This window comes from Uloborus diversus, chromosome 4 (assembly GCF_026930045.1).
Source record: "Uloborus diversus isolate 005 chromosome 4, Udiv.v.3.1, whole genome shotgun sequence".
In the NCBI taxonomy this organism is placed as follows: Eukaryota; Metazoa; Arthropoda; class Arachnida; order Araneae; family Uloboridae; genus Uloborus; species Uloborus diversus.
Genome location: NC_072734.1, coordinates 137,800,242 through 137,939,829, shown reverse-complemented (window position 1 = coordinate 137,939,829; position 139,588 = coordinate 137,800,242). Strand labels below are relative to the sequence as shown.

The window sequence follows — 139,588 nt, the reverse complement described above, 5'->3', positions numbered from 1 at the left end:
CTTCTGCGCTTTAATGGTGAACACATTGATACAGTATTAGCTAAACCTTATTCTGGGGGAAATTTGTGATTGTAATTGCCCATTTAAGTATTTTTATAATGCCCGGAACTTGATTGAATGTTTCCATAATGATAACACTGCTTGTTCAGTGTGTCCTTTTCTGCAGTCATAACAAGTAACTTAATTTTCCTATTTTATGAAACTGATCTAGCGATGTTCATGGGTGAAAGACTAGGGCCGTCTTTTTAGAACGTGATGGTTCCCTCGACACAAACACACATTACTGGGCCCTGTCATAAACATTCCCTTTTTTATACTACCATACCCTGACGACCCCCAGACTCGATACGAGGTCAAAAACCTGGTGGGAGGGGTCGGGTACGAGTCTTACAGCCCATTAATTTTTTTATTCAAACGCATGTATCAATACAAAGAGAGAAAGTGGACTTAACTTTCTGGCTTCTGGGAGTCATTAAAGTATTAGCAATATAAACTTAATGGAAAGATTAACTTTGAGTCTGAAATAGGGGGTCCAGGGGGCCTTTCCCCCGGAAAATTTTCGAAATTGTAGTCTTAAAAATTCAATTTTAGGCAATATTTAGCGATGTTAGGGGAGCGTAGTTTCAGAGTTTCTCCTGCTGCAATTTTTCGGAAGTGGAAATCCAAAAACAGAATTTTAAATTATCTCCGAGTATATACTATGAAGAGCGGTTCCGGGAGCTCTCCTCTGAAATTTTTAAAAATATATTAGCTCTGAAAACGCAGTTTTAGAAGATCTTTGGTGATTTTAAGTCGAGATAGATTCCGAGGCCATCCACCAGAAAATTTTCAAATTGAAGTCTTAAAAGCTATTTTTGGTAAACACAGGCGGATTTACGGGGGTACGCCGTGGGGTAAATTTTCTCCAAACAACCTTTAAAAAGGAAAACTTTAAAAAATATTTTCCAAATTTTAGCCCAACCCGAATAAACACCAGAGAGAAACCAGCACTGACAGATTCTGGTATATTTTTCTTACTGTCTGACTGTTGATTAAAGTCAACAGTAAAATACTGACCTTACAAAAAGAGCCGTCACATTCATATTTCCGATCTAGAGAAAATTAGCTCTCGTTAAAAAAAAAAAAAAAATGAATGTATAGTGCGAATAAAAGAAATTAAAAACCAAAAAAAAAAAAAAAAAATTGATTGCACGAACTAATAATTTACAAAAATCGCACTCACAGAAACGATACCGTTACGAAATTTGCAATCTTTTACGATCGAGACGAAACTTTACGAAACTTTTTTTTATACAAAAATATAAACTTCACATTTTTTTTATGGTCGTGAATGTTTTATTACATTTCATTTTCCCACTTTTTAAAAGAATTATTTTCAAAAATTGAACGCGGTAAAACTTTTCCTTTTTTTTCGTGGTAAGTAGGGGGTAAACTTAAAAGCGATTTTTTAATTTTTTTTTACAATTTTTTTCTTCTAGGAGGAAGAAAAAAATCTTTTTTATGAATTTTAGTTACACTTACTAAAATAGTCGCTGTATTTTACAATTGAATACAATATTTTACAATGATTGTAAAATACTCGCTTTTGTCATCAAAATAGTCGCCTTTGCCCTCAAAATAGCATCTTTAGTCGACATTTGCAGTGCTGTATCCCCCTCCCCGTCCCCTGCATTGCAATGGCGTAGCTACAGTTTCTGTCGCCCGGGGCGGTTCTTCTATTTGCCACCTTTTCATTGAGACGTATCTAATATTTAAAGCATTGAAAATTATCGCTCAAAATAGAAATCTTCATTTAAGGTAGCAAAAGGAAACTAATTTAATCCGTATTCTTCCTACAAAAATGAAGGGGGCGGGGTCAGGCGCCTATCTCGGAGAAATATTCTGAATTTACATCAAAAATTGCAGTTAAAATAACTTTTGGGGGAATGGGGTTCTCTACAGAATCTTTATCAAAACTGAAGTCAGTTTAAACCTTTGAGGACGATAGAGAATCAGCTTTTATTCCGCAACAAAGTTCAGTAATGTTTTCCCTGCATTAATTCAGCACTGGCAAAGAAACAACTTTTACAGAAATATATTTGATACTTATATACAGAAACAGATGTTATATTTCCAGAAATATATTTCATATTACATATTTGAATATTTTCCGAAATTTGAGTTTTAAAAATACAACTTAAGTGTTGAATTACAATTTAAGGACTTACAATTTAAAGACATTAAGAATGAGGAAGATTCAAGGGCTCACGACGGAAATATTACATCTTTGAACACGGAAATGATCGTTCAGTCCAAAACCTTACATTTCAAAGGTTTTTTTTTTCTCCTTTGCCTCCAGTATTAGATTTAAAGTATGATTTCCTTATTTGATTTTTTTTTTCACACCAAAAGTGCTGAATCGCCGCCCCGGGCGGACCATACCCTCTCCTCCCCTCCCTAGCTACGCCACTGCTTTTTTGTTGCACCCCCAGAATTCACAGCCTAAATCCGCCTATGTTGGTAAAGACTAGGGCACCAGCAGTTACTCGAAAGTTAAGTTCCAAAAACGAAATTTTTGCTGACCTTCAGTGATGTTAGGAAAAGGAATTTTCCGGAGGCTCACCCCGGAAAATTTTCGAAATTGAAGCACTAAAAACGAGATTTAAAACGTTCTTCATTGATGATGCCGAGAGAGAGGAGGGGACGAGGCACTTTCCCAGAAAATTTTTGAAACTGTTAAGTTAAAAACCCAGTTTTAGACCATCTTCGGAAAAGTTAAAAAAATGGGAGAGGTTCGAGTGCTTTCCTACAGCAAATTTTCGAAACTGAAATTCCATGTTATGGCGGGAGTGGGTTCGGCTGTTCTCTTATGAAATTATTCAAAATTGAAGCCCAAAAATTTAGATTTTACACGATCTTCGATGATATTAGGAGGGGGGAGGTTCTGGGGACCACCGGAATTCTTCCGACGTTGGTTTTTATCAACTTATTTTCTTTTTAAACTGAGGGGCCCGAAACCGTGAGTTTGTACAGCGTACAGAATACTTTATGTTTTGTCAAAAAATGTTTGAAACTCACATTTCGGCGGCATTTGGCCTATAATTTGATAATCTTAATAATGTAGAGCCTTTCAAGCTCCTCAATGGAATTTTACAATTGCATTTTTTTAAATAATTTTTTCCGAAAAAAATATTGTGTCACTTTTATTCCAATTGTTATAAACAGAGTTGCCGAGAGAAAAAAGGGAAAAAAATGACATAGGTCAATGTTTTTCACAGGCCCCCTTCTACACCTTTCACCATTAGGATATTTTACCCTCTGCACGAGTTCAGTTAAGAGCCGGACCCCTATTCTCCAACTAAGCTGACATGACCTCACGTCGGCCCTTGTTGTAAGCTGCATTTTAGAGCAATTTGAATGGTCATTTATAAATAAAAGCGTCAAAGAAACCAAAAGTATTTTAACTTTTTACGACCGCTAAGGTTTCCCTGCTTTTTTTTTAAATTTATTCATTTATTTTTTATTACACCACTAAAAATATATTGGCAGCCCAGGGCCCGAACAGCTAAAAGTAAAGCTCTAGGTCCACATTAATTTGGAGGCCCCCTTATGCTGTGATTGATTTACATTTTTAAAGCACGAAAGCACTTTTAGAGGTCTCTTTGTATAATCACACAACTATGTATAAATCACTTATGTGCGTTTATGAATCCCCTTTGGGCCCCCTCATAATCGTGATCAAGGAAATTCGTTACTGGAAGAATGATTAAAAATTCCCCTTTAAAAAAGTTTTTTTCCAATTAATAAGTCACATATTTTTTGAAATACATGTATTTTTCATATCGTTCCAATACTATGAATAATTCTTTGAAAAATGTGGAGCCCCTTAGGAACATGGGGCCCCAGTTCTAGGCCTAGTCAGCCTGTGTGGTAATCAGGCCCTGGGCAACCCCATTTCAGAAATTCCCCCTCCCCCCCCCTCTTGGTAACGTCCTGCCTCCCTCCACCCGCAAGCTTTAATCCATGCGTAAAGAAGAGCTGAGGCTGTATTTTGCGAATTTGCGTTATTCTAAACACATCCGCGCAAAATTTATTTTGCTGTTAGTAGACAGGCCCGAAATATGCTGTTAGTTGATCGGCCCAAAGCATGACCGGCCCACCGGGCAAATGCCCGGTTGCCCGCCGGCTGTATCCGCCACTGGATATGTCATGAGTTTTGCACAAGTTCAACGATATAACAACGAATATTACAAGATCTGTGCTGTCTATGGGTTACTTAGCTGAATCAATGAACTGTTGCTAAAAGTAACCTTTCAAGCAATGTAAGCATACATAAAATTCCAATGTAACCTAACGCTGAAATTAGTAAAACGTTACACTATAGTTACATTACCATGGTGTAACCTTCCACAAACGATGTGCAACTAGAGAAGTAAGAAGCAGCTATTCTACCACCGATTTTATGGAGTAAGGTTATGCAAATTTTTTTACAGTGCAATAGTGTTCTCACTTTGTAAAGAACAGTTATTTTAAGTCTGAAGGAAAAAATAAACTATAGATTTCTCATCACAACACCTTTTTTCAGGGCCGTCCGAACGGGGGGGGGGGGGGGCAATCGCTCGGGGCGCCACGAAATGAGGGGGCACCGCAAGGCGCCCCTCGCTGGGTTAATCATATATGCACAGTCAAAGACACACAAAATAGAGAATTATTGCAATGATTCTCTATTTTTTTCCTAGTGCACGAAAATATTCCTCACTCACGGTCTCCAAAATGTTCGTTTCCTTTGCATCATTGAAGCAGATACAAATTCTCTGTTTTGAATAAAACAAAAAATTTAGGGGGGCACATTGAAAAAAAAAAGGGAAATTTTGACCTGATAAAAAAGAGGTTTCCGGTCAAAATTTTGAAACTTTTAGTTTTAAAAACGCAATTTTAGTCTTTCTTTGCAGATGCTACGGGGAAGGAAAAGGTAAAGGGGTCTCAGAGGAAATTTCTAGATATCGAAACTTTAAAAACGCGATCATAGACCATATTTATTGACGTTAGGGTAAGAGATGGAGCTCAGGTACTGTCCTCGATCGATTTGTTTTTTAAAAAATAGATTGAAATCAATTCCTTCTCCCTCTGCAAGGTTTCGAAATTGAAATTTAAAAAATGTAATTTACACAAACTTTGTAGATTTTATAGAAAGGAGTTCTTCGCTGAAAAATGTTTCAAAATTATGTACCAAAAAAACTTAAGTGGCAGCCCCTGAATATAAAACATTCCTTATTAGTTTTTTGTAAGTGCCGTTCAAAAAACCCATTGCTTGTGAAATTAAAGAAAAACGGTATGGGAATCCTTGCCTGAATATATTCTGCGACTCAAGTCTTGAAAATGCGATTATACGCGGCCATATTTTGCAATAAATATTAAGGCCAGCAATATTAATTTTGAGTATAATCATTACGTATAACAAGTAGGTATTAAAAACAGATTAATTGTTTGCGTTTTAATTTGTATTATTCGAGCCCTCTGTTTATTATGTTCATTAATATTTAAAAAACGTAAGTATGACAGGTTCACGCGTATGATACAATGATGTTATAACTAACTTAATTTTTCGGTGTGTATAGGGGGGGGGGCGCCAGGAAAGTTTCGCCCCAGGCGCCATCAGCTCTTCGGACGGCCCTGCCTTTTTTCAGTTACAAGTAGTGCAGGAAATGAAGAAGAATAGAGGTAACGTTATACTTTTTTCGTGCTAAACAGATTGACAATATCCAGTAGAAGTAAGATAAAAGCAAGCAATAACAAAAGAATTTCCAAAATACTACATTCGAGATTAAATGAATTGCAAGATAGGAAAAATGTGAGTCACAAAAAATTATCTCAAGTAACCTCCCATTTATTAGAAATTTAGAAATTCAAGATTTTCAAGCACTTGAAAGCGAAATTTAATTTTTCAAGTATTTTTCTTTTTTTGGAACTAATCATGCAAATTTTCAGGGGTTGGGGGCCCCAATAAAATGGGGCCCTAAGCTATAGCTTGTTTAGCGTACACGTAAATCCAGCCTTGCACCCAGGATGCCTCTGCACACCCAGTTTGAGAACCCCTGGTATACCCGTATACATGGTACGATCCAAAAGTAATGAGCCTCACGTTATACTGACGCATGTACACCCTGCAGCTCGCTCCGCTTGATAGAGACGGTGGTGGTGGTTGTTCGATTTACAGCGCAACGCAGGTCAGCTGCCTCCCATTTTCGGAGTGGTACCATCGGCTTTCATAGTAACACCAATACGGTGGTGCGTGACACGGCGATATGGAAAGTTCGTCAGAGCAACCCAAACAGATCAAATTTTGCTTCCGTTTTCCTTGCCAAACGTTCGCAATGCTTCAACTGGCGGGTGGGATACTCAGTAACTGTTGTATTCGCAAGTAGAAAAGTGGCACGAGGCGTTTCGTAAGGCCGGGAAGTGGTGACTGACGAACCCCAGTCTGGATGTCCGTGCTCAGGTCGTACTGACGTGAATGTGCAACGAGTGTGTGAATTTTTAAACACGGACTGGTGTTTGAGTCTCTACCAAATAGCAAAAAGCCCTGAACTTATCGGAGACAACGGTGCAACGCATTGTTGCGGAGATGTTGCACATGCGGAAAGTCTGCGTTCAACTTGTGCCGAGAGTTCTGGCTGAAGAAGGTCCGAGTCAACGCTCCCGTGGTGCCCTAGCCTTCCTACAGTCCGGGCTTCTGGCCTCCTGACTTCTTCTTGTTTCTTGTTTCCACTATTAAAATCAGCTCTGAAAAGGAAACGTTTCGACTCCATCGAGGACATCCAAGCACATGTCAAGGAAGCCCTTGCAGATATCCCGGAACGGGACTTCAGGGATGCCTTTGAGTTCAGGGATGCCTTCATTGCATTTGAGTAGTGAAAATAACTGCTTGAAAAAGAAGGAAAATAAAACCTGACCGAAATCACAAGAGAGAGTAAATAATTTTTGGATTCCTTTTTTCAGGGGTATTACATGTCATTTTTCTATTTATATGATTTATATGTCGGCGGTAAACTAGCTCTGCTTGAGACAGTCTCTTCTTCACGGCAGCTGTCTTCAGGCGCCAGTATAATGAAATGTAATGAATAAGTGTCTGCCGCCCGTTTTGGAACAATTTTAATCGCCGATAGTTATTGCAATGTGTAAATATTTTTTAAGTTAAGCCTCTCTAGATTATTCTTTTCTGTAGTGATTTTTAGATAGTTTCGTTTTTGTTCGTGCTGAGTTTATTTTTAAATGAGTTGTAAATAGTTAGTTTAAATCAGTGTTTTGAACTTAGCGTCGGGCAAGAAATGTAAAATTTTAGTGTCGTGTTTGTCCAAAACCTCGTTATACGAGGGTTCCCATAAATTAGCTTATCGAATTTAATCGAAACTATGCTGAAAAAAGCCGTGTTTGTTAGAAAAAGGACTACCTGCAACAAAAATAATGAAGCGTTTAGGTGAAAAAACATTGTTGTCTTTTTCGAAAAGTTGAAAAATTCTAATGCACCCAAAACCGATCGAAGCATATCCGGAGTTCTTGTATCAGACTCTGAGACTGCGACATCTTCATTCGCCTCTGATTTTTCTACAATTGAAAAGAATCGGTGAGTCTTCATCAATGTCCGACTTATATTCATAAAATATTTAATTTTAAAGACGATTTTCGTCGCGTTTTCCACTATTATATTTAGTACATATTTTACTATTTTATTGTATTTTTCTGCATACAAGATAGATGTGTCTCCTGTGTCGAGTATTATGCTAATGTTTAATCAATATCCAAATGTATCATGTCCATAAAACATTTAATTTTTATTAGATTTTCGTAGTATTTATTGATTGTTGGCTGGTGCGAATACTGGTCCCCTCTAAACAGGTTATAAAATAATACAACTTAACTAGATCATTCTAATGTATTGACTTATTATTAATTAAGTTTAGTTAATAATAAGTATTTAATTTATAATAGTTAAAATTAATTAAGTTTTCAACAAACTAATGGCCGATTTTGTGCTTTGTTGACACCTAAAGAAACTTAACTTCAAGAAAATTGTCGTATGTAAGACTACATTCTTGAAAATGACCCCCTCCCCCCCCCCTAAAATGAAATCCTGTATCCGCCCCTGATCGCAACAACGCGAACTTTATAGCAGCGAAAGTCCCTAGTTATAATAAGAATTGACGGATCAATAAAAAAAAACACTTTATAAAAGCAGAAAAAAAAAAAAAAAAAAGCTGACAATAATACAAAACCTCAGAAAATAGTTCGGACTCGCCAAACAGTCTCTTGGGCGCTCGAATGTACTTTTTTATTTTTGTTTGTAGTCCTTGTAGATTATTTTCATCACATCCTTGAATACTTTTTTGATTTTTCCTTGTTTGTGTAATTTGAAGATACTAACTAAGATTCAAAATGGAGCTAAAAAACATTTTTTAACGCTAAAAATTTACTTCTTTCCCCTAGCATGCTGTGTGTTTAATTCATCTGCTGATTAATATGAAATACTTTAAGTTGTGATATACATACTAATAGAGTTTGTCAGAGGTTGAAATGCCACTTCAGCACTTTAGACGTTGCTAAACTCTTCGTTTATGCCTATTTCTGCGTACCAAACTGCAATTTCTGGGACTTGTGATTTTCTTAGATGCATATAGGGGAGGGTGGCCCAAGCGAGTAGTTTAACGAAGAACGCTCAAAAGTTGTAGTTTTTATATTTTTATCGCAACAATTTCGGTTTTATTTCCTAGCAGGGGTCTTAGAACTTCAAAAAGTGAATTTTGCATTATTTCAAACGCAATATTTATTTATTATCAAACATTACAACACTTGAAAAACCCGCTTTGCTCTACCAGGGGGTCTAAAGCGGGTAAGCCGTTCGGGTAAAGCAGTTAAGTTTAACTAAGTGGTGATTTGGTACATTTGCCATTGACTAGCAAACTTCCATTATAAAAACAATACAAAAAGTTATGCTTATCCAATATAAATAGAAAATCTGAGGCAGCACATTTGTTTATAAAACATAAAGAAATAATTAATTAAATTAATAGACTAACTAATTACCATCACAAAAAATAACTTTTTACAGTTACACTTATCCTATTGAAATCGAAGATCTAAGTCAGCACGTGTGTCAAGAAATTATAAATAAATATATGATTAAATCTTATGTCCGCTTTGCCCTACCCGCTTTGCCCGAAGGCACGTTTTTTACTTCAATAATTATGATCTTAAATTTAAAAAAGAAATAAACGAAATGACTATTGTAGTATGTAGGTGGATGGTGTCAGAATAGCATAATATTATTGATATTTAAAAAAATTCAACTGGTCTTCGACTAATCACAAGTTACATACCTTTAGTTTTTTTTCAGATATGTACCATTTTCTAACTTTAAACCTGGTTCTTCCATGCCGCTTCACTGCTGCTTCGCTGTGACTGAATGAAATTCGGGGTTGTTCGGGTAAACACGACATAAGCATACATCCCAGCTTGCACACCATGCTGCGGCATACGAATGCCTACCCACTTTAGGCCACCCTAACCTATATTTAACAATTTTAAGCTGCTATTCAAACGAAATTCACATAAGATTATAAAAATAAAAAATAAAATCTTTTTTGGTTCACCCAAAACTGTATTTTCCATCTAAAAACCGAAAAACTGCTTGAAAATAATTTCCCAAAAAAAAAAAAAAAATTTTGGAAAAAAATAGAACCGACTTCAAAATTGCTCTAAAAAGGGAAAAATAATTTTATTCTTTAAACACCATCGAAAATACTTTTAAACATAATTTTTGAAGTTGGCGCAAAAACAAAAAGTAAAATCCAGTGTAACCATGCTTCGTTCATATTTTTTTCAGAAAATCATCCAAAGTTAGAAACGAAACATTTATATCGTTACTCAAAGATGCTGTTATCAATGCATAATGTATGTGGTAGTAAAGGAACTAGGCCTGGTAAAATTTATAGTTGTAGTTGAATTATGGCGGTGAATGATCTGTTTTATCGTTTTTGCGCCAACTTCAAAAATTATGTTTAAAAGTATTTTCGATGGTGTTTAAAGAATAAAATTATTTTTCCCTTTTTAGAGCAATTTTGAAGTCGGTTCTATTTTTTTCCAAAATTTTTTTTTCATCCTTTTTAGTGTAAATGTATATATTTCTGTAAAAGTCAGAAGTTACCATCATGAAACTTTACCCTTTTTATTCCTAAAAATGCTACATACTAAAAAAAAAAAAAAAAAAAACTATAAGCACATCTTAAACTTTAAGCGATTGACACTAAAAATATATTTTACCACTTGAGAAAATGCTGGAATTTTCCAGAATCGGAAAGATACAGAAATCAATAGAACATTCGAGAAAATACGAGAAACAGTAGAAACGAAATCTTAGCAAAATTCACTTTGTCCTAGTCGGGATTTGAACCCGGGTTGCTCGCGTGGAAGGCGAGAATTCCACCACTGAGCCCCCGTTATCCACGGAAGGAAAGCGCGAACTTCGTTACAATATTTAATCATTTAATAGGGAAATTGCATGAAATTTGGTTTTTTGCCCATAACTTTTTTTCTAAAGGACAAATATGGTCAAACAAAGTAATGGGACCTAAGTTGAGCCATCCCCTATCCATTAAAGAAAGAATCATCAAAATCGGTTCACTAGGTGAGACGCTGTGAGTGGACAAACAAACAAACAAAAAAAAAAAAAACATACATACGGTATGAACTGATAACCGCCTCCTTTTTGAAGTCGGTTAACAACTAAGTACATTTGGCAGAAAAACAGATTTTTTCTTTCTTAAATGATAGTGGAAGTGACCGATAACAAACTGTGCCGCCATCCGATAACACTTATATACTCTTAGTTTACGATAAAATAATCTAAACGCAAAATCTCCCCCCCCCCCCCACCACTTTTATTGACACTAACAGTCAAAAGTTAACTTCGGTCCGAACTACTAACAAGTTAAAAAATGCTGACGCATAAAATAGATACGATGTGAAATCATTTTCAATTTTCAAAACGTTCTGCTTTGTTATTTCAACTTCGTGAATTTTCCCCACTGAATAGAGAGTTAAAACTTGCGAAAACACCAGACATGAATTTGGACAACATATACTCAGTTGAAGTGGAAGGCATTCGGATTCCCGCTTTTTTTTCTAAAGAATGTTTTAGTTCGGCATTGAGATTTGAGCCAAAACCTGGAGACATCATAATCGCAACTTATCCAAAGTGCGGAACCACTTGGATGCAGAATTTGGTTTTGAATATCTTAAGGAAAGCAAAACCATTAGACCATCCGCGTGACTTTTTCCTGGCAAGTCCATTTCTAGATCAACTGGGAGGAGAAGATTCCGAGAAGATGATGATCCGGCCAGGAACATATAAAACCCATCTGCCTTTTCACAAGGTAAGATCATTTTGTTGAATCATAATCAATACCCTCATTAGCTGTCACTAGACTCGTTGAACATCTTCATATTTTTAACTAAAAATTGCTTAAAATTTGTTTAGATTAAAAAAATAATAAAATGGTTTTTAATGAACTTGGTAATAAATTATGTACTCTTCTAGAATTAATGTATATGTATATATATATATATATTATATATATATATATATATATATATATATATATATATATATATATATATATATATATATATATATATATATATATATATATATATATATATATATATATATATATATATATATATATATATATATATATATATATATATATGTTTACATATATATGTATATATCTATATGTGTGTGTGTGTGTGTTACTTCAAATTAAGACCAAACTTCAATATTAATGTGAATACATTATTTCATCCAATATCTTTACAAATTTTCAGAGTGTTACTTTTAGCCTTAATATACAGAGCTTTAAGCGTGTCACAAAATTTTCGACTATGGGCCGAAAGTCTACTGATATTTTATCCCATTCCTTATATGAGAATTACATTTCCCACCATTTCTTTTGGTGTAAGAATGGTGGGAGGCATATGAAATTGAAGGTCTTTTTTTTTTATATTACATGTGTCTTAAATACAGAGGCTTCTCCATCAGAAACTTGAAGGATTTATAGTCCTGAAACCTGAAAATGCATTGTTGACGCTCTTTGGAAAGAGGTTGGAGGGAGAAGAGGTGCTAAATCGTTCACTTTTCGAAACTGCAATTCTAAAACCGCAATTGTTATATCTCTAATTATGTGGGTAAAAGAGCGGTTCGGGAACTCGCCAACGATATTTTTTTAAACCGTAGCTCTAAAAACACAGTTTTAGAAGATTTTTGGCAATGTTAAGGGGAGTAGAAATTCAAGATTAAGAAAAATTTACTCTTGATATTTACTCTTATGGCACTTAAAATAAAGTTAATTATTTTCTAGTGAACAGTTCTGATTTTTTCTTTTTTTCCCCACTTTTTTTCGTTTTTTCCCTCTTTTCTTTTTTTCCCTTTTCTTCTTTCCTCCGTTTTTTTTCTTCTCCTCTTTTCTTTTCTGTTTTTCTTCTTTTTTTTTATTGGGGGTGGGAGGGGCCAGCTGACATAAATGAGAAGGGGCCCGCCTTGGCTCTCTGCTGCCCTGGTGGTTGTATCGTGCAGACATTGGCGGCTGGTGCACCAATAAAGTGGGGGGTCAAAAAAAAGTGTAGGTGTTTGGGGGCGTGGTCACTGAAGCAGTTTTTTTTTTGTAAAATTGGGCTACATTACTGTTTTTTAATATTACTGTTTAAAAAACTTCCAAAATTGGGGAATATGGCGGGCATTCTTTTTTCCAGTGACTACATCTAGAAATATGATAACGCAACCTAACTAAGAACACTCTAGGTCAACTCTCCTTTCGAACAATTTTTTTTTTTTTTCAAAATCGGTCCATCCTTTTAGACGCTAGAGTGCTACAGACAGATACACAGACACGTCAAGCTTATAACCCCCCTTCCTTTGTGTGTCGGAGGTTAAAAAAAGAGATCAAAAAATTCTTAAAAAATCTTTTATCACATCATTTTAAATTTAGTCCATGTAACTGAATCAACCGAAAAAAGTATCATAATTTTGAACTTTGCCTTGTTTTAGTAATGCTATCTGCAAACTTTTAAATATTAATTCACAGCAGCACTTTCTATTCCTATTAAGTAAGAGAATTTATTGTATTTAAGTAAATAATTGAATTAAAATTTGTCAACTTAGTTACCACTGCCATCAAACCCCATCAAAATACGTTCTTAACTTTAAAAAAAAAAAAAACAAAAAACTGTAAATGTTGTTTCTCTGACCGTGCAGTGCTAGGACAAAGAAAACAACTATTCGCTCTGATTAACCAGGGTTTCTCAACTTGTTTTAACTTGTGAATCTTATGAACACCGAACACTTTCGTAGGAAAACTATATAAATATAAATGTTTTGAATCGTTTACAAACGAGGTAAATTTTCAGAAGATTATTGTGAGGCTCTGAGAAGTTGAGCTCCGACTTTGACAATGTTTACCTCTTTTTCGGAAAATAGGGAGGGGTAATTGGCGCTAAATTGAGTTGAGAAACTTTCTTAGTAATTCTTCAAAAATATTCCAACTAAAATCCGAGCCAATAATATGTCTATTTTTCACCCTAACTCCCCTAAAACAGGTAACCATAGTCAAGATCACATCTCAACTAACCAGAGCTGCACTATAGATTAGAATATTTATTATTTTATTTATTTATTTTTAATAAAAAGCAAAATATTTCACTTTTCGATCATTACCAAAGAAAACAAAAGTATTATAAAGTAAAAAATTATAAACAATATAAATGTAATACTTATACTGCCGTGGGAATGTAAAGCAGTGTTTGCTAATTTTGTTCACGCTGATAAAACGTTGTCCCATATAGTTACACATGTAAAACACAAATATTTATCCAAATTCTTAAAATTTACTTTACATTTGTAAGGGGGGGGGGATGACACCAAAAATTACCGCCCTGGTTGTCCCCCTTGCTAGTTACGCCACTGTATACATGTAGGACTAGAGGGGGAACTTTTATCAACATGAAATTTTGAACTTCTAATTTTTTTAAATTTACTCTTTGGCTTAGCACGCAGCTCTGGTTTATATTTTCAGGCACAAATTAGCACGGGTTTCCGTTTTTCAAATTATATGAAACGTTTTATACAATAGTTTTGACTTAAAAGAAAAAATATAAGAGGTTGTGCTACTTGAAAAATCTACTTTCGTTTTCTCGGGGACACCCTAATGTACATGAAATTTATAAAAATCAAATGATAAGTGGAAAACTTAAATTATTTGAAGGGTTATTTAGTGTAGGAGGAAATATATATGAACCAGCAAGAAATAGTTTATGTCCTTGACAATCCTGAAGTACTCATGTTTTTGAATTGCATTTAAAAAGTACCCGGATTTAATTCTCCTTAATAGTGTTACGTGAATGTCAAATGTGAGAATTAATTTCACTATTTCATACATCGATCACCGATTACTGTCGATTATCTGGCGCATCCCTAATTCAAAGATGTATGAATTGTTTCCGCTTAGGATGAAGTAATGTTTTATTCCACCAAAGACTCGAGAAAATTTGTTTCAAAAACTTTTTGTTCAGATTTCAGTCATAAACCCTGGAATAATAGTGGAGCACTCAATGTGACAATAATATGCCTAGGTGAGCTTAACGTGTATTTTAAAAGAGAAAACGAGATGGCACGAAGTTGAAGCACTCATGTAGATAACATTGTGCCACACGTAAAAATTTTACAACCCTTGATCTCGCTACCTGAATTTTTTCAGCCACAGTATTCTAATTTTGAGATACATTTTTAGCAGTGCAAAGATTATTGATGCATTATTATTTGAATTTTACTCAACCCCATTAACCTGCTTTTAACTTTACCCTGTATTACGCTGGATATTTGCGATCAAGGACATCTTTTAGCAATTTCAATGCTAAATTAAAATCTTTTAATTTCGCCAGGTTAGGGTGGCATAATTATTATGTCACGTGAACATTAATAATTTTTTGTAAGTTAATAAATATTTGTACAATGTTTTTTGATAAAATATGTTTTGATGTTTATTTAGGTATGTGATTATGGTAAAAAAAAACACTGTGCCAGGTTATTTTAAAAAGAACGTTGAGCCTGTTTGCGTAAGATATAGAAAAAAAAAAGGCAAGCCAGGGGAGTATACATATATAACTATTTTCAGCTATTTATGCTAAAATGAAACAGTTACCTAGAATTGACTGTGTGGGCCCAAATAAAAGACAATATTTTTTATTAAGTAAGCATACTATAACATTAATGCAATTAGTTTTACCTAAAAATTTTCAATGCCACATTGGAATTTAAATAGCCTATATTCACCCACATAGTTGTTACGTAATAAAATATAATTCAATATTGCACCTAATATGTTGAATGAACATAATATTAATGATCCTTTTTTTAAAATTAATTTCAGGTCCCATGGTTAGAAGAAGCAAAATACATTTACGTTGCTAGGAATCCGAAAGATTGCTGTGTTTCTTTTTATTACCACATGCGAGATATTCCTGGCTACCAATTTTCGGACAACACTTTTAACGACTTTTTAAACTTGTTCCTCAGAGGACAACTGGAATTTAACGACTACTTTGGACACTTGCTCTCTTGGTACAACAACAGAAATAAGTCGAACGTCTTCTTCACTACCTATGAACACATGCAGAAAGATCTCAGAACAGTTGCCGTGGATGTTGCGACATTCTTAGGCGGCGATTATGCGAATTTTTTGTCAGAAAATCCTGAAGATTTTGCCGATATCTTGCACAGGTGCAGTTTCGAGGAAATGAAGAAGTTCATCGATGAGGGTTTGTCATTTCTCTATAACATTCCGGAAAACTTGCTAGATGAACTCAACGTACCGAAGGGCAGGAAACATATCATACGTTACAATGCTTCACTTCCGAAAAGGAAAACTGTGAAGCTGAACTTCATTAGAGCTGGGAAAGTAGGAAGGTGGAGAGAAATGTTTAGCACAGCGCAAAATAAAATTTTTAACTACGTAATGTCTGAAAAAACAAAGAATAGTGATGTGCTTTCCCTGTGGAAAGATGAACTGTGAAAATAAAAAGCATATATTTCAACTGGACAAACCATTGGCTTCCAGTCATTGATGTCAAAATATATTGTTTCAAGGTTTTTCCGCAAAAGCCGATTGTTTTTCTATCAAAATGTGTACGTGTAAAATTTTCAATAAAAGTTATGCTAAAATTAATGTTTTTTTTTCTTTTCTTTTTTATTGTAGATTCAAAATTCTAATCGTATAAGAATGGATGAACCTTTCACGTCAATGGAAGATGTGACCTAAAATGATCAAATAAGGAACTTTACACTACATTATGTGAATTAAAGATGTATAATAGAAAGACTATAGTATGTTCTGTGAAAACTGATAGCGAAAATATAAAACGACGCCTGATATTTAGCAATACCGATACATTGAGTTCCAAACACGAGAAAATTTGTTTCAAACAAAGTTTTTGCAATCGATTTTTTCCCCCGAATTTATTCGTAGTACAGCGGATTTATCAATGTTTTTAAAAGTGATAGTTTTAAATAAATTTCAGGTTTTCTTTTCAGATTTTTTGTTTACGCTAAATGTTTCACGAAAAGAACCCTAACGAATCGAAACAGTGTAAAAGTAAAACCATAAGAACTGTGATTAATGAGGACTATAAAATAGCGCCTTTCCCGATCTGTAAACTGCAACAAAACGCCTGTAAATAACGTTTGAGCGAAAAAAAGTCAAGTTGCGGGGTGCGTCCCCCTCCCTTCCGGGATCATGATAATTCTGAAAGGGGGCATGAGCAAAACCAAAAAAAAAAACTTGAAAATTGTTGAATTTTCTGAAGAAAAAGTAAAACAACATATATTCTGACGTAATGAGATGTCAAACACATATTCGCATTTGTACTGAAATAAGCCTCCTATTAACCACCAAATAGTCTAAAAATGCGTTCCTAACAAAAAATTTCAGCGAGTGCCCGCAAACTCTCCTACTACTCTCCTACTTATGCGAGAATGTTAAACAACTCAAACAAAAAAATCCATAACTATCTTCAAATTTTATTTACAATATTTGTATTTCATTGTGTTCGGTACGAAGACTGGTAAAAAAGTAGCCATCTTGCCACTGCAACCTTTTGTTAATAAGGAAAAAAGTACAATTGAGGACTTAAATGGCTATTGAAAATACTTCACGAGTTCTCAAACAAATTAAGAGTTGAAGGGTTTAATTTGGATAATGGATCCTGATCCAGACCAGGATCCAGAATATTAGTAGGAGAAATCTTTCCTTTTTTTAAAAATTTTTTATTCTTCGTACTTGAAAAACTTACCAACTTTCTTCAAACCCTTTAAATGATTACATATTAAAAAAAAAAAAAAAAAAAAAACACGACACGCTTTAGTTAATAAAGTTTGGGAAAATTTTATTCTCATAAGTCACCTCCCCCCGTATAATGCATGACTCCTTCGCCCCTCCCAACAGGATCGTCTGGATCCGCCACTGAGATCATGCGCTATGTATTGTATCGCCCATTCGAATGCTATGGAGCAGCCCCCAATGACAAGACTACCCAAATTACCCCCTGTCAATTTCAGGGGGAAAAGACTGCACTTGTACCCCCGTGTACACCCAAATCCGAAGTATTTCCCCAGGATGACCCTAAAATGCTATGAAGCACGTCCCAGTAAAAAAACATCCTCCAATGAGATTTTTGAAATTTTTAAAATCCCCCCCGAGCAATCTCTGCCAGGAGTCTCCATCATGGCACTCCTATCTTTTTCCACACAGAAATGAACTCACTCAAGATCGTACATCTTTTTATCAGAACTACTCTTCAAGTTTTTAGTTTTACCTTTTTAGATAGTGCAGGATAGATATAGTGTGGGATATGTTAGGAGAGCCCACTGGGGGCTCATAACTGAGACTGCACTATAAAAAGTTTTCGAAAATTACCCACCTCCCCTCCTCCGGAAAAAAATAAGATCAATGAGGCAGTCTGCGTTAATAACCCTCTCGCTTTAGGAGGGTCATTTCAGAGAGTTGGACAGCTTTGTTCTTTGGGAGTGTTTCATAGCAATAGAGAGGTATGTATACGGCGGATGAGCTTTTTAGTAGCAGTAAAATAAGATTGAAAACCTTCTAAAATTACCCCCCCCCCCCAAAAAAAAAGAAAGAAACAGCGGTGCGGTCTGCTTGTGTTAGGGGGCACTCATGATGCCTATTCCGCCATTCTAATTTTGAAGGAGGACAATTTTATAGGGGAGAGCTAATTCCATCAGTCTTGTGTAGGGGTTGGGGGGGGCTTTGGGATCCTTGTGGCCATGTATATGTGCTAAATAAAATTGCTAAATAACATCACATCTTATGCTTTGGCATAGGCTTTTCCTTTAAGGGGTCTAAGGATCTTTAACTTTCAAAATTTTCGACTTTCTGGAAAAAATATGTTATGCGTAATTTAATTTTGAACAATTTGATACCTTATTACCATATGTAAAATTTTTTTTCAAGTTATCGTAAAATTGCGTACCCTTTCCCCATAGAGATTTATGTTAACAGCAGCTGTTTAAGCATCTTTTTTTCAGGTGCCGGTTTCACCCATTTCTCGTTTTGCGTGCATGATATCTCAGAAAGTTTTGTATACATTTCCGTAAAACACTTAATGCATGTTTGTCTGGTTTATTTTTATGATCTGAACCTAAAAATTTATTTATTCTTAAAAAAAATAATTATTTTAATTTTATAAGTTAATTAATATCAAAAATTTTCAAAATTTTGGGCGAAAATGTATGTATTTTTTAATATTAACTTTCATTTTTAGTTAAAATTTAGGTTCAGATCATAAAAATAAACTAGAAAACATTCATGAAAAGTTTTACGGAAATATATCAAAAACTTTCTGAAATATCATGCACGCAAAACAAGAAACCGGCACTTGAGAAAAAGAGGCTTAAACAGCTGCTGTTAATATTAATCTCTATGGAGAAAGTTTATGCATTTTTACGATAACTTGAAAAGTTTTTTGCGTACGGTAATAAATAAGGTATCAAATTGTTTAGAATTAAATTATGCATAACATACATTTTTTCCAGAAAGTCGAAAATTTTGAAGGTTAAAAGTCCTTAGACACCTTAAGCTCAAAAATTTAAAATGAAAAAAATATTTGCACCTCTTTAAAAACATTAAATTTTAAGGGGGGAGCAGGAGGGGACGATAATCCCGCTAATTTAGTAGAGAGATTTTATAGTTGCTTTTCAGTTTCTCCTACCCTCTGAAATAGCGGACCTGGCCAGATAATCAAAATTTTCATTTTTTAGAGAGAATTCATGCCCAATCAGGGGTGCCCCCACTCCACTATCGGGAAAAAAAATCTCGACCCTCTTTTCCTTTTTATTTTTCATAGCTCTTGTTTTTTTCTGTTTATTTATTTATTTGAATATTTTTATTTACTTATACTTGTTTATTTTTAATTATTATTATAATTATTATTTTATTCGAAAAGTTCTGTGCCAATGACATACCACATACACCCGCACACACACGCGCAAACTAAAAAATTAAATGAAATATAATGTAAACAATAAAATAAAATAAATAAAAAAATATAGAGTAATAAATAAATAAAAAAAAATTAAAAAAAAATCCCCCTATCCCGATGCCAATTACAGTTAATATGACTAAAATATGCAGTTCAAATTATCTATATTCGCTTTAGCTCCCAAAGAAAAAATTTGCATTTTAAAAGTCAGGTCACAAGAGCCAAATTATCAATAAATTGAGAAGTTGAAACAAATATCAATTATCAAACTTTTGAAATTTCATGCTTTATTTTAAAATATGTTTTCCAATTTGAAGGTGCGGCTGCCTTAAAACTTATTATGAACATTATTTTGAGGGACATTCTTTCATTGAAGTACTTTTGAAGTTGAACTTTAAAGTATCCAACAATATTTCCATTCAGCTTCAATTTTATCAATTATTTGTTATTCAAAGCGAAAGCAAAACCGCATTTTAAAACACCCAAACAAATGCAATCGTGCGGTTTGTTGGCAACGCTAAAAGCTCCATCTATCCGCTCAAACTGAACCTCAAACAGCGCAGCGTTGCATCCTCGTAGGCTACGCCAATACCAGCCTTTGCTCAACTCCATTTGTTTCTTCAGAATCTCTCTTTGGCAATATATTTTATTGTTTGTTGTAGCGCCATCTAGGTTCAGAACCGGTGCGTGTTGTTGTGTTGACCAAAATTTGTGATTTGTAAGTACCAACTTATTTGTTGATTAAATTAATCAGACTATAATTTCATTATAATTTTTAAACAAAGAGGTAGTTCTCATTTTATGGTTTTTGAATTTTTCTAGCTAGTCAATTACTCTTTTCCCTGCGTTCATGTAATGTATTTCTTTGACAAGCGGGAAATTTGAGATGTCTTTCGTATATCAACACATTTAATAATCTTAAACCTCTTTCTTCTCAAAGCTAGATATTATCACTAATATTTTGTAAAAAAATGTCTATTGATTATTTGTAGATAAAATGACCGACCAAATCAGAGAAGATGACGAAAGACTTTTCAACACCGACATTGACAGTGCTCAAAATGGAGGAGACAATTCTATTATGGATGATGAAGAAGCTGTAAGTTCTGCAAGATTTCACGGAAATTATGACGAAACTAAACGCGATTTTGATTCATTTTAATTGTGTTGATTTATAGTCACAAATTTGTTTAATCGTGTTATACTTTGGCACTTTTTTCATTAAACTTTAGAATGTGGTCTTCACATGAAATCGAGTACCGAGTTCCAATTATGTTTTAAGAAGAACTACCAACACTCAAGTAACGAATTTTGAACTCGTTGGAATAGTAGTATAGACCTCCATGTCCAAATAATTGTTTTTAAAATAAAATTCCAGCTGAAATTTAATTATGTATTATTTAAAAGATTTTGTTTATGTCAATAATTTTACAAATAAGTTATTTTTTAAATTAAAAATAAACAAATACATAAAAGGTAGGATTAGTCAATTTGGAATTAAAACAAATTATATCAACCTATATACTTCTAGTCCACCAAAGGTAAATAATTTTTAAAAGCAAATGAAACAACGTTAAAAGCACAAATGTACAGGAGCACTGCAGACACCTTTTTCTGCATTACAATGAACATCTTTTTCAGTGCATAAAACGTAAGCTAGTGAATGTAAAAAAAATTCGACTTTTGTCAAATGTTTTTAAATCCATAACCTCACATTTTGTGCATTGAAAAAAGCATTCCTTGTAATGCCAAAACACATGTCTGCAGTGTTCCTGCACATTTGTGCTTTTAACGTTGTTTTATTTTTAAAGAAAAGGTGTTTTTATGCTTCTTGTAAACAATTTTGTTTGTAGCAAAAATCCATTTAATACTATAAAAATTTCATATTTTCTGTACTTACCTTTTTTTGTCCTATTTTTAATAAATAAATTTCATTAACTTTGGGGCATTAAAATATAAAATTTACCCCCATTGAAGCATAACAAACTTCATTGTTCTCAAAATTTGAATGTAAATGATTGCAGTATATTATGTGCTTGCACTTTTTTATTAATTGTGAAATCTGCTTTGAACAATATTCATACAACTACTCGGTATTGACCAAGTACCTGATCAAAATTTCGCCGAGTACCGAGTAGTCACAGAGTACTCAGTATATCTCTAGTAAAAATATTACCAAACCAATGGTATAGGGTTGCCCACAAGGTTGGCCAGATCAGACCCAATTGGGTTGGACCCAATGGGTTTTTTTGAAAAAACCCATTTAAAAAAACCCATTATTTAGCCCACTTTTGGGTTTTTAAAATTTTCTAAGAAGTTTTTTAAAAAATTAATTAATTTAAATACTTTCACGATTTAAAATTCTTTTTTATTTGTTCTTACCACAGACAATGAGCATAAAAAATTAATTTTGAACTTTAATAGTATTTCTTAACTCTTAACGGCATTAAAAAAATACTTCAAAGATTTTAAATAAATATATTTTACTCTTTTTTTTAACTGGTCAATAAATAACTCAAATTATCTTGACTAAGTCCTGTGACGTCTGATTTTCTCAATGATTGTACAGAGGAAACTACTCTAGCTAAAAGGTTTTCATGTGAATTATTTTCTGCAAACCAACACGTCACAAATCTCGAATAAACAAGGCATATTTTTTAGAAATTAACAGGTTTTACAAACGGTCGGACAGAAAACAGAATAGGATATACAGTATTTTCATTATCTTACAACGAAAAAATTTAATATTTCTCACTCTATACACAGAAATAGAAAAACAGGCAACATAAAATTCAAAGAAATGTCTTGATTGAGCTGGAATTCAGTAAAAAAGGGATTTAAACTACTTGAGGTTCTACAGTAGTTTTGCATGACAAAATGAAATACCATAAAATAAAATGCAAAAAAAATGTAATTAAAAACGAACAAACGAACAATAGATTTTATCGCTCGAGAAGTAACTTTGCCCTAACTGTTGGTAATCATGGAAACTAAAAAAAATCTGAAACTTCACCATTCTTGGGTTTTGTCGTCTTTTTTAACTTTCTTCAGAAAATGCTAAATTTTCCAGCTGTTTTTACCCCAAGACAATTTTGTGCTTTGTCCATATACTTACGCTACAATATGCTACAAGCACCCTACATTTTCCCTAAAAAAAGACAAAAACCCACATTTCTTTTTTTAAAAAACCCAGCTTTAGTTGGGGTTTTTTTGGTTTTATTTTAAAAAACCCAAAAAACCCCGGGTCCATGGGCTTTTTTAAAAAAACCCGGGTTTTTGCCAACCCTGGTTGCCCAAGCAAAAATGGTCCAATCATAGGGTTGCCGCTATTCGAAGTTTTAATATTGAAACTTCGGATAGCGGCACCCCTATGATTGGATCACTTTTGCTTGGGCAACCAACCCTATACCATTGGTTTTGTAACATTTTTAACTGTTTTTTTAAAACTTATGTGGAAACTCGGTGATCGTAAATTACTTATTTTTGGGCACCTTTTATCCCCTTGCAACCCTGATTAGGGACCAGAGAAAGGTAGGCAACCTTAAATTTGCGTTTTATGTACAGCTTTTATTCTTCATTTATGACAATAATTTCTGGAAACTCGATGAGGGGTAAATTATCTCCCTCTTTGAAAACCTTTTATCCCCTGACAACCCTGATTAAGTACCCAAAAAAGGTAGGCAAACCTTACTTAAGCGTTTTATTTCCATCTTTTGCTCTTCATTTATGATAAAAATTTTCAGAAACTTGACGAGGGTAAATTGCTCATCTTTAGGCTCCTTTCAATCCCTGGCAACCCTGATTAGTTCACGTGAAGGAGGTAGAAATTCTTGCTTTCGTGTTTTATTTACAAGTTTTACTCATACATGGTAACAATTTTAGGAAACTCAATGAGTGTAGGTCAAGCCTAGTGGTATCTCGCTCTATTAGTATAGGACCTTTATTCCGGAATATCAATTTAGTACATAAGTCACAGCAAACAAAAATCATGATCATGAAAACAAACCCTTTTTGAAAATTGCGATAGAAAAAAATGAAAATGTTTTGTACATGAGTATATGAAAATTCTTCATTTCTAGTCATTTTCAAAATATATTCATTTTATTTAATTTTAGAACATTTATTTCTCTAAAGAATTGTTTAATCCTCCTGATAAGGGAGGACCCCCTCCTTATCCTTTGGAGGAATATAGACATTGTCAGTGTATGCATATAACTCGGACTAGTCACCGTTAATACGAAATAAGATGCTCTCTGTATGTGGTTTTGAAAACTTTTATATTTTCAAATCTATGTGCTTAGCCCCCCCCCCTCACAGTTTTATCTCTTGTGTTTTCAGTTGTATGTCAAGATAAGTGTTTTTCAGCAATTATATTATGTAGTCTGCAGGGGATTGGAGGAAACAGCAATCCTTTTTGGAGTCGGTTCCAATCAACTCGGGTTATCGGGACTCCACTTTAGTTTAAATATTTTAGTTATCAAAAAATATCCCAGAAGTATTATATGCAATGTGTTTTTAATCTAAAGATTTGTGTTTTTTTAATGTCAATGTAAATGAAATATTAGTACAGTAGAACCTCTGTATAATGACCCCTTCGTTAGAACAACCATCTTAAGCAGTCCAAATTGTTTTACCATAGAAATAATGTTAATTTTAAATCATTACAACGACCCCAAGCATATTATTTTTCGTTAGAGCGACCGCCAATTTTAGACCTCAGAACTCATGAGCAAGTGGGCTACTGTACATTGTACTGTGGTGCAACTTCAAGAAACCTGTACTTCTCTCTTTGTGTTTGCTTAAAGGAGGGGAGGGAGCATGACAAAAAGGGGAGAACTAAAGGCCAAAGGGAAGGGTGGAGGAGCAGTCAAAGACATTTATGAGAAACAAGTTGTAAGAACAGACATTCTTCTCATTCCCCATTGGCCGGAGACTGCATGCCCGGGAACATGAAGTGTGGTGGGGTTACAGAAGTGACATCCGTCACTCTTCTCTCTTCTCCAAGATTGAGAAATTCATAATGCACCGTTAAGAGCAAGATTTTGGCTTCGATCGATGAGAATAAATGTCCAAAAGCTGAAATTGTGAGACAGTTTGGTATTCAAAAAAGCACAGAGATAAAATTTTAGCAGCGAATGATGCAGGTGTCTCAAAATCTAGAATGCGTGCACCAGAGGAAAAATTCCTGCTTTTAGCGAAAGCCTTAGTGGAATGGCTCAAAATGATGCGGTCATGCAATACTCCAATAGATGGAAATGTCTTAAAAGAAAAAGCTAGGATTTTTTCTGAAAAAATGGATGTTGAAATAGATTTCAAAGCTTCAAATGGATGATTTGAGAAGTTCAAGGAAAGGCACAGACTCTCTTTTAAAAAGCTATGCGGTGAGAGTGCGGAAGTCGATGCTGCAACAGTCAACGGATGGAAGAAAGAACAATTGAAAACTCTACTAGAAAAATATGAGCCAGAGGACGTATTTAATGCAAATGAAAACGGTTCTCTAATACAGTAAAGAAAATGTGCACGGAAGAACACATTCAAAGCAGCGGTTGACAGTTCTTCTTGCGGCACACCTGACAGGAACCGAGAAGTTGCCTCTTTTATTAATTGGAAAGTCAGCAAACCTAAGGTGGTTTAAGGTTGTGAAAACTTTACCGATTTCGTACAAAAACAACAAAAAGGCGTGGATGACTAGTGCCTTATTCGAAGAATGGATTTGAAAACTTGACCGAAAATTGGCTGCAAGTAAAAGAAAGATTTTGCTGATTGTTTACAACTGCACTGCTCATTCCACATTTGGCAATTTAAAAGCCATAAAGTTGGAATTTCTCCCTCCTAATGTCACCGCAATATTTCAATCCTTAGATCAGGAAGTTATACATTGTTTCAAATGCAACTATCGAAAAATGTTAGAAGAATGATTGCTGCTATGGAAAACGTGAAGACATATGACATTGATATCCTAGGTGCTATGCATCTAGCCAAATCAGCATGGAAAGATGTTCCGCAAAACGCAATAGCACATTGTTTTCGTTATGCAGGTTTAAAGACGAAAGAAGAATTTCAGAAAGAGTTGGGAAATTAGTCAGCTGAATTCCGACCGTTGCCGGAACCCTTATTGCCGGTGCTCCAGACAGTAATGAAATGACCCAGCTCCTCAGTGTCAAATTTCCGGATCATCAATTATCTTTTGATGAGTATGTTGTGGTAGATGAAAATTTACAATGCTGCGAAGAAAATTTGAGTAAGGACGATTTTATTGCCCGTATTACCGGAAATGAAGAAATCTGCGAATCCAACGATGGAGAAGAAATCGTCCAAGCTTTTGAAGAAGTGAATGAAAAAGAAGCAATCAATGCCTTGCATCAATATTTTGAAGGACAATTTAATTCTGAAGATTTCCGTCAAAATCTAACGGATATGGAATCCGTGATAATGAAAAGTTCCCAAATGAACTTGAGACAGGCATCAATCAAAGGCTCGTTTTCAAAAATACTGTAATGGAAGAAATAAATACTAGAAGTGTTCTCTAGATATGCACTGTTGGATCATTTCTTTGCTCATTTTTTAAAATTATTTTTACTTTCTTCTATATCTAATATATAGAAGTATTGGATTCGTGCAAATTTTCAAATTTCGAATTTTGACGGATTCGAACGTTTTGAGGTGTGCTGAGTCCATTTCGACTGTTTTTGGAAAATGTATGTGTGTGTGTCGCATCTGTGTGTGACCAGTTTTTTGTGGCCGCTCTACAGCAAAAACTACCACATGAAATCGAAGGAAATTTGGTGCACATATGTGCCCCTATGTGAACTTGTGCCCATTGGTTTTTGGCGCGTATTTCTCCAAGGGGGGGTGGAGCAATGGGACGTTTTTTGAGTTACGCGTGCTTGCTATTCCTCAGGAAGTAACTGGCGGAATCAAACAAAATTTGGTCCTTATGTTGCCATTAGCAGGAACAGGTGCTGATTCAATTTTGGTGTCAATAACTCAAACGGGGGTTGAGCTATAGAACGTTTTTTGTCGTTAATTGTGACTGCTGTATCTCAAGAAATAATGAACGGAATGAAAGAAAAATTTATCAGCAAGTAGCCCTTAGTGGGTATAAGAGCTGATTTCATTTTGGTGTCAACAGGTAAAAAGGGGGTAGCGCAATCGCCCGTTCTTTTTTTCCATTGTGAGTACCCTATCTCAAGTAGTAATGCTACGTTCTGCTTGAAATTTGGAATATATGTAAATCCATATGTAAACAGGCTTTGGTTCTATTTTGACGCCGATCGCTCCAAGAGGTGTTGATTTTTTTTTTTTTTGTGAATAAAAATACCTTTATTAATGCAACAATAAGAAAGATAAATCGTAATAGATTGTCGTCTGCGTATTTCTCGTGATTTTAGTTGTATGGAAACAGGGGTCTGGCCAGAGGATATTTGGGTTCGTTAACGGACCCTTCACAAAAATCCGATCAACCAAAACGGACCTTTCACAAAATCCCGATTAAACAAAACGGACCTTTCACAAAATCCCGATCAAACAAAACGGACCCTTCACAAAATTCTGATAGCGGATCTGTCACAAATTGTTTATTGAAAGAGCAAATCTGAAAGCAAAATAACGCATATTTCTGTGTATAAACCGCATATTTCTCTGTATAAACCGATAATTTTTGGAACCTTTTTTTAAGTCAAATTAGAGGGATCAGCTTATACAAAATCGACTAATTTTGAAAAAAAAAGAAAAAATCGGCACTCTTGCGGTGCTCCGATGCTCCTGCAAGCGATAAATAATTGCTACTGCCAAATAAATATAATGGTTGTTTGTTTTATCACAGCTAATTAGCAGCGGTGTTGTTGTAAACTTTTCTGAAAAGGCATTGGTAAGCACTTTTCTCCGCTCATGATTTAATAAACAATAATAATATATATCTGCGAAATGAACTTAGAACTGCAAAGGGATAGTAAGGGTGAGGAAAAAATATGATCGCTTCAGATAGGGTTACCAACTTCGAAGCTATCACCACTTAGCGTCTGGCGTTGAACCTTTATAATGACTTGATTAGAAAATATTTTCATCATTTTGCCAGCTTGTCAATATTTGCGTTTTTACGGTGCGGTGCGATGTTTAATTGTTATTTTGGGAGAAAATTATATGGGTTTTGATTTTTCGATGCTGAAAAGGATGATAAACTTTAAATAAACTCTTTTAATTACAGTTTTTTTTCTTTAGATGTCTACATTTTGAAAAATGCAATCTTTTAACATCCGATATGAGAATCATATTTTGTTCTTCTTTCAAGCTAACTTCGCTTTATTAGGATTCAAATAAATGAAAAGTCTCTTTATTTCTGTTAGAACTCTCATTTCAAGTTTTTAAAGCAAAATTCCATAAATTCTGTTATGATTCAAAAATTAAAATGCTGAATAGATGGTTTATTTTATTTTATTATTATTTATTTATTTATTTTTTGGGGTCAACTGTGTTCACAGATATTAATGATATGTTATCATAGCACTCTAAAATGCAATTTTAAAATAATTTTATCAAAAATATTTCTTTTACAAGCCGTTTTTATACTTTTGATGCCTTCACTTTGAGAATTGCGATCTCTTTGCATCCGCTATGGGAATCCGATTTTTCGAATTTTTGATGATTATTACGCTTTGTTAAGAGGTAAACAATTGAAATTTCTTTTTATTTTTGTTAAAATCACGGAATTTATAAGTTAGAAACGAAATTTCATGCTTTTTAAGAGTGTCTTGGGTCAAAAAGTTGAATGCTGAACCCTATTCTGAATTTTGTTTTATTTATTTATATTTTTGTTATAATTATTTTAAATACTGTACAGAAATATATCTAGTATAATTTAACATAATGCAGAATGGTAGATAAATATTGATACTTGAAAGAGCGATGCCCCCCCCCCCCACGCCAAATATCAGAAAAAAAAAATCCAGAATGATTTTCTCGTCATAGAAGAAGAAAACACTCAACTTTAAGTTTAATTGATGTAGTTTGTGCCATCTCTAAATTCTAAAATTTCATTTTAACAAAAAAAAAAAAAAAAAAAAAAATTTTTCTGCGAAATTTTTTGATTTTTCACAAAATTAATTCATTTTTCACAAAATTATTTGATTTTTCACAAAAAACGGACCCTGTGAAAAATCCTGGACAGACCCCTGGGAAATGATCGGAACTATTATCTCAATGACTTAAAATTTTTAACTGTTGCCATCTTATGTTTGTTAACAAATAAAATATTTGTAATTAATTCAAGCAAGGCTTTTAAAATAACTTTCAATTTTCACTCTTTGCTTTGCTTTTGCAATAATTCAGACATTGGGATGGTCGTCAAGTTTTTGCATGTGTAATTTTGTTTTTGTTGGGAATATTGCTTCCTCGTCACGCATGGAGAGGGATCAGAAAAAAAAGAAAAATATAGAAGAAAGTTTCGTGATAGCCACAACATACTAGTTTCAATATGTTACAATAACCTTTCGTTACAACGACCATTTGATGTTGATCCCATAGGGGGTCGTTATACCGAGGTTCTACTGTAATAATCTATAATTTTATGCTTGGTGTAATACTGTATATTTTTTATAATACAAATATTGGTTTTATTCATTTATTTATTTATTTAATTTAAGGATTTAGAGTTAATTAAAGCACGAGTCAAAGACATGGAAGAAGAAGCTGAAAAACTTAAACAAATACAAAATGAAGCTGAAACAATGTCTCAACTTCCATCAAGTAAGTGACAGAATTTCATGCATAAACTAGCTGCGTGCCCAGCGTTGCACGGGCTACTTAAAAACTGAAAGATATGTCCAATTGATGTTTTTGTATTACTCTGACATCAGTTTCTAAAGCGCTAAGGAGTAAATAAATACTCGTAATGCAAGGTTTGCAAAACACCAGTAGAGCATATTTTTGGCGAAAATCTCTTTAACGTTAATCATAGTTATCAATGATACAAGTCATGAGTATTTTCAATTAGCACAAAAGATGAAAATATATGCATTATCAACTATAATCTGCGCTCACGTTAAAATGAATTACATCTGATAGACTCTATCTGAAATATTTATGTACAATTACAATCAGCTTTTTACATAAAATGACACACACTTTTTGGTTGAATACGTGAAACTAAAGCCCAAGACTAAATAAATACCAATGAGCATTAATTTAATACCAAGTCATCAGATTCTGATTTAGCTTTAGATAAATCCTTAAAAACAACGTTTTGTTTAACTCTGTTTCACTTAAAGAAATCCAAACAATCTTAATTTAACATGTTCTTTTAACGATACAAACTGTATTTCAAAATAGAAACAGGAAGGAAGTTATTACAATTCGAAAACTCGCCCATGTGACGGGAAAAAGTCCAACAAAATAAACATAATTAGTCGCACATCCTAAATGTACCAAAATATGAGGCCGGTGAATGATAAACTTACACTACAATCAATAAACATAGCTAAAGAAACAACTTTAACGTTAAGAACATTGAATGTAAAAAATAAAAAAAGGACAGACTATAAAATAAAGGCTATGTCCGAACAGAGCAACCAATTTTAAACTAATTTAAAATGAAATTCTAGATGGAAACATTGTTTTAAGATTTGGACAGCAGCCAAAAAAATCTCTTTTAAAACAATTATTAGAATTTTACTTGCTCACTTATATGCAAAATGGCAACAGGAAAGAAATAAAAATTCCTGAATAACGTTATGTTGATTAATGTTTTAATTAATATCTCCGCTAATTCAAATCGCACAGTTACGAGATTGGTCCCATTGTTTTCTTTGGAAAATTTCGAATTTATCGGCATCTCGTTTGACTCTCAATTCGCAGCGATTCTCGAGAAGATAGATCTTCAGATCGACAGACAAGAACAGATTTTAATATTACAGTGGATTTTTTGTTACAGAATATTTAACGTATATCATCATGTTGAATGGTCGGAATCATGTGCGAAATCTTATCAGCCAAGTATATTTTAAACCAATTAATAGTTTATGTTATATAGTCGAAAAAAAAAGGAAGTAATTATGAGGGTAATTGAAAGTCGTTGATACAATCTTTGAAAAAATAATGTGAATGTATTTTTATTTGTGCATGCAATACTAAACCTGGGAGTTGCAATCCCCATATCAGCAAGCCAGGAGGGTGGGGGCAGGGTTGTCCTATTTTGTCCACCTCGGAAAAAACCGTCCTTGACAAATTGTCATTTCGTTCATTTGTCCACTTTTTCAATTAACTGAAAGCAGTTTTTAGCTAAAAATCTGAAGTTAGAAAGTTATAAATAATTAAATAGATTCTTCCTATTCAAGTAATATTTTAATATAAAAATAGCATACATAAATAAGTATATAAACAATTGATTGTAAAATATTTCAAAATGAAATTGTGAAAAAGTAAGATCAATTGAAATTTATGTAAGTGTGCATATAAATCAAGTGAGTGTTAAAAAGTTATAATGCATGTAATAGCATTTATAAAAACAAACACATCAGCTGTAAATTTAAGATGTTTTTCTGTGATATGGAGGTTTAGTACCCATAATTAGTGAATTTATTTAATTAAAATGCAGAAATAAAAAGTTTTTAAAGGTTGGGGACTCAAAACATTAAAAATCATATTTAAAAAAGAGAAAAACTACTTGATATTAATAAATAAGGTCTTCTTATTTCATCATTCTTCTGCCTTCATCAACTAAGCAGTTTTTAGCTAATATATTCATATATGATCTAAGTTTATGTTTCAAATAATAATACTTTCTTGAAGTTTATGCGCAAGTTAAACTTTCTTCTTTTTGAATGCGCTTGTTGTTATTGTTCTTTTATTTGGCTGTCAATATTTTTTAGCTGGAAACTTGACTTTAGAAGAAAAGATGGAAATTGATTCAAGGTCCATTTATGTGGGCAATGTGAGTATAACTTATTCAGAAACTCCTTTTAATTTATTAAAAAATGTGTATTTAAAATAACATTGAAAATGTAAAGTAAAGTATAAATAAAAATAATAAAGCAATAAAGCACTCAATTTGCAACTGGTTCCATGATTGTTGTCAGGGTTGCCAGAAACCCTCTTTTTTGGCATCCTATAGCTGTTCTTTCATCTGTAAGCTTACTGTTTTTACATGAAAAAAAGTATTCCTTATAATCTTGAAACACATAGGTGAAACACATGGTACATACATTTAAAACATTTTGGAAAGGTGTGTTTTAAAAATACTGTGTGTCATTCGAAAAATGTAGTTATATGTTATAGTTTTTAACAAGAACAGAGCAGAAAAATATGCACCAAATTCAATCTTTTGCTACCTTCTGCTACAAAATATCAAAAATCTTGTTGCCCCCCTCTCAAAGGCGATGGTTTGCAACATTGGAAACCCCCCCTCAAAAATGGACATTTCTACTTGCTAAAATATCCTAAATAGATTTTGTTAAGTATTTTCTCAACTTTTCACTTAAAAGCATAAAATGGCATCAATTCATTCATTTTAGTAGTTGTTGAAAAAATATTGTTTTAGAAAAAAAGTTATTAGTATTTATTATTATTATTTTTCTTGGTTGCTTCCTTTTCTGGTGAAGTGTACTTTATTATTTAACTAGTGGTACCTGCACGGCTTTGCCCATAATAGAAAAATTAAAAAGTCTTTTGGTTCGCCTGTATATTTACAAATAATGTATGGTGAATTTTCTCGCCAATTGGCTTGTGCTCATGTTACGGTTCCATGTTATGATAATTTCGTAATTTACTTGTCCATCTTATGGTAATTTTGTTCTTAAAATTGGAATAGAAAAAGAACCACATCGAATTTTCGAAAAATCGCTTCGAGGTGCACACCCCTACAGTATGCTACAAACTAACTTCATTCCAAATTTCACAGGGTTGGCAAGTTTCTGCCGAGGCGGTTAAAACCACTGGTAAAAAACCGGTTAAAGCCGGCATGGCAAAAACCATTTTCTGCCACATTTGCGGCAAAAACTGGCAAAAACTCATAAAACGCCAAAAAATTAATTTTTGACATGCAATAGAAAATGCATGGAAAATATAATTGTTAACCAAAGCACAATTTAATTACAATATTATGTGTAATTCAAAATCAAACGTTACATTGTTTGAACCCCGTTGTTGCCTCTTAGAAAAGGTGGTTTTAAAAATCTAAAGTTTCCCAATTTATTATGCACAAATGAGAAACTTTAGAATATTCCTGCAAAAGAAAAACTAGCTGACAATGCATCGAGGAATAAGCAATGTTTGTGAAACTTTCATCTGTTGCATATTTTTTTAAACTGGTCCACTATGTAGTAACTGGTGTAGTGGTAAAAATTTGATTGAGAAATGTAAGTTTCTAGAAATGGGGCCAATTTGTTTTACAAAGCTGTGACATTAGGTACAAAACTAGGTTAATATTGGCAAGTAAAATTCTTGCACTTTCTTCTTGAAGCACAGGAATTGCAATCAGTAATGCCTGTTTAATTCTGTGTGTCACTTCTCTTTCTAATATATGGTTTTACGTCTTTTGTTAGATTAATCCAAATATTACGAGCGTCTGCAATTGAAAAGATCCCTTTCTGAACTAAATCAAAGTTACTAGCATAAAATTTTATTTTTTTACAATGATGAAATAAAATTTAATTTTTTAGTTTATTTAAACGAATATCATTTAGTAACTTAGTTTTCATTTAGTAACTAGTTACTTGAGTTATTAAAGACGCTTTTAAGTTTTTGCCAGTTTTTACCGGTTATAACCAGTTTCTGCCACTGGCATGGCAAAAACTAGTTTCTGCCGGCAGAAAGCCAGCCCTGAAATTTCATAAAAATTGGGCAAACGGTCTAGGCGCTATGCTCGTCACAAAGATCCAGACATCCTCCGGACATCCGACAGACTTTCAGCTCTATTATTAGTAAAGAAGAGTGAAAAAATTAGAGTAATGTAGTGATATTTTCTGCAAGGATGGAAAAGTTTAACAATATTTGTATTTGTAGGTGGATTATGGTGCTACCCGTGAAGAATTAGAACAGCATTTTCATGGATGTGGGTCTATCAACAAAGTCACTATCTTGTGTGATAAATACAGTGGCCATCCTAAAGGGCAAGTTTTAAATCTCTATCATTTTGACACGAAATATTAAAAATTGCAATCAGCTTCCTGGTGAGGTCTTACTTTTCAGTTACATTTATACACCTCTGGTGAATGTTAGTTCTCTTTGGCTTCATATTCTTTTTTGTAATATTTTTGCAGTTTTAGATTATTACTTTTTTTTTTCCTTTTTATAATAATTTTCTAGGTGATTTACGAAGACTCAATTAATAAAGAAGAAATTCGTTCATTGCTATTGCAGTAGAACTTCAATTATCTGAATCAGACCCCATTCGGATAAACAAAAAACCCGACTATTAGACTTTTCTTTCCGAAGAAAGAGCGTATTTTAATTGATTACTACTGTTGGCCCGGCTTAATCGAATATCGTCTGTTCTGAGAAATATTATTTGATTAAGTGGGGAAGTTTTCTGGTACCTTTCTAAATAAACAACATTTGTCTTAAAGCGTAATAATAATAAATCAATCACTATATAACGGAAATAATTAAATGTTTTTGGTAAAAAGTTTTTGAAATGAGCTAAATAACCAACAAAATAGTTTAATAATTAAGTACGTAAGAAAATTATAAAATGTAACTTACACGTTACTTTTGTTTTGCCATCTGTTTTCACTGCATTATTTTTTGAAAAAAGTCTATAAAAGTAGATAGCTTGTTCAAGGTCTTTTAGAAACATATTTACTAAACCACTTTCTCCCCCCTCGTCTACTGTGTCTTACATTTAATTTTTATTTATTTATCATCGTTTAAAATGTGTATATTTCTTTGTGTTATTTAATTTAATTATCTACTGCTATCGTTTTTGTTTTCTTGTAATGGCAAAGACAAAAGAAATTTGATGGAACAGCTTAAATGTATTGATAAAATATGAATGTTGTTTTTTCGCCTGTTGTCAGTGAAAACTATTACTTCATGTTTTTACGTCAATACTATTTCTTGCTTAATTTATTTCTAATTTATTCAAAAATTTTCTCAGCAAAAATAATCTCAAAATTTCTCAGTGAAAGATTATCAATATTATTCGATTATCCGGGGAAAATCTTCGATGAGCGGGTATCTTTAACATTGCGTGTATGGGGAAATATTCGGTTCCAGGGGTTTTTATTCGTATAAGCAGGGTATTCATTTATTTGTTACCAGATTAAGCGGGGCTGACAGTATATGCATATTTGAAAATTTGAGATATAAGCTATTTTTTAAAGGACCAACTTTAATTAATAATAAAAAAATAAGCTTTGAAGATAGGTGTTATAGAGTGTTTTCAATATCTTGGGCTAGTTCTTAAATTCTGGTCCCCAGAACAGCTTAAGTGCTTGGAGGAGGGGGGTGGGTGGAATTTTAACTGTTGATTCTGTGCACTGCTTTAAACTCACCATCAGTTTGATTTTTTAACAATTTGCTCAGAAATAATATAACTGGCTTGAACACTTCATTCTTATTTAGCAATTTGCACCAAGTTAACAAAAATTGATTATTTTTAATTTTTCCTTTAAGTCTTGCACTTTATCTAGTTGGAATTGTCTTTAGAGTCATAGTGCCATTTTAAATAGTATTTTCATAATGGACATATCGTCGCCTCAGAGCAACAGTAAGATATCTTAGTGTTATTTCTGGGATTAGATATCTTACTGTTGCTCTGAAGCGACAATATATTCGTTACAAAATATACAAAGTGGTTTACTTTACATTTACAAAATGTATAGTTTAATCTAGTTCTCTTGGGATATATATTTTTTAAAAATTCCGGAAGTGATTTGGATAGTTGGAATTCTACCGTAGATTACAGTTACTCTAAACATATCTTTACACATTTATTTTTCCTGACCAACCATAAACTGAATTTTTGAACTAATCTTTTTTACAGGTTTTGATTGAATTTTTTATTAAGTACAGAATGCAGCAAGATAACTTTCTTATATTAAAACTCAATGAAACCCATTTGGTGAATCAGAATGGTTTTTTTTAATTAATTTTTTTTATAAAAAATGTAGATACATATCTAAGTTTTGTTTTACATGGTTTTAAGAATCTAGGTGACCTGAATAGCCCATACAAAGAAAATGTTCCTTTTTCCTCCGCAATATGATGAAGTTGACTTAGGAGACGTTTGGTTACAATAGAAAGGAGAATGGTTCTCACTTCAAGGGCATCATTGGCTGCTTTGAGGAAATGCTTCTTAAAATGCCTTATCTCAAGGAGGTAATTTGGAGTGCCTAGCTTGTCCCCCCAATTTGGTAAATTGCGATTTTTTGTGAAGTTTTTTCTGTATCTCGCCTTATGAAAACCATCTTAAGGATCCTACAAGGTCTGAAGGTTGACATCCGAGCAGGAATTGCCAACACACCTGCTTTTATGTTAGGAGCGGTAGTGAGAAATGTCAGAAACTTACTTATTTAGTGCATAGACAACCAGCTTTATCTACCTGATGTGCGATTCAAAACTGAAAAACAAAACTTTAGATATGTTCCTATATTTTTACAAATCACCTAAAACATTCTGTTTCGCAAAATATTTTTATAATTTGAGAGCTATTTTGCCATACCCTGTACTATGCATTATTAGTCAAAGTTAAACATTGTATAGTTCTGAGAAATCTATTTTTCTGATTTCTATACTGATTTATTCTTAGTGAATACCTATACTAAAAATTGCAATGCTTTCATTTTTCTAAAAATTATAGATTTGCTTACATTGAATTTGCCGACAAAGATTCAGTATCTACTTCAGTTGCATTGGACGAGTCTTTATTTCGTGGAAGACAAATAAAGGTTTGTAAAAGCTTTTGTCTCAGCTTTTTAGCTTCATTTATTTATTTTTAAAAAATTAAAAGTTGTTATTATTATTTTATAATATTCTTCATAAGACAATGCAGGGAATTAAAAAACTTCTTTATTTTTTTAATGAAAATTGAATAGATAGATGACTTATAAAATCATAAAATGCTGAGGAAAACTGGCTTTTGTGTCCTTGCAATTTTTTAAAATCCAGAAAAGTTGTGGTTTCGAGCATTCCAGATCTTGGTTCTCCTGCTGCATATAATAATATTCTTACTTATGCATGTTCAAGTAAATTTAAGATTGATACGAGTTTTAGTATTTTTAAAAATTAGTTATGTGATGTGTGATGCAGAATTGTTAATATATTTCCAGATTTTACCAAAACGTACTAATCGCCCTGGTATTAGTACAACCAACAGACCTCCTAGAGGAAGGTTTCGTAGATCACCGAGGCCTTCATATTTTGGTGGACGCAGACCTATGAGAAGATCATTTAGGTAGATATTGCTCTCTATGTTGCACTTTTTGACATCTGACTAATTGTATTGTGTGACGATTTAATTGCCCCTTTATATATATTGCACACTGGCAAAAAAAAAAAAAAAGAGCATATCTCAAAAAAAAAAAAAAAAAAAAAGTGTTTTGTTTCCTGATTTTAACAGCAACAGAATAGTATTTCACTATCATGCACTGAGTATAGATTATAATATTCATTTAAATTTGGATCCCAATTCTGCTGAATTGAAATAAGTTATAACAACGTTTTTTGGTCTATGAAGATTTGAACTCGCTACTTTTCCATTATTAAAAAGACACTCTAGCTAACTGAGCCAATGGACCTCTATTTCTGAGTGTTATGCATTAAAGCAATGCCAAATAAAAAACAAATATATCATTTGATTCTGACAAAGCAGCCAAAATGTGACCTGTCTGTTTGGTGAAAAAATCTTTAAATGATACCATACTTATGACGTTTGTTAAGGTATTAAAAAAGACCACATTAAAAAAAAAAGAAAAACTTTTGAGAAAATAATATATATGATTAGGAAGGTTCAAAAATATAAATTGTACTCTTCATTAGCTTGCCCCTATTCCATTTAGTATTATAGAATTGAGAGGTGAAAAGATCAGGTGAAATGGCCAATAACTAGAAGTCACAATGTTTTACCATTTTATAGGATCAAGGGGAATTCAAACATATTTTGGCACTTTTTTTATAAGTATAATAAAAATAAATACTGTAGGAAAGTTTTGCGTATGGTCATAATTTGTTCAATTTATTGTTGCATCTGTGACATTTGTACTTATGTATTGCATTTTAATCCAGAAATTTCAAACTTAAGCTTCTTTTTATGTATCTTAATTTTAAGTATCAATTTTCTGAAATGTTATTGTTTAAAAAATAATAATTTGTATATGTGGACATGACATAGTGAATCACTATTTGGGATACTGTTGATCCCCGATTAGGGTGAAACTGCATTATCTGAATGTCATAATCAGGCTGTTAATTTACGCTTGTAGTTCTGCCTTAGCCATGGGGCAGTAACTTATGGCCGATTTACCAAAGCTTTTACTTTCACACATGAGCCGCACTAAGCTTGCAGACTCTCATTGAGCGCTAAATTGATTTTAGCAACCACTCAGCTTCAGTAATAGGGCATATGCCCAGAGCCGGCCCTAGCAGTTTTGCCATCCCAGGCGATGTTGACAAGTGCGTCCCCTCCTCTTAATTATATAAAAAATAATTTTTAAATCATTGAGCATACTCTCGCGTATTGCTGCAAAGAAAAAAAAACAACAACTGGGGAACAAATTTGCGTTTATCATTTTTTTTTGTCTTTTTTTTTGCCATCATGAAATTTGCCGCCCCTAAAACCTGATGCCCTAGGGGCACAGATTGCCTACTTCAAGAGCCGGGCCTGCATTTGTCTTCATCTCAGTTATTGCTATTCCATACTGTTGATTCGAAACTGCAGAATCATAATGTTGTACTTGCTTTTGATTCTTGCATCTATATGTGTTAATTATCCCAAATTAGAGCAGTAATCATTATTTTCCTCCATTTCTCAAAATAAAGCTGCGATTTAGTGTGCATAAACTTAAGCTTTAAATTCAGATTCTTTGGGTTTATTTTGTCAAAAAGCGAATTCGCTCAAATGCTTCGTGATGTTTCTCAAAAATCCCTTTCTTAAATCTTTTTGGAAAAGAGCCTAATGACTCAGTCAATACAAGTAATGTATTTGGGAGTTCATCATGCTTCAAGTTGTGTGGGACATATCCTATCCCTGTACAATGTTGGCATCATTTTTTCATAATAATATTTTGTGCATCTTATTTATTGTATTAAAAGAGATCCAGTCACGGAAAAAAAAAAGACATAGCATTGTAAGGAGTTCTCCCAAATACTTCTAGACAAGATTTAAAAAAAAAAAAAAAAAAAACTTTACCTAAAACGGTATGAATTCATGAACTCAGATTTGAAAAGACTGAAGATGTGTACTGTTCCCAAAGCAGACTGTTCTTCTCAAGTAGTTCCAAGCAGTATAAGAATAAAGACGTACCACACTCATAAGTGGGTCTTTGCCATGTGAAAAACAACACATTTTGCTAAATAAGGATGGATTTTTTTTTTTACACCAGTGCCATTGGACTAGAAAAGTCCAATGCTAAACAATATTGCCTTTTTAACTCCTCTCAGAGAAGATAAAGCTGATCGGCAAGACGTGGGAAAAGTGGTTAGTACTTTAATTGGACAGAAAAATGGCTTTTGCTTGGTATTGGGAACTACCAAAATCCTTGTTTCACGAATGTAAAAACATATCCTTTGGAGTATGAAAAATCTTTGAGGACTTTCTCTTGAGGAAGTTTATTCTAAGACTAGATGATACCTGACAGCTTTTGTGATTTTTTCAATAATTTTTACGAAAATTAATCAGTTTTTATAATGTTTGGCTAATGCATTTTACTTCTTCCCTGATTAATTTTCTGCTTTGAAAATTTTTTTGGTGGGTTTGACGAATTTTTCATAAAACTATTTTCGCCAAATTTCAGCAATCTTTTGCCAATTTTTGTTGACTGAATTTCATTTGCTTCATCATTTAGACTTTATAGTAATGATTGTCTTACTTAGATGATTTTCTCTCTGTCTGAAAATAATATTCATCCTTTTCCCTTTTTTCCTTCTGAATTTTTGAGAAAAATCTTCTGAATTCTTAGGTCAGTGGATTGCAAACAGAAACGGTTAGCTTTTTTTCAAAGTGTGAAAACACTTAATCGCATACTTTTTGGAGGGGTGATTTATACAAAAACTGAAGAAGCATAATAATGATCAATTCTGCAAAAAAGAAACAATTTCTAAGGATGAAATTTATCTTCCTTCCCATTTCCCATTATGCTAAATTTTTATTTAAAATACAAAGTGCAAATGGGCTTGACCAAACTTTGAGATGTATTTCTGATTTTCAATATGTTAAATGTTAAAAATATATTGGCTGGTATGCTATGTAAACACGTTGTACAAAATATTCGATGTCAAAAGAAGAAAAGTGGTAGCTCTTGGAGCCAATTGTCCTGTACATAAGGATGTAAAAAATGTAATGCCGGTGACCTTCCAAGCACCACATAACTTCAAATTATGGATCAGGGGGCAATCAAGTGTTTAATGCTATCGTATCAAAAACGGTTTGGAATAAACAAATGCAAGTGGTTGCATTCCAGAAAGTTGTGCTTGAATCTGTGATATTGCTTTCTAGCTTTTTGGAATAATGACATGTATGAAAGAGCAGTAAGTTTTTGAATGTATAGTTTCTTCAATAGAATCTTTATGAAGTCCAAGGATTAAGACCCTCAAACATCCTAGACACAAAAATGTTTTGAATCCCCACACTTGCATACAAAATACAAACATTAAAACATTTAAAAACATTTTAATAGAAATTTTTGTATTAAATTCATGCTACATAATCACAAGACTTCATTAAGAAAGAAAAAAAAAAGCAAACCAGCCATCTCTCCTCATTGTTCCTACCTCTCGTTTTAAGGTTTAAGTATCAACTTCTCCTGTTTTTCTTAAAATATTTGTTCAGTCATCAGTTTTTTTGGAATTTATCAAGATTTTCGTTGGTAAAGGGAAAATTTTCTTCTAAAACTAATTAGATTGCTTCTTCACCCTTTCAAGACCCAACGGCACCATATATCTGTACAGGCACTGTAAATCTGTACAGCATCTCGTATGCACCTGAAAAAGGCTTATGCAGTTTCAGTACATTCCAAATAATTGGGCAACAATCTCTATGCACCATTTTTTTGTATTTCCTTAATTATGCACTGTGCAAGCCTATTGAGCTAAAATGGTATTTTTATCAACCTCCCCCCTCCCCCTGAAAACATGCATTTGAAATAGAAACTAATTGTTCTTTTCGAGGTATGCTGTTGCAGAAAATTCTATTTTGTCTTTATTTTTGTTGAGTAGATGCTTTACTTTCCCATGCATTTGTCATTCTTTTTACAACTTGTATTTCATATTTGTTCAATTTATTAACACAATTAAAATCATAGTTTAGATGACATAAATATCTTAGTATTAATGACACTAATATAAATTGTATTGGTGTTTTTTTTATAATCAAATGTTTTATATAAAGCATATCTCATTTGTATGCTTTTTTTACCAGAGTTTTTTTAGGTCTCTGATATAGTAATTATTTTATGTTTAAAAAAGTATCTATTTTGAACTGGACATGCTAGATAAAACTATTTTTTTACTCAAATACATCATTTAAAATTGTTTTTTCTCCCTCTTGAAACTTTGACTCAATCTCCTGTTTTTTTTTTTTTTTTTTTTTTTTTTTTTTTTTTTTATATATATATCAGGAGATTGGCAGGTCTAATATTGTACTCTAGGGCTGAAAAGCTAGTCAAGAAGCATACATAATATGCATAAAGCTTTCAACTTGCCTTGTTGAATTTTGGATCTAAGGGGATTTCTATGAGCATTTTTTTTACTACTAATATCTTTGAAAGTGATAAATTTTCCCGTTTTATTACATCCAAGTTGATAAAAACATTGTATTCAATTAGTATTTTTTGCACATGCATCAGCTTTTATGCTTATATTACTTTATGTAATCAAAATGATTTCTTTCTTTTTTTTTTTGGCATAGGAGACGTAGTGCTTTTTATCCATACTAAATTCATTCCATTAATGTTACTAAACTATTCTTTCATCATAGTAAGTATCTTTACTTTTTTTTTTTTTAATTGAAATTCTGTTCTCGTTTGTATACTTTATTTTCTGCTTCTACATTTTAACACATTTTCATTGATTAAAAAAGGAAAAGTGTGAATTTGAATTATTAAAAAAAAGTTTTACTTTAATTTTTATCAAAATTTCAAGATTACAATATTCAACTGAAGTATTTGAAAAATATGTTTGTTTATATGTGAATGGTTTTGACAAATACATATTTATACTGAATTCCCAGGGAACCTAGTCCAGGAAAGCCTGTATCAGTCAGGAAGGTTAAAAATAAGGCCAAAAAGTCAGGAAAATAGGGAAGTATCGAAACAATTCGAATAATAAGAGGGAAAAATCATAGTACTAGGCTCACTTAAACTGATCATAGTAAAATTTTTTGAAAGTAGAATATTAAATGTCTTAAGTTTCAGTAAATAGTTCTTTTTTTTTATTGCAGGCTTTAAAGTTTTTTCTTACTTACAGTAGTGTGCGAATTAATGTGAACCCAAATGAAAAAAATGCATTTATTGTTTATATATTTCTTTAATCAAAAAAAAAATATATTACATATTCATTAATTTAATATGAAATGTGTCCTCCCTTGACCTTAATAATTATCTTGAACACGTTTTGGCATGGAATCAACAAGTTTCTTACAGTTTTCTGATATTGAAACCATATCTGGATAACAGCTTCTATCAATTTTGTTTGTGAGGTGCAATCAATTTTGCAAAACCTAGCTTTCATTATAGCCCACAAATTTTCTATAGGATTAATATCCGGGGAATTTCCTGGCCATTCTAGGCATGAAATTTTTTTCTCCTTGAAAAATTTCCGCATGATCTTGGACACGTGACACGGAGCCGAGTCTTGCTGAAAAATTGCTTCATTGCTTACATCAACTTTTTCGAGTTCCACTTTCAATCTCTGGTCTAACAAGTCTCTATATTTTTGGGAGTTAATCATACCTTTGATTGGCACAAGGTATCTGGTACTTTTATCAGAAAAACAGCCCCAAAACATCTTCTTTGACGGATGTTTAACTGTTTGCTCAACATGTGCCGCTGTGAGTTTTTCGTTGACACTTCTTCTGACGTAACGAGACCGTTGCCCTTGTACCAAAAAATGGCTCTCGTCTGAAAATAAAACTTTCCTCCAGTCGTCAATAGTTCGGCTAACATATTTTTTTGCCCAAGTAAATCGCTTTTTTATCATAGCAGCTGTCAATAACTGCTTCTTTTGAGGTCTAATTGATATTCTTCCACCTTCAATAAGACATTTTCTTATGGTTGAATCGTGAACAACAACTCCAGCTTGTGCTAAATCTTGCTGAAGTTCCTGCCTGGTTTTCCTAGGGTTTAATTTACTTTCCCTTATCAAAAAAGCTTCATTCCTTGCTGTTGTTTTTCTTTTCCTCCCACATTTTCTTTTTCTGTTCACCTCAATCATCTCAGTATCTCTTTTTTGCTTTAAAATTTTATTGGCAGCTCCCAAACTCACATTACCCTCCTTGGCAATGTCTCTTTGAGTCATGGATGTATGTTCATGCAAAGTAACGATCTTAGTTTGCTTTTTTGGAGTAATATCCATTTTCAAAAGCAAGTTATAATGCGTCTGTGCAGATTAAGGGACAAAAACCAATATTTTGTAAAAAAATTAATAAAATGTGCGGCGTACGTAGCGTGATATGTCGTACCACTAACTGACTGACACATTGACAAAACAAAACGGCGGCTGTATTGATTTAAAAGTGTTGCCAATTACGAGACAGAAATAAAATTGTGTAATTTCTGTCGTGTTCACATCAATTTGCACACTACTGTAGTTCAAGTAAATATTATTTGATTATTGACACCTTGTTATCAATATATTATATCCTTTTTAGAGTTCTAGCCTTTTTAAATTCTGTAATCTGGAGTCATTTCGAGGGTCTGGCCGGAGAAAATTTGGGTCCATTTAAAGACCTATCACAAAATTTAAATTAACCAAATCTTACCTTCACAAGTTCATTTATTAATAAACCAGTATGTAAATTTGAAATTTAATCTGTATTGATATCCTTTACTTTTGGTTTACATTTTAAAATTTTTCAAAAAAAAAAAAAAAAAAATCACAAAATTTTTTTAAAATTCACAAAACTAGGAACCTTTCCTGCCTTTAGTGGAGAAAAAAAATAAAAACATCATCTTGAAAGCCTTTTTATCTTGAAAATCTCATTATACAGAAGTACATAATGAGCTCATTTTTATACTTATATTTTAAATTAAATAGTAAAATGCTAAAAATATTTCATGCAAATATGCACTAATGTCTCTGTTAAATACACAGTTCAAGTTCTTCCTCCAGAAAATGTGTTGCATTTTATGATTTTTCCTTACATTTAACTAACCTTTACTTTCAAGACAATAATGTACTTTCTGCACATTAACTCTGTATTTCAAATGAATTAATGGAATTGTTCAATATAATACTTAAGACATGTAGGTTTATAACTTTCCAAGATAGCTATAGTGTAAAGATCTATGACAAAATAAACCTTGCAAGAGCACAATCATCTTGATGTAACGTCACTCCCCCAACCCAGTTGCCTACATTCTCCCATGGGGAAATGTAAGGAGAGATGAATCGGGAAGGCCATAGTTCTTTTCCTTGCACTTAACTCCATTGTTTGACTAATTTCCCTTGCAACTGCAGAAATTTTGCAACAGTTGGATGGTGTGTGGTAACTCATCAGCTTTTGCCTTTACATTATGAGGTGAGCTGCACCAAGTTTGCAGACCTTTGCTGGTGTGCTAAACTAATTTTAAGGTAGGTCTGTGTGAAGGTCATTTCAGTTTTAATGAGAGGTTTACTATTTCCTTCTCTGTTGCAGCTGTTACAGATTGATGTTTGCTAATCAGCTTGAAACTGCAATTTCTGGATGTTGTGAAACTAGCTGTTTGGTATTTGCTTATATGTTTTCTTCAGATTTAGATTTTGTGTCATAAAAAAGTTAAAGTTTTCCTAATAATAGTCTTTCCACTAAAATCAAATAGTTCTCTTTTGAAAGGCAAGTTTTTACTTTTGCAGTACTTTTGTGTATCATTTGATGATCTAAATCTTTGTTGTGCTCTTTCTAAGTAGCAATATATATCAACTTATGTTAAGTCCGATTTTGAGTTTTCTAATTCAATTCAATTTTCATGCACTTTTGATGAAATGCTGTTTCCTTTCTTACAGCAGGATATAAGAGACTTCTGCTTCTTTACTAGAATGTTTTATTTTCTTTATACTCTCACTCATTTTTACTTCTTCAGACTCCTAAAAAAATTCCGAATCCTGAGTTCCTTTTCTAGGTGTACCGGTATTTTTCCTACTGCAATTTTTTTTTTCATTCCAATTGCCTACTGTTTACCAAAGAATTGTAACAATGTGATAGCCTTTTGTCCCAAAGATAAATTTGGGCGAATTCTATTTTCGGTGGGGGAGGGGGGGGGCAAGTCCTCCCCCTGCATGTTTCAACTTAAATTCTTTGCGTTAAAATGTTCAATTTTGAGAAATTTGACCGTAGCATGCCAACAGCAGGGGTAGGAGTTGTCCAAACTTTAAAAAAAAAGTCCTCAAATTTTGAGCTTATTTCTAAATTTCCTAAAAAGAGTAAGTTTTATTCAAAAGGTCATTCGAGAAAAGAGGAAAAAAGGACACTTTGCAATATACATATTTTTATTCAGGGTGGTAACACAACCTGGAAATCAGGGAATTCTCAGGGAAATTTTAATTTCTGGAAAAAATCAAGGAACTATCAGGGTATTTTAAAAATTTCTCAAAACATCAGGGAAAATTATAATTTTCAATTGCCTAAACTCTAAAGTTTTACTCCTTGTAATTTCTTTTCATTTGAACACAAATATTTTTTTTTTCCTTTTTCCATATCGAAACTTGCTAAACATTCTAAAAATGTTTTTAAAAACTGCTACAAACAAACAAAACCTTGAGATCAAATTCGATAAAAAATGATACAAATTTGCAAAAAATACCTCAAACCATATATGTTTCTTCATTTGTTAAAAAAAATTACTCAAAAGTTCTGATAATCATGTTGGTTATTATTAATAATATTTTAATTTCTTTGTTCCATACAGCTGATGATCTCAATATTTTTGCATCTGTTTGGATTTTTTTTTTACACTTCTGATTATTATTATTAAGCTTTGTGTGGCTTGTAAATAAAATTTTTTGAATTTTCATTAAAAAACTTGAATAGAAATTCTGTGATCATTTTGAGTGCAAAGTTTCAAATGTCACAAGTTAAAGATTGAACTGAACAAAATTTAATTGAAAAAAGCTTAGTCTTAAAGTGTTTTCAATGTTAATCTTACTGCTTTCTCTTTTGTTTTCTAACGTAAAAACCACTGTTTTTCCTTTTATTTTTCAAACTAAAATCAACTGCCTATGTTTCTTGCAACAATTGCAGGTATGCAATATTAATGTGGTTTTATCTTTTAGACATGCGTGATATCCAAAATTTTAAAATCGGGGAAATTTTTTGGAGCAAAATCGGGGAATTATCAGGAAGCTTTTTTTTTTTCAGGATTTTGTTACCACTATGTATATTTTTTGATGAAACGAACTTGAAAATTGCTTTTGATTTGCCTTTTAGAAAAAAAAGTTACCTAATGTAGCTTTTCTTTTTTAGTTAGTGAAGGGGAGGGGTGTAGTCTGTAATCAAACGAATGTTAAAAATTGCCATTTTGTTTTGATAGTGATATTTAATTTCCTAAAAGTTTATCGAAATCCCCACTTTGACCCTTGCAACATCAACTTTGAAATATAAAATAATTGCTTCTTTGCCAGTTCAGTTTCACTTCCCGTTAACTTCTATTTTTTCTGATATAAAATAATTTTCAATATCCATAAAATAATTTTCAATATCCTTAAACGAAGTCCACTATTCTTTTAACCTTGTACACTTTTGAAAATTTTAAACTAAGAACACACATAGTCACGTTTCTAAGTGTATTTCAAAGCAATAATGTGGAAAGAAAAGAAGGGAGAGGGACAGGAATTAATCACACAACTTATGTTTTAAAGTATTTTGTAATTACTTTATAAATTTTTGTGTTAAATTAAAAAATCTATCACACTATTTTTGATGTCTTACTTTCTTTTGAGATACCTTTGATTTCTAATGAGGGCATCATTTACACAATATTTTCTCACAAACATTCTCATATGTTAGAACATAAATATTTGATAGAAGACAGGGGGGCAACTGAGCTAAAAAAATAACATTTTGCAATATTTATTCACATAAATCAGGGACAGTATTGAAAGACTGCAATGTCACTTCAAAAGATCAGTGTAATTCAACATGAATTTTTTTTTTTTTTTTTGAAAATCATATTTTCTGAAACTAAGTTTAGAGTAAAAGTTTTAGCTTTGTAATCCATGTAATTAACATAATTTAGGATTTGTGAGACATTATAATGTAAAAAAAAACATTGCTCAGCTGTACAAGACACATAACAAGGTATGCACATTTGTTGATTAGGTTCTTTTTTTTACACTTTGCTTATTTATGTTGAGTTACCTCTGTGCTAAAAATATAATATAGCACCTGATGAGATCTTGAAATTTAACAATTCAAACTTAACCTTCTGTTGATCCTGTAATAATTGTAATAGTTTCCAGGTATTTAAATATTTAATCTTTAAAATTAAATAGAGGTTCTTAACAAAGTTGGAAAATTAGCTGGTCCTGGCTATGAGGCAATCTAGTTTCCTCATAAAGTAGCTGTCATTATTTCTCTTTCCTATTCTCAATTTTTATGCTATAATTTCTATTTTCAGAGATGATGAAAATTTCCACTGAGCAACATCACTTGCCTTGCAAATCAATTCTACTGAGTTCATCTATCATACAACAGCAGTTTATATTTTTCAGTCTCTTCCAACAAAATTTAAATTTTTTTTTTCTTGAAATCAGAATTGCACTGCAAAAATTTGGACCATTTGTCGAAGCTTAATTTACGTTTCTGAACATTGTAACATTTATTGTATCAATCAGCTACCAATACATTACCAAAAGGTACATGGTAAATTTTCTGTTGAAATTCAATCCAGATTCTAGTTCTGCATTGAATTTCATGTCTCATTCAATCTTCGAGAGTGAAACTTTTATCAAATTATTTTAAAATTGTATATAATTATGTGCATTGTGTAATTATCATTTTTTTTTAAAGATGTAAATTGATGCTTTTTAGCTAGTATAAATTTACATTTGGTTTTTAAGTAATCTCTTAGTTTTTTTCTCTTTCAGCCACTAAATGGGTGAGGTATATGCAATAAAAGAAAAGATGACAAAAGAAATATAATTTAAAGAGAAAATTTTAATTACTTAAACTTAATGTAATAAAAATATTCAATAAATGGTATTGCTCATTTTTTCCTTATTTTACATTTGTTACACTGAAAAGTAAATTTGGTGTTTTTTACTCAAATTAATCTGAAAAAGAACTATGCTGCAATTTTACATTTCTTACACTAGAAATTGAATTTTGTGTTTTTTGGACAGATTGATCTGTAAAAGAACTATCATTGAAATTAATAAACGTATTATGTTATAGATTTCTTTGCAATGTAGTGAAAACACCACAAAGTTGTTGCAAAAACTTATTATTGACTGCTATCCAAACTTCAGTTATTTGTGTTTGCTTGAAGTAGCATTACTAAAACAAAATTAACACAGCATAATTGCATTTCCATTATTTAAAAAAAAAAAAAAAAAAAACTGAATCAGAAATGTGAATGAAAACAAGAAATATATTGTCTTATGGAATAAATTTACAAAGAATCACTGCCATGTAAATCTTAAAACTGATAAATCTTGTAAACGGTAGGTGCGGGGGACTTTGAGGTGCTATGCCATGCAAATCTTTATAATCTACTAATTGTACCTGCACGACTGTGCTCATACTAGAGGGTTAAAAAAGGCTCTTTAAGTGTATTGTATGTAAATTTCTCTTCCAACTTTGAAATAGCAAAAAAAAAAAGAAAAAAAAAATATCTGTTTTGCTAATTAAAATGTGCACACATAATTCAACCTAAGCTTGAAGCATATTCCATGAAGTAAAAGACCTTTGTTGCATTTCGTTTTCTCTTTCTTTTCCAAAAGGAACTGGATAGGGATTTGAAGGAAAATACTAAACTAAGATCATTAATATACTTTTAAATAACAGAAGAACATTTTTCATGATATTTTTTTCTCTTTTAATCTGGTTGAATTAAAAACACTTGACACTTTAAATTTAAGAAAGAAAAAAAGATTTTGAAAATTCATAAACTTGGCCATGGATGACGAAATACCTTGTTTAGGTTTGTTAGCTTTTTCGAAGAGGGAGCTGCAGAACTTTAATTTCTTTCTTTTTTAACTTGTGGTTCTTTTTCTAAGGTTTAAAATCAGTTTTGTCCCTTTCAATATTTGCCGTCTTTTTTTTACTAATATTTTGTCTTTTAAATACTCATTGCCTCTCACAAATTTATCACCTCCTTGAGGAGTCAAATTGCCATCAGACTGGGAACCACCGGTTTAGAAGCTTTAAAAATAACGATTCTGATCTTGAAGGTAAACACTCTAGTGCACCAAAAAAGTTCGTAGACAAACATTTCAAAGCATGACTTCATAAAGAGTCATGTCAAAAGCTAGTTGAACTTGCAGAATCCTTAGGGGTAGATCACACAACAGTTTTGAAACGTTTGAAAGCATTAGGAATGATTCAAAAGCAAAGTCATTGGATGTTGTACCAGTTGAAGCCGAGAGACGTCAAACAGCTTCTTTCCAGGTGTGAAGAAATGCTTCAGCAAAGCTGAATATCCATGGTTCCAAGCTTCTGTGCTGCATTTAGTGGAATTTGTTAAGCATAGTTTATTATGAACTTCTCAAAACAAATGAAACCATCAAGGGAAATCTTTACAGATTATGATTGTAGCAACTAGGCTGGGCATTGAAAGGAAAATGCCTGCCATAGGAGCAGAGAACCGACGTCACTGCCACATGTTGCACTACCAGTAAAAATCTACTTGGGAATACTTGTGGGAAATCCTACTACACCACTCACCAGACATTGACCCATCCAACTTGCGACTTGTTCCGGCCAATTACACATGGCCTAGCTGAACAGCACTTCCATTCTTATGAAGATTGCAGATCCAAAAATTGGGTCTACTCTTGGATAGCCTCAAAAGATGTTGTCCTGGGAATCAGATGCTGCCAGAAAGATGGCGGAAAGTAGTAGCTAGTGATAGACAATGCTTTCAGAACCATGTGTTAAAATAGTCAAAAAAAAAAAAAAAGCAAGAACTTATTCAACATCTCAATAAATATTTGGATTACAAAAATAATAGAGATAACCAGAGGGTGTAGTGGGGGGGGGGGGGGCTATAAAAGAAATGGTGTAGATTTAGAAGATAGGTAACGAGAGATAAGAAATAAAAATCAAGCACCCTTTGTTTAGGAGTTCCAAGACCATCTAATTATGTTCAAGGACTCTAAAACAACATTATTTCCAGCACTTTTCAGTCTCTGATATTTTTGAACTTGATTGTATAGTTTTACAGTATTGTTCTAACTTTGTAAAAAACAAGTATTTTAAGTTAAAAAGAATAAGTTAAATTCATCATTGCAGCCACTTTTTTCAATTATAAGTAGAGCAGAAAATAAAAAGGAATAGAGGTTGTGTGATATATTTTTCTTTGTGCTAAACAGATTGCCAGTATGCAATAGAAGCAAGATAAAACCAAGCAATAACAAAAGAATTTCTAAAATACTGCATTTGGGAGTTAATTATAAATAGCAAGACATGAAACATGTGAGTCACAAAAATTTATCTCAAGTAGTAATATGTTACAGAAACATAACCAGGGCTGCCGTGCGTCAAGTAGGGCTCCTTGCAAGTTTTGTCTCCAGGTCCCCTTACCCTCATAAAATCTATAAAATACTACCCCTATTCCAAGCTACAGCCCCTCAGTTTTTTCCGACTAGGCTGACATGGCCTCTTGTCGGCCCTGACCGAGAACTATGATTTTTACATTTTTGATGCCGGATGTAGTTTGACATACCTCCCCCTACCCCCAACCAAAAGCGTAGGGTCGTGGGGGGCGGCACGTGCCCCCCCAACTTGCTGAACAGATTTTTTTATTACTAAAATTGGTTGCCTCTGTTGTCCCGAAATTAAAACGAAAATCATCTCAGGAGTTTCTACGCGGCTACTTATTACTTTCATTTTATGCTGACATTCCCCAGTAAGGTAGCAATAATGTATAAATTTCCTATAGCCCCAGCCTTGGAGCTTGGAGGAGTTGTTACAATTACAAAATCTTTCAAATCGGCATATAAGAATCAAGTAAAAATAACTTCGCTCACTGTTCATCGTCTCTGCGCCGCTTGCAGAGGCAGATCAAGAAAAAACCGACTGAAACGATAAGTTTTACAAAAAATTACACTAGAAATGGCACGATATATGACATGATGAAAAAATGCGCCCATTTTAGTCGTGAGGGGTTTTGAATTATGTATTTGTTAAAAACGGACTATTTTGCAATCCCCATGTCTTCACTGGTTATCAAAAAAGAGGCTTATTCCAAGGCAGTGTAAGATTTTTGAAGTCGAAAAAATGTTAAAATAACCATTTTTTAACAACCATTTTATTATGCATATGTGTTTGAAATTATAACAGTAAATAAAGGATTAGTTTTTATTTTAACTATGCAAACGGCATTATTTGAGGAGGGGAGAGGAGGAGGGTACAACTGCTCTTGAATTTCCTTTGCACTTTATTTGACGCTCAAGGTACCGCTGATTTCGTGCATTGCGTGTGATAAATTAATTCACAATGAAACTATATATATGTGTCAGATTTCTTTTTATTCAAAAAAGTTAAGTTAAGCTGACATAATTGGTCTTAGGAATTTCACAAAATTGTTTTGAGGTTTTAACCTGGGCCTGATTAACACACGGAACAGGAACGAGAACCTGGACAACAGAATTTTAGGGAAGCCATACAGTAAGTTTTTTAATTTCAACCCATTTTTGGAAATTACTACTTTGAAAATGTGATAATTTTCTTATGAGAGGGAGACACCAAATTTACAAGGACCTGGGCATCCCTTGACTTGATCCGGTATTGATTGTAACTGTTTTTTTTTTTTTCAAATTATCTATATAGGATAACCATCCCCATCCAAACAGTATTTCATTGGGGGTTAAATATCTTAAAATGTAAATTTAAAATGCATTCTAAATACTATTCTAAAATTTTTGTGAACATAATGCGACTCATTAATAAAAATTTTATTCTTCCGAAGATGAACTATGAAGTTTATTTTCGTAAAGAACTTCAGTATCTTAAGCTCCTTTTACGACACGTGCGGTCGCTAGCCGATGTGAAAAGTTCTGATAAATGACTGCAATAAAAATGTTCATTTACGGATGCCTGGTAACACAAGGATCCCAACAGTATGACAAGCTTCCAAAGCCGCCGCCTACCATTTACCGCCTGTTTTTAGTTATTGTAATCGACACCTGTATCACAATGACAGTGTATCAGGTAAAGTGCCGTTATGGGAACCTGGGAACCATCAAAAGGGAGTTAGTGACTACATCACAGAATAAGAGATCATCAAGTGACAGAACAGCAGGGAATCGTCCCTGTGGGACTACTTAGAGTATCATGATTGACCTCCCAGAAAGAGTTCTCAGAAATGAGTCTTTTTAAAGGATAATAGACGTTTCTCGCGGAAAGAAAAAGCCGGCCGAGTTGGAACATTTTGTGCAGAAAGTTCAACTCGGCCGGCTCTCCGATTCTCTTCCGATTCTTGAAAAGGAAAATATCTCTTCTCTCCAAAGATTTAGCTATCATGCAGTATCGAATAAATTCTGAAATGAATACTTTGTCTTGTTCTTGAGTTTTAAAACTTAAATCTCTTCATCTGCAAGATGTTGAAACAGAAAACTGTTTTATCTTTTTTCAAAAAAGTTTCTGTGACAGAGAGTTCGTCTTCTATTAAAACAAACAATGATGGTGAATTCGTAGCTAGGATCGAAGAAAACTCTAAGCCTTCAACGAACCAATTACTAAGTAATGAAGATAACACTGAGGAATTTGCAGATGTTGCGAAAGCAACAGAATTTAATAATATGTTATGCGATGATGAATTTTGTGATGAAGAATTGATTACCATAGATGAAGAAAAATCAAAGCCTACTGATGATTTTGAAAGCCAACAACGAGATACCGAAATAAACAATGGTGATCCTGCTAATGGCATAAGATATGAAAATATTACCACTGGTCCTTTTCAGCCGAAAGATTTTAATAAAATTCAGAAATGTCAAGGAAAGTCCAGAAGTTTTGAAGACTCTTGGTACTCTCGGAGTTTCCTTGGCTTGAGTATAGCATTATGAAAGATGCAGCTTTCTGCTACTACTGCAGGTTATTTTGTTGTGAAAAATCAGGTCGGGGTGAAGATAATTTCACAAGAAAAGGGGTTTCGAACTGGAAGAAAGCTTTTGAAAAATTCCGAAAGCATGAAAAATCAGAGATGCATTTGAAATCATTGCAGTTTTGGAATGAGAAGAAAATTAGTGGTAACACCATATGTGGCAATTTGTCTTATGCTCATACAAAGCAAGTGCAACAAAATAGAACGTATTTGAGGTTTGTTATCGAAACTATTTTGTTTTTGGGTAAGCAATGCTTAGCTTTGAGGGGTCATGATGAAACAATGTCTTCTCTGAACAAAGGGAACTTCCTTGAGTTGCTACAGCTTCGTGCTAAAGATAAAGGAGTGGACATTATCCAAATGATGAGCTCAAAAATTCATTCATATAAGAGTGGCCAGATTCAGAACGAAATAATAAATATCATAAAAAACAAGATTGTAGTTGATATTGTTAATGAAGTAATTCTGCGTCTGCTTTTTCAATAATTTGCGACGAAACAACTGACCGTAGCACAAAAGAGCAAGTCAGTATTTGCGTGAGGTAGCCACAGAAAACAGCAGATTCCTTTTTAGTTAAAGAAAGGTTTTTGGGATTTGTTGACGTTGAAGAGACGACGGGAGAAAATTTGCATCGTAATATAAAAAATTATTTGCAGAAAACAGGGATAGATTTGAGCAAACTGCGTGGACAGGCATACGATGGCGCTTCAAATATGAGTGGAAAATTTAACGGAGTTGCTGCAAAATTCAAAGATGAAGAACCAAGAGCACTATACACACTGTCACGCTCATCTTCTTGATTTGTCAGTAATGCGATTCTGTGAAGAAATAAAGGAGCTGAGAAATGCTCTTAGCTTTGTCAATTCATTATATAACTTAATAAATGCATCTGCAAAAAGGTTCGCAATATTTGAAAATATTTGCAAGAAAAGTGAAGGTTCAGTTTTTAGAAGATTTTGTAGTTTGTCCAAAACACGTTGGACAGTTCGTCATCATGCTCTATCAGTGGTGATAGAAAATTTGCAAGAGATAATTCAGACACTACTTAAAATTTCCGATGATTCGTCAGATGTAAAAATAGCTAGTCAAGCAGATGGCTTGCTGACATTAGTAACGAACTTTGAATTTATATTCTGTTTAAAATTTTTGTTCCGTGTTTTAAGTGTGACTGATATTCTGTCAAAAGAAATACAAAGCATAACATTGGACATTTCATCTTTTTTTTCAAAAGTCGAAGCACTGCTACACTGTTTATCATCTGAGAGAAATGATGAGTATTTTAAGCGTATTTGGGAGGAGACTGAGGATGTATGCAACAAACTCTCTTCTGACGGTTTCGAAATTAGACAACCACACCTCCACCGGAAAAGAAAAGTGCCAAGAAGACTTGACGATGGAAATTTCCAATCGGCATTTTTTCCTACTTCTACAGAAGAGGCATACAAAGTTAATATTTACTACCAAGGATTAGACACTACCCTCTTCAATTTAAGACAGAGATTTTCTGAAAATGATTATAGTAAAATCAAAGTTATTTCAGACATACTTCTCAATTTAAAAGATCCCTTAAATGAGTCCTCTGCAGATCGCATTAAAGAATTTTACAAAATGAAATTTGAGGTTACCACACAGCTCCGATTTTATCACAACTATGCAAAATTAAACTTCAACAATCTGTCTCCCACTCTATCAGAATTTGTAAATTCATTCCTGAAACACAACTTATCAACTAGTATCCCTTCTATTTTGGAGCTGCTTGAAGTAGCACGGTCATGGCCTATCACTACAGCAAACGCAGAACGATCGTTTTCCACTCTTCGCCGTCTAAAAACATATTTGAGGACTACTATGGGGCAGGACAGATTAAGCGGATTAGCGTTAATGGCTGTTGAACAGGAGGTTACAGCACAATTGATGGAGCCCAACGAGCTTGACAATCTGGTAGAAAAATTTGCATCCTCAACCGATCGAAGGCTCAATTTCTACTGACATTACAAGGTATTGTAAAACATTTATTTTTGTATGAAAAAAAATTAATGAGAAAAAACCAACATAGTGTTTGTAACAAATATTGCTATAAAAGTCGTAGCACAAACGTAACTTGGAAAACAGAGTTAAATTCGCATAGGAGCTCACAGGGGCCGAGCCGCTAAGCTCCAGTATTGCCTTCCAATTTTTGTTAGATTTTATCATTTTAGGCAAACTTTAAGCCATTTATGTATAAAAGTTAAAACTAAGTTGAGGGAAATGTAGGGTTCTTTCGCTTCTTTTAGTAGAATTTCAGCTATGATTACAAAGAACTGCAATGCAATTGTATTCTTTGATAAGCTATTCTTAAAACCCTGACGTACGTGTATGCACCACTTTTTTACAATAAGAGCTGTAACTAAGATGGGTTTGCTTATTAACTGTTACTACGCATTAGCACAGGAAAAGAATTCAGCCCTATTCGATGCAGGTTTAAAATGCTTCAAAAAATATATTGCAAAATAAATCAAAATTAGATCATTCGTAAAAATTCAAAAAAAAAAAAAAGATGCCGAGCTTAAAGTTACAAATACCTGTTACATACGGACTATATCCGCCAGAATCCGTGAAATACAGTACAAATTTATTCTCAAGAATTTAAGATTTTTTACTTATTTAAAAAAAATTTCCGCCTCAATTAAGAAATAGTCCTTTCTTGAGAATCTGCGACGTTTGTCGACTGCGTGCATTCATTCTTTATATGTCTTTTCTAATAGCAGAACAAGATATTTCTGAATCGGGGGTGTACAAGCTAAAAATAGCCAATTTTATTACTTAGAAATATAAATAGAAGCAGTCATAATTTGACATTAATTACACACACAATCATATATGGAATTGATTTAATGCGTATTTTGAACAGAAGGGAATAACTTTGGTTTTCATTCTTGTTTACTTTTGAGTTTCAAGGAAATGGCCCGGAACCGGACTCAACCTTTAAATAAGAAAGACATCAAATGATGCAGCGACAATAAAATTACTTATTTTCATAACCGTACTTTATAAGTAATATTTTTCAAAAGAATGCTAACACGCTATATTTCCTTTCTAGGGAGATTAAAACAAGCTATCAGTAATCAATGAATTCCTGAAATGGCCACGGCCCACCCGGGGCTGTCGTACCACTTAAGAAGAAGCACAGTAATAATAAACATAAATTGTGAAATCATAATGTTGTTCTAACCTTTTTATAAGATTGTTTATTTAAATTGCTAAATTAAAAATTTTGTGTAGTTAATCAAGAAACACGTATTATTTTGATAAATAAATATTATTTTTAAAATCATACTCACTGTAAGAGCGAAAAACAATATTCCTTCGTTTTAATTAGTGCAAGAAAACTTTTTGAAACTCGTGATTTTTAGCATAAAACCCAACAGGTTTGAACAGAATCTTTGTTTCTTCTAAAATTGAGTCAGCTCAACATACTATTTTTTCTTTCGAGGAATTGTTAATGTGTGTGTGTAGTGTACTGCTATAATCTAAGTTGGTGGGGGGGGGGAGATCTGCCCTGGACGTTAGAGGCCTGTGCCCCCCCAAAATGTTTCGTCACGCTACGCCTCTGCCCCCAACCATTTGTTAAAAATTTTTAAGTTCAAGGTTTGTAGCCACACTTTCCCAAACTTTCAAGGTTTTGAAGCGCTTGATAATGAAATTTGTTTTCTCAAGTATTTTTTTTAGAAACTAATCATGCAATTTTTCGGGAGGTAGGGGCCCTAAGCTATAGGTTGTTTAGCTTATAGGTAAATCTGGCCCTGGGTGTAGGTAAACTGAAGTGATAGGGACCATGTAGTGATGTATCGTCAAGTTGGAAACAAATTTACTACAGAAATAAAATGCTAAACTCATTGTTTTTTTTTTATGATACTGCTAAACACTGTTACAACAGACTGCAAGGAACCACAAATTTTGTTTGTTGTAATGGAATTCAAGTAATGTAATGGCAAATGGATATTTCATTGTATATTCACTGTTATGAGATTTTACTGTATTAACTAGATTCTTTTAGAATCCAATGTTTAGCATTGGTCATATTTTAATCGTCTCTCTGTAAAGTTAGCTGCATTAAATGCAACAAACAAACGGATGTGAGAGCAATAACAGCTTATCTATGCATAATTCAAGTAACCAAAATGGTTAAGTAATCAGTTTCTGCTACTTGTTTTCATTTCAAAAAAAAAAAAAAAAAAAACCCTGAAAAATTTTCTCCCAACTGTACACATTTTGATACAATAATTTTTTTGTTTAAATTTTTAGTATCGTTACTATGCTCAATGTTTTGTTTGAGTTTCCACGAACTTAACTATCTGAAAGTTTCACACTTTCAAAATAGTCAAGCTTTTTCTGTACTTAAAATGTTTTTCCTGCTCTAAGGCACATAGTATTTTATTTTTACACTAGCAAAAATACCTGGCATTGCCTGGGTCAGTAATAGTTATGAGAAAAAATCGTTACTTGCTTTTGTTTTCTGTTTTAAGTGAAAGAATTTAAAACATATCTTTTTTGACATGATTAAAAATTGAGTTTCTTCCTTACCCATAAAATTAAAATAGTAATAAATATAAAGAACAAAATAGTATTGATTTAGAAACGAAAGCACTATATTTAAGCATATACAAATTTCCAAAACATGAAATTATTCTTCTCATGTTTTAAAAGATACTTTTTTTTGATACTTTTTTTTTTAACATGGAGTCTAAAACCTTCTTTGTATGGCTATTGAAGTACGAAGTTTAAAAAAAAAATATAGCCACGATCATAATATCCTTATACTTGCTTTACTTATTTTGGGTAATTTCAATCATTGTGCGCTCTTGGTGCGATTTTACTGAATTTGCTTGAATCGTTTTGGGATACCTTCGATGATGCTCCCCCCTTCTTTCCTTTTACTTTGTAAAACGATATGATATTAATTTTTGTTGAGATATTATCGCCAGGTGCTGAGATACTTTTGGTCACCATAAAATGGGGCTAAAGAGTTTCATCCGAAATGTTTCCAAAATAAGTAGTAAAATTTGGCGATTGTTTGACATTGTGCAAAAAAGAAAAAATGTGCTGTTTATGGATTTGCCTAATTTAGTTGCTGGATTATTTAACACAGTAAAAAAAGTTTTTTTTTTAAAGATTCTTTGATTGGCGATATTTTGTTTACATGGTGAAAGCTGAGAAACATTATGACGCAGTCTTGGGCTTCAAAAACAGCGACGTTGAAAAAAACTGCTAAATGCATCAGCTACAGGGTTGGCTTTTTGCTGGCAGAAACTGGTTTTTGCCCTGCCAGTGGCAGAAACTGGTTATAACCGGTAAAAACCGGCAGAAACTGGCAAAAACTAGAAAATGCTTTTAATAGCTCTAGTAATTACTTAATGACAGTCAGTTAAGTAAAATAAAAAATATAACATCATTTCGTTATTGCAAAAACTTAATATAATAGTTATTTAATAATTAATGTAAAAATATGCTAAATAACAAGACTGACATTTCCAAAGCAAAGTAAAATGTATCATAGTTGAAATTGCTATGTATTAGAAATTTTAGCCTTGTAATGTAAGTAACAAATTTTACAGTTTGTTTATAATTATTTTGTTTGCATTCAATATTAAGTGTAATATATCAAATATTTAAATAAATACATATTTTTTTTATTTCATTAAACTCTAAAATTCAGGAACTTGTCATTTTACACTTAATATAACTGAATAAAGCTATTCTCAAAGAGCTCCTGCTGCAGCAACTTACAGCGCTGATTTAGCGAAAAATGCAATAATAGAGCTTGAAACGAAATTTGACTGCAAAGTAATATCTTTAGTAACTAATAATGAACACAAGATGGAGTTAATGAGGAAAATTATTGAAGAAGAAATGCCATGTGTTACAACTTATGGGTGTTCAACTCATTACTTAAATCTTCTTGGACTGGATATCACACCAGATTCTCTCATTAAACATGTGGTTTCAGTCCAGAAATATTTCAGAAACCATCACAGGCAAGGAGCTTGGCTAAAGGAGTACCCAAAAGCTGTGAAACCACATATACCTTGTAATACACGGTAGAATAGCCAGGTGGACTGCTTCGAGTCGTTTATGAAGAATCACCCATATTATTTACAAATACTAGAAGAACATGAAGATGATATTCATGACAAAGGTATTGTTCAGATTATAAATAATCAGATGATTCACACAGAAGTTAAACACTTGCTGCTGCAGATAAAACCTGTTGCTATTGCTCTGGATTCAGTTCAAAAAGAGAACTCCTCAATTGCAGATGCTTGCGATGTTTGGATTCATTTAACAAAAGACGCTCTTATGTGTGCTTTTGAGAAGGAAGTGATGCACAGATTTAATCAAGCAGTTACTGATAATCATTTACTCGCCTATATGCTCCATCCAAAGTATTTGGGAGTAAATTTATCATGTAATCAAGAAGAACGTGCCCGAACTTTACTCGCAAATATTAACCCTGATTATGTACCTTATACCATAGCTTTACAAAACAAATTGGCCCCTTTTCCCGAAACCTATTTTTCCAATCAAGTTGTAACAACTACTCCAGATACCGCATGGTGGTTCAATTTGAAAAAATGTGCTATAGATGAAAGTTTTGTGAATCTTGCTTGTTCTTTGATGATAATGCCAGCTAATTCTGCTGGGATTGAAAGAATCTTCTCAAATTTCTCCTTTGTGCACAACAAATTGAGAAACTGTTTAGGTTTAGAAACAGCGTCAAAACTTGTATTTTGTTACAGGCTGCTGCAGTGTGAAAACAACGTAAAACTTGATTTTGAATGGTAATAGTGTTGTAAATAAATTGTATTTTGGTTAATATTTAATTATTTTTCTTATACATTTTCTATTGTACGTCAGGAATTGCATTTATGTCATTTTTTGAGTTTCTGCCATAAATGTGGCAGAAAGGGGTTTTTGCCATGCCGGTTTTAACCGGTTTCTACCAGTGGTTTTTACCGCCTCGGCAGAAACCTGCCAACCCTGATCAGCTATGGAAATTTTCTGCAAAAATTTCGGCGATCTGCTGGTTTATTGGATAATGAGTAAGTGTTCAATCAGCATAAATAATAATAAAAACCATTAATTACATTAAAGTTCCGTTTAAATGGAAAATCATGTATTATTTGCCAATCTTATGCAAAAATCTTACTTCAAGATTTGAATTCAGAAAAGCCTTGAACAGTCACGAAAAGCAAAGATAGTCAACAATACAACAATTGCCGCAATCGACAGGGAGTTGAGATGATACACTAAATACTGTATTGAGTTGAGGAAAGCCTTCGAACATGGAACTAAAAAGCTCATAACTCGTTTTTCACTCTACTTAGAAATTTCGAATAGGTGCCATCTTTAGCAGAAAAATCAGAGCTTTCGATGGATATATAATGTAAATATGTGCAAGTATTTTTTCATCCCCATATTAGAGAATTCATACGAAAATTCTGTTTTATTGTCCCACTAAGGGGGTTTTGCCCCCCATAACGGGGCGAAAACTACCATATGTGTTATTCTGATGCATAAGCTATATTATTGTAAAGTTTCATCAAAATCCGTTCAGTAGTTTTTGCGTGAAAGAGTAACAAACATCCATACATCCATACAGACAAACTTTCGCATATATAATAGTAGTAAGATTCCATTTTCAGGGTGTTACAAAATGAATTGACAGTTTTCAAAATGGAATTAAAGAAGATTCAGTGAGATATTAAATTTATTCTTGCAGAATATGAAACTAGTATAGTGCATTCAGGGAGAGTTGATAGTGGAAGTAAACAAAAAGGGTTCCTATTTGGTGTCAACATTTTCTACTTTCATGAATTACTCATTCGACTGGCGATTCTGCTCAGGAGCATTTCGCTTATTCAATTGGTGGTTTTTGCCATCCCATCGCCAATCAGACAACAGTACTGCCAAGTGTCTGATACATGTTACTTTGTTTACTTTCACTATAAGTTCTTACTGAATTCACTATAAATCAAATCTGAATTTGTTATAGTTCATTTTTGTTTATAGTACAAAATTCTAATGGTAAGTGCAGGCCCGTCATTTAGGGAAATAATTTGCACCGTGGCTTTGGGAAATTAATGTGTTTACATGCAAGTGGGCAAGATTTTTGCTGTTTTTTTTTTGTATTATTTATAAACGTAATACAATTTTGATATTTTATGTAAAAACTCATAACAAACATTAATTTAAGAAGTATGGCTTAGTACATAGAATTTTTTTTTCATTTCAACTTCAGAAGATATAAGACATTCAAAAGAAAACTATGTGGACATGGATTAAAGTAAATCTCTGGGATCTTTAAGCAGAAAGAAAAAAAGTTTTATTCTTTCCAGCGATGAGCACAGTCACAACATTTATAAAATGTAGTCATTGGTTCATCTGCAGAACGTGTTTGTATTTGTAAGAAGTATGCCTTATTGTGACCGCATTTGGGGCAAGTCTCTTCAGTGGAATCTACATTTTCCCATGCTTTTGCTCCACCTAAAACATCATCCACTTCTTTCAATTTCGGATAAAGGCGGCTGCAGACTCTTCTTTTTACATTATGAATGTAAGGGCACGTACTGCAGACAAAGCGATAGCAACACATTCCTTCCTCTGCAACCAGGATATTACCACATGTAGGACAAAACATCAACATGGTGCAAATTGTTAGGTAAAGTTTCAATTTTTTTTTTTGCATACAAATTCTCCCAAGGATCAGCTATTCAAATAGTATATTGAAAAAGCAAGAATCTGCAAGAAAAATAAATAACATGGTTGAATTTAAAACAAAAGAAATGTTTCCACAATCTTGCTGCAAATGACAAATAATATTAAAATGTTTACAATTGTATAATAAAAAATATACACTGAAAAGAAATACAAAATACAAATAGCAATAAAAAATGCAGACACAAGTTTCTCGGCTGCCAGGAACACTTTTTCCAATGCAAGCAAACTTCTGGATGAAGAGGCATCTGACATAACTTTTTTTTTTTAAATGTATTTTTATCCATAAGTTCATCTCTTCAAAATGAAAAAGTTGTTTTTAAACGAGAGCAAATCAAATATAAACTGGAATTAGAATAACTCATGGGTCATTCTTCAAAAAGTGTAACTTTTCTGTCACACACCTTTTACAATAAAAACTTTAAGGAACAATTCATTTAACAATGGTTTTTAATTTCACGGAAAATATATCTATTTAAACCTGCCAACAATTTTTTAATAATAATTTTTATTTTAGTATATTGTTTGTTCACAACATGTAAATTCTCACCTCTGTGGCATGTCACACACCTTGTGTGACTTTATGTTGCTTAATAACTTGTTTAATTTAAAGTATATAATTATTTATTAATTATTCCTTTCACAAGCATCTCAAATACTAATTGTTTAAGTATGTTTAATTTTTTTTTATACAGTAGAAGACCGTTATAACGCCGACCTGTATAACGTAATTCTCTATAAACCGCACTACTTTTCAGAAGTAAACAATAGGTTTTGAAGTTTAAAAAATTCCTCTGTTTTGCTTTGCAAAAGTAAAAATTGTTAGGCAAATTAAATTTTGAAAGTTTTTCAACTTTCCATCTTATTTCAAAGCTTTTAAATTGAAAATTAGTACTCATAGTAAACAGAAAATACCAGATGGCTCTTGAAAATGCAGCTGTTATGCAAACCATGAAGCTATCAGAAGGCCAGGATTTTGATTGTGAAACATATTTATTTGTGAATAACTAATTGTAATATTGGTGCTTTCATACTCATTGCAGATAAAACTCATTCTGAAGTGCTAATATATAGATAGATTCTGAATATTAGTTTCAAGATTTGTGAAATGATCTATATAACGCAAAACACTGTATAACACAAAAGCTCTTGTCCCAAGGTGTGCGTTATAACGGTCTTCTACTGTATTGTGTTTTAGTAGGACAAGGTGTCATGTCACACAATAAATTCTCACCTCCGCTACCTAAAATCAAAATGCCGTTCCTTATTAACACGTGGCAGTAATGACGTCAAATTTTACTTTCCATGTTACAAAGCAGCCTCCTTGTTTATTTTCAGCTATAGTTGAAGTTGTGAGATTTTTGTCAAAAAACAAGAAGATAGATTTTGCTTTAAAAACTTAGTATGGTTATTCTTACTTCTCACTTCCATGAACTTGAATTTCAGGGACATAAATTAATGTAAAAAAATAAGTAAACATGTTTTCATATGCTTAAAACGTGCAAATTGTAACAACGAAGAAAAAAAAACATTTCCTTGAAAAATGTATCTACTAGGCCTATATTAATGAAAAATTCCTCACCTCTGTGAAAGACTTTTATCTATGTCATTATTTTTGAGGTGAAAATAAATGATGGAGGGAAAATACATCAATAATAGGCATTCTACTAAAATTATAAATTTCCAGTATATCCTCAAATTTACTAAAAACTTTTTTTAAATATACATTTGAAACTAAAAATCAAGTTATACTTTAATTAAGAGAGTTAATATTATATTCTTGCTAATCATTAAAATGACTAATTGCTTGCACAATTAACAAAATTACTACTTTAACATGAAATTGGCCTCAATTTCTAAATATTAAAAGTTTTCTTTTTTTAATTTCCATGAACAAGGCATTTATTTATTTTTTTATTTATGAGTCAAATAATTGGAACTTAGCTGGGCCATTGTTTATGTTTACTTATAGTAGGTAACACTTCCATTTAAGAATGAAAAAAAGAAAAGGTTTTAAATTGAAAAATATGTGTTCAAAAGTTACATTTTCTGGAGAATAACCCTCATATTAAATTTTTTTATCATTGAAAATTACTCATAAAATAGTTCACGCTCATTTAAATTCCATTGAATTCTGTACCTCAGAACACAGCGTAACATTTTTTTTTTTAAAATAAACATTGCATTACAATTAGCAAGTTTTAAAACATTACAGTGCCAGCAAAAAAAAAAAAAAAAAGGTATTTACATTTGGTTGGCAATTAAAAACTACTAAAGAAACATAATAATAAAATTTGAAATTAAAATATTGAAAATTTGATGAAATATGAATGTTTAAAGCAGTTGAACTTTCACTGTGCATTCTAGGGTTGTTTGGATTCAACCACGTTGGTTTAAACCAAATGGTTTTTTTTTTAAATCCATTGGCTTTTTTAAAATTTTTTTTTGTTTGAAAAACTAATCTGTTTTCCCTAAAAAGTTTGCAAACTTTTAAAATGTTATTGGAAAATACAAAATCCAATTAATGCAAATTAACCAGCCCAGCTTTAGAGACAAGTTACAGATCAAAAGATTTGCAAACTTGGGTTTTTTTTTAGTGCAAATCTGCAAAGCTTTTTCTTCTGTTTTTAAATAAATGCAAGATGCCTAACTAATGCAACTTTTCCTATTAGGTACACAAATACAGAGACCAACTAAGTTTTTCTAAACTCAGAAAAAGTGCAAGTAGTTTGTTGTCTTTATTTATGTTTTAATTAATTTATTTATTTTCAGCCCAAAAAGCATATGGATGGCAAACCTTCTTTTTTACTATAATTTGCTTCATTACTTAAGATTTATTGATGTAAGTCATTTATCGATCTGCAATCCGTAGTATACAGTGAAACCCCGATTTTACATCCTCCGAATTTACATTTTTTGCAGGAGGTTCCTTTAGCAGGAGCCTTTTACGTATTTCCGTTATTTTAAGTGTTTTTTTTTTTAACCCAGTCCCTTGAGAAACATAAAATTAGGATTTCATTTTATATATAACTGTGACGAATATTTCAATGAAAAGAAAAGAAGAAAAAAACTGAGTGCAGGCATAAATTGGCTCTGAACACTTTTTGGCATGTGCGTTTTATCTAGGATGAAGTCATAGCAAGAAAAAAAAGATGCATCAAATTTATAAAGCATAAAATATACCTGCTCTTATAATAAAATATAATGCCAAATTAACATTAATTTTTATGCAGTCTTTATTATTGTAAACTATTAAAAGAATCTTTTCATGATTTGAATTTGTACACTGTAGAAAGTAAGGAATTCATTAGGATGGGAAAAGACTTTAACGTTTCCACGAAGCTTTTAATTCTAATTTTTTTTGTTTTTAAATAAAGACATTTTATTCCTAAGCACATTGAAACGGGAAAAATAATGCCTACAGTGAAAAACATAATGATTTTCTTAAAGCTTGTTCCTCCTATTTGTCAAAGTGTGCGAAAACCTTCGAATAAAGTTTGTATTTTTGAAAGAAATGCTTGTATTTCCGTTGATATAAAAGATACTTTCACGAAAATATAAAAATAAATTCTACGTTGTTTGTACCGCCAGAAAAATCTTTACATTTGGTTGGCAAATCATAGGCGGATTTAGGACTGAGTTCCTGGGGGGGCAGGATTTTTTTTTTTTTTGGAGAAACATTTTTAATTGCCCTCCACCTCCCATGTTTTTGGCTGTTTTCTGTGATGCGTAAGGCCATTCTTTACTTTTTTATGTGTCGTTTTCATTACTGTGTGTAATCATGCTGTCATTTTTAAATTGACCTTAAAAGAGAGGGGGCTGGTATGAAAAGAGTAATGCAGTGCTCCCTTTTAAGTGGGATATAGAATATCTCCAGTTTTAGGGGACCCGGGGGTTACTCCCCCGGAGGAAATTATCTAAAATAGATATAAAATTCTGCATTTTGAAGTCTTATAAGGGTTAATTGGAAATAATAGGTAAATAATTTTTTTTTTTAAAGTTTTACGCTTTAAAAGTGCTTTGTAGGGTTGCCATTGGCGACTAAAAAGGCGACTTTTGCGACTATTTCTTACCTTAGGCGACTATGGCAACTTTTTTGGCAAAAAACAGGCCAAAAACGACTATTTTTAAAAAAAACGGCGACTTTTTGCAATAAAAAGCGACTATTTTTTCATATTTTATGAAATTTATTGAAAAAGAATTTGGAAGAACGATTTTGAGCCAACCAGTTGCATTCTAACACACTATGGAGATTGCATCATACAGTTTTCAGCCAATAGCGTTTTGCCGCGGCGAACGCGTCGATCTACTGATAGATCGCCGGTTTTTGTCTTGGTTTTTAAATACTTTTTTCCCAATTTTTCTCGGAAATTTTAAAATTTTCAAATCAATCAAATTTTTAAGTTAAACTATCAATTTTTTTAAAGGATAAAATTACTTTAATATGCCTCCCACCATTCTACCCGAAAAAAAATCGTAAGTTCTGCGAAACCAAAACTAAAAACATAATGCACATTGTGATTTTTTTCCCCCTAAAGCTCAATTTTCGTTTTCTGTAATAAAATTGCATTATTAATAATGATCTCCAGTGCTTTGACTTAAGTTATCCTAATTTGTACGGCAAAAAACTAAAGTCGTTCTTGTTTGTTAACATTCTAGTGTCGAACACGTGCTTCGCCGAAAATTGCATGCCGTGTTCGAAATTTAAATCTTTTAGCATCCGGTTAGTGTTTAAACTATTTTAAAAGGTCTTAGATATTTTAAATTATGCAATCTTAGGGCAATTTATTTTGGTTTTTATTTCAATAATTTCTTAATTTTTTTAAAACTTTGTTCTTAAGTTGTTATTAGTTACGTACATACATTGTATACATTGTTTTGCTGACGATGTAAAAGTTATGGGGATTGTCGAAAATGAAGAACAAGTAAAACAGCTGCAAAAGGATTTAGATCATATTACTAAGTGGGCAGATAAATGGGGTATGGCAGTTAATGTAGGGAAATGTCAAGTGCTACACTTAGGTCATGGAAATAAGTGTATGAGATATCGTTTACAGGGTTCAGTCATAAATCAGGCAGAAAATGTTATGGATCTGGGTGTCTTTATAAATCAGGACTTCAAGTTTAGTCAACAGTGCAGTATTGCTAGTAACAAAGCCAACAAAATGCTTGGGTTCATCAATAGATCTATTTCAAACAAATCTAAGAAAGTTCTTCTGCCTTTATATAGGAGTTTAGTAAGACCTCATTTGGAGTATGCTCTTCAGTTTTGGTCGCCTTATCTGAAGAAAGATATTTTTGTATTGGAAAGGGTTCAAAGAAGGGTAACTAAATTAGTAAAGGGACTCTCAGATTTAGATTATGATACCAGACTTAATAGGCTTAACATGTATAGCCTGGAGCAAAGGAGAGTCAAAGGGGACATGATTCAGTTATTTAAATTTATCAAAATGAAAGATGTAAATGGATTAAATTTTTGCGGGGAAAGCAGGACAAGGGGTCATTGTTTTAAGCTATTTAAATCTCAGGCTAACTTGGAAATCAGGAAAAACTACTACTTTAGCAGGGTCGTGGGCACTTGGAATAGCTTACCGGAAGAGGCGGTAATGAGCAAGGGAGTGGATAGCTTTAAGAGGGCCATTGATCTTCACTGGGGACTAATTAATTGACTAGGACCAGCCTAGCTGGGCCCAGAGCCTGTTGCTGGTCGTCACATTTGTATTTGTATTGTATTTATTTGTATTTTCGTACAAAATCGAAATGTCAAGCTAGCAAACTTGTTTATCTTCAAATTTATTCCCAAAATAAATATTTTCAGAGCTACTCTAATTTAATTTTCTTGTTTTTTCAAGTTCACATAGAAATGAACGTAACTAAAAATTGAACTCTAGGAGAAATTCATATGAAAATGAAAATTTGACTCCTTTTAGCTGGAAACTGCTTCAAGTGATCACTAATAGCATTAAAATGTAAAAAAATGAAATGAAAAGTGATTTAACAATTAACAACTGTCATAAATTTACTTGAATGTTCATGTATTGGTTTGCAATAATTAAGTTTAGCTTATTAGGTAATTTAAAATGTGTTTTCACATGTAGAAGTCTGATAACATTACGTCAGCATCTGCTAAAACAAAAAAACCTGTCACTACAGGAACATAAACTGGGTCCTTGCCCTAAAAGTTAGGCTAAGAAGTAGAACTGGCCCTGCCATTATTTAAGAATTTTTTAAGATGTTTTGCTTGACGTTGTCATGGTGCCATGTTCACATGTGCCCCCCTCCCCTATACTATAGTTTGTTGTTTACTTTGCTTATTTCAAAAGCCATTTTACCTATTACATTAATTACTTTCCCTATATAGCTATTGCTTAATTATTACATTTAAATAGTAGTATGAAAAAACTGTCTCATTTTAGTTCACAGTTCTTATTTTAAAAAAAGACTAGACTTTGAAGTATACAAATCAACGATCAGCATTGAAAAAAAAAATCAACATTTAAATGTATTGACAATTTTAAATTTAAAATGCATGGGAAAATGTCAATACTGTCTGACTGTCTCCCCAACTTAAATACTTTGAAGACTCATGAATATGTTTTACATTTTTTACTTATTAATAATGAAAAAGAGAACAAAATACATCATTTATTATATGCTTTTACTAAGAATTTTAAATAATACTTTTTTTCAAAAATTAAGAATTTTGAAGAAATATTTTTTTTCATAAGAATTCTTAATTTTTTACACTATAAACTTTAATGCGTCACTTTAGTTTTTATATTGCCTCAAGCAGGACTTTTAAAAATATAGTAAGCCTCACAGACCCTAGAAGATGCGTTACTTTATTTAAAGTTTACTTTCATGCAAAGAAGAACATTCTTCGAATACTGAAAGTTATTTTATAGCCAATTTGCACCACCTATAGAACTTGATTGCCCTTTTTTCTACTTGGGGCAATATTCACAAAACACCTGAAGACACATGCAAAATGATATGGATAACAAAAAGTATAAATAATGTGAAAAAGTTAATCTTGAAAAAAAATATTATGTTTGGAAAAATAAGTTTTTATTTTCTTATAGTTACTATAGGTAGTCATCTTTTGATTGTGTGACACAATGTATTTTTTGAATTTGTAAGTATTTAAAAAATATTGGAAACATCAACTTCATTACTATTTTGAGGGTTGCTTTTTTGAAGTAGTAGTTCCAGTAAAAAATGTTGAATGATGTTAAAACACATGTTAGATCTAAGAAATTAAGTTTTGATTTTTTTCTTTTTTTGCATTTACTATAAATAGCTATGTTTTAAGATTTTCTGTTGTGTGATTTTGTTACACTAAGTATTTTTTGAATTTGTAAATAGTTAAAAGATATTGGAAAAAGCAACTAAATGGGTGAAAAAAGCAACTTAATCATGGTGCTGAGGAGACTATTTAGGCGACTTTTTTTTACAATTTAGGCTACTAAAGCAACTATTTTGAAGCAAAATTTGGATGGCAACCCTAGCTTTGTGATGCAAGTTAATACTTTAAAAGAAATGGTGCACAGATTTAGAGAATAGGTATCAAGAGAGTAACATACTACCCATTTGAACAATTCTTAATTTATACACTTGATAAGAAGTAAAATTGAAGCACACTTTGCTTAGGAGTTTCAAAGACTTGTCTAATTATTTTCAAGGTTTGGTTGGTTAGATTGGGTTTTTGGTTCAAGAGCCCTTGTAGGCTATACTGCGCCAATTCTTTTCAGGTATTTTAGAACCTATTAATAATTTGCACTTTCCAGCCTCTGAAATTGAGTAGTAGATTATACACTTGTACAGTATTGTTCAAACTTTGTAAGAAACGGCTATTTTAAGTTTAAAAGAAAAAATAAACTTTAATTTCTTATTCAAAAAAGAAAAAATCATGATTTTTTTTTTGTTATAAGATTTTGGAAGATAAGTTGTTACTATATAAACTCCTCCCAAAACTGACCCCCCATAAATCAGCCCATGTGGCAAATAAAAACTTTACATGCAAAATTTTTTTGTCATGATTTTGCTTGGCAATGTTCCCTATTGATTGGCCGAATACCAAATATTTTAGCTATTTATTTTTAATAGGGTCTGGAAATAAGAGTTTTTCTTTATTTCCAGAAAAGATAAACAAAACTAACTCCAAAAGGAAAAATTTGTGCAAAAATAGAAGACATATCTTCAACTCGCATAACTTAGTAGGGAAAAACACAAGGGTAGAAATTTGAATTCTGCCAAAAAATAAAGAAAATATTAAAGTTTAGAAAACCAACAATTTGTTTTCCACCTCGTAAACTTATTATTTTGTTACCTTACGCCAAATTTATACATTTATTAATTAATATTCTCACTTCTAGCCGCACTCCTTTCATTGTGTTTACAAACATTTCAAAACAAATTTGCTGATTGCCAATGATCGAAGATAAATAAACTGTTACATCTTTATATGCATCTAAAGAAAACTCAGACTAGAAAAAACATCTTTAAAGATAATTTATTGATCTATTGATGCATCGTAGATGCCTAACTTGTTTCTAAAATTTCTAATTCTGAGAAGCTGAAAAATATAATCGAAATCGTGTTATTGCACCCCCCCCCCCCCCCGCGAGCGGCGAATTATCTGCAAGGCTGCAAACAGGAACAAGAACGGTGGACGTATTTGTTTAAAAGAATTATTAAATTGTTATAGCATAAGTGTTAAAATACCTGCTCTTTATTTGCTAATATTATTTGAAGGTATATTGCTATTTTTACATGTAATTTCTCTGAGTAATGTAAGGAACATGTGTTATCAGTTTAAATATTTGTTATGTTTACGTATATTGTAATATTCTCGAAGTAATTTGTCTTGAACATTTTATTTTGCAATTTTCGTTTTGTTCGATAGTATTTTCTGTTGTGATGTCTGATTTTTTCCCCTCTCGTTTTTCCTGGTAACTCATTATTCTCTTGTAAAAGTTTTTCCCATAGCAATTTATTACAACCTATTCCTTTCACTTCTATTAAGCTGAAACATGTCAGAAGAAATTACAGAAGTTGACGATAGTATCTTCAACGCGTCTGTGGACAGCGTTCAGAATGGCGATGATATATCTCTTAATCCAATGGAAGATGGTGATCCGGTAAGATAAAAACTAGTGCCATTTTTATATTTCTATATAATTGCCAAAATAGAATTGAAACATGCATTTTCAGCGCCAAAAAAGAACAAAATGTGTGTGTGTACCGTGTAATTTTCTTACTTTAAAGTCGCAATTGTGCAGTAGAAAAAAGTTTATAAGGTTAAGGCCCTGAAAATTGATACGTTGTCAATGTTAAAAGAGACTCTCTTTCAAAAATCCGCTTTAATACTTCTTTACTCTACCACTTTAATCTTAAAACAGATCATAGGCGTCGGAGCCGGGGGAGCTGGGGGAGCTTGAGCTCCCTCTGGAATATTTCAGACCGGCTCAGCTCCCCCGGAGCAATTTTCGCACAGCAGCTTTCTGTCATATTGTTTACCTCAAACCTGATTTTAAAAATGTGATCTGTCTTTTCTAAGAATTTCCACCCAATAAGCAACAAAAACAGGCGACAGACGGAGTGGTCAGTGCACTTGAGTCCACCTTCACCCTTTTCTCACCGTTTACACACCTCTTGATTCCCAGAAAAAGATCAAAAGAATTTTAGACAAGCTATCCTACCGGCTGCGGAAAAGTGGGCTTTGCCCCGGGGCCTGCAAAAATCAGTACCAGTACCGATAGGGGTTTGCTCCCCACCTTGAGCTCGTGTTTCGAGAGCGGCATCGCAGTTTAGTTCACATTCTTATTAGTTTTGCCTCGCATGCGGTTTTTTTTTTTTTTTTTGTGTCGTGTGATCACAAAAAGGATAGTGAGTCAGTTTTGCATTTAAATATGAATAATATGGAAGGTGATACAGACATAACTATAAAAAAGGTTACTAAGGTAAGCAACATGTTCAAATCAAGTGATTTCAACTTTCCAGAAACTTATCTCATTTTAAAATATCTGACTTCTTAGGCACAATGTAAAGAATTTCCAGCGGAGTCCTTTGAAACTGGTTGATTAAAATAAACTTGCAAAATTTTACATGAAAGTTAAACTAAAAGGCCAAGTGGTATTGTTCTTTATTCATTGCAATTAACTACATTAAAAAATAAATATAAAAAAAGAACTCGGGGGAGGGGGGGAATCCCTATTTTCAAACAAATTTATTTATTTTTTACTCCGTCGTTTATTTCTCCCTTTTATCATTTTTTAATTCCTTCATAAAAAGTTAAGCCCCGAACAAAGAAAATTCTTTAAAGATTTCCCAAAAGTCTAATTATGTAGTTACAAAGCAATAAACAGTCCTAAATTAATTTTCGAGGGATCATGAACGTATATATATTTCGGGTTTAAATTCTATGTTTTGATCAAAAAGTACCATCAGATCGCAAAAAGGTCATTGTTCGATGATCTATCGAAACCGAAAGTAATCCGTTTCCCAGTGTTGCCAGATGGTCAAATCCAGATTTGCCCAATTCCCATCCAACTTTTCCCCAAAAAGCGATGTTTTCTACCAAAATTCCCCAAATGCAAAAATTATTTTTCCACTAATATTTTCATAAAATGAATCGACTTCCTCTAATATTTTTGTCTGTTGAAATTTTTTTTTTCCCCAAATAGCCAAATTTTCTTATCAAATTCCCCAACTTTTTTTTCCCCATTTTCGCTTTTTTTTGTCTTCTCTATCTTTATCTTTCTTTATCTTTACTAATAATAAAGCTGAAAGTCTCTCTGTCTGGATATCTCTCTGTCCGGATCTCTTTCTGTCTGTCAGGATCTCTAACGCGCATATAGTGCCAAGACCGTTTCGGCTGATTTTCATGAAATTTGGCAAAGAATTAGTTTGTATCATGGGGGTGTGCACCTTTAAGAGATTTTTTGAAAATTTGATTTTGTTCTTTTTCTATTCCAATTTTAAAAACATGTTCCCGAGCAAAATTATCATAAGATGGACGAGTAAATTACCAAGTTATAACGTGGAACCGTAACGTGGGCATGCCAATTGGCGAGAAATTCATCATGCATTATTTGTAAATATACAGGGGGACGAAAAGACCTTTTAATATTCTACTACGGGCAAAGCCGTGCGAGTGCCACTAGTCATAAATACAAGCGCCTGACCAAGAGATAAGAAAAAAACCAAATATTTTTTTCTATTCACATTTACTACTCTGCTTTTGTACGTACATTTAAACTATGATTTTTGTATATAATTTATCCAAGAACACTCTTCATCACACTTATTTTTACCTGTTTCATGTATCAACTAGTTACTCACGCAGAACATTAATGCGAATTCCATAGCATAATATTCCACTTAATGCGAAATTCGAATTCCAAAAAAGCTAACCCAACGCTATTTGATACAAACAATGTTCCCACTACTTCTTGACGCGAATTTAAATATGAAAAAAAATCTTTTTTCCCCCCAAGGAAAAATTTTTTCCCCAGGTATTCCCCAAGGAAAATATTATTCCCCAAAGAATTCCCCTCAAAACCCATTTCCCCAAAATTTCCCCAGAGAGCAGCAAATTTCCCCAAAATGGGGAAAATTCCCCCAATCTGGCAACACTGCCGTTTCCAGATAGAGAACCCGTAGCGCCCGAAATAGATATTGTTCAAACAAATTTTTTATTTATTTTTTGATGTTAAATATTATCAAAAGAAACGACATAAATCAGCGCCATACTCAGAAATTAATTTTGGGGGCGCAAATCATTGCTGTGATAAAAAAAAAACGCAATTTTTAGAACTATCCCACGGTAAAAAATTTAAAAGAAAAAATGTGCCCATTACTTTCATTTTAAACCGTCAGGGATAGATTTTTTTCATGAAGTTGTAAAACTGCAAAGATAAATATCTTTCAAAGAATACTAAAGGTACTTACACAACAGGAACAAAAATTCACATAAATCAAAATCGGTGAAATCTTTACTATTATAATATTCTTAAAATCTTTCAATGTTTATAAAAACAGTTGTGTGTAAAAATCTGTTTTAATAGGTGCGAGTTGATTGAAATGAAAAATTTTGAACATAATACTTTACGAAGTTAGAGTTATTCATATTTTTTGCTTTTCCTTTACTATTTTTTTGTCACTTATAGATATATTTCCATGCCAAAATTGTAACTTTTCATTTATTATTTTTCATTTGTTAAAAAAATCTCCTACAATATTTTAGTTTCTCTCAAAGACTTTTACTAAAATTTATCGGAACAATAAAATATATAACGAACACTTCATTTTAACACATTTCTAACGTTCTGTTTCTCCACCCTAATGTTTCATCCTTTTCCCTTTTCCTAGTTCTCAGAAAATAAGAGAGTCTTCTAATGCTACTCTGCCAATGTCCTCCCTTTCCTTCAAAATTATTACAAAGCGCGTCAAATTTTGTTTTCAGGACTTGGTTCCCTGAAAATTTCCGAAAGAGAGTCCCTGAATACCTTGTTCTCCAACAACATGGGAAATTAAATGATATTCCGTTTTTGATAATTTAATTTGAAAAAATTACTCGGCCCTAACCAGGGCTTGATTACCTCACAGGCCAATTAGACCTGAGCCTAATTGGCCTGGCCTAAGGGGCCCCAAATTACTGAAAGAATTACGCATAGCATTACAACTATACAAAAAAAATCCATGTATTTTTAAAAGTAATAATAAAAAAATAATGACTTTTCATTTAGAAAAGAACTTCCTTAAAGGAGAATTTTTATTAATTCTGCCAATAGTGAATTTACCATGCCACAATTTTGAGTGCCCCAAAGGGGATTCCTGAATGCACATGATAAATAATTTACATAGTTCTTTAGCCCACGGAAATGCATTCCGACAGGGCTAATAGAGTCTTCAGGGAGCCCTGAAATTATTGCAGGCCTAGGGCCTCACATTTTGTTATTCGGGACCTGCCCCTAACGCTGACAAATATCATCCGCAGTCACGTTTTTTAGAGATTATAAGGTACAGATGTGATATACCCCCCCATTTGGCGACATTCGATTTTTTTGCACAAAATTAAAATATTTTTCTCGCCAATGAGGCGATAATTTTTTATGCATGGCATCCCTGGCCAAACTAACCTGTGTTTAGCAACCCGAAGGCAATCTTACAGATCTGTTCAAACTTGTTAACTTGGGTTGTTTGGGTTTCACGCAGGAGAGATACGTGGTGTTGTTCGTGCAATATACTTTACAGGAATGCTTATTTTGTGTTAGTTTAAATTCAGTAGTTGTGTTTTGAAGTAAAAACATTAGAAAATGCCAGTTTCTTCAAACTTGAAGGTTAATTAAAAGTTAACTCCAACGTGGTGTGTATCTGTAGTGTGCCATTGTCATATGATGTATTGTTTTAGACTGAGTGTGAATATTTATACCATATAAAAAGGTAAGTTCTTTATTTTAGAATTCAAAAAAAACCTCTCATTTCCAAAATTCTTTGTTTTTACAAATCCTTGAGGGGTTCTTGTAGTTTTTAACTTTATTTTTACTGTATGTAAATTAATTTTACAGAAATAGTACGGTTATTTTGTTCTAAAAGTTAATTCTTATCGATGCCACGAATTATTTAGACATTCTATTAACGTGCCTCCTTTAGGTACTGAATTTTATGTTAACAATTGAAAGTTCTTTCGGTTGTACTCTTAAAAATGCTGAATTTTATTAATAAATCTGCACAATAATGGTGCATATTTCACACTTAAAACTGTGTCATTACTGTACACTGAACGGAAGGAGCCACCCTTGGGTGTCTCCATGAAAATATACATAACTGTGACCATACTCCGACTGTAATGTATATTAACAGTCGGAGGGATAACGGACCGAGCGGAGCGAGGTCCTGGCGAGCCAGAGGTCTCATAGTACTTTCGTAATGAGACCGAGGCAGGGCCGGCGAGCCGAGGTCTCATTACGAAAGTACTATGAGACCGAGGGCTCGTATCCCGGAGAAATGATGAAAAAAAAATTAATGTATTAATTTCGACTTGTAATTAATACAATAATTTATTTCATTGTATTTTAATATGTTTACAAAAAACCCCGGCCCTGTCCATTTTTGAAGCATATATTCGTGATGTTTTTTGTTGTGCTTTTATGTTGTTTTTATATATATTGTGTTCTGAAGTGCTTTGATCATGTTTTTTATCTGATTTTTTCCTGTTGGCGCTAAAAAAGCATCGCTAAGAACGATGTATGACATATGTCGTCATACATCGTTTTCTTGGCGATGCTTTCTTGGCGCCAACAGGAAAAAGTCGCCAAGGGTGCGGTATATCACATCAGTTCCGATTATAATTTCAAAAAAAATAAGGAGAAGGAACCTCTGAACCTTTTCTGATAACATCATTGAAGAACGCTCTCTAGGACAATTTTGAAAAATTACCAGAGTAGAGCCCTAGAACAGCCTTTTCCATTGACATCATTGAAGATTGTCTACAATTGCGACTTTGGATCTTCGAATTCGAAATATTGGGAGGGAGATGTAAATCGATTTGAAAATTCGATCGCGGACAATCCCTCGAGTCATATTAGTTTCACTAGCGTTAACAAATATAGTATATAATCCGTTTGGAAAAATTTTCAGTTTATTCGTACCATTTCTTCCCTTAATATTCCAAAAATCGCTTAAAAACTCGTTTTTAGAACAAGAATTTTGAAATTTTCCTGGGGGAGGGTCCCAAGGAACCCCTCAATTTATACGTGCTCATCTTCGAGTACTGACCGACCCCTTTCAAAACCGGAGTTTTATCACCTCATTATCTCCATATACAATGTATTTATTAAATATGGTTGAAAACTTTGGTGGGAAAGAGAGAGAGATGGAGAGAAAAGTTAATTTCTTATGGGGAAAAAATTTAAGTGCCCCCCCCCAATTATTTTCTGGTTATGGCATAATGTGTCTCAGCTCCCCCTACTTCCACCAAGTTCCTACGCCTCTGAAACAGATCAAACTCATCTTTCCTAAAACTTTTCATTAACATTTTTTTTCTACATCTTTTTTCAAAGGAAACTTGTTTCTTAGCCATTTGAAGCCATTCTGGCATTGTTTGTGTCTTGTTGTATTGTTTTCATTATCAAAGGAAACTTCTTATGGAATGTGGTATGAATGAAATTATGTATAAAACAAAACGAAATGGAAGCATTTTACAGACAAGCCCGCATCTATAAATGTTGGTTTCCCCTGTAAAAACTCAGCAGGGCCCCTAACTGCCTACTGATCTCTATGCCACTAAGGGTTGTAGGCCACTTTTGTGGCTTCCCCTCTCCCCACCCTCTCAATGCGGGATCTACGGGTACGTAGATCCGAGTCTGATTACAGATTTCTTCCTCTAGTCCAATATAGGGTACTGCATCAATTTTTAAGTAATATGCTGTTTAGATTTTTACCCCTAGCTTCATGCTTTTTGTGCCATTTGTTTTATGTTATCAATTGTCTTGACGGATACATAAAATCAACAGGCCCAGATTACCCAATAGACCAACCTAGGCCCTGGCCTAGGGGCGCCAGCCAAAAAGGGCGCATACCACAGATGAAAATACAGCTCCTTGGGGGAAAAAAAAAGAGGAAAGCGACTTGTGCTAATATTTGGAGAATAAAAATCCAGCTAGAACAGATTGTAACCTGCCCACTGAGCAGAAAAATAAAAAAAAAAATAAAAATTAGAGGAGAGGGGGCGTAATGCTTCAGTCAAGGTACCGTTTCTGGTCAAAATAGATAATTTTCCAGGGGCGCCGACTCCGAGGGTGCTGCGATGCTCCGGCACCCCCCTCCCAAAAAATAAATTATTTGTGGGGGTACCGTGCACCCCCCCCCACCAGCAGCAAGCAAAAAAATGAGGCCATGCAAAAAAGAACAAATTTTTTAATATTTAGTTTAGCTTACTAAAAAGAACAAATTATACTGTTGTGTTTTCGCTCTTATACTACAGTGAAACCTCGCTTAATGGACACCCCTTTAAAGCGGACACCTCTCTTTACGGACAGTTTCTTTTTTTCCCGTCCCTTTTCTATGGTTAAGCCATTAAAATGCCCCTCATTAAAGCGGACACTCACTTAACCGGACACGGACACAACATTTCTTGGAAAAAAGCTCTTCTCTCATTAAAGCGACACCGACGGACTATTTCAGCAAATCTGACTCTTTCTCCTTGAAAGAAAAAAGAGAGAGATTTATTGAACATCCTAGATTGGGGTTCACTTCCAATACAGGACTTTTTCAATAATTGACACAAAGAGAACCAGAGATAACAATGAGCAACACCTTTTCTCCTTCCACAATAAAGCATAAAAGTTATTTACCCCATTGCGAAAATGCACAACCGGTTCAGAATCTGCCAGGAAAAAATCTGCTGAGGTGGAAAACGAATGTAGAACCAATTGTTTGGGGGTAGGGAGTACATTTTAGGCTCCTGGGGACAGCTCGGATTCCCAGAAAGGCAAGTGTTGGTTATTGAGTGCGGCTTAAGTGAACAAAACACATGGTACACTCGCCGAACACCTTATCTTTCCCAAGAGTAATTAAACTGTCCGCTATGTGGTCTTCAGAGTTTACATAAGAGAATTTGTGATTCGTTTATATATTTTTAAGTTTTATTACTGCAGCCTTTGCTGTTCTTCATCGGCGCCTTCAACGGGGCCGATGGTTGAGAAGTGATGCGTTCTTAATTCCAGTTATTGAGTTTATTTTAAAGGGAAAAAGAAAGCTGAAAATTTATGGATCGGAATAATGGGGGATCGTTGCCAAAGAAAGGGGAGGTGGAGCAGCTTCCTTGGAAGGATTATTTCATTTTAAGAGTTTTTGGAATAAGTTTTGCGTTTGACCCTGTAGCCGAGTGTGTCCTTATTCGAATCGACGTTGGAAAAAATGTCTCGCAAAGCTTTGACTTTAAAAGAAAAAATTGAGGTGCTCGAATATCACAAAAGTGAAAAATGTGGTGTAAGAAAATTAGCAGAGCATTTTAACGTAGGGAAAACACAAGCGGCAGAAATTGTAAAAAATAGAGAAAAGTTAATGAAAGCTTGGTGCGAGAATGGAAACAGCAAGCAGTACAGAATGTCATCTGAAAAGGGACCTTCATATCAAATTGATAAATGCGTGTTCGAATGGTTTTGCCAAGTGTGAAGCAATCAAATTCCCGTGTCTGGACCAATGCTGCAAACAAAAGCACTAGAAGCTGCGCAGAGGCTTGGAGTAAAGGATTTTAAAGCCTCGAATGGATGGCTTGAAGGATTTCGAAGAGACATTATGTTTCTTTTAATGCAATAAGTGGAGAGTCCGCTACTATAAATCCAGAAACGGTAAATGAATGGGTCGAGAAACTGTCATCCATAATTAAAGACTATGATCCCGAAAATATTTTAAATGCCGATGAAACAGGGTTTTTTTACCGTGCATTACCTGAAAAACCGTGTGCTTTAAAGGTGAAAAATGTCATGGTGGCAAAATGTCAAAAGAGCGCTTAACGGTCTTATTATGCTCTAGTATGGATGGTGTTAAAGAGCAACCCTTAATTATAGGAAAAGCGGCAAAGCCAAGGTGCTTTAAAGGTATGAATCCGCAAAAAACTTGGCTTTCAATGGAAAGCGAACAGAAAAGCCTGTATGAACATGGATTTAATGACTGAATGGCTAATGGAACTAAATAAAAAAATGAAATGTCAGAAACGCAAAGTTCTTCTTTTCTGGACAATGCGACTTCTCATCCAAATATGAAACTGAGCAATACAAATATTGTTTTTTTCCCTCCAAATGTTACATCTGTCTGCCAACCTTTGGATCAAGGTGTCATAAAAAACTTCAAAGTGTTTTATCGACAACTAATTTTAAAGCACATCTTTTCAGGTTTAGATGGAGGAAAATGTAGTGCAAGCTCGGTAAAAATCGATGTCTTACAGGCATCTTCATGGATAAATGCAGCGTGGCAAAAAGTCAAGGCGACTACAATTACCAGCTGTTTTCTAAAAGCTGGGTTCAAAAAAGGTCTACCTGTTGCTGAAGAAGGAACAGTAAATGTCGAAGAACCCGTTAATGATTTAACAAAATTAGTATGCCTCAGTGGTGAAAATGTTTTAATTGGCAATGAATTTGCTGAAATTGATGGTGATATTGAACGTGAAATCAATTCCTTAGAAATGGAGGCGATAGTTGAAAGCATAACAGATAACGAAACCGAAAGTGAAGGAGAAAACGACGATCCTCAGATAGTAGTGGAAGTATCTTCTGAAGAAACGAAAATTAGAAGCTTACATGATGCTCAAATATACATTGATCAACTAAGACATTTTTACACTGAAAGAAATGATGATGTAGGGGTAAAATTAACGCAAGAACTTAAAATTTATCATGAAGATATGATGAGCAAAAACTACTCAAAACAAACTTCAATTACATCTTTTTTCACGAAACTGACATAGGTATGTTTTTGTATTTTCTCTGGGCGTGTTTTATAGTTTATTTCTTGAAAACCTTGAATTGAAGCATATGTAACACTTATTACATTTTGTTACTTTTCTGTAATTACAAGCATATAACTTTTGATCTCAGAATAAGTTTTCTTTTAAGAAGTGTTATTATTTTGTAATAAGTAGGTTATTTAAAAACTCGTTTTTTATTTTTTTACGCGTCCCTCGGGAAAGCGGACACCCCTTTAAACCGGACAATATTTATGTCCCCGTAGGTGTCCGTAATAGAGAGGTTTTACTGTACTTGTGTTTTGATTCTCGCTAATAATTTCTCAGCTTTATGTTATTTTATTTTCTCGTGGGATTATTTTGTGGTAAAAGACCGAAGTAAAAGTTGATATTTTCCGCAAAGTGTTAGTGATAAAAATAAAAACTGAAGCACATTTTCTTGAAAGTTACACTCTGTAAATTTGGCCTTGCTTAGGTTCTCTCCCCCCCCCCCCCACACACACTTTCACTAACATCATCAAAGTTTATCTGAGCATGCTTTTTATGAAACGTCATTTTCAGAAAGTTTTCGAGTGACTGCGAGTCTCTTATTTTCCGAACACCATCGAAGACCGAACAATTTTTTTTATGGGCCCCCAACTTCTAAACATTAGTTCAGGAGCGTCCCACCCCTCCCTTTCCTAGCATTTTGAATTTGATCTAAAATTTCGGAAATTTTCCGGAAGAGAGTCCTTAAACCCCATCTCTTCATCCAACAAAATCCAATGCTGCAGATTTAGAATTTTCATTTCAAAAATTGTTCAGGGGAAAGCCTTCATATCATAATAGATCGTCTAAAATTTTGCTTTTAAGCCCTCAAGCCTGAAAATTTTCCAGGGAAGTGACCTTGACTTCAGTATCCCCTCCCCTCTTCCCCAACTCAGTTAAAATTGCCTAAAATTATGACCTGAATTTAAAAAAAAAAAAAATCCGGAGAGCCGCAGACATCAGTCTTTCACCAACATGATTAAAACTGTCCAAAATTTTGTTTTTAGGACTTAAAACTCGGAAAATTTATGGAAGTGAGTTACCAAATTCCATCTTTTCTCCTGTTGTCATTAAAGATAACTCACAGTAAAGTATGTAGGTTTCCAGTTTCAAAAACTTTCTGGGGCAGAATGTCTTATCCCACCCATTTCCCTAACATTATAAAAGACGTCTTTGAATGTTATGGTTTTTTATTTCAATTAAGTTTCTTGCTTAGGCCACAAATCGCCCGCTCATTAAAAATATCCTCTAAAATTCTGTTTTAGGACCTCAATTTCTTCGTTTTATGACTTTTATTTTCAAAAAGGGAGGGGAGAGAGTTCCCTAATTCATCTCTTCCTGTAACATCATCAAAGATGACCACTACTTCGAGTTAAATCGCCTTAAATGATCTAAAATAGCATTTCTAGAGCGTCAATTTAAAAAAATTTCTGGGGAGCACCCGCGAATCCTCTCTCTTCTGAATATCACCAAGGGAAGTGATAAAACCCATCATACAATTTTCAAACGGAGGAAGAGGTGCAAAATTTTCACTTATCCCCAGGACGCTGCTGTGCCTCTGAGAGAGGAGGGGGAGGGCAATATGATTTTAATACAGTTCGGAAGTTCGGATATCTGAAGGGGTGGGGGGTGGGAGCGCGTTATCTCTAAGCTTGGGCTAGGGCGTATATAGATGTTAATCCGGCCCTGAAAACCAAAGATTCCCCCCCCCCCCAAAAAAAAGTGCTCTCTAATCTATTAGTTCACTTATGCATTAGAAAATGGGTACTGTAGGGAGCAGGGTTAGCAAGATTTTGGGTATTACGGTAAAAACTCTGGTTTTTACCGTCCTGTCCGAAAGTATCCAAAACTATATTTTTAGGAAAATTGTGTTTTGTGAAAAAACAGAATAAAATGTATCAAAGTAATGCTTTATATTGAACATTTATTCAATAAGAACATTCAACTTATTTGTGCTGCTGATTTTAATCTAGTTACATGGAAGTTGAATCCTTGATTACAATTTCAATTTGGATGCATAGCTTAATTTTATTTTTTATTTATTTATTTTTTTGAAAATAGTAATCAAATTTCCCTATGTTTATGCATGTGTGCAAATAAAAGCAGTATTGGCAAGGTTTTTACCATCCTGTTCAAAACCCTTGTGTCCGAAAGTTTCCAAAATATTTTTTGAGAAACTATATTTTGTGAGAAAATATCAAAAACAGAACAATGTCAAACTTATTTTTTTGACTATTTAATATATTTATTCAATGTGAACATTTGAGTATAAATATATATATACAGGTGTGTATCCCTCGTATAACACGGTTAATTCGTTCCATGTAATATCGAAACCGTGTTATGAGAGACTTTTTTGTAAATGGTTTTTTCCTCATTTTTTAACCTAAAGGGGTTTTTTTAACCCCCTTTAATCATGTACATATCATGAATCATGTCCATGTGTATCATGTTATATCAAAACAATGTTCTATGTTATATCGAAACCGTGTTATATAAGACCTTGATATAATGTAAATCAAGGAATGTCTACCGTGTTATATTGAAACCAAGTCATAAGATACAAACTTTATAATAGCTGAAATTTCGACTCAATAGAGCATAGAAACAAAAACTGGCAACCAGAACATACAAAGACCCACTGATTTAAAAATAAAGAGTTGTTATAAACAATAAAACTTAATTATTTTACATACTTCAAATAAAAATCTATGCACAACAAGAAAAAACTTAATCTGCTTTTCTTTCTGTACTAAGAACAAAACGCATTCAATAAGGGGGGAAAAATGAGCTTTTCCGTAGCAATAAAGTTCGTCTGAACAACAAAGAAAGAGAGATATACTCTGGAGTGTATGCAATAATTTTAGAAAGATCAACAACACTTACATACATTTAAACTATAGCTAAAATGATAACAGTGTACAGAAAATGTATGTAAATGCTAAAAAAAGAATCGCTCATTATTACAAATGGTTTACACCCATATGTGAGCAAATGGTGCAAACAGATTAATTTTTTTGAAGAAGACTGGTCCCGACACTCGATTACGGGGGTAATTCGTGTAGATCTAAAAATCAGGTTTCAGTGGCATGGAAAGTTTGATGTCATTGGAAAGATAGAAATAGGAATGGATAGAAAAAGTTTTTACTTGTTAAGTTGAAATGTGTGCATTTAACTACATTCAGTTAGATAATCATCAGTATTTTTTTTCAAATGTCTTGAATAAGCCCCCCGCAAATAATCATGTTTTCACTGCATATTAAACTTAAAACTTTACACATACCAGTTGTATTTTTTCATAATCCTGGGCAAACCCGCTCTAATTAAGCTATTGCATAAAACTTCTAAAAATGGAATTACTGCTGATGGCAGGAAGGGGGTGATGAGGTCCGGTGTGGGGGGGGGGCAAAAGAAACTGAACTAATGGCGCACTGCCAATCCTAGATGTATGGAGTGCTCTCCAGCTAGCTGGCTCAAGTAGAGACCTTCACTAAACAGCTGTGCAAGTAGCGTCAGTGTAGTTAATAACGTCCGATTGTAGTGTTGGATTTTTCAAATGTTATTGCTTTCTGCCAGCGAACTCATTATGGCAGACTCATAAGAACAAAGTGTAAGCTTGAAATTTTGCTTCCTGCTTTAAAAGTTGGCAATGGAATAGCTTACTAAATGCTTCAACAAGCTTTCAAGAACGATACTATGAGCCGCACACAAATTTTCGAGTGGTTTGAGTGGTTTAAAGGTGGTGAGATGAGTGTTGAAGATCATGCTTGTTCTGGGCGCCCTTCAATGTCTTGAATTGATGAACACATTGAAAAACTCCCCCAAAAAATCAGTGAGAATTATCGTTTTGCGATTGACTAAATTTTAGAAGAAGCAGGAGTGAGTTGGAGCTTGTGCAGGCGATCGGGTGAATGCTTCCTTGACCATGATAATGCTCCCGCACACTCAGTCTTCACTATTAACCGCTATTTGGCCTATCAGAGGTGGCCAGTTGTTTCTCACCCCCCCCCTCCCCGTATTTGACAGACCTAGCCCCTTGGGATTTTATTCTGGAGCGTTTTGATGATGTAGATGCTGTCAAAACTGCATCGAAAAGGGCACTGTTCGTGATCAAAGTTGAAGAGTTCCAGAGGTGCTTCGTATGTTACATCTAATGGCAAATACTTTCAAGACTAAAGCAATTTTGTAAACTGATAAATAAATATTTTAGAACAAAAAGCCGGTTTTATTTCGGTCCCCCCCCCCCCTCGTACACATGTGAACATAATTTTTTGGATTGAGTTAAAAGGAAACGCTATGAACAACCCTTGACAAATTGATATTTTTTATAAACTTAAGCAGCTCTGCATGAAATAGAGAAGGTTTAAATCAGTGTTAGAAATCAGTAAAAAATCTTAATGGTCCTCCGGACCAGTCAACATGCATATATACTGGTTCGCGGACAACATCAGTGGTCTGATTTAAACTCAACACTAAAACCAACAAATAAGCAATGAGTAAATAATTTTTCTACTGATGAGAATTTTTTAATGTACTTAGTATTTCAAAATGTAAAATCTTTTGCTTGGCAATAAAACGTTTGAATATCGTATTTTAAGCAGTGAAGCTTGCAGTTTGAAAACCCATTTCATAAGCAGCCTTTAAAATAGGCTACCAAAAGTTTGAGAATTTCATTTGACTATTTTTACTTAGTTTCAAGGCGTTATAAAACCCCACTTCTCTCTCCAGTATGAATATATTGAGTAAAATGTCGATGCATGATTTAAAATTATATCAAAAATAGCCTGCCTCGGTTGCTGGTCCCAAGGACCATTAATTCTTTTTTTTTGTGGTAGTCTGAGACAAGTTTCACTGGTCTGAGACCAGTGGACCAGCAGTAATTTTGAATGTTGTAATTAATAATTAGCTGATTTGATTATGTTCTGGTTGTGCTATGTCACACAAATGCCAGACTACACTTTACTGCTTGTTTGAGGGGAAAACATCAAAATTCTTGGCATAAATATGATCCCGAGTAGCATCAACTCATCGGCCGATCATCGGCCGATCATCGAAATCCGATCAAACTTTGATCGGTCGATGATCGGCCGATGATCGGATTCCGATGAGTTTTCATCGGAAATTGCTTCAATATGTCTCATCGGCAATAGTAGAATCCGATCATCGGTATCCGATGAATTTTGCTCCCTATACCGATGAGATTTGGAGCAATATACGAGCAGTGCTTTTCCGAGGCGATGAATTTTGGATGAAAATACGATGAGATTTGGAGCAATATACGAGCAGTACTGTTCCGAGGCGATGAATTTTGGATGAAAATACGATGAGATTTGGAGCAATATACGAGCAGTGCTGTTCCGAGGCGATGAATTTAGGATGAAAATACGATGAGAAGTAATAACAACCGCGATATGGGGACAAGCAGGAGGGAAAAAAATTAACAGTGGGAAGATGGGTCCGCCATCTTGGATGATCACGTGACACTTCCGCCATCTTTAGAACTTTCAGAAGGGGTATTTTCGGATGACGTCATGTGGGACAATTATTTAATATACTTTAATTTCTTTTAATAACTTGATTAGTTAATTTCTTATTTAACAACTTTTGATGAACGTGATTCATGAGCTCAATCTAAGTCGCTTTAGACGGGAAGCGAACCCTAGACCTCTGGAATACGAGATTCATATGCTAACCACTAGACAAGCAATGCTCTCTCCAAGGTGGAAAATAATGTATTAAATGGAAAATCATTTGTGGCGCCATCTATCGGGGGACAAGGCCATGACAGATTTCTGAACGGAAAGTGAGAATTTTATTCAGTGAATATACTTGTGGCGCCAGCTAGTGAAGAGTCGGAGTCGATCATTTTGCCCGCAAATCGAGTTGGAGTCGGTAATTTTGGGAGTCAAATTGAACAGAATGGAATTGTTTTGGAGATAGAGAGAAATCATTCAAGAGTCGGAGTCTCATTTTGTTCGCAATTCCAGTGAGGTGATCGGGGTTGGAATCGTGGAGTTAAAGTTGAATTGATTTTGCAGCAAATCGGAGTAAACCCTTCCAAAATCCAGGAGTCGGATTCGGAGTCAAAGTCTCAGTCATTTTTCCTCCGATTCTCAACCCTGAACGTTGATCCGTATAGCCTTACGTTTGATCAATAGTCGGATATCCGAATAAAAAAACTTATCCTATTTTAACAGTTGGGAGATTTCCAAAAATTTTAGATTGGGAAAACTTTTATCGGAAAATTTAAACGACCTACTTTTTTTAAGATGAAATGTAACTCGGCAAATTTTCATCGGAAAATTTGATCGTTACGATCTCTTTTTCCGATGAAATGTAGCTCGGCAAATTTTCATCGGAAAATTTGATTGTTAAGATCTGTTTTTCCGATAAAATGTAGCTCAGCAAATTTTCATCGGAAAATTTGATCGTTACGATCTCTTTTTCGGATAAAATTTCGCTCGGCAAATTTTCATCTGAAAATTTGATCGTTACGATCTCTTTTTCGGATGAAATTTCGCTCGGCAAATTTTCATCGGAAAATTTGATCGTTACGATCTCTTTTTCCGATGAAATGCAGCACGGCAAATTTTCATCGGAAAATTTGATCGTTACGATCTCTTTTTCGGATGAAATTTCGCTCGGCAAATTTTCATCGGAAAATTTGATCGTTACGATCTCTTTTTCCGATGAAATGCAGCTCGGCAAATTTTCCTCGGAAAATTTGATCGTTACGATCTCTTTTTCCGATGAAATGTAGCTAGGCAAATTTTCATCGGAAAATTTGATCGTTACGATCTCTTTTTCCGATGAAATGCAGCTCGGCAAATTTTCATCGGGAAATTTGATCGTAAGGATATAATTTTCCGATAAAAAACAGCTCATCGAAAACCGTTCTCGGATTCTGATCGCAACGATATCAGCGTGAAATACGCGATGAGTTTAGGAGGAGTCGATGATCGGCCGAGCAAAATCCGATGAGTTGATGCTACCTGGGATGCATATCATAAATATCTAGAATTTTGTTTTTTATTTAAATATCCTGATTTTTCAATGCTGAATATTTTGTACTAACTTGTATGACATGGAGCTTTAAATAAATGTCTTGTGCTTTTGTTTTAAGGATTTAGAAGCCATTCGAGCAAGAGTCAAAGAAATGGAAGATGAAGCTGAAAAAATTAAACGAATGCAAAATGAAGTAGAAAAGATGAATGCACCTACACCTGGTGAGTACAGGTTGAAACGAAATTCAATATATTTGTGCTTGATAAAATTTAAACGTTCCTGTTAAATTTTATAATTTATGTATAATGTAAACCAATTACTTGGTTGCACATATATGCTGTGGTGTAGTCTGGGGAACATACATGCTGTGACATAGTTTAAGGGCAACGCCCGTCCCCATACTTTTTAATTTTACAAACTCATCCCCACTTTTTTATATTTTAATAGAAGTGCCCCCCCCCCTTTTTGATTTTATACGGTTAGTACCAGTGCTCAAAGATAGTGGTTTTTAGTCGTATTTTGCAACTATAAATTTCGTTTTGATGACCGTGATAAATGACCCAGTTCTCATTTTGACTAAAGCTGCAGAATTGAAGTAAATGGCGGACTCCATTCCTGGATTTTGAAACGCAGAAAAATGTTAAATCCAGTTTTCAGAGTAGTTCTGTTTAAATGTTTTAAACTAGCAGTACCCGCACAGCAATGCCTGTGCTAAAAATTTAATGGAAGTCCGTTGAATAAAAAGAATTAACGCCCCCTCCCCCTCTGATGTGAAATTATCGTTTTTCTTTGTATAAAATGCGTACACACCTTTTTAAAAAAAAAAAAACTATTTAAGTTTCTTTGGAGTTTAAAACTTTTAATATTTTAAACTAGCTGTTTAAATATTTTAAACTAGCAGTACCCGCACAGCAATGCCTGTGCTAAAAATTTAATGGAAGTCCGTTGGATAAAAAGAATTAACACCCCCTCCTCCTCTGATGTGAAATTATCGTTTTTCTTTGTATAAAATGCGTACACACCTTTTCAAAAAAAAAAAAAAACTATTTAAGTTCCTTTGGAGTTTCAAACTTTTCGTCAAATCATTATGTCATCATCAATCATTGTTTATCGCCAGACTTGCCCAGCAACCACGCTATCGTAATCCATCCATCTAACAAAAAAAAAAAAAACATTCCGTGGAACATTCAAAAATCATCGTCAGAAAAAAAGAAGAAAATGTCGTACATTTCACTTGGATAAAAACAAATCAAAAGTTTCTTTTCTTTCAAAACAAATCGCCAAAACAATTAATTACATTAACGGTTGCCTTAAAACAATAATCCTAGACTGAACTGCTCAGCGCTTAACATGCCAAGCAACCATGTTACCGGAACCCAGCCCTTTTGCGAGTGAAGCGGATGTTTTTTTTTTTTGGCAATAATAAATGTTTCACCAAGCTAAAAAAAAAGGTATAAAATCACATTAACAGTAGCTTTCAAATCCTTATATATTAGGAGCTGCGTTGCCCGACTTTGCCCGGTCTACCTTGAGAACAAAAATTGTGTCAAGTGACATATATTCAACAATTAATTTAAAGAATAACTTAACAACTTAAAGAATAACTTAAATAAAAATAAGAAAATACCATGCAAAATTATCTTTCCAAACTGACGACAGATGTTAAAGTACTTTTAAGAAATTAAAATGCGAAAGATGGATTTTAAAAGCGTAACCATGGAAACATGAAAATAAAATGATTGACAACATGAATCAAAATGATGTATTTCGAAATTGATTTAAAAACGCTTGTAACTTTTTTTCCTTTGAATGTTTGAGACAAGAACTGCAAAAAACAAACAAGTAGATCCACATGCTCTCTATCAATGATCACGGTCTGTTGAGATGTACTTTTTTCGATGGCGGTTCGGATAATGTTTTAATCTGTTTCTCTCTCATTTTTTTCAATTTCTTCAAGTCTAAATCTGGGGAGCAACTCATTATTAAGGTGTCGTTTACTACACAATTTGGAAAACAGCTTCTTCTGGGGCGCTCTGACGTTGAGAAATTGGATATGTTAATATTGCTCTAGCACACAGTCGTTCTGGTGTATCCAAAGATAGTACAGATGTCGCAGAGCCATTCCAGTTCTGCAATAAAGTTTAACCTGTACACAATTCATTTAAATCACAGAAAAAGTGCACAGCTGAATTGTTCAATATGTTACAAATATGGATTTCTTTTGGGTTCTCCATTAGTTTCATTAGAACCTGTTCATTACACAAGCATTCTCACTAACTTGGCGAAAATTTTTTGATTCGCTAAAACCGTGAAGTTTTTTTCAGTGTACAACATTTCCCTTTTCAGATCTGTTGTAAATATATGGAAGCAGCTAGTGAAAAAATGGAAGCATTGTGGTTAATGTTTCCTTCAGGTGTATCCTTATTTTCCATTCTTTCTGCTTGAATGATTTTTCAATAAGTATATTCATTCGATAAAATTGCACTTAAAGTATACAGGGAGGCCCTTTTCATTTTAGATTTCCCGCTAAAGCTTTACGTTTGACATGATGAACCTGGACAGTTTCATTTTCTTTTGCAAAAAGAATGAGTGAACTTTCATGTTTTCTTTGTTTCTCTGCTCGCCCGACTTAGGATAATTGAGTCTCATTATAAATGCGTCTGATATCAAAAATATTATCTATTCATAATGAAACTTGGTAGGTTAATTTCCAGTAAAAAAACGCAATGCGGCCAAAAATTCAGCAATGTGAAAGGTTTGGTTATGTAGGGGAAGGAACATCTGGGTTACCTGCATAAGGCTGTCAACTATTAGCCAATTTTTTTCTTCCTCATAACAGCTGTGTTTCCGCAACACAGATAACTTATATAAACACACACTAGAGTCGTATTATATCATTCTTCGCCCCCTTTTTTGGAATGGGATCTTCCATATTGTCTTGAGAAGTGTTTTGTCTCTTTCTTCAAAAATCAAATTTTCTGATTAATTGTTTGTTAGGCCATTGTAAAAGAACTATTGAATCTACAGATATCGTTTTTGACTTAAAAGAAAGCCAATTAAATTTACTGCAACAATATATCTAGCTTTTTTCTTGATGAGTAGGAATTTATGTCAATATTTGGCTCGAAATGTGATGAAAGCATAATTTTTTAATTTTTCGTCAAAAGATGGCCAATTTTTGAAGTACGATATCTCCTAAACTATTGGTCATACAGAGCGCCACTTGTGCTTAAATTGTTCAAAATTTAATGTGCTTTAAAACTGGTATTTAGTACCAAAGTTGGATATTTCAGTAGTTAGAAAGGAAAAACTGAAAATTTCGCAGTTTTTTACGAATAACGCAGCGAGCACAGGTTTTTGAAAACTGCAAACTTAGATTTACACTCCCCTAACTGACTCAAACAACATACCAAAAAAAAAATCAGAACTACATTGTGCTTTGCGATTTTAGCCCCTTTTTTGTATAATATGACTGGACCACTGAGGCAAAGAAACATATTGTCGCCTAACAGCAACAGTAAGATAGCTAATCCCAGAAATAACACTAAGATGTCTTACTGTTGCTCTGAGGCAACAATATCAGAATATAATAAAATTTCACATGTTATTAGCCCATTTAGCACCTTTTTACTTTCTTCTATATCTAATATATAGAAGAAAGTATTGGATTCGTGCAAATTTTTGAATTTCGAAGGATTCGAACGTTTTGAGGTGTGCTGAGTCCATTTCGACTATTTTTGGAAAATGTCTGTCTGTCTGTGTGTGACCAGTTTTTTGTGGCCGCTCTACAGCAAAAACTACCGCATGAAATCGAACGAAATTTGGTACACATATGTGCCCCTATGTGAACTTGTGCCCATTGGTTTTTGGCGCGAATTCTTCCAAGGAGGGTGGAGCAATGGGACGTTTTTTGAGTTATGCGTGCTTGCTATTCCTCAGGAAGTAACTGGCGGAATCAAACAAAATTTGGTCCATATGTTGCCATTACAGGAACAGGTGCTGATTCAATTTTGATGTCAATAACTCAAACAGGGGTTGAGCTATAGAACGTTTTTTGTCATCAATTGTGACTTCTGTATCTCAAGAAATAATGAACGGAATCAAAGAAAAATTTATCGACAAGTAGCCCCTAGAGGGTATAAGTGCTGACTCTATTTTGGTGTCAATAGCTGAAAACGGGATGGCGCAATTGAACGTTCTTTTTTTTTTTATTGTGAGTTCCGTATCTCAAGGAGTAATGCTACCTTCTGGATGAAATTTAGAATAAATGTCAATCCATATGTAAACAGGCGTTGGTTCAATTTTGGCGCCAATTGCTCCATGGGGGGCTTTTTTTTATGTGAATAAAAATAACTTTATAAATACAACAATAAGAAAGATAAATTGTAATAGACTGTCGTCTGCATATTTCGCGTGATTTTAACTGTTGAAAAATAACCAGAAAATCGCGATGATTTAAAATTTTTAGCCGTTGCCATCTTGCGTTTGTTAACAAATAAAATATTTGTAATTAATTCAAGCAAGGATTTTAAAATAACTTTCAATTTTCTCTCTTTGCTTTGCTTTTGTAATAATTCAGACATTGGGATTATCGTCAAGTTTTTGCATGTGTAATTTTGTGTTTGTTGGGAATATTGCTTTCAGAAAAAAGAGAAAAATATAGAAGAAAGTTTCGTGATGGCCACAACATACTAGTTAATCCTGTGCCCCATAACATTTCAGAAAATAAATAAATAAATGACCCACCTTAGTGTGCATCTAGTAATTTTACCAATATTTCCTATGTAATTTTGTTCTTGAAAATTGTTTGGTATTTTGTACCAAATAAGTTAAATTATTTAATAGGTAAAACTCTTTCAGCGGGTGTGTTATCTTTAAGCTACGAGGAGAAGATGGAAGTTGATTCTCGGTCTATTTATGTAGGTAATGTAAGTATCATTTTTATAAATGATTAGTTGGAGTAATTTTTCCTAATATGGTTTCTTAGATGATTTCTAAACAGAATGTCTCTCTCTAAAAGAATCAAATTTAGTTACACATTTGGTAATTTATATTATAGTCAGAAGTATTTGATGAGTGGCAGAATATGTATTTTCAGAGATATCGCTAAGGTTGATTCAAGGCATTAAAGTACATTTTGACATTTTTAGAAGAGTGAAGTATTTGGAAACTGAGGACTGGTATTAAATATCAACTCTTTAAAAAAAACAACTTTTTAAGGATAAAATTGTATTTTAGGTAAATCCTTTTTAGCCGACATTTAAAATCCCCTCCCCTAATAAAGTATAACAAAAAGCATGCTTGAAAATTATAAACGGGGAAGGAAATTTGGAGACACACCAAATTTTAACCTTTTGAAAAATCTTTTTAATATAAAGTGAAAAATGCACTTATGATGATATAGATATATATCATTCCTATTTTTTTGAATAGGAAATGAATTATTTCTTGAATAATAGAGAGGAAAAAAGAGCCTCATTTAACCTAGTTTTGGCTTTTAAATGCAGGGCTCCCAAATAGTTCGTTTTCCCCGCCAAAGTCCGTTTTTAAGGTTGAAGTCCACTTTCGACCTCTTTTTAACATTTTGGTCCGTTTAGTTCGCTTTTATATTGTTTTTACTTAAAAATCAGATTTTAAAAGATTTCATTGCATTAAAAGATAGTGTGCTGATGTCTGTTACGCCCAAACACGTGGCCGCGGCCCCTTGTTTCTATTCAATCTCTCTTCCCCGTGTTATTTCTATTTCGCTTCAGATTACGTTATTACTTCTCCTTCAACCACTGCAGCATGGAAATCTAGCAAATGGAGAGGTTTGGGGGGAGGAGTTTTGATGTCTTCGTACGCCCTTGAAAAACCTCGGAAAATTGCTTGTCGTGGTTGAGATTTCAATCTTTTTGCATCTTGTAAATAATTTGATATTTTTGGTAATCAGAAGTTATTTCAACATACACCACCATAGATTAGCTTATTTTTTGTTTAATATTAATAGATAGTAAACTTTCTTATTTTTGGAACACGACAGCATTGCACTTACTCAAACTTCGCAAAAAATTGCTTCTTGTGTTTGAGATTTCAATCTTTTTGCATCTTGTAAATATTTTAATATTTTGAGCAATCGAATGTTATTTTCACATTTGCTATCTTAGACCAGCATATTTTATGTTTAATTTACTAAATAATATATAAATAAATACATTTTTGGAAAACATGCCAACAGTGATTGTACTTCACGAAAATTTGATTCTCGTGTTCGAGATTTTAATCATTTTGCATCTTGGAATTATTTTAATTTTTTTTGGAAACTGGAAGCTATTTTGACAGGTGCTACCTCAGATTATATTATTTAATTTTATTTTTAAAAAAACTAAAAACTAAATTTCTTTTGTATTTCTTTGTATCCTCATTTGTTATTGGAAATACTCCTAATGAGTATTTTCAATTTGAAAATATCGATAGCTCTATGAATCTGAACTTGTACATTAATTGATTACATTAAGTTATTTGGTAAATCAGGCTCAAATTTACGTTCAGTGTATCACTTAAGCAGCATTTGCATATTTTTGGATGTGGCGACTTAAATAAAATATTTTCTTTCTTAGTAATTTTTATCTATACTTGAAGACAGTTACAATACCTTGGTGGAGAACAACTGATACATACATATGAAGAAATGATTTGGATGCTCATCATACTAATAAATGATTTGCAAACCTCTGGCATTTTTGAGCTTAGGCAGTAGTATATGCAAAAATTATCTCCTGGGTTGGGTGTTTGGTCATCAACATCATATGTATATAAACTACCATATTAGGATTGGAAATATGTGTATCAAACAAGAGCTCCGGGGGGGGGTACTCCCTCATGGGGGGGCCTCTAAGCTATATCTTCTTGTTTTGCAGTACCTAATATCACATTGAATTCTATTTAAACTGGTTACGTGAAAATTTTTGTAAATGACTATGTACTAAAATGTTTACTTTAAAAGGTCTTAACTAGGTATGCACTGATTCATCGGTCACTTAACTGATTATTTATAATCAGCCAGTTTTCAGTTGTTCATTAGTAGAAAATTTACTTTTCAGTTAAAATTACTCTGCAAGATTGTTACTTACATGCTTGCTTGTCACTCCCCACCCCCATACAAATGTTTGTAAATAGTATAACTCAATGGATAAAAAGTTCAGGTGTACAGAAGGTGATAAGGAATTGTATCATTAAAAATCATTATTATGGTTAATTAATGAATTTCCTTCACGGATTTAGCAGCAGGTAGCTAATTTGTCATTTGGTGCTTCCTTGGGTTTAACTATGAATGGTCCTCCCAAGGTCCTCTTTTTAATCCTAACTGGCCCTCTTTAGTCCCCTTTTTGATTGAAAGTGGTCCGCTTTTACTCTTTTCTATATCTAAAATGTGTTGGGAGCCCTGTTAAATGTCGCAGAATTGTTCTTACTCAAGTTCTGTGACTGACAGAAAAGTTAATTTCTTTTATTCTTTGACTGATATGAAAGTTATCTTCTGTTCCAAGGCTGAAACTAAAATGAAATTTTTTGTAACTTGAGATTGATGCAAACAGATTATTTATCTGCTCCAAAATCTAATGCAAACAGAAAGTATCCTGTTAAAGTTTAGTTGTTGACTTTCCTATAAAAATGATCCATAAAATCCTGCTGTTAGCGTGGTTATCCTACATTTGTAAGTTTAGTTCTATGAAATAAACATTGAATGATAGTAAAAAAATTCTTTTAATTAAAGTAAGTTTAAAGATGACTGTTTAAATTTATTGTATAGTATAAACCACAATGATGTATAGATGTTATGTTTTTCTAGGTTGATTACGGTGCCACAGCAGAAGAACTGGAGCAGCATTTTCATGGCTGTGGTTCTATTAATAGGGTCACAATACAATGTGATAAATACAGTGGGCATCCGAAAGGGTAAATATATATTTGTGCACACATTTATGTACATTAGCTAGCTGCATAGCATTAGCATAGCTGCTAGCATTAGCTAGCTTAGCTGTATTTTAGCTACAATATATAAATATTGTAGCTAAAATATCTTGCATTGCCAAGGTCAATAATAATTACTGTGCAAAACGATAGAAAATTTCATTTGTTTTCATTCTGAGTTGAAAAAACTGAAAACATATCACACTCACCTGGTTAAAAACAACAGTTCCTTCTACCCACAACATCAAAACAGCAATAAGTAGTGCTGTTTTGATGTAGTAGTATAATGACTTCAAGTAGTATAATGACTAAAAGAGTAGTATTAATTTAGAAACAAAAGCACAACATTTAAGCATGTACAAATCTAAAAATAAAATATAAAATTAAAGCTCATTTGTTTACAAAGCTTTTTTTTTTTGAACGTCGCATCCAACCTTCCCAATGTGTTCATTGAAATACAATCTGGTTAAAAATTAGGTATCTGTTATTCATCCTTACTTGTGTTAAGTTATTTTGGGAAACTTCAATTAGTGTGTGCTCTTGGTAAAATCTAAAATGTGACTAAATTTATGGCAGTCGTTTTGGTCTACCTTAGACAGGGCCGGATTTAGGGGAGGGCAGGCAGGGCTACTGCCCGGGGCCTCCACAACAAAGGGGCCCCCACAATGAAATTTTTACAAAATATCCTAACTTTTACGGGTCGAAAATACCAGATATATATATATATATATATATATATATATATATATATATATATATATATATATATATATCGAAATATTCGGATATATATCAAAGTATCGGATATTTTCGAAAATATGATGATCTTTCCGAGCACTGATTAGGGGCAGGGTTGGCAAAAAACCCGGGTTTTTTTTTAAAAAGCCCATGGACCCAGGGTTTTATTTGGGTTTTTTTAAATAAAACCCAAAAAAAACCCAACTAAAGTTGGGTTTTTTTAAAAGAAATGTGGGTTTTTTTTGTCTTTTTTTAGGGAAAATGTGGGGTACTTGTAGCATATTGTAGCGTAAGTACATGGACAAAGTGCAAAAATTGTCTTCGGGTAAAAAAAGCTGGAAAACTAGTTAAAATTCAGCGTTTTCTGAAGAAAAGTATCAAAGACAAAAAACCCAAGAATGGTGAAGTTTCAGATTTTTTAATTTTCATTATTACCAACAGTTAAGGCAAAGTTATTTCTCGAGTGATAAAATCTATTGTTTGTTTTAATTACTACATTTTTTTTTTTGCATTTTTCTTTATTGTATTTCATTTTGTTATGCCAAACTACAGTAGACCCTCAAGTGGTTTAAATCCCTTTTTACTGAATTCCAGCTTAATCAAGACATTTCTTTGAATTTTATGTTGCCTGTTTTTTCTGTTTCTGTGTACAGAGTAAGAAATATTAAACTTTTTCGTAAGATAATGAAAATACTGTACCTGTTCTGTTTTCTGTCGACCGTTTGAAAAATCTGTTTATTTCTAAAAAATATACCTTGTGTTTATTCGAGATTTGAGACATGTTGGTTTGCAGAAAATAATTCACATGAAAGCCTTTTAACTAGATTAGTTTCATCTGTACAATCTACAAATATTGAGAAAATCAGACATGACAGGACTTGGTCAATATAATTTGAGTTATTTATTAACCAGTTAAAGAAAAAAGTTAAATACATTTATTTAAAATCTTTGAAGTATTTTTTTAATGCCCTTAAGAGTTAAGAAATACTATTAAAGTTCAAAATTCATTTTTTACATTCATTGTCTGTGGTGAAGAACAAATAAAAAAGAAGTTTAAATTGTGAAAGAATTTAAATTAGTTAATTTTTTAAAAAACTTCTCAGAAAATTTTAAAAAACCCAAAAGTGGGTTAAATAATGGGTTTTTTTAAATGGTTTTTTTCAAAAAAACCCATTGGGTCCAACCCAATTGGGTCTAATTCGGCCAACCCTGATTAGGGGCCTCCGCACTTCCAAATCCGGCCCTGACCTTAGATCAGCGGTTCCCAATCTTTTTCCCCTTTGCAATCCCTTCCTAACTCCGCGAACCCCTTGAGTAACTGGGTAATAAGTAACAAGCAAAAAAAAAAAAAAAAAATGCACGTGCATACAAACACACACACACACATAAATGGAAAATAAAATTTGGGAGTTTTTTTTTTTTCGAGTTTGATACTGCTTCATAGTTTATAAAAAGAATGAAAACATAATTGCAAAACATAGAATTATAAATAATTAATGGGATATTTGTGGAACAAAGAGGCTCAAAACTTGGCTGGAATTTTTCTGACAAGGATACATTTATCTCTATCACTAAATCAGAAGTCAATTAAAGAATGATCTTTAAAATACCTTTCAGGGAACTGTCTCAAATTAACTAAATGAACTTTTTTCTTCCAGTAAAATGAGAAAGATCTCTAGGTTTAAGTCTTGAAAAGGACTACGAGCCTAGCTGTTTGAGAAGGATATACTGTGCACATTAATAATTTGATTGCTGAAAAATTTTCTTGTAATTATGCTACAAGTGAGAAGTAAAATGCGTAGATTAAAAAATAATAGAAGTGTCTATTTTTCAATATAAGCATTTACTCTAATTTTTACACCAAAAGGTAATTTTTAGCGAAACAAATATTTTACGCTCACATACTACAAAAGATATTTTCAATAAAAATTTCATAAATTCCTTATTTACGTATAGTGCAGACAGGGGTTCGTACGCTCCTTCAAAACTCTTCCAATACTCCTTCATTAAGGAAATTTTTTCGAAGGGCCCTTCAAACTCCTTCATTTTGGTTTTAACTCCTTCAAAACTCCTTCTTTTTTTGTTCAACACTACATAATCTTCCTCTATGACAGTAACTTAAAATACTTCGATCGACAACTTAACTTTGTCACAAAGGCGAAGGTATAAAAGCGATTTTAGTGTAGTAATTTCGTACATTTATTTTTTTTCATCAAGATGTGATTAACAAATTGGTCATAGAAGTCCTAAAAGTTGAAGGTGAGAATATTATTAGATGGCTAAGGCATTTCGTAAGTGAAGTAAAATATGCTTAAGTGGTGCTTGGTTATTTTTTCAAGTTTTATGATTATTGCTTTTCTCCCCACCACACTCGCAGCAACAAAAGTCAGTTTGTCTAATTATTATTTAAATACTATTTAAAAACACATAAGCAGATGTACTATATTAAGTGATTCTATTAAAAAAACAATTGTTTAGCAAATCACAGTTATGATATTGTAAAATGGGGGGGGGGTTTCGTGAAATTGTGACAAGGCGAAGAGAGTGGGTGACACAAAGTGACATCAGACAGTTACTATAACAAAATATTTATAAAAAAAATTACATGCGACAAGAAGAAGAGAAAGATGAAGTGTGGCATTTTGTGACGAAGGGGGAAGGGGGTCAAAGTCAAACATGCTGAAAAAAAAAGTGCAACATCATTTAAGGACAGCCCTTTAGTACTCCTTCAAAATCTCATTTTACTCCTTCAAAACTCCTTCATTTTATTTCTGAAATTAAGTACGAACCCTGTAAGATTAAGTTGCGTGGTTAAATTCCATTGATTGTTTTTTTTTTTACTGTGGAAACCTCGCACTGCCAAACTTTCACCCACGAAAATTTTCTGAATTAATTAATTTTTCATACTTTAGGTTGCTAGCCATTCTTTCTCTTTTTCGACAATGAAGCTCAAAGTAAATTGTAGTCTGTAGTGTGAAAATTATGGCAAAGCAACAAACAACAGCGTGATCTCACTTCTACGCATTTTTGACTCACAACAATAGAAGAGCGATAGCTCTTCGTCAGACTCAAATGGTAAAGGAACTAAACATCAAAATATTTGAGAAGCTTGCATATGCTCCATGTAATGTTTTCATCAAGCAATGTTTTCAGCTAAGAATAGTATAGAATGTGTGGGAGACAAATGAATAAAGAGGAAGCAAAATTTGCTTGAAACTACTTGAACATGAGACTTCATCAGAAACAGGCATGTTAAAACTCCGCAATTACAATATTTTTTTTTTGGCAAACCTCCGGTTGTGAACCACTGCCTTAGATAATGCTCCCCATCCCAACATTGAGAAAAGGGTAATTCCATGAAAAAGTGAATATGAGGGTTGAAATTTAAAAATTGTTTTATTGCTACAAGTAATACATCAAATTAAAGGTAATAATATGAGGTTTGTGAAATTATGAAGTCAATTTTCATAAAAGTTTTATTTATATTACTTTTTTAAGCCTAAAATTATCGTAATGTACAAAAAAATATCATATAGGAAAATGGGGCTATTTTCATTTGCCCAAGATTTAATCCTGTAATGATAAATACTGTTGGCCCCGCTTAATCAGGTAACGCATAAATGGATACCCTGCGTATACAAATAAAAACTCTGGGAACCGAATATTTCCCCATAGATACAATGTTAAAGATCCTCGCTTAATCAAATAATTTCCCCGGATAATCGAATAATATTGATCAGCTATCGCAAATTGTTTTACTCAGAAAAATTTTGAATACATTAGAAATAAATCAATTGTTGACGTAAAAATATAAAGTAATATTTTTCGCTGACAACAGGCGAAAAAACAACATTATATCCCATCAAAACATTTCCAATATTCTACCAAATTTCTTTCCTCTTTGTCATTAAATACAGACATGTGATTTTTCAGTATTTTTACTGAATTCAGTATTTTTTGAGAGAGCAAAATACTGTATGTAGAAAAAGAAGGGTCATTGGAAGTTAAATTCAAAATGTTCCAGTTAATTTCATGCATCCAATTAAAGTAGTGTGCTATATAGATACTAAAATGCATGGGAGAGCTTTCAGTTGTAATAAAATATACTAACAGTGTTGTGTTAGTTTATGCAGCCAAGCAATTTCAGTATTTTTCCTCCTGTTTGGGTCACATGTCTGTAAATAACGCAGTCAGCAATTAAATTAAATAACACAAAGAAACACATTTTAGACAATAATAAATTGATAAATATTAAATGTAAAACACCATAAACGAGGAGGGGAAAAGGGGAGTGAAAAAAGTGTTCCCAAAACACCTTGAGTGAGCAATCCAGTATTACGGAATTTTTTACAAAAGAATACAGAAAAAAAAGGTACCTAAACAGTTTTCATAGCTCAATTTGTAAGTTACTTTTTGTAATTCTCATATGTACTTGTAATATACATGCTAATTATTAAATTATTTTATTGTTTGTTAAATTTATTTCAAAAAATTTTGCCAGTAACATTTGTTATTTCCTTTTTATGGCTATTGATTTATTATTATGTTTTAAGACAAATATTGTCAATTTAGAAAGGTAAAGAAAATTTCCCCACTTAATCGAATAAAATTTCTTGGAACCAACGATATTCTATTCAGGGTTGGCAAGTTTTTGCCGGGGGCGGAAAAAACCATGAAAAAAACCACGGTTTTTACCGCCCGGCAAAAATAGGCTTTTGCCAGTTTTTGCCAAAGTGGCAAAAATAGATGCTGTGTTAACAACTTACGGACAGTTTTTTCCCCTTTTATATAAAAGTAAAAGCATGTAAAGATTTTGATAAAATTTTAATTTAATTATTTTTATAGTTTAAACTTACTTTTAAAGTTATGGAGCATTTTCATTTCTAAATTTTTAAACATTAACATAAAATTTCAGTTTGTAGCATCTAAGACAAATAATTAACTTATAATGAAAATGTAATTAGCTTGTTTATTATAGCATTTTTTACAGAATACTAAATATCTATATAAAGTATACTTAATCAAGATAAAACTATAAAATAAAAGTAATTAAAAAGCAAAATACACATTTCTTTAGATTGAAATATCACTTAAATCATCATATCATAGTCTATACCATCTTCATCAAAACCTATTTGTTGTTTAAGTATGGCATAGCAATAAACTAGTTTCGCGAGAGAAGCAACTGACAAAGGGTTTCGTATTTTTGATTGTATAAAAGAAAAATTTGAGAAATATCTCTCTATTGCAGCAGAACTTGCAGGACACATTTGAAGAGTTGCGACTAGTGTGCAGAAATCTTTAGGTACTGCATGTAAATGCATTATTTCTTTAGTGAGGGAAAGTTAATATTTTTCTATATTCAAGTAAATATTCTGTTAATAGTTAAACAGCTTAAAAATCTTAGTGGGATAAAGAAAAAAGTGATTAATTAAATGTATATATATATATATAATTAGAATGCAATCTTTTTATTAATTTACTAAGCTTAACCCTTTCAGACATGGCGTCCGGTATACCGGACATGAGCTTTAAACAGCTGCTAATCATTTATTAATTGAATAAGTTACTTGATTTTTTCGTAGTTGACTCTTCACAGTCTGATTATTATTATCTGTACAAGAATGTTTCATTTTGGATTGACAACATAAAGAAATAGGGGTTAAGAGAATGGGATTTGCTTATTTTTCCAACCACGGATTCTTGTCGGAAAAGCGAGTGTTTTTTTATGACTTAAAAAATATATATATAATCTTATATTAATCATTTCAAATGCTTACATTATGTCTTATTATTGTTTAGAGAATATTTTAAAAACATGTTTGTTTGATGTCTCTCATCGTTTTATAATCTGAAATATGTATTTCTATAACATATGTCCAAATTATTGGATGTGTCTTAACTCTTTTAATTCCTCACCTATAAACTTGAAATTTTGTCTATAAGATACTCTTTACCATAGTACACTGTCTACCAAATAAAAACACTTTTGGATAAGTATTTTAAAATTCTGTCTGAAAGGGTTAAGTAAACCATTCTTTGTTTTAGCATTGAAGGAATTGGCTCATTCTGAAAAAATTATTTTAGCAAACATTTAAAATCTTAAGTTTTGCAATCCCAACATTTCTTTTTTATTTATTTTTCACCTTATAAATTAGAAGTAACATGGAGAGACATAATTAAAATATTAAAGTGCATTATTTATATTATATTGTCACTATTTCTTGATTAACAATACAATGCTACTTTATTTGCAATTAGGTTTTTGCCGTTTTTTCCATTTTTGCCGTTTTTTTTCCATTTTTGCCATGGTTTTTTCCACTGTCCCGGCAAAAATACCTTTTTGCCGGTAAAAAACCCAACCCTGATTCTATTAAGCGGGGCCGACAGTAGTAATCATTACTGTTTAAAGCAGCAGCATTTTTACTGTACATGTATACATTACCATTTGTGACATCTGTCTATTTTTTGGAACACTTAGTTTTCCACAACAAAATATTTTATGTAATTTTTAATATAGATAAAAGTGATAAGGTCTTGCTGTCGCAAAAGATGCTTAAGTTACCATAGCAAATGCATTCTTCCTTGGAAAAACATGAAGCTTCTCAAAGTTCTAATCTTTACAGATCTGAATAAGAGTACTATTTTTAAGTTTGATAAAATTTTTATACTGTGGGAAAATTTTGGTGTGGCAGGCATGACAGAATTTTGGGCCGGTTTGATAAAATTGTTGTTGTGGGTGTGGCAACATTTTAAATGGTTTTAAAAACTTTTTGAATGAAATAGGAGATTGAACCATTTTATTTCTTATCAAATTTGCAGTGTAAGTTAAAAAAAAAAACTTAAAATCCTATAATATGACATATTTTAATTATTTCAGTAATTTTCTCAGTTATTAATTGAGTTACTTTTATTGAACAATTTCAAAGGAGTAAAATAGCTTTAAATACAACTACAAATGTGACGACCAGCAACAGGCTCTGGGCCCAGCTAAGGCTGGTCCTAGTCAATTAATTAGTCCCCAATGAATATCAATGGCCCTCTTAAAGCTATCCACTCCCTTGCTCATTACCGCCTCTTCTGGTAAGCTATTCCAAGTGCCCACGACCCTGCTAAAGTAGTAGTTTTTCCTGATTTCCAAGTTAGCCTGAGATTTAAATAGTTTAAAACAATGACCCCTTGTCCTGCTTTCCCCACAAAAAATTAATCCATTTACATCTTTCATATTGATAAATTTAAATAACTGAATCATGTCCCCTCTGACTCTCCTTTGCTCCAGGCTATACATGTTAAGTCTATTAAGTCTGGTATCATAATCTAAATCTGAGAGTCCCCTTACTAATTTAGTTACCCTTCTTGAACCCTTTCCAATACAAAAATATCTTTCTTCAGATAAGGCGACCAAAACTGAACAGCATACTCTAAATGAGGTCTTACTAAACTCCTATATAAAGGCAGAAGAACTTTCTTAGATTTGTTTGAAATAGATCTATTGATAAACCCAAGCATTTTGAAGCAATACCAAAGCATTTTACCGAACCGAAGCGGTATACCGAAGCATTATTTGATAAACCGAAGCATTTTAAAGAAGTAAATAATGAGCTGCATTTCCATAACTACACTGTTTTGTGAAAATGCCCCTGTCAAATTGTTTCCAAGTGATAAAAGTATTATTCTAAACACTTAAGTTATACAACACATCAACTTTGCCCAGAATCACGGCACAGGTTCTCAAGATAAAAGTCTCAATCAATCACTGTATTTACAAGTTGTGCAAGGTTAAAAGATGATGCATTTTGCTCCCTTATGGTAGTAACTACTGCATAACTGATCTGATTTTTTTTTTTTTTTTTTTTTTTCAACTATGAAAAGTGAAAAGATGTTCTGATTGTTCTAGAGCTCAATTTAAAAACATGAAAAAAAAAGAAAAAAAAAATCAAGCTAGTGCTTGTTTCCAATGGCAGGAGACTTTTAACTGACATGTTACTAAAAATTTTTCATTTTGTATAGTAAAGGACGGTAGTCCTATGGGGGGGGGGGGGGCAATGTTGACTAAAATAGGTCAACTAATAGGTTGATCTAAGTCATAACAAACTGCTTTTCATTTATTTAACTGTGCAGTGAAGATGACGAAGATTAAACTGCACATCAAAGAAAATACTGTAGTCCGAGTGAATTAATGAACATATGAAGTCCATGAAAAGGACAAAGGGATATGTTAGTGTAAATGACTCCCCAAATAGTGTCCGTATGAGAGAGGTTTCTAGTACATTAAGCTTTATGTCTTACTATCAAGGAATTATAAACTGTCTGCATAAGACGGATGTCCATTAACAAAAGCTTTACTGTGTGTGTGTTATATATATGACTGGGGGATGTTAAATATGCTCATGGTCAGTAAGTCCTCCAAGTGAAACCATACCTCTAGGGGTGCTGGACCAAGGATTGCTCAGTTTCATTTTCTCACAAGGTCTCACTCAGCTTATCTGGTCTGGATCAAAAAATCAGAGCTGTCTTCCGGGTCCCTTCCAACTGGTTAAACTGGCAGCATGGGTGCAAGACCTTCCGTCTCAGGACGGATTTCCGTCTTGGACAAAATTTCCGAGACGGAGGTCGGGACGGAAAGAAATTCACTGACTTTCTTTAAGTTTTTACTTAAAAAAGAAAAATTGAGTGTTTGAAAAATATGCTTTAATATATTACTGGACCGTTCATAACCACGAATTTACATCGACCTTCTCTCGGTTTTCCGCCATGGGCTTGTTTTGTTTGCAACGTGCTTTTGGAGGAGTGACTTTTCGACTCGCGCCGTTTGTCTTTTTTTAGGTATAGCTGTGTTATTTCAAACTCACTGCATTGCAGACCGAGGAGTTGCTCGCTATTCTTCCTGATTTTTCGAAATAATCGGCTCTAATTGAAAACTTAATGCTATTTTCGATCATCCTTTCGTTTTTTTTTTTCATTTGCGGGTGTTTTTTTTTTTTTTTTTTGCAAACTTTACACGCATTTATGAAAGCTATACGTACGCTCTTAAAATGTCTTAAGAGTTGAATCTGAATCACCGATTGCGAGTGATTGCTGACTAGAGGAAATGTTTTCGCCACAGCAAAGGGGGTCCGCATACCAGGTAAAACGGAAACTCGGGGATTTTTTATACTTTAATGAAATTGGGAATTTTGGAAATAATCGAGGAAAAATTTCAAGCTGGTTGGAAACACCGATGGGCAACCGTTCCTGCATTTTTGACAAAGACTTGAGGAATCACTAAATTCCAATGTCATTGAATCTAATACTCGCTAGAATAGAAATATGGGGAGGGGGAGAGAATGGAAAGGAAAAAAATAATGGTAGCAGGAGTTTGCGAAAAAAACGCTGCTCTTGCAAAGAGGGTAAGTCCGCAAATTGACCCACGATACTGAGGTCTTAAAACGTTTATATTTTGGACAATCTGAGAGGGGGGGGGGGAGTACTCAAGGACTCCAGCATAAAATATCGAAAATGAATTGAAAACCATTTTTGAAGCTAGGAGTGGTTCGATATTTCTCCTCTGCAAAACTCTTAAAAATTTAAAAGTCAAAAAGTTTTAGGCTCTCTTTAATGATGTAAAAGTGGGGAGGGGGAAGTTTAAAAAAAAAAAAAATCAAACTGCAGTCATAAAAACACTAATTTAGGCAATCTTTGGTGAATTTATGATATATGGTTTTGGTGTTCTAACATGAAAATGTTTTGTAGCTGATGTATTAAAACTATTTGAGGCTATACTTAAATGACTTAAGTGAAAGGGCATTCTGGACCCTCTCCCGGAAAGTCTTTGTAATTGAAGTCTTAGAATTTTTAGGCTGTCTTTGGCAATGTCAAGTGGGAGGGAGGGGGGTCTCTTTAGGCGAAATTCCGAAACTGGAGTCTTAAAAGCGCAACTTTAGACCGTCTTTGGGTTCGGGGTTCCCCTTCCCCAAAAAATATTCAAAGCTGAAGAATTCGAAACTCAGCTTTAGGTAATCTTAGGAAGACTGAAGAAGAGGGAATTCGAAGCCTTTATCTCAATAAATTTATAATTTAAATTCTTAAATCTTCGGTGATGATAAGTGGAAACCGCAAATTGAAGTCAAATTTAGTGAACTTAGGGGAAGGAGTTCGGGGGGGGGGGGGGGGTCTCTCTCCCCGGAAATTTCTCCGTGCTGAAGTATTGAAATGTTATTTTGGCTATTTTTGAGTGAGTTAAGAGTTAGGGAATTCAGGGGCCTTTCTCGAAACATTTTCGAAATTGAGATCTTAAAACTTTGGGTTGTCTATGGCGATGTGTGGAGGGGAGTTGCTCTCTCAATAGAAAAATTAATCTTAAACAAAAACTTACACTGCGTTTAGTAAACACAATGGAAGGGGGGGGAGGTATTCCGCACCCCAGCCCGAAATATTTCCATTTCTGAAATTTTAAGAGCTTTGTTTTGGGCTATGTTTGGATGACTTAAGGGGAAGGGTATTGGAAGATTCTTTCAAAAAGTTTCCGAAATCAAAGTATTAAAATTTTTTAGGCGGTCATAAGTCATGTTTATAGGTAAAGGGGGTACTATTCCTACAAAAAAAGGGGGGGGGGGGACTGAAGCCTTAAAAATTGAAATTTAGGACATTTGTAGTGAACTCAGAGCAAAAATATTTTGATGCTGAAATATTTAAAGCGCCACTTTAGGCTATATTTGAGTGCCTTAAGAGGGATGCGATTCGGGACCCTGCCTGGGGTTAGGATTCAGTTCCCCTATTACTTTTTTTTAATTAATGAATATTGGAAAGGGTACCTTGTTCAAAAAATATATCTACTTCACTGAACCTTTTCTTATTGCTAATTTCACCACCTGCTATCTTATAAAAGAATTCTTTTTCAAATGAAGACTGTGGGGGGAATGGTGCCAGTTCATTATCATTAGTCGGCCATACCCTTCCCACACCTTTCCTTCTTTTGTGCTTTTTTGGCGCTACCTTGGGTAGACTTTCCGATCAGAACTGATTTATGTTGCAAAAGTGAAAATCTTATGTCCTAAGCGATTTTATTGCTATAATAAAAAAAAATTTAAGATCGATAAAAAACTAATGGTGGGGAGCTGCGAACGCTTTTACCCCTAACATTATCCAACATCGTCCAAAATTGTGTTTTTTGAACTTCAATTTCGAAATATTGCTGAAGGAGGGTGCCTGAACTCCATCCCTTCAATAGTGCATTCAAAAGAGAGTACAAACGTTATGAAAGATGGAGTACAATTTCGTTTTTAAAGCTTCAATTTCGGGGAGAGCCCAGAGCACCCCCCCCCCCTCTATCTCTAATATTTTTTGAAGGTTGCCCAATATTGTGACTTTCGGACTATCAGTTTGAAATAATTGATATAAGAGTCCCTGAACCATTCCTTTCCCGGAACTTTATCAAAATGGCCTACCATAGTGTTTTTTGGACTCAAATTTGGAAAAATGTTAGGGGGAGAGCCCCCAGACCCCCCCCCCTTATTGCCGGATATTATGTTTTTTGGAATTACGATGCCAAAACGCATAATATTACAATTTAAAGGATTAAATTTTAAATCAAACACAGATTCCAAAACTGGCATTTTTAAAATCTACAACATTTATACACAAATTTTTCCTTAAGCCCGCATGCAGGTGGGGGAGGGGGGACTGAAAATATTTTCCGTCTTGAACACATCACCATACTTGCACCCATGACTGGCAGGTATGGGGTACCCTGGAGTGAAAAGTGTGTGTGTATGTATGATTTGTATTATTCCATTGATTTGTTGCTGTTCAGCTACTGCTTTCGTGGAAAAAAGAACTATTTTCAAATAAAATCCTTAACAACTTAAAATTCCTATATTATTGTTGTTCTTGTACTGAAAAATGTAAGAATTCACCCCGATAAATATATATTAAGGGTGCCCAACCATTTTCAGAGAAAATCCACTCGCATTACAGGCGCCCTAGTGAAGGGCCGCCTGCCCCAATATTTTGCTGATGTTTATTAATGAAAAATTTATATGTCTAATTGAAATATTTAGTTTCTTTTTTACTTCCTTTTACAAAAAAGTAAGCATTGTATTTGCAAAAAAATTTTCACTCAAAAATCAACCTTAATTTCCATTTTGCTCCCCCCCCCCCCCAATAAATGTGGAGGTTTTTTTTTTTCGACTTGACCACATGTGGATAAGTGCCTAAGAACGTATAGACACGCAAAATATCCATTTTGACGATTCCTGAGTGAATTACAACAAGTTTTCTAGTGATGTCTGTATGTACGTATGTATCTGTGTACGTGCATATGTGCGTATGTATGTCGCATAACTCAAGAACGGCATGTCCTAGAAAGTTGAAATTTGGTACATAGTGTGGTCCTAGTGGGGTCTAGGTGTGCAACTCCCTGTTTGGTTGCATTCGGGTGTTTCTGAAGGGGTCTTTTGCCCCTTTTTGGGGGGAAATCATTGTTAATTTCGATGTAAACTCAATTTGTCGGACACTTGGTGATATTTCTCCAGTCTTTTGGTCGCCAACCTGGAGCCAAATTTGGCGTTTTTTTTTTTTGAAAATCTGTTTCAATTTAGCCATTGTTGATGATATTTAGAGAGTAAACTATTGAATCACATTAAAATTGCTAGTAATGGGGAAATGACATTAAATTGGATTAAAAGGAAGTCATATGATGCACACATCCAGCTCATTTAAATGGCTTTGTTAGAAATGAAAAGAAAACTTTACTGAAACCCAAAAGTGCAAAAATATTGCATACACATAATTTTGAGTAAAAAGTCCTTTTTCAATGTAAAAAGACTTTGAACTTCTCATGCTAAAGTCTTTCTTGTGATTGCTGCTTAGCAATTAAAGGCTCATAACTTTACATGCATTAAAAAAGGAGTAGTGTGTGTTAAATAAGTAGGTCAGTCAGAAAGTTAGTTGCACTTCTTTATAAATATGTTCCAACTAAGACAATTTTGATGAAACTCTGTGGCAGCACTTTAGACATGCACCTTTATTGTGTGACTTAATGGCTTCCCCAAGGCAAGTCTCGATAGCTGCAAGTAACGTCCAAATTGGAAATATGAAACCTTTCATTTCCTGACTTTTATGTTTTTGGTCCCTAGAAACAAGAACTTTCAAAGCGACGATGCCATTCAGATGACGCAGTGAAAGTGCTGCAACCAAACAATGGTAATTGGACATTGGACAGGATTTCTTCTCATAAGGCATCGAAAAACTTGTACCAGGCCTTGATAAATGCTTAAATAACAGGGTGGTTACGTTGAGAAGTAGATTTTAAATGGAACTTTAAGATAACAATAAAGTTATTGTAAATTTTTAATCCTTTTTTTGTTTTCTTAAGCAGTGCAACTAACTTTCTGACTGACCCTCGTATTTATGCAATTTTGCGCTTTAATAATGTTAAATTTTATCATTTATATTACTTTCTTCTGTATCTAATGTAGGGAAGAAAGGATTGGTTTTGTGAACATTTTCGAATTTAAAACTTTGACGGATTTGCACCTTTTGTGGTGTGCAGAATCCATTTCGAAAATTTTTAGAAAATGTTTGTCTCTGTGTGTGTTGGTCTGAACGTATGTGTCGAATCTTTGAAGAACGCAACGTTTATTTTAAATGTACACCTGTATTTATATGTCATTGTTTTATGCATAAGTTTTATTTTAAATACAGATTTGCATATATTGAATTTGCGGATAAAGATTCTGTGTCCACATCTACCGCTTTAGACGAGTCTCTATTTCGAGGCAGACAGATAAAGGTAATTATTTTTTAATCTTTGAGAAATTTTTATACCTTTTCATCTGATAAGAATAAATAACTTTAAATGTAATTATTGAATGAGTTCAATTTTTTTTTTGAGTCTTTATATCATTTACTGTGTTGGGACCGCTGTGCCATGCTGTACAAAAGGCTTTTCTGACACCACCTTCTTAGTTTTATTCATTTATTTATTTTTACTTTTTTATCTTCTAGGTTTTACCAAAACGTACAAATCGCCCTGGTATTAGTACTACAAACCGAGCTCCAAGGGGAAGATTTCGTAGATTATCAAGACCATCCTACTATGGAGGTTACAGACCAATGAGAAGATCATTTAGGTTAGCTGTTTTAAATTTTTAATGATAGTTGCAGAGCTTTAATGGTGAAGAAATCAAATTAATTTTAAAGTTTTAACTTGGGGAAATCAACATTCTCTTGTGAGAAAACAAAAATTTGTGTATCTTTGTTTTTGTTTCCTGTAATAAGTGAATTAGGGCAACACATATGGTGTTGAGCTCAATTCTAGAAGTGACGGAAAATTTGTTTGTGAATAACTAGGGATACACCGGAGATTTGGTAACTATCTGGCCCTGTCCAGCTGATTTTTTACTGTCCGGTACCTGATTTGGCCAGCTCATTTCAGATAGGATATCCAATAGCTTTTATCTGGATATCCAGCATTGATGTGGAGGTTTAATAGAAAATTTTCAATTAATAATTTCTTTTTTTTGAAAATTTTTTTTGATGATTGTAATAACTTTTCATGTTTCCTTCGTTACTTTCTGCTTCCAGTAGTGAAGATGTTCATTTGCATCTTTTAAGGCTTTGTATCTGAATTTTTTGGAATTTGTTGATTATTTCAGTAGGAGTTTATTAATTTGTTTAAAAAAAGTAAACGTGTTTAGCATAACTCTCAATAATATATTTAATTTGTTAATTTGCACCTTTTAAGACTATATGGGGGAGAAAGGGCACGGCACATATGAACTTGGTAAGTTTTACCAAGATAACTTCAAGCACAAAATCTTGAAAAATTCTCAAGTTATGGCAGTACCAGTCCTAACTCTTCGCCAAACTTTTAGAGCAATGAGCCATTTTATATTTCTGTTATGGCAACTTCTTTGCTTAGCAGTTATTGTACGTAATTTAATCTGTCTTTTTCTCGTGAAAACATAATTTAAATCAACTGTTAAGCTAAACTTAATTATTGAAAACCATTATCTGGACATTCAACTAAACTTGTATCAATGTTTAACGTTTTAGATTGAATTAAGAATTCTTTTTTTTTTTTTTTTGCAATTTCGTTCTTAGGTTGATAATGTGGCACTTGTGAACATTTCACCTAGGGCAGAAACTCTCAAACTTCAGACCTCCACAAACCCCCTCCAGAAAAGTTACGAACTTCGCGGACCTACCCCCCCCCCCTCCCACCCGGCATGTGCAAAACAATAATTTGACACAGTTTAATCTTTTTTTCTTAAAATATTTTTTACACTTTTTTTTCATTTAACTTTATTTATTCAGTGTTCTGTAAGCTCCTGTCTGGTTTGCATTTCTTACATTATTATTTTGAGTTAAGGAAGTAAAATTTTATTTGAAATTTAACTAGGAATAAAAATGTAACCATCAAATTTCTACAACAAGTTTACTAATAAAAATGAACGTTTGAATTTAGTGAACAAAACTCTGTTGGCCTTGTGTTAATTTTTCATATGAGTTGTATTTTTATGGCGTATTAGGATTCTGTGGTTTGGGCAAGCCTACCCTGGGAGCGTCGTAATACCGTGATTTGTGTCTTTGTAGTCTTCATAATGCTGCCTGCTTCAGTTTGCCTCATTTATAGGTAATCACTGCCCTCTGCTCCCTATCGGTTGCAAGCAGTTTCAGTCATCACAATCAATGCATTATTAATGCTTTTAATGCAATCATAATACTAAAAAAATATGCTTATCGTTAATACAGAAAAAAAAGTCAACTCTAATTCCACTTGCACCACCTTGCTCACCGCGCTTGTTCAGCAGTTCACAACATACTAACTACATCAATAGAGTCCAGCAGTTGCGGGTTCAGTATAGCATGAAGTAAGCTAATAATAGCAATATATTCTGAGCATTAAATGCTTTGACGATTCAGCTGATTACCCAAAGTTTAGTGACTGTATGAAAATCGCAAGCGTCAAACATTTACTTTCACTTCAAATGATTTTGCTAAATAAATGCAAGCATATTATGCAACAAATTTATAAAAAAGTGGTTCTCCATAATTAGTAAAATCAACTGCGATCTATAGCATTTCATCTATATCAGATTTTGCTGGAAGTTTTTGATGTTGACTATTAAATTTAGTCTCGAAAATTTTGGAGTAAAAGATTTATTTAAAGTATACTATCCCATCTGTAAAAATGTTCATCAATGTTTGCATTTTACTAAGTATAGTTTTGTAACAATATGAACTCATGTACACCAAATTAATTAATGTGTAGTGTGTCCATTTCCGAGGGGGGGGGGGAGACTGCTTCATCCTGCATGTACTTAAGAAATTACTTTTTCATTCCTCATAAATGTGCTTTCTTTTTGAATTAAAATACCGTTATTCATCTTTCAATCTCAATTATATTAGCGTTTTAGCTGGATAGCATTGCAACCCCCCCCCCCCCCCCGGGTCCGGGGACCACAGTTTGCGAAACTCAGATCTAGGGGCACATGTGAACAGTTCCCATATCCCCTCCGCAATATTAATAACAATGTAGCATATTAAAAGTGTAAGAAAAGATGTAAATCTTTATAATTATTATTTCTCTGTAATTTGATTACAAATTTATTGTTACTTATCTGTACTAATATTATAAAGAGAGAGAATGAAAATTCTTTCACTACATGAAAGGTGTGTTTTTATTGAGTGACATAGTCTATAAATTACACTTAAATGTATTTATACTAATTTTTTAGCCAATAATTTGTCTGCTCTACCAGTTTATGTTTTGTATTGTTTTATTGTTATACACATAAAACCAACCCTCGATTGTCTCACATTGGCCACAAAAAAGGGGTTGAATGTTCTCTCTGAACTAAATGCGAAGGGATAGAAACACGTGAACGAGAAAAAAAATCAGTGTCAGCGTAAGAACCGCTAAAACCTTTACCTGTGTTTGAGACCGCAGAGGATACGGTGTATAGCATTCTATTAGCCCTTGGATATTGCAACCCATTTACTGTCAAAGAATGTTTATATGAGGGTCAGTCAGAAAGTTAGTTGCACTGCTCAAGAAACCAAAAAAAAAGGGTTGAAATTTTACAATAACTTTATTCTACTTTTTAACGTAACCATCTCCATTATTTAAGCATTCGTTGAGGCGTTGTACAAGTTTTTCGATGCCTTCTGCAAAGAAATCCCATCCAATGTCCGATAACCATTGTTGGGTTGTAGCTTTCACTTCGTCATCCGAATGGTATCATCATTTTAAAGTTCTTGTTTTATGGGACCTAAAGAAGTTAGAAGGTGAAAGGTTAGGGTGGCTTGGGAAGGTGATCCCACACTTCCGACCTAAACTTGGTCTTCCCTCGCGCTCAACGTCGTCATTATTTGTACATCCTTTCTCAAACATGTTGCGCCATTTCACGATAGCTACACGTGACATTGCATTTTCACCATGCACGTCATGCTACTGCCCATAAATTTTTCTCTCTCTCAGTGCAATTGCACCTTTTTGCCCACAAAATTAAATCACTGCATGCATTTCCAATTTGGACGCTACTTGCAGCTGTTGAGACATGTTTGCGACTGATAATCAGAAAAACTGAACTTGTCTTGGGCAATCCGCTACATCACTTGATAAAGGTCTGAAGTATTGCCACAGAATTTCATCAAAATTGTCTTAGACGGAACAGATTTACGAAGAAGTGTAACTAACTTTCTGATTGACCTACGTACTTCTAAATTAATTTTACAAAAAAAATTGAGATTCTTTTCAGTAGTTCAGATAGACAATAATAATCCGTGTTTCTAAAAATTAATTTTGCATGCATTTCGGGCTATTCTTTAAGGTTTTTACTCATACTAAAATCGAAATGAAAAACATGTGCTAATAAATTCAACTTAGATATAATATCAATTTATACAAGTATATTGTTCATATAAAATCTTATTTAAATGATTTCTGAAACAATAAAGCTCCAAAGTGTAAGCTAACAATGATTTGTAAGTTTAAACCAGCGGTTCCCAAATTTTTTAGGCCGCGGAACCCTTAGCGCTCTATCTTTATTTCATGGAACCTTGGTATTGTTCATAATAAGACAAAATGTTACCTGGAAGTCATGATAAAGACAAAAAATTGTAATTATTTGCTGTCTTTTTTACTTTTTATCTATTTAATATAAAAAATAATTTTAAAAGTGTTGGATTCATGTAAATTTTCGAATTTTTATGAATTGATGCGTTTTTAAGTATGTTTCTTTGGTTAACAACTTCTGTTAAAAACCGATCAAAATTTCAACTGAATTGCAAGAAAAAAAAATGTTGCTTGCTCTTAGTATGCCTTACAGTGCGAAAGCAGCACGTCTGGCAAGGTTTTGTTTTATAAATTCAATTACTAAGAAGCTGTTCGGGAAAATGTGTTTGCTCACTGGATGATCTATTGTGCGTAACACATATGAAAACCCTGTTTGGCCGTAGTTTTTAATATAATTCGAATGGTGAATTAATAGTACAAAAAAATTATTTTTGCACCATATTCTAAAACCATATTAATGACCATTGCTGATTTTTTAGAAAGGCAGATTAAGCAGCGGCCAAGAACTTTTAAAAGCCGTAAAAGGAATTCGGATGTTAGGACTATCACAAAGGAATTTTGCAACCTCTGGGTGACATGTGTATCTAAACGACATTAATATCATGTAGTGCCAATTGTTAAAAAAAAGTTCCACTGGTTTTGAGTAATCGTTGTTCATATGAATAAATATTTGATTTTATGTAATATCCAATTCGTGGTGGAACCCCTACCTTCCTTTGGCTTGAGCCAAGGGTTCCGCAGAACACACTTTGGGAAACGCTGATTTCAACTATGTGAAATTACAGAAATATTTTTTGTTTAAAATTTGCCTCTGACAAAAAAAATCTAGAAATAAAACAAAATATTTTAGTGTTTCATTTTATATGCAGCACTATTTAAACACTACATCATACATTAAAATATACAGGTTAAAAAAATGATTTAATATGTTTTTAAGGCAATGATTTGTGAAACAAGTTTGATTTATTATTTTGAAACAGCATTGCTTAAAAATAGTGAACATACAATGTAACTAAAAGCAACTGTAAAGCTGAATTGTCAAATCCGGCAAACAAAGAAGCACAGGATATCCGGTATCCAGAAAATCAATATCCGGTGCATCCCTATGAAGAACATGCATTTGTAAATTGAAAATATTTCTACTAGGTTTTTTAAATTTTTTACAAAACACTAAAACTGAGTTTTATTCCATTGTTAACCTGAAAGCTGAAAATTTTTGGCAAAATTTTATCTACTATTTTGTTCCACTTACTTGTAGGAATAATTTATCAGTCTAGAAAGGAAAGTTTCTGTTGAAAAATGTTTCATGCAGTTTTTGTCTGCAATTAGTAAATGCTGTTACAAAATCCTGATCCCTTCCAAAAGTAGCAGATAATTTTTGATAAAAAAATTAAATTTTAATTGTATTTAGTCATAGTTTATCAATTTTCAATCTCATTTGTTTGATACAAAGGTACTGCATTATCTGTACTCGTTAAAAGATGTACATATCATAAAGCTGTGGCATTACATTCATGAAACTTGCATATATAGTTTAAAACACAAGATGTTGCACCCAAATTCAAAATTTCACCAGGAACCACAAATAACTGGATAGAGAGAGAGAGAGCTTACTCTTTCTATTGCATACTTGTCAACTCTACAGGTTTTTCCAGGAGTTTCCTGTATTTTAGGCATTTTTTCCAATTTCCATTAAAAATATCCTGGGGCTTTTTAGAAAATTTTCTTTTTTAGAATTTTGAAAAAATAAATAAAGGTGTGTGAAATTATTTTTGAGAAGATGGTCTATTATTTTATCTACAATCTTTATTTTCCCCTAACAAAGTTTTAATTCAAAAGTACCCTATCTTTTTCAAAACTAAAATAATAAAATTTTAGATGTAATTTTTTTTTTCTTAAATGTCCAAAAAAGTTCTTAGTACATCATTATTTATGTATTAAGCACTAATTTTACTTTCATCCCTATTTTGAAAAATATTTTCGACATACAGATTAGTCGAGTACACCAGTAAGTCAACATTTATTTTGCTGATGGTTTACTCTAGCTAATTTTAATGTGCAAAAAGTTCTGACTTGATACTCATTTGCAGGACCGCTACTAGTCAACCTCTTCTTTCTATTTTGAGGATTTCTATTTTGAAAATTGTTCAAAACATAGGCCTGTAAAAAAACTTAGTGTGAAAAAAAAGTGTTCTTTTAAATGACTGTAACTTCTCTCCTAATTATAGTAGAATAAAAATTTAAAACCATTGTAAAGCTTAAGAAATGGAGCTTTCTATTGATACAGTCGGACCCCAATTTAATGAATTCATTGAGACCGAAATTTTAATGCTTCGAATTAGGGTTATTCATAATATTGGGGTGCGAAAAGATAAAGTAAAATAAATAAATAATCTGCACTTACCTTATCTAAAAGCCCTAATAAGCCACTATACAAAAATATTTATAATTAGAAACTGTACACTTTTTATTCAGCATTCCGCGACTTATTACACACTAGTTAATTTGAAATTTTAAAGTTGTGAGTTAGACAGTTTCCTTGAAATAGTTCTCTTTCGACTTCATGGAGAGAAGAATGTACTGCATCATTTACAGCCTGCTATATGAGGTATGTTTTAAAAAAGTGGAGATGTGTTGAACTAATGCAAAAAAAAAAAAAAAGGCTGAGAAAATAATTGATTAAATCAGTGTATATTATTCGGTAAATAGAAGCTTTTGCCATTATTTTAGTCGGAGAAAAAGACATTTGCTAAATCGCAAAATTCATTAAATGGGGGGGGGGGGTAGTGTATATTGCAAGACATTCTTACGACATTTAGGTTTCAAGGGCATTCACAATGACTTTTGACCTTGAATATCTCAAAACAGCTCCCTTAGAATTTTTCAAAAAAAAAAAAAAAAAAATCACTCCCCAAACATTTTTTTTACATTGTACCAAAAGTTAGGCTGATACCACAATCAAAAGGCCATGCCAAAAAAAAAAAAAAAATATATTTGCATATTTTCAGTAGATGGGAAATTCCATGTCACATCAAGTCAAAAATGTGAGTTTTTTACCTTTTTTCCGATTTTAATAAATTTTGCATGAAGGACGCCTACGACAAGGTAAGATATCTCGTCAATTTTTGAATTACTATTTTGAAAATTGTTCAAAATATAGGTCTGTAAAAAAACTCAAAATATAGGAAAAGAATGAAAATTGTGTTCTTTCAAATGTAACTTCTTTTCTAACTATAGTAGAATAAAAATTCAAAAGTCATTGTAAAGCCATAATCAAAAATTTAAAAGGTCCATTTTGATTGATTGGAGTTTTGTGAAGGGTCTGTTGTGGTTGATCCGAATTTTATAAAGGGTCTGTTTTGCTTGATCGGAGTTTTGTGAAGGGTCTGTTTTGGCTGATCAGATTTTTGTGACGGGTGTGTTAACCTACCCAAGTTTCTCCTGGCCAGACCCCTGAATTTGCAAATGTTTATCTAAAATGTTCAAGCAATTAAAAAAAAAAAAAAAAAAAAAACTTTTTAAATGTTCCACTTAAAATTTTGGTTAAAGTGGGACCACCTTACTTTTTTTCCTTAGTGTGAACCCTGCATAATTTACTAAGAGTTTGGGTTTCTTGCATATTAATATTTTTTCCAAGTAGTGTTCAAAAGTTGATAATGAGTAGAAAAATTATTTTACCCTGTAATCATTTATGAGTATTGTAGTTAAATTATCTAAATTCTAGATTTAGTCTAAAGAACTCTTGTGGACTTAAATGTCATTGTTCAAATTGGACAAAAAGCACAGGATTGATTCTGATCACCGACGTTTGCCCTAAAATACTGATAAGTCAATGTGTTGAATGGGATAGGAACATTGTAGAGGGTAACAGACTTAATGCAAGTTTTTTGTATCAAAAGATGATTTTAGTTTAATTTTCATAATTCAATTGCTTCCCTTTTTTTGTTTCTATGGGAAATTAAACTTACATCAAATTTCTTTTTAAGCAAAATGAATGGTGAGAGTGTGCTATCTTTTTTTTAAAAAAATTTCTTTAAATTTCAGTTTTTGGCACAGTTGGCAAGTTTTTGACTGTTGGTGGTTTTTGCCATCATGTCCAAAACCTGACTTAACTTTATATTAACAATAAAATTACCCTTACAAATGATTCTTAGTTTTATAAATTTTGATTTCAGGCACTAAAGGGAACTTTTTTGATTGTTAGATTTAAAAAAAAAATACACAATAAAAAAAAATGTAATGTTGATTCAACAAGCTGCTTGCAGGGTTGCCAGACGTAGTATTTTTGATACTACGGTAGTATTTTTTCACGCCAAATTAGGGGCGTAGTATTTTTTGTAGTATTTCGTTAAAAAATGGGTTTATATGTGATTTTTTTTATTTCGAAAAAAAAGAGGGACAAAACAAATTATAAAGTTCAAAATCTGATTTTTTTAAAATTAAACGATGAGAATATATATATTTTTTTAAACTACTACCTTAGGCATACATATTAGAGCCTGCAAAAGTATTGTTATTTTTAGTTATATTTCTTTTCCAGTAGATGGCGCCAAATGTAGTATTTTGTAGTATTTTTTCAGAGGAGATGTAGTATTTTTCTGTTTTAAAATCTGGCAACCCTGGCTGCTTGTCTGTTGACTGAAAGATCAATAAAAGAGCTACTATTAGCTAAGAATAAGAAGTATAATCAAAAGTGGTACATTGAGTTATAACAATAAGAAGTTTATTCCTAAAATAACAAAATACCTTTTATACCCTAAGTCTATAAGTTCCAGTTCAGAATGGATCAACCCAAAACTAGAGATAAACCTTTCAATTGATGTTGCATTGCATAGGCCTATATTGGTTTTTCTAAAACCTTTTCACCATATTCTAGCTGAGAGATTCTGAACTGAGATTTAACTTCCAGGGTATGGTACAGATTCAGCTTAAAAAGGTCCTAGAAACTAATATGAATTTGGTTGTCCTTCAAGAAAATATTAGTTCATTTATTATCAGAGAACTTGTACATTAGTTCATAAATTACAAGAGAAAAAAAAAGTATCTTCCTGAGTATTTCAATAATTCATAATTAACCATTATTTTGTGCTGATCAACTTAGTTTTTACTTTTACTCGAAAGAATACATTACATAAATCCCGGCACAGGAAGAATTTGATGAAATTATTTGAAACTAATTGTTTTAGTAATTAAAACATTTAAACAGAACTGCTTTGAAAATTGGATTTAACAGTTTTAATATTTGTAACTATGTGTATAATAACAAATTAATTTTAAGGAATATTTATGTATTTGTTTTAATTGAACTTATTAATTTAAGTGTAATTAATTTTATTGATTTGATGTCTAAATTATAGTTAAATAATTTCAACAGCATTATTAAGCCTATTATGCTTATAAAAATTATCAATAATAATCGTATTTGACAATAATGTTAGTATTTGTCAGGTTTTTGACATTTTCGACTAGGTTTTGACATGTCTTGTCAAAAACAGGTTTTTTGACGTCATAAACATAACCCTGCTTTTTGGTTAAGGCACACAACACTGAAAACTTAAATCTAGATTTTGTCATTTATTAAATTAAAATTTGTAAAGAGACAGTATTTTAAACTTTGTATTTTTTTTATACAGACGACGAAGTTGGTACTTTCCATACTGATATTCATTCCATTGTCCTTTTTAACTGTCACCTCATGTAAGTTTCTTTTAATATTTATTATTTTTCTTGTTTATGTTTACGAAACAGTAACACTTACACATTAAGAAATAAAAACATTGACCTTTGTGCAAAACGAAATAAATAATTAAGTTGGTGCTATTTAAGCATAAACTAAGAGCATTTTTGGTGCTTCAATCACTTTGACTTTATCATTTCCTCGCATTAATTTTGTATTGTGTTCAAATTGAATTGGTAAAAGTGTTAAATAACACTTAAATACATTATTAACCCTTATTTTTAAAGCATGAAGCAACTAATAATTTATCTAGTTTTTTGAAATCATATCTATAATTTTGTTTACTGTATTTCTTTTAAAATGGGAATAAATAAACTAAAAACAAAAATGCTTAAATTATATCAAAAAATATATTTGAAATCAATAATTTAACTGGTGAAAATTCCAACATTTTTATTAAATTGCTAAGATATGTTTTTTTTCTTTGTAAATGTGAATTGCAACTTTGGCTTTTTTCACTAAGTTTTTCCCTATTAAAATTGTTGAATAATGTTTAAATTTCCATATGCATTTTAAAAATAAACTGAACTTAAAAAACATTTAATTTAGCCATTAGATCTTAATAAAAAAATTATAAGAATTCAAAAATCCTGAGGCTTGCATAATTTAAAGCATAAATATGCCTGCCGAATCTACCATTGCCGCAACCAGGCTTTTGTTTCAGGAAGAGTTTTACCAAGCAAATCTCTCATAAAATCTATGTGATCAATAAATCTAATAATTTTTTGATACAATAGTTAATTTAAATGAGGGAGTGCTGCTTTAAGGAGAAAAAAAATCTGATAAACACTGCGTTACCCCTATTAAATATTAGATGTTGTTCAAATAACTCAAAAGAATAGATCTTTCAGTCATGAATGCACATTCAAATATAAGCATCTCTTAAATTTATATTGGTCACCTTTAAAATATTAAATAAGAGTGGTACTTTCAAATTAAAAAAAAACACTAGAATAGCATCAGGTATTCAGAATCTGAAATGATGTTTGCAACAGGGTTGGTAAAAAAAAAGTTTTTTTTAAAAAACCAAATTAACCTTTTTTTTTTTTGGTTTAAACCAGGTTTTTTTTGGTTTAAACTGGGTTTATTTGTTTTAAATACAATTTGTGAGAAAAACAATCTCATTTTAGGAAAGTCATGAAGATTTTATGAGGTAATTATTAAAGGATGTTTAATATTTATATTTATACATAATTTCTTCATAATTAATTAAATAATTAAGAGTAAAATCTTATATTTCATTTCCACATACGTAGAGCTTTTTATAGGGAATATTGTTTGAAAAACTTCAATTATTAAAAAAATACAATACCTAAGTGGGCCTTGGTAAAAATAATCAAAGAAATGATTTACTGTGATAGTTCCGACATTATGAATTACAAATAACCAAATATAAATTCTTGTGAATTAATTTCTTCATAATTATAGCTTATCTACAATAAATAAATAATTAAAAGTTAAATTAAAATAATGTGTTCTTAAACATGTCTGATGTACATTACAGAACTTTAAAAATCAAGAGATAAACATATATTTTTATTTTAAAAATTAAAAAAAAAGTTACAGGTCATGTAATATTTTACGCAATGTATCAGAGAGAACGCTTAGTAAAAATAAAACAACTAGATTTTTAAAAAATCATTACATTTTCCATTGTAGACATTATTTCTCCTAGTTAATTGAATTTAGGAATACAATTTCTTTATTAACATTTTTTATATTTCAATTAAAAACCTCAGTACAAACACATTTTAATAATGAAGACTATCATAAAAATGAATGAATGACTTGTATATTTAAGTACCTAATAGGAAAATCTGCATTGATTAGAAATGTTGCATTGATTGGAAAAAAAAACTATTTAGAAAACTTGAATTACCTTAAAAACAGTAAGTTTCTCAACTTATTAATCTTTAACTCTTAAGCTTTTTTAGTTATTTTGCATTAATTAGATTTTACTCTTTGCAATAATAGTAAAATTTATGAAAACGTGGGGAAAAACAATGAAGTTTTTCAAAAAAAAAATTTTTTTTTGAAACAAATCACATGGTTAAAAAAAAAACACTTGGTTTAAACCATGGTTTAAACCAACATGGTTTATATACCTGGTTTTCCCTACTGCTACCCTGGTTTTCAATAACTGCAATAAAACTAAATACTGCAGATAAAGCACTGAGCTTGTGCAATTCTTCAACAATAACAATTTCGTTTTTCTGATGATATTGAGAAAAAAGAATAATAAAAAAATGAAAGTAAAAACGAATCTTTCAGCAATACACACAAGTAACTAAAATTAAAAATTAAAATAAAAAAACCCCAACTGGGTCGCAAATGTAGAATCAAGAGAGAAAATTGAAAATCCTTTTAAAAGCCTTGTACTATTAAAAATCAATTGCAAGTATTTTATTTGTTGACAAATAGAAACTGGCAGCAGATAAAAAATTTTCAATCATTGCGTTTAATTTCCTTGTTGGCCAACAGTGAATTCCGTTACCAATTGCATGAATAAAGGCTTAGCCATATTTGAAATCTGCTTGAAAAAAACATTATAATTCAAATTCTATATAACATGGAAATTCTAAACTCATTCTATCAGACACAGAAAAAATTACTTTTTATTTTGGTACTAAACTTTTTGTTTTTACTGCAAAAATCACAAAAAACCTTTAAGAAGTTTTTAATTTATATCTTTGTTAATTAACGTCATCAGCTAAGAACACTCTGGATCACCTTTCCTTTCCAACAAAAAAAAGTTTTTCAAAATTGGTTCATCCTTTTAGGTGCTAGAGTGCCACAGACAGATACACACGTCAAACTTATAATGCGCTTCCGTTGTGTGTCGGGGGGGGGGGGGGGGGGGGGGGGGGGGGGGCATTGAGAAATTTCAGAGGGATTTTGGACTTGAAAAACCTAAAATATTAAATCTTAAATACGGCCTTGGAATCTACTGCTATTAGCTAGAACTTTATGTTTTTTAAGGGTACCTCTCGATTTTCCGCCTAGCATGAATAAGTATGATTTTCTTCTGATGTTTTAAAATAATTTCCAGATAAAGTTATCTGCGACAATGAATGGTAAAATGTAATTTAGAAATGTTAAAGAACGGATCTGCTAAAAAAAAAAAAAGAAATTAAAAAAATGTTTATTGAATGTGAAGAATTTTGAAGAAGAATTTGAAATGTTGAAGAAGAAATTCTTTGAAGCATAATTATTACAAAAAAAAAAAAAAAAAAAACAATGAATATTCAGATTTTTATATACTTTTGCCCAGAATGTGAACAAATAAAAATGGTAGCTATCTGATTTTAAGTTAACATCTCTAAACGTAAGTAGTAGAACTGATTTTTAAAAATCTGATACAGTATGGTTTTTAAGATTTTAATTGAAGAAAAAAACAATTTCTCATATGAGCTGCTAGTTTAGTGTCCCCCCCCCCTTTCTGGTGAATTGTTTTTAACATTTCAGTGGTTGATTCAGAAGCAAGTCGGGTCCGTTTTGCTGCCTCTTTACAAACGTCGATCTCATATCCTCTTCACAAAATTTCATATCTTAAAAATAGACCATGCACAAAACTTTATGTGCAAAAATTTATTTATCACTCCTAAGTTCAATGAATTGGTCTAAAAGAAAAACATCAGTTAAAAGAACCAATCCAGCTTCCAAGTCATTCCTACAGAAATCCTTTAGGCCAGTGTTTCTCAACAGGAATGGTACCACCCCCCACAATTTAAAGATAAACGGAATTTATTTTCAAAATGGGAATTAACTTTTGCATGTTACAATGGTTATGTCTTTTAGTCCCTTTCGTTTTTTCCTAACTTATTTTTTTGTTTTAAACATTTTTAAAAACATACTTATTTTTGCAGTCCAAACTCTCTCTCTCTCTCTTTTTTTATTGAAAAGGATTTAAATTGAAATATTTTAACTGTTGGGAAAAAGTCTTCTGTTTTTATTTGCTTAGTTTTTATGGAATTATGTTCCGTAAATTATTACAATATTGCTACTACAATGTTTTTTCTATAGTGTTTAGTTTTGGAAAAAACTTCGTATTTTGCATTTTAAGCAAAGAAAGGAATCTTCATTTCTCTTTAAAAAAATTTCTAAGGCTTCTGCTGGTAAAAAATTTTGTATCTTTCTTTTGCCTTACTTTTATAATTTTATGTAATAGCAATTAAATTTGTAATTCCTTAATTGTTACAATATTGGTTTAGTACTACTACTTCTGATTTAAAATCTTACCATTTACTTTTCTTTATCTTTACTAATAATAAAGCTGAAAGTCTCTCTGTCTGGATGTCTGGATATCCGGAGGATGTCTGGATCTCTCTGACGTGCATAGCGTCTAGGCCCTTCGGCCGATTGTTATGAAATTCGGCACAAAGTTAGTTTGTAGCATGGGGGCGTACACCTCGAAGCGATTTTTCGAAAATTTGATGTGGTTCTTTTTCTATTCCAATTTTAAGAACAAATTTATCATAAGATGGACGAGTAAATTGCGAAGTTATCATAACATGGAACCGTAACACGGGTACAAGCCAATTGGCGAGAAAATTCACCATACATTATTTGTAAATATACAGGCAAACCAAAAGAATTTTTAATTTTTCTATTACTTGCAAAGCCGTGCGGAATTGTCACTAGTAGACAATAAAAGCATTTTTAATTTAAGGTATTTCCAGGAAGAAATGTTTACTTTTTTAACCGACTTCAAAAAGGAGGCAGTTATCAGTTCATACGTATGTATGTTTTTTTGTTTTGTTTGTCCACTCACAGCGTCTCACCTAGTGAACCGATTTTGATGATTCTTTTTTAATGGATAGGGGATGGCTCAACTTAGGTCTCATTACTTTGTTTGACCATATTTGTCCTTTAGAAAAAAAGTTATGGGCAAAAAACAATAAATTTCATGCGATTTCCCTATTAAAGGATTAAATTTAAAACTCATTGTTATGAAACTTTGGTGCCATATGACAGTAACATTAATAGTAATTGTAATGATAATTTTGAATGAAGGCTTCCCTGAAGCAAGCATCAAGTTTCTTCAGTTGGATATTTCGATAATCGGGAATCTGGCGCTGTCGTCTCATTTTTGGCATAAATAATGTGATTTTGGTAACCCTGCTGATTTATAGTAACCCTATGTGAATTACAGAAATCTTCCCTTCTTCAGTGCTATTGCTGCATAGTGGGGGTAAACCTAACCTGGAAGCGAAGTGATGCAGTCTGCAAGTGATTAGGATCTGCTTAAATACAGGATTGCATAACAAGCAACTTGTATGCTGTGAAATGGAAATTAGTTATGGAAAAAGTAATACTTAAATAGTTATAATTAACTTAACTACACACGAATTCCTGATAGGAACAAAGATAAGTTTTTAGTGCTAATCGGCTCAAGTTTAACACGCGTTTATAGTTTTTTTTTTTTTTTTAGCATAGAGCATTTTTATGAAAAAAATAAGGTAAAGTTTCGTGATGGTAACTTCTTACTATTTCTGAAATACCTACATTTATACTAAAAAAAATGAAATAAAAAAATTTAAAAAAAAAAAAAAGAACCGACTTCAAAATTGCTCTAACAAGTGAAAAATAATTTTATTCTTTAAACACCATTGATAATGCTTTTAAACATAATTTTTGAAGTTTGCGCAAAAACGATAGATAAAATCATTCACAGCTATAACTCAACTACAACTGTAAATTTAACCAGGCCCAGTTTCTTCACTACCACATACATTATGCATTGATGACAGCATATTTGAATAACGATACAAATCTTTCGTTCGTAACTTTGGATGCTTTTTTGAAAAAAATATGAACGAAGCATGGTTACATTGGATTTTACGTTTTGTTTTTGCGCCAACTTCAAAAATTATGTTTAAAAGCATTATCGATGGTGTTTAAAGAATAAAATTATTTTTCACTTTTTAGAGCAATTTTGAAGTCGGTTCTATTTATTTTTTTTTAAATTTTTTTTTTGTTTAGAGTTTACAACGTTTGCGGTTTGGTTTTTTGATTTATTATTAATTGAGTGTAATTACATCAAATGTTACATTTACTTATAACCTAACTGTTCCAACAAATTTCAACTCAATAAATACAACAAACATTTTTAAAGTTTATAAATCATTAAGTCTTGCTACTTTTAGCCCGATAAAGGTACAGTTTCAACTTAAACTGAAAGTAATGAGGCGGCGAAACTTGGGAGACACTGTCATGTTATAAGGACACCGGACAAGGCTAACCTTTTACACCTTTACATCCAACAATCTACTTTCCCAATTTATCAAATCACAGGAAAAAACTTGACAACTACATAAATTAGGCTACAAGAACAATAAACAATTTTTTTTTGTCCTAATGACCTACAGTGAACCATGTAGAAGCAAAAATAACAGCAAAATAAGATCAGGTAGTTTTTACATCACTATTCTGTAATAACTTTTGCCTGGTTATTAAAAACTGCTTGTTGAAAACACTATATCATCAGTTAAGATTTCGAAAGACAATGAAGTCACAATCTAGCGAATTTTTACTATGCTACGTCAAAAAATGGGGGGATGGCTTCATATTTTATTTGGCAAACCCACGTAACATATATATTGATGAAATGGACAATTCGTGGCACCCCTCACCTCTTCCTATGGCACGCTGTGTCAACAAATGAAATGTTCGTGATTAAAATAAGCAAGGCTTAGGAAATGATTTTACATTTTTGCTCTTTGATTCTGCTTTTGTGGGATATTTCGATAATTTAGAAATTGTTTGAGTGTGTTCCAGTCTAATGTTTCCAGTTAAAATTTAAAAAAAATAAATAAATAACAATAAAAAGCAATAGTAAGCTTGATTACAACATGTGATAATGAAATACATATGTTTTAGATTGATATGTGGCAAGGCTGTGCCCAAGGGGAGAGTGTTTGAAGTTAAACCCTCCCATTGGGGAAAAAAAGTAATAGAAAGGAAAATAGAAAAAAAAAAAAAAAAAAAAGAAAAGAAAAAGAAAAAAGCACATTTATCTGAAGTTAACTTAAGTGTTTTTATTTACATCAGTACTTCTATATTTAAACATTTTCTTTTCTGTCATTCATCTATTTTATGTTGTTCAAATGTATTCTACTTTCTGATTTCATGCTATGAAAAAACACTATCAGAAAAATTTCTAAATGTTTTGATAATAATAAGCATCCACAGCCGAAATATTACTTCTTAATTTGCATTTTAGAGTAAATATGGTTATTTCATAAAAAGAAATGAATTATTGTATTGAAGATTCATAGTAATTGTTATTGGTAATATAATTTGTATCTTCGATCAAATTTCTTCCTGTTTAGTTTATTAGGCATTATTTTATAGCATGAAACCTGATATACATAGCATAATATGCCATTAAACAATTTTTGTACAATTACTTTTGCAATATACCACATACTGAATAGGAAAAAAGTTTGATTCAAAAGGAACTAATTTCTAAACCGTTAGAAATAAGCGTATAGTTCCAATTGGAAAAAAATCTTTAAATTCTGTGAGGAATCAAAATTTATGAAATTTTTGTCAAAAAATCAAACATTGAGAACATTACGAAATTTAACTTTTCACACAGTCCCCCAGTCTTAGCAATTATAGTTAGTAAAATAGTCTTGACACATCAACATAATTACGTCAGCGAGATAGCTCATAAGGGGATGTATGCGAATTGACAATGTGTGTTAATAGGTCTAAATTAATTTTGGTTCTTGTTATCAGGGGGCATTATTAGCTGTTGAAAAGACTTAGCAAGTGCTATTTATAAGCTCAAAGTCTATTTATGGTTAACAGATGGGGGGGGGGGGGGGCGGGTATCGAAGTGATTTGTCATTTTGTTTTAAGAACCTCTAACTTCCATCCCTCAAGTATCATTAAGTAAAAGGACATTTAAAAACAAAACATTCAAATATTATTTTTCAAACAATTGTATTCCTTTTTTTTTGTTTAACGTCAAGGGATTTTTTGAGCAATCACGAGTTGCTTGTTTTCATCATTTGACCGAAGTTGAGGTTGCTCTGATTTTTCAGATTGCCATGACGACGGTAGTATTTATTGTTTATTTTGGGAGTAAAATTTTTGTCGTCATAGTTACAAATCATCTGTGGTTTGATTTTATTCATATTTTTTTCCAGGGCTTAACTCAAGCAGACTTTACATTAAAAAAAAAGTTTCTTTGTGTAAAATTATATTTTTTCAGAAAAAACACCTACAGTGGTTCCCAAAAGTGTTAGTACACCTTGAAATTTTGTAAAACCAAAATAACGCAAAAGGGCAATTCCATGATAAGGTCAACCAGACACATAAATTTTCAAAATTAAAATTTGTAAACAAATGAGGTGTCATTTTAAAGGTAAAGTGTTGTATATTTTGAAATGCCTGTCTAAAATTTGATCACTTCAGTTATAAATAAGTTACAGCAGGTTAAACCAAGGTCAACATCTTGAGTATTTTCAAACCATATTTGGAGACTCTCGAAGAAATTTTGTTTTTTCCAAAAAAGACATGCTGATATTATGAATTGAGATGAATAACCATTTAAAGATACAGAGTGTCACTAGTGATTTTGCAAAAATGTGTCAAAATATAATTCATTTTGATTTGTAAAAGAATTTCTCTTAGGTACATTAAGTGTTTTACGTCCGACACCAAAATGGGCAGTTAATTATGCTGAGCCAATAATTTTAAAGCTACATGCATGTATTTTTGGGTACAAAGCAAGATTTTCAATCTCATTGATGTAACCTATTTTCATTTTGTAGCAAGTGAATAGTTTTTACTAAAATCTAGGTGTCTGACGTAAAAATTTTTTTTACGTCCGACACTGTTACATTCCTTTAAATAACATATGTTTTCAACTGTGCTCCTCCTTTTTTTGCCTTTAATTTCAAAGTTAAAGTGAAACATGCATGAAAAACAACTTAGTTAATTTATTGTTTATACATTTAGGGTTGATAGAGGTAAGTAGGACCCCTTTTGAGAGAAGGCGTGTTGAATGAACGTAATACAGTTGATTAAGATCAATTTTAGCAAATTTGCCAAAACTATAAGTGTAAAAAGAAATTAGAAACACTAAATGACTGCATCTATGTAAAGTTGGCTAAGGAAGAACCATTATCAACATTCAACCCATATAAATCTTGATGGTTTTCTTTCATGTAAGTTTCACAAACAACTAATCACCAACTTTTGTAGCTGAACTATCTATTCCTACTAAGTCATCATAGTTGTCTTGTATTTCACTAATACAAATATTTCATGAAAGTTGCTTTTGATTTTCAAATCCTCACTGTTGGGGGGGGGGGGACTACTTACCCCATAGTGTGGGGATGTCTTATAGCAAAATTTTATGGGGTAAGTGGGGCCCCTTCTCTAAAACAGTTTTTAATAATATTTTACTCAAAAATTCTGACTGCAGTATGCACTTTAAGTTAAACTGTACATGAATGTTTAATGATCATAAAAAAATAAATGCTAACCGGGAAACACCTCTTTGAAAAATGCTGCTTTAATTCGCCAAAAAATATTGTTCAGATTTTTTTTTTTTTTTTGACTAAGTTCTCTGACCTCGAAAAAAATTCCACTTAACCCAAATATATGCAAAACTAATCACTATGATGAACCATGACATGATCAATGTAAAAAAGTATAAAAATCATATGGATATTTCAGTTTTTGAGGGGTGACCCACTTACCCCAGTGTCCCACTTCCCCCATTCAACCCTACTTTTGAATTTACTTTGTAAATTTTGTTTCAGTATATGTAACCTATAATTTACATATTTAAAACTGTAATCATTGTTATGTATTTACATTTAAGAGCAATAGTTTACATCCAATATGACAATTGATGTCCGACACCAAGCTAAAAATATTTTTTAAAATAATTTTATTCCTTATAATATCATTTGAAAACTGTGGTATATGCTTCAATCATAAGTGTACTTCAGAATTATGCTGTTTTTAAAATTAAAATGTAAGCCAATTTACAGACTTTTAATAATTTTTAAGTGAACCATCAATTTTACTATTTGTGTGTTTACGTCTGACACCAACTCTTTAAATTTTTTTAATTTATACTTTAGGGATCTATTTTGAAAAACTAACATGATTTTTTATTCAATGGGATGTAGTAAGTATCTTGTAAATAAATTTGATCATTTTGGAGCAGTTTATATTTGGTAAATGGAATTAACACTGAGAAATTTTTCTTCATTTTTTACGTCCGACACCATGGAATTGCCCAAAACTGAATTCGAATAAGAAGTTTAATTTTTTTTTTCACATTCCATTATAAATAAAGCTCAGTAGTTTTATTTTTTTCAAAACATTGCCTGATTGTAAATATAAGAAAAAATGAGGAATTTAATATTAAGAACTTTTAGTTGGATCAGTTAATCAGGACGTTGAAGGTGTTCTTGTCTGAGGGTGCATATCAGCATCAAGACTTGGTATTTTGAAATGTTTTGATGAAAAAATGAATCACGCTGTTCATTTAAATATTAAAAAAAAATTTAAACTATTACCTCGAAATTTAGTTATGGGAAGCAACTTGATTTTTTATCAAGATAACAATAAGAAGCACACGGTTTTCAACGTTTGCATCTGGTGCCTCAAAAATTGTCCTTAAGCTTAGAAATATCTTCTCGGTCACCAGATTTACACTTAATGCAACATATTTTAAGATATCTGGAGGCTAGATTACGAGAATATGGCTTTGAAAAGAAAAGAGAGCTAGAAACAGAGAGTAAGACTCGAAGTGTGGTTGAGCACTTACTCAAATTGCAAAAAAAAAAAAAAAAAGAGTGAGAGAAAGAATTAATTTGAATTCTGAAATTTTGAATTCAAATTATGTTTTTCGCAATCACGAATTGCAACAGGACCCTACTGATTGGAGATATCAGGGCCGGATTTAAGGGAGGGCAGGCGGGGCTACTGTCCCGGGGTCTCTACAACAAAGGGGCCCCCACAATAACATTTTTACAAAATATCCTAACTTTCACGGGTCATCAAATTTTACGTTTTTCCTTCCCTATAAATTATTATAATAATAGTATAAAAAAATAAATAGCAGTAATTTCAGGATGTATTTACTAGTAAAGTGCTGATCAAAAATGTCGGATATAATATACATATATATATATATATATATATATATATATCAAAATTCGGATATATATCAACGTATCGGATATTTTCGAAAATATAATAATCTTTTCGAACCCTGATTAGGGGTCTCCACTCCTTCGTTGCCCTGAGGCCTCCACACTTCCAAATGTGGGCTCTGGGAGATATTGTTTATAGAAACGGCTTCTGTCCGTTATTGTTTCTAGACACGGCTTCTATCCCCCCAGGCCTGCTCCTCCTCCTGGGTGGTTACGTGTGTATAGTTGTGTGTTTGTGTGAGTAGACCTGTGTATATGCACGCAGGTATGCGTATGTGTGTGAAGTCGTGTGTGTGAGCGTGCGTGTGTGTAGGATATGGAAGCCCCCGACCAGCAGAAGCGGATAGCTCAGGATCGAAGCAGCCGCGTAGCCTGCAGAGGCCCCTGGTCCAAGCTGAAAAAGGAACCACAACGCCAAAGACGGTGAAGTGAGAACAATAAGCAATCGTGATTGCTCAAAAAAAAAACATTGAAATCTATTTGCAGACGTTCAAATGTTGTTGTGGATGTTGAATGATATTCTACTAAATAATAACTTAATAAAAAGTTACATTATTCAATAATATATAGACATTTTTTAAAGTGTACAAAGACTTTTGTGAGAAAATTTCCAGCACTTTTTGGTTTTTGATTTTTAAAAAATTAAGTTTTAATGTTATTAAAATTTTTCATGTAATTTTGTTAAAAATAGATCATATAATTAAATACCTATTCCAAAATATTAGTTTTAACCAATGAATAGGGGCCTATTGAACACTTTTGGGAGACACTGTATAAGATTAACTTAAACAGCAAAACTTCATCGTCATAAAAATTTCGAGATTACTAATTCTCATCATACAAGATTGAGCAGAAATAAAAATACATTGCGGTATACGCTGTAAATAATCTTTATGATAAATGTACTGGAGGATATCGGCCATAAAATCTTTATCTTGATTACCGCATCCTAATCACCGCTTCTTTTTTACGGATACAAGTCGTATTTACCTATTCTAGAAAATTAAGTCATAATGTTATGACGGGTGCAGATTTCTTTATTATTTCTGTTCCATTGTATTTGTGGAAACAAGAAACCCAACAAATAGGATTTGGCAGCTCATGATTGCGAAAAATATAATTTAAATTCCTTTTTTTGAACGTCTTAAATTCAAATTATGTTTCTCGCAACCACGAGTTGCGATAGGATCCTACTCGTTGAGTTTCTTGTTTCTACGAATGGAATGGAAATGAGAAAAAAATTCGCACCTATTTATAAACATGGCAAGCAATCAAACCAGTTTTTCTAAAAGAATAATGAAAATAAGACTAGCGAGAATATTTAAGTTTAAAGCACCCAAAGTCTAGCATTGTGTCAGAAAAAGAATTTGTTGTAACGAAAGATTCAAGCCACTGCTTACATCGTCTGCACAACTTTTTTTCTTTCTTCCTTGGCTGGAAACTTTTGTTACAACCATTAAATGAAATGCATAAAACAAAGAAAAAACAATTTTTTTAGCATTTACAAAATTATTGTCTGCCCTCAGAAGTTTTAAAATAATTAAATCTTTTACGGTTTTCCTTTTCTTTTAAATATACTATTTTTTTTCCTTTATCAGTACTCTGTAAATTTGAATACAGTGATAACCTTTTGCATAAATTGAGATACAAAATATGTTTTCCAATCAAATTCACTTATGGAAATTAGATATTCTTGTAACAAATAAGATTTAAAAAAAAAGCTTTTAATCATAAATAGACCTTATAAATAGTACTTGCAGAGTCTTTTCAACCATTAATATTGCCTCCTGATGACAAGAACCCAAAATAAATTTAAACCTATTAACACACTTTGCCAATTCGCATGCATTCCCCTTAGGCGCTCTCTCACTGACGTCATAAAATCTTCAAAAACTGTGATTTTTCAAAACTTTATTCATAACTCGACAATTTTGATCGTAGAAGAGTGATTTTTTAAAAAATTCATTGTTAGTTGTCAAAAATATTTTACTAAATATAATTGCTAGGACTGGGGGACTGTATAAAAAGTTAGATTTTGTAATTTCTTCAAAAATTGATTTTTTGACAATTTCATAAATTTTGATTTTTTAAGGAATTTAAAGATTTTTTCCAATTGGAACTATACGCTTATCTCTTACGGTTTAGAAATTAGCTATTGGTCCACCAAATGGGTGGACACCCTGTATATGTATCAATAAATATGTATGCTACACACATTAAAAATTATGAAAAGTGTCCTGATTATCCTGATATTTTTGTAATATGATGTCCTATTTTTTTTTTTCAAAGCCACCACAAAGTCTTATTATTATTTTATTATTTACTTATTTTTTGGGATTTCCTATTAGTCTTAAGTCTTAGTATATTTCATGTACCAAAATATTTTTTTAAAAAATTCTGATTTATGTTGTAAATTTTAGATTTTAGTCTCATTCTATCAATTAGAAGATTTGCCTATTGCATTTAGTTTAGAAAATTTATCTTAGTTAATGATTTGTTTTGTTTAAACTTTTGATTTATTATTAGTATTATTATTTTTCTTGTTGGTTTTGATAAATTTAAGTCTTATTTGCAACTGAATGGAACAAGAATAGTGTGGCTTATTGCAATACGTCACAAAAGCATGTGAGAAACTAACTGTAGTATTTAAAATTGTTTGTTAAGTACATCCAAACCTGTTTTTATGCGGTGGATAGGGACCTAAAAAAATTGCATTGAAAAAAAATGTTCAATGTTTCACGACTAGCTTTAAGAAGTTGTTTTCGCAACAGTTAAAAAATATCTTTTATTATGCCGTGGATAGGGACCGCGTAAAAAAAGTCAAATAGAAAATAACCCAAAAACTTATAAAATTGTAATCTTTAAACGAAATCAAAATAAACCAAGTGATGACAATTTTTGCTGAGTACTCTAACAAAATTTCTCGAATAAGGAAATTTTTGGAAGGTCACAGTGATTTCCCATCGGGATGAATGTCGTTACTTGAAGATACTACCTCGCACTCATTTTTAAAAATAATTTAGTCAATTGAATCCCAATCTGATTGAAATTTTAATGTACCGCACACACACACACAAAAAAAAAAAAAAAAAAAAAAAAAGAAAGACTGCATAAAAACAAGTTTGAGGGTATTTAAAATTTAAGTTAACTAAGAAACTTTCTTTTCTACAAGCAGATCTCTAATTTTTCTTTTTCTAAATTACAATTTGGCACAACAGATATAACTGTCACAAATCCTTTTATTTTATCTGTACTATTAATTTACATGTGTCATCTTCAGCAAAATTTCGCAGTGTAATTTTTTTACAGTAATTGTTCTCTTATAGTCTTTTTGGGTTAAAGAAAAACCATTCTTATGTTTTGTTTTAGTTAAAATAAACATAGTCTATGTTTTCGATTGTAGATTGTGCTTTATTCTGCTATTTTACATGTTATTACATTAATAATAAATTTGTTTGCAGTATTTGTGCTGGTCACGTTTAAATTGCTTCTCTAAAATTGTTTAATAAATACAGTAGTTTACTTTGAAAAGCAGCATTCCCTTTTCATTTATGCCTGCTGTTTCCAGTTTCATGTATAAATTCTCTATTTTCAGAAACTCTAAAAATGGTGAAACTATTCAACTATCATCACTTTGCCATTCACACCAGTGATCTGGGCTCAACTATTGTTATGTATATCGAATTTTTATTTTAAAACATATTTTCAAGGAAAGTTAAGATAATTTCACACCCTCTTGGAAGTTAAAAATGGATGAAAATATTGTAGTTAACATTTGACATCAAGAAAAAAAAAGTGCATTTATTCTGAACTTTTCCTTTTGCACTTAGAAATAAACAGTTAAAGTTAAGTTGTGTACAGTCCAAAAAAAAAAAAAAATGAAAAATTTAATAATAAATTTAGTAAATAAATTGCAAAAAAAAAAAAAAAAAACTCCCCCCCCCCCTTTTTCCCTGAAAGTTTTCCTACACTACTTGAGAGCTATTATTATCATTACTATTTTAGTATTATATATTGGAAGAGTTTTTATGTGTTAGTACACATGAATTCTTTTAATGACTGTAAATACTCTCATAATGGCATTTGAGGTCATAATAAGTTAAACCGTTTTTTTTTTTTTTCCAAAATTGCTCTGTAAAGAATTTTCAGCTCTGAACGTTTTTTAAGGTATAGTATTTTTATGTGACATGATGTGTTAGCTTTCTTTTTTTTTTTTATAATAACCTTGCAGCTTTTTTCTTTCAGCTAATGACTTGGTAAAATGTGTGCATCAAAGAAAAAAAATAAAAGAAAAAAAAGAGAAAAAAGAAAAAATAATAATAAAAGAAAAAAGAAAAAAATATATAAAACAGCAAAAAAGAGAAAAAAAAGGAAAATATTGTATAAAGAAAAAAAGAATATATATGGCTGTAGAAAAGAAACTGAATAATAAAATGTTCATAAATTAAACTGCCTGTCTATTTTACTTCCAATGTTTTGCATTTTGCATTATCAACAATAATTTCAAACCATGCTTATGTTAATAAATAAATACCTTTGTGCTGAGAAATAACAGGAAATATCTAAGGTTGTTTAGCAGAAATGAACAGATTGTAAACATTAGCACAAATAAACAATTCTGTTTATTTGTGCTAAACAACGTTGGACATTTCCTGTCATGCTTATGTTGTTTCAAAACAATTGCACCTATTAATTGCTGTCTGAAAAGTTGAAAAAGTAAAGCTTAATTGTTTTAAACTTATACAGGGTTTGTTCTAATCTGCCATACGAAAGGGGTGATAGAATGTCAGGTCTGTCCAAATGACATACATGGGACAGATCCGACGTTCTCTTAAATTCTGTATTAAAGAACATAAAAATTATGTCAAGAAACAAGATTTAAAATGTTCCTCTACTGCACAACACTGTTAGTCTTTCAATCATATTTTCAATTTTTCTTTTGCCAAGGTTATTCATGGGTGTGTTCTTCGACTTATGATTTAGATTTTTGGAAATCCTATTACATCTGGAAGAATTTTGCTTCAGTAGTTAATGTTTAACAAGTACACCCCCTTTCCCTGTTGTTTGGAAATCTTATCTTTAAAAACTTTTTTCTGTTTGTGACGTTTTTTTTCTGCAGTATAGGTGTTGTTGCTGTTCTGTGACGCAATGTTTCCGGTTTCCATGTCCATTTATTTTGCTCCCTTCCATTTCTCTGTTCATTTATCGTTTGGTTTACATTGGTGGGCTTTTTGTTATTTTATGCACTGATGAAGGGGCTTGCATTTGACAGCCCCACCCTCCCCCGAAACAGCTGGTTGCCGAGTTTTTAACTCTATTTAAATACTTTATTTGTACTTTATAGATGTTGTGTTGTTTTGATTATTTTACTTAATGAATTATGATTACAATTTTGAGAATTATCAAAATTTTTCTGTTTTTGTGAATAGCATAAATTTGCAGTAGCAATTGCATGTTAGATCCAAGAATTCATCAGATAGAAATAAGAGAAAGTTTTGTGATGACTGCAACATACTCGTTTAACAAAATGACAAAAGGTTTAACACAGATGAGCTGAAAAGTACAGACAATTAAAATAATTATCTTCAAATGTTCACATTTTTCTTTTCTGCTCTAGTTTTCCTTTGTTTTGTAATTTAGTAATTTCCTAGTAAAATTAAAAAATCCTCCAAAAAGTCAAACAAATCCAAACATTTTTTTTTGAAATTTTATTTAATTGTTGCAGTAAATGCCATGATTGCTTGCTGATGATCCAAATTCCCTTTGCAAAGCACGAAGAGGACTATTTGTTGCTAATCGTGGAGATGTGATTTCACCAGGTTCTGGTGTTCTTGGAATTTTTGGACGAGAGCTAAATGCCACAGTGTATTCATTAGCACTGAAATAAATAAAGAATATTAATTTTAAAGCATGTGATTAAGGATTCAATGTCATCTAAGTGAGTTTTGATTCAACTAGTTCAAAAAATCAATATTGCAAGCATGGAGGACTTTGGGACACTTTTTTGGTTTTCTATTCAGTCTTTTAGGCAATCCGGATAAAAATGTTTCAATCTGATATTTTTAATACTATATGTAGCTTCTCTTTACGATTATGTAATAACATTTAAGTGCAAGCTAAATATTAAAATATGACCGCATTATAAATAACTAGAAAATGGCCCGTCATGGTATGACAGGTGAAAATTGTTTCTACATTTGAACAAAGCATTTCTTGTTTGGTGATATTTTGAAGCAACTACAGTTGAAATTTTAACCCTAACTCCAGTGGATTAACCCTAAACTCCAGTAGATAGCGTTCATTGTTGAGCACTTTCCGAAAATGACCGTCTTACCAGTGAAACAGTAGAGTTACCGGATTCAGTTCAGCCTTGTCAAAATAAAGCATTTCTCTGCATGACAAACATTACCAAAAAATATTATCACATTATCATGCTGTGGCAGGAGTTTCATTGTTGGTGACGTCAGGAGCATTACTCGATCAGTGAAATATATGAGAATAGCAATGGTCAGAAATTGTATAGATAGATTGTTCAGAATGTCACTCTGTATGACTTTTTTTTCCTATTTAAACTTGGAGGAAAGAACACAACCCCGTAAAACTTAAACGTTTAGAGCGATTAAAAAAATTATACATGAAAGTACAATCTTTTAAGCTTCACTTACATTTCTGATTTAAAAAACTATAAAAATATAATATTTTAAATGCCAGGCTTTGATAAAAATGATACCAATTTTGTCATGCTTTGCAGCTTGATAACTTAAGAAATAACGCAACCTTACTAATCAGTACCAGTCACCTTTAAAAAAAACTTATGTATCATAAAATATGGCATCTGGCTTTGATGGCCTTTTCCATCATTCTGTTACAGAAACAAGAACTACGAGCCTGTCCCTTATCGATCTCTTGGAACAAATTACGTTCATACTTGACAACAATATAATTTTCCTCTGAAAAATCTGTTTTTACACTTTTCAGCTGCAATTTTTTATTAATTTACAATGTTTGCTTCTTTTCTTCAGTAGTCCATTTGCATCTGCCACGTATCATCCCAAGAACTCTGGAAATTTTGGTTAATGTCTGTATAATGGCAAAACAAAGTAGAAGTTCTTTAGACATTACAGGATTGCAAATAAACATGATTATTAATACAGTGACCAGTACGAACTCCAGCAAATAAATTGAATGGTGTGAATACAAAGCTTGCAAGTTTACTCTTTGGGTAAAAATGATTCGACTAAAATGCTGGAGCAATCATAGCAGTTTGCCTAGAGGTACAAAGTGATGACCAATACATAACAGCACAAAGGGGATACCCTTCACAATCTTTGCAGGCACTGTTGCAAGCACAAAAATGGTACAGTATTGAAACTAGGTTCTTGTGTCACAATGTCACCCTTATAACCACAAAGTACTTATAGTGGGTATGTTTGCAGTAAATAAATAAAACTCAAACATAATTGATAATTAGAACAAAAGAAAAAGTACCATGCATTTAAATTGCATTGAAACAGACTTATGAATGTTGAATGAGAAGCAAAGGAATGCAAGTGGACTTTTTAAAGTTTTGAGTAAAACTCGTTTCAAGTTCAGATCCTTGGTAGGCTTTCATTAAAATTTTCTTACAAATAATTCTACAGGATGTTCCGTTTTAACCTGAAAGATCTTTATTTTCGCAACTGTTGGTCCTAGATGATACTTCCAGTTGCAAAGATGTTCAAAATCAGATGCTGAGTTAAGATATTGAAAGGTTGAAGCAAAAATAAAAATGAGTCAAAAAATACAAAATTTAACTTTTTATATAGACCCCAGGTCCCCTAACTTATATTGAGGCAAATATTTTTCCATTCAAAAATAATTCCAACAAAAAAAGTTTGTTATTAGTATGACCAATATTTCATCGAGATCTGAAACGCAGCATTTTGTGACTAACACCAGTTTTCGCTCGCCATCAAAAACACTTTTTGGGGGGGGGGGGGCGGGGGGGGGGGGGGAATATAGCGGTAAACAAGTGTTTAAAATGATATGTGCATAGAGTGTTTTTTCAAATTGTTCGAGGTTTTGTAGTGTGTTTTTGCGCATCACGGCATAATATTTGCATTTATTTTTGAATAGCAATGAAAAATATGAATACTTTGACAGGTCGTCAAAGTAAGAAAAACATTCTTTTGAAAAGGCGATAAGTTCCAATTTCATCTTCTGTATGGTCCCTTAAAACTTTGAACTGGAATATCTCATTGAGTTTTGGTCGCACAGATGTCAAGTTTTTTGTGTCAGTAATAGTTTTTAATGGAGATTATTTCTCTAAATATTAGTTAGGGGACCTAGGGCCTGCATAAAAAGTTAAATTTTGTATTTTTTGACTCATTTTTATTTTTGCTTCAAATGTTCAGTATCTTAACTCAGCATCTGATTTTGAACGTTTTTGCATACATCTAGGAGTAACGGTTGCGAAAATAAAGGTCTTGCAGGTTA

The 139,588-nt window shown here is 32.7% G+C and overlaps 5 protein-coding genes across 9 annotated transcripts; all 5 read left to right on the top strand.

Annotated features, from left to right (window-relative positions):
- Window positions 1–11,096: 11,096 nt before the first annotated feature.
- LOC129220856 (sulfotransferase ssu-1-like) lies at window positions 11,097–16,346 on the top strand. The gene is made up of 3 exons (XM_054855286.1): window positions 11,097–11,408; window positions 15,459–15,986; window positions 16,284–16,346. Exons 1-3 carry the CDS (start codon window positions 11,097–11,099, stop codon window positions 16,344–16,346), a joined length of 903 nt encoding a protein of 300 aa, XP_054711261.1.
- A 3,867-nt stretch (window positions 16,347–20,213) lies between these two features.
- Window positions 20,214–48,326, top strand: LOC129219790 (polyadenylate-binding protein 2-like). 3 transcript variants are annotated; one of them, XM_054854090.1, is made up of 9 exons: window positions 20,214–20,299; window positions 20,574–20,680; window positions 29,223–29,325; window positions 31,446–31,507; window positions 33,577–33,683; window positions 36,374–36,461; window positions 36,843–36,967; window positions 41,636–41,703; window positions 48,007–48,325. In XM_054854090.1, the coding sequence occupies exons 2-8, from the start codon at window positions 20,579–20,581 to the stop codon at window positions 41,661–41,663; spliced, it is 615 nt and encodes a 204-aa protein (XP_054710065.1). In that variant the 5' UTR covers window positions 20,214–20,299; window positions 20,574–20,578; the 3' UTR covers window positions 41,664–41,703; window positions 48,007–48,325. The 3 variants fall into 3 exon arrangements, with proteins under 3 accessions (XP_054710065.1, XP_054710066.1, XP_054710067.1); XM_054854091.1 differs by lacking the exon at window positions 48,007–48,325 and adding an exon at window positions 47,538–47,999; XM_054854092.1 differs by lacking the exon at window positions 41,636–41,703 and having other exon boundaries at window positions 48,007–48,326.
- Window positions 48,327–53,144: 4,818 nt separating this feature from the next.
- On the top strand, window positions 53,145–53,986 carry LOC129220855 (zinc finger MYM-type protein 1-like). The gene is made up of 2 exons (XM_054855285.1): window positions 53,145–53,645; window positions 53,843–53,986. Exons 1-2 carry the CDS (start codon window positions 53,145–53,147, stop codon window positions 53,984–53,986), a joined length of 645 nt encoding a protein of 214 aa, XP_054711260.1.
- Window positions 53,987–53,996: 10 nt separating this feature from the next.
- LOC129220854 (zinc finger MYM-type protein 1-like) lies at window positions 53,997–55,175 on the top strand. Its single transcript, XM_054855284.1, has one exon. It carries the CDS (start codon window positions 53,997–53,999, stop codon window positions 55,173–55,175), a length of 1,179 nt encoding a protein of 392 aa, XP_054711259.1.
- A 15,388-nt stretch (window positions 55,176–70,563) lies between these two features.
- On the top strand, window positions 70,564–135,884 carry LOC129220182 (polyadenylate-binding protein 2-like). 3 transcript variants are annotated; one of them, XM_054854539.1, is made up of 9 exons: window positions 70,564–70,694; window positions 70,966–71,080; window positions 87,560–87,662; window positions 92,287–92,369; window positions 95,270–95,376; window positions 109,813–109,900; window positions 110,116–110,240; window positions 119,824–119,887; window positions 135,359–135,883. In XM_054854539.1, exons 2-8 carry the CDS (start codon window positions 70,973–70,975, stop codon window positions 119,849–119,851), a joined length of 642 nt encoding a protein of 213 aa, XP_054710514.1. In that variant the 5' UTR covers window positions 70,564–70,694; window positions 70,966–70,972; the 3' UTR covers window positions 119,852–119,887; window positions 135,359–135,883. The 3 variants fall into 3 exon arrangements, with proteins under 3 accessions (XP_054710514.1, XP_054710515.1, XP_054710516.1); XM_054854540.1 differs by having other exon boundaries at window positions 92,302–92,369; window positions 135,359–135,880; XM_054854541.1 differs by lacking the exon at window positions 119,824–119,887 and having other exon boundaries at window positions 135,359–135,884.
- The last annotated feature ends 3,704 nt before the right edge of the window (window positions 135,885–139,588 follow it).

Bases quoted from the DNA above. Each gene is read 5' to 3' on its own strand.
- LOC129220855 (XM_054855285.1), top strand. From the start codon at position 53,145: ATGAAAGATGCAGCTTTCTGCTACTACTGCAGGTTATTTTGTTGTGAA. The intron at 53,646-53,842 runs GTAATTCTGCGT...AATTATTTGCAG, and splicing joins TAGTTGATATTGTTAATGAA to AAAACAGGGATAGATTTGAG.
- LOC129219790 (XM_054854090.1), top strand. From the start codon at position 20,579: ATGACCGACCAAATCAGAGAAGATGACGAAAGACTTTTCAACACCGAC. The intron at 33,684-36,373 runs GCAAGTTTTAAA...TAAAAATTATAG, and splicing joins TACAGTGGCCATCCTAAAGG to ATTTGCTTACATTGAATTTG. The intron at 36,462-36,842 runs GTTTGTAAAAGC...ATATATTTCCAG, and splicing joins TTCGTGGAAGACAAATAAAG to ATTTTACCAAAACGTACTAA.
- LOC129220182 (XM_054854539.1), top strand. From the start codon at position 70,973: ATGTCAGAAGAAATTACAGAAGTTGACGATAGTATCTTCAACGCGTCT. The intron at 92,370-95,269 runs GTAAGTATCATT...ATGTTTTTCTAG, and splicing joins GGTCTATTTATGTAGGTAAT to GTTGATTACGGTGCCACAGC. The intron at 109,901-110,115 runs GTAATTATTTTT...TTTATCTTCTAG, and splicing joins TTCGAGGCAGACAGATAAAG to GTTTTACCAAAACGTACAAA.
- LOC129220854 (XM_054855284.1), top strand. From the start codon at position 53,997: ATGCGATTCTGTGAAGAAATAAAGGAGCTGAGAAATGCTCTTAGCTTT.
- LOC129220856 (XM_054855286.1), top strand. From the start codon at position 11,097: ATGAATTTGGACAACATATACTCAGTTGAAGTGGAAGGCATTCGGATT. The intron at 11,409-15,458 runs GTAAGATCATTT...AATTAATTTCAG, and splicing joins CCCATCTGCCTTTTCACAAG to GTCCCATGGTTAGAAGAAGC. The intron at 15,987-16,283 runs GTAGGAAGGTGG...TTTTTATTGTAG, and splicing joins ACTTCATTAGAGCTGGGAAA to ATTCAAAATTCTAATCGTAT.